The 144,179-nt window shown below is 37.4% G+C and overlaps 1 protein-coding gene, 1 long non-coding RNA gene and 1 pseudogene across 2 annotated transcripts; 1 reads left to right on the forward strand and 2 right to left on the reverse strand.

Moving 5' to 3' along the window:
- The first annotated feature begins 35,277 nt into the window (after positions 1-35,277).
- LOC118355596 (uncharacterized) lies at positions 35,278-68,158 on the forward strand. The gene is made up of 3 exons (XR_004818362.2): positions 35,278-35,348; positions 38,184-38,280; positions 67,466-68,158. It is a non-coding gene; the product is annotated as an uncharacterized LOC118355596 (long non-coding RNA).
- LOC112670143 (keratin, type I cytoskeletal 18-like) lies at positions 35,999-37,310 on the reverse strand (annotated as a pseudogene).
- Positions 68,159-78,905: 10,747 nt separating the features above from the next.
- LPL (lipoprotein lipase) lies at positions 78,906-103,272 on the reverse strand. Its single transcript, XM_025463206.3, has 10 exons — positions 103,055-103,272; positions 96,216-96,385; positions 91,459-91,638; positions 90,003-90,114; positions 89,015-89,248; positions 87,349-87,591; positions 85,044-85,164; positions 83,902-84,084; positions 82,733-82,837; positions 78,906-80,460 (listed from the first exon to the last, which is right to left on the reverse strand). Coding segments are annotated over exons 1-10 (1,416 nt in total). The 5' UTR covers positions 103,122-103,272; the 3' UTR covers positions 78,906-80,459.
- Positions 103,273-144,179: the final 40,907 nt, after the last annotated feature.

Raw genomic sequence — 144,179 nt, forward strand, 5'->3', positions numbered from 1 at the left:
TCTTGAGATAACTCTGAGAGTAAACTTTTGAGTCATGGATGCTGTATCTTCTACACTTACTTCAGGAATGCCTCTCACATTCATGATAAAGATTTATTCTAAACCTCAGAAGTTACCTCCAAGTCTTTCCGTAAAAACACACAAGGAATATCATGGCTAGCCTTAGAGATTCCTTTAACAAGATGGGGGAAAAAAAGAAACTGAATTTTAGAACAAAACTTAAAAACCACATCCAATGTAAATTTCTTCTTTCTACCCTCTCGTACATCTCATTATTCCCAACTCTCTGTCTCTGACTGTCCAGATTTTTTGGATGTTTGAGCCCCTGGTCTAAATTCCCCATCTCAAAAACAAATTTCCTTATCTTCTTAAATTTCTCCAACATTCTCAGAAAATCCCTAAACACATACTTACTGTTTTATCATCTCCTTTCTTTTTTTTAAAGATTTCATTTATTTATTCATGAGAGACACAGAGAGACAGAGAGAGAGGCAGAGACATAGGCAGAGGGAGAAGCAGACTCCCTGCAAGGAGCCTGATGTGCAACTCAATTTCGGACCCTGGGATCATGCCCTGAGCCAAAAGCAGACACTCAACCACTAAACCACCCAGGCATCCCTCTCATCTCCTTTCTTATGAGATTTACAGAAAACACTGTGGCATGGTCTCACCTCCACATCCAGAGTATACAGTTTATTTACATAAATGCTAAATGTCAGGAATGAATGTAGCAGAAACACCCGAGACAGATGGTGATGAGGTTTGTTTTATTGTGCCTTGCAGCTCTTCCTTCTTTCCAGAGATCTGTAATCAGGTCCTGCCAGTTTGGGGCCTTTCTATGCAATGTCCATTGTGTGTGTATCTTCACAGTAAAGAATTCATGTCCCTTTTACAACAACAGATCTTTTAAATTACAAAACCCTTTTACTTCTACTTTCAGATCCTACCACATTTAAAGGGAAATTAGAAAGATTAGTGACCATTCACAACTTCACTCATGGAGACTGCTAAGGAGTATTTTTCCCCTTCCATGATTATACTATAGTTAAACATGACAGATGGCCCCCTGGAGAAAACCACTCCTAACAAGGAAAAAACAGTCAGCCCGAAACTCTCCCAGGCCCTCCTAAAAGTGACTAGGAAATATCTCAGCTAGCGGATGATATTCAAAGCTTGATAGGTATAATTTTAGAGCCTTTCCACCCTAAAATGAATTAGTCTAAGGTTGAATTGTGTACTCAGAAAGAGGAGCATCTGAAGGTCTTTGTTGAATGGCGTATGCAAAGTTTTCAAAGGCATACTACATTAAACCCAGAAGCTCCAGAGCACAGGAATTTTTTTTTTTTTTTTTTTTTTTTTTTTGTAAAGAAAGGAACCTTTTAATTTCCACTTTAGTAGGAAATTGCCTCTCTGGTATAAAGAGGCAACTATAAAATAATGTAGTTGGATGAGCTAGCAAGCCTATAAGTGTCATCATAGAAGCAGCTACTCAGTTATTTGAGAATAGCTTGAAGGAATATGGGGGCGGGAGGGGGCAGTTAAAATGAACAATTGTTGCTCTGCAACTTAAATCTTTAGAGAGATAAATGTATGACTCTAAAAGCAATTCAGAGCCCTTCCTATTTTCCTCTAGACATGTGCCGACATTGTGAAAGGAAAAAAAAAACAAAAAAGGCCATTGGAAAAATAATTGTCCTGCACTGAAGAGAAAGGACCACTTTAAAAATAATCCCCAGGCCTCAGCTCCCCCAGAGAGTCAACTTTTTCCTCTCCTGTGAGGCAATTCACCATTGACTGATGAACTCAGCTGATCCTCACATCCCAGAGTTCAGCATTAATTTTTTTTTAAAATGATCAAAAACTGGATTTTAAAATTGACACTGGTGGGAATTTGCCATCTGCTGAGAGGATTTATCTCTACCTATCACCTCTGACTGAGGCTGCCAGAGTCTCAGGGCAACCTATTTCATTACTCATAGCTCAGGCCGCCCCAATATCTTTAGGCTTTCTTAACAACACTATGCCTGTCTAATTTCCAACTTCTCACCACCAAAACTTTTTAGTAGAGATCTGTTATGTAAATTTAATGCCACTATGGATTGTAATGAGAAATGCATTTTTATTTCTCTACCTTCTCTACCTTTTCTAAATTTCCTATTTTTCTTGTTAGCAAGCCCTCTTGTTCAACTCCAACAGTTAAAGCCAGAAATAGATAAGATTGCTTAACTCACATTCTAACTGAAAACTATTGTATTAACTTCTTAACACACTTTCTTGTTTCATTGATGAAAGTGTACTGCAATAAATGGAACATCTCAGGGCCAGATCAGAAAAGCCCTGATAGCAATGGAATGCTTACAAGGTCACACCTTAATGGCCCCTTCTCTGTCCTTGATCATGAGCTGAACACATACTAACACCTATTCATGATAACTCACTCTCTGCCTGCTCTCTTGTATGTACTCCCTTAAATTATCCTCAAATAACTTTGTCCATCTTGTAGGCAGAGAGGTGAGTTTTTAAGGTTGAACCTACCATCTTGCCTGGCTGCCAGCATCCAAAATAAATTTTTCTTTTACTCTTTTCCAAAGACTCTTTTGAGTTATTGGCTTCTCTTGCAAAGAGCTTATCCAAGTTTGTTTGGCAACAGTGTTGTGAATGAAGCCAGGGGTTGTGCTCTCAATTTGCCCAATGCTCCTGGACAAATAAGCCCCCACCAGGGCTTATCTGTTCATTTCCTGAGTTAGCAGCTGTGATACATGGGTCAGTAACATCCTTACTGTAAATTCATCTGGATTTAAATTCCTCTGAAGAGGATGAGTCTTTAAAAGATGTCTCAATTAGACTTTAACACCCCATTTACATCAATGGATAGGTCATTCAAACATAGAATCAACAAGGAAACAGTGGCTTTGAGTGACATATTGGACCAGATGGATGTAACAGATATATTCAGAACATTCCATCCTAAAATAGTATAATAAGTATTTTTTTTTCAAGATCACATGGAAGATTATCCAGAACATATAACATATTAGGCCACAAAATAAGTCTCAATGAATTCAAAAGAATTGAAGATATACCATGCAAATTTTCTAATCACAACACAATGAACCTAAAAATTGACCACAAGAGAAAATTTGGAAAAACCACAAATACATAGAGGATTAAAAAAACATGCTATTAACAATAAATGGGTTAACCAAGAAATCAAAGAAGAAATTTAAAAAAGACATAGAAACAAATGATACTGAAAACCCAGCAGTCCAAATCTTTGGGATATAGCAAAAGCCATTCTAAGAGGAAAGATTGTAGCAATTCAGGTCTACCTCAAGAAGCAAGAAATATCTCAAAATATCAAATAAATTATTTGACATTACACCTAAAGGAGCTAAAAGACGAAGGAGGGGGAGAAGAAGGAGAAGAAGGAGAAGACGAAGAAGAAGAAGAAGAAGAAGAAGAAGAAGAAGAAGAAGGGCAATAACAACAACAAACAAATCTTAAAACCAGTAGAAGGAAGGAAATAATAAAGATTAGAGCAAAAATAAACAAAATAGAAAATAAAAATAACAACAAAAAAACATTAGAATAGATCAATTAAATCAGGAACTGTTTCTTTCTTTGAAAAGATGAAAAAATTGACAAACTTAGTGAGACTCATAATAAAGAGAGGGAGAGAGGGGACTCAAATAAACAGAATCAGAACTGAGAGGGGAGAAATAAATATCAACACCACAGAAATACAAGGGATTATAAGACAATGTTATAGAAAACTATATGTCAACAAATTCGACAACCTAGAAGAAATGGATAAATTCTTAGAAACATATAACTTACTAAAACTGAAGCAGAAAAAAATAGAAAATTTGCACAGACTGATTACCAGCAAAAAAATTGAATCAATAATCAAAAGACTCCCAACAAACAAAAGTCTAAGACCAGATGGCTTCACAGGTGAATTCTATTAAGCATTTAAATAAGAGGTAAATAGTTCTTCTCAAACTATTCCAAAAAATAAAAGAGGAAGGAAAGCTTTCAAATTCATTCTATGAGGCTGACATTATCATGATATGAAACCAGATCAAGTCACTACAAAAAAGAAAGCTATAAGCCAATATCTCTAAAGGATACAGATGGAAACATCCTCATAAAAATGTTAACAAACCGAATCCAACAACACATTAAAAAAATCATTCACCATAATCAAGTGGAATTTATTCCTGGGTTGCAAGGGTGGTTAAATATTCACAAATCAATCATTATGATATATCACATCAAAAAGAGAAATGATAAAAAGCATATGATCATTTCAATGGATGTAGTAAAATCATTTGACAAAGTACAACATTCATTTGTGGTAAAAATCCTCAACAAAGTAGGTTTAGAGGGAGCATACTTCAACATAGTAAAGGCCATGTGAAAAACCCACAGCAAACATCATAATAAGTGGGGAAGAACCAAGTGATTTCCCCCTAAAATCAGGAACAACAGAAGAATGCCCACTCTCACCACTCTTATTCAACAAAGTAGAGTCTTAGCCACAGCAATCAGACAACAAAAAGAAATAAAAGGCTTTCACTGAAGTGCCTCAGTGTCATAGTTATGCATTCAACTCTTGGTTTCAGTTCAGGTCGTGATCTCAGGGTCATGAGATCAAGCCGGCATCAGGCTCCATGCTCAGTGCAGAGTCTGCTTGACACTCTGTCTGTCCCTTCCCCACTGCACACACACACTCTCTCTAAAATAAATAAATAGATTTTTAAAAAATAAATAAACTCTTCCAAATCAGTAATGAAGAAGCAAATGTTTCACTATTTGTGGTTGACATGATACTATATAGAGAGTCCCTGAAAGACTCCACCAAAAAACTACTAAAACTAATAAATGAATTAGTAAAGTTGCATGATACAAAATATCAGAAATCCACTGCATTTCTATACACTGATAATGAAGAAGTAGAAAGAGAAATTAAAATAACTATCCCATTTACAGTTACACCAAAAATAATAAAATACCTAGGAATAAACTAAACCAAAGATCTAAAAGACCTCTATTCTGAAAACTATTTTCAAGATTAAACTTTGGTGAAAGAAATTGAAGATGACACTAAAAAAAGAAAAGAAAAAAAAAAAGGAAAGATTCTATGCTCATGTATTGGAAAAACAAATATTGTTAAAAAAAAAAAAAAAAACCTACACAGATTTAATGTAGGCCTTATCAAAATGCCAACAGCATTTCCCACAGAAGTAGAAGAATCCTAAAATGTGTATAGAACCACAGAGACCCCAAAAAGCCAAAAAATCTCGAAAAAGAGCAAAACTGGAGGTATGACAGTCCCAGATTTCAAGTTACACTACAAAGCTGTAGTAATCAGAATAGTATGTACTGACATAAAAATAGACACATGGATCAATAGAACAGAGAGCCCAGAAATAAACCCACAATTAAATGGTCAATGAATCTTTAACCAAGGAGGCAAGAATATGCAATGGGAGAAAGAAAGACAGTCTCTTCAAAAAATGGTATTGATGGACCACCTTTTTACCCCATACACAAAAATAAACTCAAAATGTCCAGTCAAGAAATGGGCAGAAGTCATTTCTCCAAAGAAGACATCCAAATGGCCAATAGACACATGAAAAAATGCTCAACATGACTCACCATCAGGGAAATACAAATCAAAACCCCAATGAGATACCACCTCATACCTGTCAGAATGGCTAAAATTAACAACTCAGAAAACAACAGATGTTGGTGAAGATAAAGGGAAAGGGGATCCTTTTTACACTGCTGGTGGAAATGCAAACTGGTACAGTCACTCTGGTAAACATATGGAGATTCTTCAAAAACTTAAAATATGACTCAGCAATTGCTATACTAGTATTTATCCAAACAATACAACATAGTGATTCGAAGGGTCACCTGCACCCCAATGCTTATAGCAACACTGTCCACAATATCCAAAATATGAGAGAGCATAGATGTCCATCAACAGATGAATGGTAAAGAAATGATATATAGATTATAGATATAGATATAGATACAGATATAATGGAATATTATTCAGCCATCAAAAACAATGAAATTTAAAAAATAAAATAAATTTTAAAAAAAATTTTAAAAAAACAATGAAATCTTACCACTTGTAATGATGTGGACAGTGCTAGATTAAAATATGCTAAGTAAAATAAGTCAGTTGGAGAAAGATAAATATCGTATCATTTCACCCATATGTAGAGTTTAAGAAACAGATGAACATATGGGAAAGGAGAAAATAGAAGGAAACAAACCATAAGAGACCCTTAAAATGTGGTGTATATATTCAATGGAATATTTTTCTGCCATAAAAATGAGTGAAATCTTGTCATTAGCAACAACATGGAGGGATCTAGAGGGCATAATGCTAAGTGAAACAAGTCAGTCAGAGAAAGACAAATAACTTATGATTTAATTATGTGGAATTTAAGAAACAAAACAAAGAAAGAAAAAAAAGAGAGAGAGACAGAGCTGCAAACTCTTAAATATAGAGAACAGACTAATGGTTACCAGAGGGGAGGATCCGTAGAGGATGGATGAAATATGCGAAAGGGATTAAGAGTACATTTATCATGATAGCACTGAGTAATATAGAATTGTTTAATATTGTGCACCGGAAAATAATATTACACTGTATGTTAATTATACTGGGATTAAAGTTTAAAAAACGTAATTTTTTCCAAAAATTTTTTAAATGTCCCAATTAGTCTTTGGGCCACCCGTGCAAATGAAGTTAGATTGTTACCAAGTGCAGGGCCTGTGTGCATGCATTACTTGGAAAAATAAATAAATAAACCATTTCCATCAGTAATTGAAAGCCTCTTTCAAGAGATGAATAATAAGGAACTGAATTTATATAATAAACTGTCTTTTGCAGCAGGTGTATTTGTCTTTACTTTCTCACCCTCTAGTATGCTAATCTTGCCAGTGAAGAAAGAAGGCAAATTGACTCAGAAATTAGTTTGTGCAAGAACTAAGAGCCATAAACTTGTAATTGCTTGCTACTCCTAGTCCCTAATCTAGCTAGTATTCTTCAATTCTTGCTGATGTAGCCTGGTTTACAGTAATTTATCTCTGTTCAACTTTCTTTTGAATCCTGTTGCATTTTTTGTTTGGTTTGGTTTTGTTTTTATTTAAATTCAATTAAACAACATCATTAGTTTCAGATGTAGTTTTCAATAATTCACCAGTTGCATATATTGTTCAGTGCTCATTACATCACATGCCCTCCTTAATGGCCCTACATCCTGACTTGCAAGTTCTTTTCCCATTTATATTTAGAGGGAGTCAGTTAACATGGATTTGCATATCTCAGGCATTTTGTGAGTCCTTTAATAATTTCTCAAGTCCTTAAAGCTCACTGGGTAGCCTTTTACCCTGTACAAACTAAGCAGGGTACGACTCCTTTATTCTCCTAAAGGCACTAGCTAAAGGGAACCATAAGGCCTCTTGCCTTAAACTTCAATGGGTACAAATAATGGTTACCTAATTAGAACATGAGATATCTCAGGGCATTCCAAAGCTCACCTCAAAATGCTTTGAGTCAATTTTGTCCATCCCCTCAAAAGGAATAAGCAATTACATACATCTCTAGAGGCAGCTGGCTACTGCTGCCAATGAATTTATAATTTTGCTATTCTTGCTAAACCTCTATATTCTCCTTCCAGATGCCAGATGGGTGATAACTAACAAACTGAAAGACAATTGGTTCTGCCCTGACATTCACACAATTTCTGAACAAATTAGTTTCCGGTGCGCCAATTGTAAATACACCGAGTTTCTAGAAGAAATCAGTATACCCCAGCAAATCCTCCTAGGCTCACAGTTCCCTTTGCTGTACTTCAGATGGATTGTATAAACTTGCCTCCAGCTTGGGCTAGTCTTACTGGTTATTGTCTACATGTTTAGTGGATGGACCTGATGACAGTTGCATTTACATTTAGAGGGAGACAGTCAACATGGACTCATGTATCTCAGGGATATTTTAAATCTCTGATGCTGCAATAGTAGTAAAGAAATTAATATCCTGACAGTAGTAGTAAAGAGATTAGTAACAGACTAATTGGCAGCATTTTGTTATTTCTTTATGGATTGAGTCAGAGCAGGGAACTCATTTTAGAGCAGAAATAAACCACTCGTTTACAAAGACTCCAGAGTACTCCCTAAAATTTTGTATCCTGTACAATTCTCTATCATCAGGAAAAATAGAACCTAAAAATTTAGACATAAAAAGGGCTTTAGTAAAGATCTGTCAAGAAATTTGGGGCTAAATGGCCAGAAGCATTGCTCTTGACCCTTATAAAGATCCAGATTATTCCAATTAGAAGCCATCAATTGACTACTTTTGGAATAGTGTTTGGATGCTCAATGCCTCATGGAATCTCTAAACTTTCCATTTCTAGGTTAACTGAACATTGTGGGAACTTAAGTTAGCAATTTGATGCTATGACTAGCTGTATATAAAGACTAACAGGGGGCAGCCCGGATGACTCAGTGGTTTAGCACCGCCTTCAGCCCAGGGTGTGGCCCTGGAGACTGGGGATCGAGTCTGGGATGGGCTCCCAGCATGGAGCCTGCTTCTCCCTCTGCCTGTGTCTCTACCTCTCTCTCTGTGTGTGTGTCTTTCGTGAATGAATAAATAAAATCTTCTTTAAAAAAAAATATAGAATGCTCTGGTGTATTTAAAAAAAAAAAAAAAACTAACTAGTATACTTGAAGTATATTGCCAACAGGTCAAAAAAGGCATGACCTCCATTGACTGACAACCCTTGCCCTCCCTTTCAACCAGAAGACCAGATACACATCAAGGTCTTAGAACAATACATGCTTTATCACCTCTCTGGGAAAAACTTTATGAGGTATGCTAACCACCATCAAAATAAAAGAAAAATCCTGAATTCATGGAAGTCATGCCAATTAATTAGATAATCTGAATTAATGATTCAGACCTGGAAGACAGTCCCTGCAAATGATTTCCAGAGTCAGTTCTCAGGTTTTTGAAGCAGAAGACATTACAAAGTGGACAACTTTTCCCAAGATCAAGAAACTTTGCTTTTACCCATTTCCCATCCTTTATAAGACTCCTTACCACACACACACACACACACACACACACACACACCACAGTTTATTAATGAATACTTTTTTCCTTCCATATTTATTATTTATTAGAAGATTGACTGGATATTGTTTCAATGTGCCCTGCTCCCCCTCTGAGTTTTACATAATGATTCTCTCACTCTGTGTCTTGCTCTTAGTTGAAAAAGCCTTACTTTTTCAACAAGTCAAGTACAAACCAAACACCCCTTTATGTCATTTTGACAAACCCTGGTGAATCCAACCATTGATTATGCCAACATTTGGATAATGCAGAAGAACCTGAAATTTTCCTGCCAGTGTGAATACCTGGTGGACTAAGTATCAAAGACGAATGAATGGCCAGGAATGGTATCCACAGCTAGAAAAGCATCACTTTGTTTTTTCTTCTGGTGAGTTATTTGAGCTGGGAAAACCTCTGTAGAAGCTCAAGGGCTGCCCTTTAACCAGACAAAAACGATAGGCAAAAATATTTCCTTTTGTATTGAAAACAGACATGCCCCTGGACCTTTCCTGGGTAACATACCAGCACAATATTTCAATTAAATCCTGTAGTTTGATTTCATAGACCTTTCCAAACCTGTCAGGGATATTAAAATTGACTGTAGCACTACCTCCTACGATACAGATATCTGCCAAATCATAAAATGTCTTAGATGGTTCACAGGCCATCCTTGTATGAGTTTCACTTGGGGTATCACAGCTGCTTCCCTGATTAGACTGCCCAAATTATATGTGGATAGACCAAAATTCTGGACTAACTTGGCCAGGTGACAAAACCAAACTTTATAGCTGCCAAAACCAGACTGCAGGTCCCCTATATCAGGCATTTTGCAATGTGTTCAGCTCCCACAAACTGACAGAGGTATATGGTAAGTAGAGATGTATCAATGCTAACATTTCTTGTGGCAAAGGTCATGGAATGTCTCAGACCTGGAAAATTACTAATTCTGCTCTGACTTTATCTTCAAATCACAGTGATCTTCTTATCTTATGTGACAACAAGGTATATAATGTGTTCCATCTAAATGATCAAGATGATGTGGACTCCAACACCCGGCTCCTCTGTAACCAGATATTCCACTTTAAATGTCAGTCAAATTACAAACTCAGACTCCTTTTTTTTTCATAAAGCCATGCCATGTAATCATATTAGATGAGAAATTATGGAAAATCTGTTTGTGTATTCCTACTACTTTTCAATATCGAGGACCTTATTCCCAAGCTTTGAGACTTATGAATTCTTAAGAATTGAAACTTAGGGAAAGGCATTCTTAAATCTTTCTATGGTAATAGAAAAAAAGAGTCCAACACCACTCTGTGGACTTTCGAGCTATTCCGGTCAGAGGGTAACAACTAAACCTCTGTTGTCCTCCAAAATCATGCTCTAGATACACTGACTACCCAACAAGGGGTAGTGAAAAATAATGTTTGCATATAAATCCAACAGGAAAAGTAGTGTCTAACTTATATTTGTTAAAAGAGTAGATTAACACTTTCCATTAGGTAAATGCAGCACAACCATTTTACTGGACTAATCTATTCCCAATATTGGGAGCTAGTTTATAATGAGTTGTGGGGAAATGTGCTTCAATTTTTTTTGTTTGTTCATTCTTCTTCTAATCAATGCTCTTCTCTTCCTTTGCAGATCTTTTACCAGTCACTAAACTGATTCTGCTCTCCATAGCCATCAGCTCAACTTTCGATCTGATGGATTTAGTGAAGGCCACCCTAAAATATGCCTCTGTAGCATTTGATCTTTTTTTTTAATTTTTATTTATTTATGATAATCAGAGAGAGAGAGAGAGAGAGAGGCAGAGAGAGGCAGAGACACAGGCAGAGGGAGAAGCAGGCTCCATGCACCGGGAGCCTGACGTGGGATTCGATCCCGGGTCTCCAGGATCGCGCCCTGGGCTAAAGGCAGGCGCCAAACCGCTGCGCCACCCAGGGATCCCCGCATTTGATCTTTTTGAATTAAAGTTACTTAAGAAGGAGCTGGTGCAAGAAAATTCTGCCCCTATGTTGTCCCCCTGAAAGCGAGAAATAAATCTCCCACGTGAAAGGTACCTTCCCTGTACCAGAAAGTAGAGAGACATCCTTATCACCAGAGATTTAGGACTGACACAAATCTTATTATGTCTTCACCAATTTACCCTGACTCAAACCTCCTTTTTTTGTCAATTCCCCACAAATGTATTTGTTCTTTGTCTACAAAGTATAAAAGCTGTTTACTTTGGTCACTTCTTTGAGTTTTATATTTTTATGAGCTCTGTACACAGGAAATTAAAATTTGTTTTTTCTCTTCTTAATCTGTCTTGTGTCAGTTTAATGATTAGACCAAGGAACCAAGAAGGGAAGAAAGGGAAAGTTTTCTTTTCCTATACCATCATTGTTTCTACATTTATTAAATGACAATCTAATCTAAGAAAAAGCCTTTATGTCTCCTCCATTTATTTAAGTACAGACTCATGATTTCTGTTTTATTCATTGGTTTGTAATATGACACTCAGTCATTATCTTGATACTCAAATTGTCTGAGATTTTGCTAGTAAGAGTTCTGTGTCTTTGTCCTTCTGGCATGTCTCCATCATTCTTTGAGCATTTCCTTGCTTTCTGATATAAGAAGATGTTTCAGACTCATCTTGGAATTTTCTTACTATAGCCTTAGAATCAGCCATATTTTAAGGATTCCTGGTTCCTTTTAGTGGAGGTTGGTATTTAGAAACCAAGATCTGAGTGGTGTGTGCTTTGCTTACTGCTATTAGTATGTCATTGCTTATTGGCCATATCAGCAAGAAAAAAAAAAAGTAGGAAATATATTCATGTATACATGCATACAACATATTTATAATTTATATACATCTAAACTCTATAGCTATACCTACACATACAACTATTTCCACACTGATGTGTATGTATGTGTATGTGAGCATTGTACAAGCACTTTGGCCACTCCTCTGCTCATCATTTTATGTGTCCCTCCCCCCCTTACTATTCTAATTCTTCAGACACCAGGTAATCCCTCTACATCACACTTCCTTCCACTCACCACACCATTTCCTAGGACAGGAACATTCCCATACCTGGAGGGAAAAGAAAGACAAAGAAAGATGGAAAAGAGAGGAAGACAGGAAGGGAAGAAAGAGTTGATCTTTATTGTTGTTGTTCTGTTTTCTTGTCTACTTCTGTTGAAAGATATTGGAGAATCCCCGACTCCAGTTTTCCACAGAAAGTATAAAGTAGACAATAATCTCAAGATCCCATTTTTGTGAGAAGCCAATCTGTTTAAACAAGGAGCCTCACCCAGCAGCAGCTCTGAGTCTCCCACTCATTTGGGTGGCAGCACACTTCCTTCTTTGGTCTGCATCTCTCCCTTGCCTGAAGTTGTCTGAGTTCCAGTAGTAGGAAGGATGAGTAATGGCACTGAGAGAAATTGTTTCCATTTCGCTAGGAAAAAAAAAAAAAAAAAGAATGATCTCTGTATTCACGGGAAGGAACAGAACTAAAAATATCACTGGCCTTTACAGAGCTGCTGCTGAGTGACATTCAGGATAGAAAGGGTAAAATGAGGCCCCAGAAGGCTGATGGTGGTTGGCAGAAGCTCTGCTAAAAGCCAACTCACACCTCAGTTTTCTATTCAGCTACCTAGGACACTCTGGTTCTTAAACAATGGCTTCAGGAGAGCTTTCCACTATGGTAAATTAGTAGACTAGGACCAAAATCTATTGGTTTAGTTACAAGATCTTGAGTTTGGGGCATTTTCCCGGTCAGTCACAAGCTCTCTAGTCACATGTTCAATTTCTACACCCTGGTGGGCTGACATGATGAGGCTTCCAGGTCCCCTGCTGGGTCTCATAAAGGTTAAACCCCAAGTCAGTGGAGGCTCTAGAAATGTTCCCATACATGCCAGGGAAATGACAGCAGGGGCAGGGGTTAATGCAGAGGCCATCCTAGATCCAGCAAGAATCAGTTACAGAAATTCACAAAGCACTTTTCTGTTTTTGGTTTCTTCATTTGAAAAACAGAGATAACAACATTTGACTCCAGACTTTTGTGACCGTCACAGGATGTATTCGTTGCAAACATATTTTCAACAAATATCAGATACTATCATGAAGGCTCCAGTTTATTTAAACCTAATTGAATTGTATTTATGTGGTGCTTTTCAAACAAGAAAGAGCTTTCAACTTCTTACCAAATTTATCCTAATCAACAACTGCCTGATGCTTCAGAGAATAGTCTGAGAATGAAGGAAATTAGAAGCCTACCCTTGTTTAGAAACATCAATGCTCTTGGTTTGTATTATTAGCCTTGTCTTTTGGTATCCCACTAGCATGAGTGATTTTTCCAGCATATATTCTTTCTCTTTTTCCATTCAATTCTCTGTTCAGTGTTCCATTATTACAGAGGCCTTCCTTGATCATCCTATATAAAATGCCTCCACCTCTGACTCATAGTATTTTCCTATCATCTCCCCTGCTTAAATTTCCTTTTATAGTATATCTCACCACCTGAAAAAAATGCCTATTTGTTTATTTGATTATCATGTTTGCTCTAACTAAAATTTGAACTCCCTACCAATAAGGACATTTTCCAGTTTTATTCACTGTTTCCTCCCCAGTACTCAGAGCAAGTTGGTACATGGTAGGTACCTAGTAAATATCTCCTGAATAATTATTTGAGTTCTTATTTTTATACCTTTACTTTTCAAAGCTTTCCAGAGCTTTACTTTTCAAAGAACTTTCATACACATTAATAATAACACCATGGGGTGGGAATGATAGCTATTTATATCCTCATTTTAGAGTAAAGACCAAAACACAGGGTCAGTTACTGGCCCAATATCACACACCCACTTAATAAGAAGATCCAGATCTCCAAAGCTCTTATTACATGACATCATTTGCTAGGTTACATACAAAAATGTCCTGAAGGATTATTTACCTATTAAAATACCCAAACCTGGGCAGCCCAGGTGGCTTAGCGGTTTAGCACCCCCAAGGCCTGATCCTGGAGACCCGGGATCGAGTCCCAAATCGGGCTCCCTGCGTGGAGCCTGCTTCTCCCTCTGCCTGTGTCTCTGCCTCTCTCTCTCTCTCTCTGGGTCTCTCAAAAATAAATAAAATCTTTAAAAAATAATAAAATAAAACTCAAACCTCAAAATCATTTGGCAAATAAAGTAAAGAGTTTTTGCTCTCAGAGAAGTTGTAGCTTAAACTCTTGACTAATGAATATAGTTTGCAATCAAAAAGAAATCAATTTGCCAAATAAACTTTATATTCTTAAATATTCTTTCTTCCTTTAAAGATTTTATTTATTCATTCATGAGAGACACAGAGAGAGAGAGAGGCAGAGACACAGGCAGAGGGAGAAGCAGGCTCCATGCAGGGAGCTCGACGCGGGACTCGATCCCAGGTCTAGGATCATGCCCTAGGCTGAAGGTAGCAATAAATCACTGAGCCACCTGGGCTGCCCAAATATTCTTGATGATAGGGACCACAACAGAAAGTGAGGGACCACTACAAGAGAAAAAAAATGCTTCGATTCTTATATTCAGTTTTTAAGTCATTTACTTATTATCATTATTACCATCAACACTTATTTTTCCCATTTCCTACTCAATTTATGAATTTAAGGATGAACTAAAATATTCAAATAATTTCACAAACTCTTATACATACAAAAATAATGATAGTGCTAAAATATAACTTAGCTGGAAAGCAGGAACAGTGAGCAAAGTTCAACAATTTGTATTTTAGTGTATATCCATCATATAAATATGATGGATAAAAGTCAAAACTAAATAATTGAAGAGATATTTATATGTGATATTAGCCATTTTTTAAAGCAAAAAAATGATAAATACAAAATTTTATACAGTTATGTCCAGGAAACAGAGAAGGGGATGGGATTAGGAAGAAACACACAGGTAAATCCAATGTTACCAGTAATTGTAGATCTTATTTTGGGTAGTACATTTTGGCTCATACATTTTTTTCTAAATATATTTCATAATGTACACTGATGGTTTTTTAATTTTTATTTATGTATTTATTTATTTGAGAGAGAAAGAGAGTACAAGCAGGGAGGTGGGCCAGAGAGAGAGGGAGAAGCAGACTCCCCACTGAGCAGGGTGCCTGATGTGGGACTAGATTCCGGGACCCCGAGATCAAGACCTGAGCCAAAGGCAAGCGTTTATCTGACTGAGCCATGTAGGTGCCCCAGTATTGTTTATTTATGTTTTATATATAGGTAACACATATCATACATACAGTTTGATTTAGTGGTCACACAAATCAACCTTACTCTGTAATAGAATTATGAATCCCAACCCTGTTGGAGTCCTCTGTTATTGTAACATACACTCATGTATCCTGACTGGTATGGTGTGTGTGTGTGTGTGTGTGTGTGTGTGTGCATACCAACCATTACATAATCGAAAAATTTGAGTACTTGGAAGAATTAGGAAATAATGTACAAAAACATGTTATGAAAACTTTTATCTTATGAAAGATAAGGACCATCTGCAATCCCCACAGTTAAATCAGTATAAGCAATGAACAAGACAAAAAGCCCTAGAAGCAGTGCAATCTGAAAACAGTAGGTTTGAATATATTCCATCTGTTCAAATTATCAGAAAGCTAAGAAGTCCCACATAAAAATATTCTGTTTTAGTCCAAAGCAGACACAGAATAATTTAATACTCTTTGAAGGTAATAAAGAGTAAAATGACACTACCACAAATGGAGTGATTTATTTAGATGAGAAAATTGAGAAATCTCTCTATAATGTAAAGAAAGGTTACCAGGATGAAACTCTGAAGGAGACATAGACAAGAAGCAAGATCCTACCTCAGAAATATGCATGATCTTTAGAGAAAAATCAAGACTCGAGGAACAAAAGCAAGGATGAAAGACTTACCTGCATAAACCTTTCCTAAATTAGAAATATCTGATTGCATGCATATCTGAATGAATATGCAGACTGAAAGTGTCACATTTCAAACAAAAATCACTAAAAGACATCCCTATATCTATTCTTGATTAGACTTTCAAATTATAAAGAGAAAACTTTAAGAACTCAGGAAGATTAAAAAGGGCAGCTACTTCTTTTCTTTTAATTTAAATTCAAGTTAGTTAACATATGGTGTATTATTAGTTTCAGACGTAAAGTTTAGTGATTCATCAGTTGCGTGTAATACCCAATGCTAATTACATTGAGTGCCCTGATTAATGTCCTTCACTCAACTACCCCATCCTCCCATCCGCTTCCCCTCTAGCAATCCTTAGTTTGTTTCTTATAGTTAAAAGTCTCTTATAGTTTGCCTCCCTCTCTTTTCATCCTATTTTGTTTTTCCTCCTTTCCCCTATATTCATCTGTTTAGTTTCTTAAATTCTACATGAGTGAAATCATATGATATTTGTCTTTCTCTGACTGACTTATTTTGCTAATAATAACATCCACGTCATTGCAAATGGCAAGATTTCATTCTTTTGATGGCTGAGTAATATTTCATTTTTTATATATGTACACATATATATTTACACATTTTATACATACATAGTATATACATAAATATGTATATAGTATATATATAATGAAATATTCATATATATATACATACACACACACACACACACATATATATATATTCTCGTCTTTATTCATTCATCTGTCAATGGACATCTGAGCTCTTTCCATATTTTGGCTATTGTGGACATTACTGCTATAAATATTGGGGGGCATGTGCCCCTTTGAATCACTCTTTTTGCGTCCTTTGGGTAAATACCTCATAGTGCAGTTGCTGAATCATATGGTAGCTCTACTTTTAACCTTTTGAGGAACACCATACTGTTTTCCAGAGTGGCTATACCAGTTTACACCCACAGTGTAAAGGGTTCCCCTTTATCAGCATCCTTGCCAACATCTGTTGTTTCCTGACTTGTTAATTTTAGCCATTCTGACAGGTATGAGGTGGTATGTCATTGAGGTTTTGAACTGTACGTCCTTGATGGTGAATGATGTTGAAAACTGGACAGCAATATACAGAAGAATGAAACTGGACCACTTTCTTACACCATACACAAAAATAAATTCAAAATGGGTGAAAGACCTAAATGTGAGACAGGAATCCATCAAAATCCTAGAGAAAAATATAGGCAGCAACCTCTTTGAAGAGATGCTAGCTAGATGCGTCTCCAGAGACAAGGGAAACAAAAGCAAAAATGAACTATTGGGACTTCATCAGGATAAAAAGCTTTTTGCACATCAAAGAAAACAATCAACAAAGCTAAAAGGCAACCTACCAAATGGGAGAAGGTATTTGCAAATGACATATCAAATAAAAGGCTAGTATCCAAAAGCTACTTCTATCAAGGACTAAAAAGTTTAACAGCAACTGATAGTGAAACAACACTCATTAGGCTATTATGTGAAAAAGACCACTGGCTAGTTAGGTTGGGCCTGTGGGTATAAGCAACAAAAATAAATCTGCACTGTACTAGGACGTAGAAAGCATTTTTCAGATGCCATATATGCCTGGCCAGCTTGACCCCTTACGGCCCACAACAATTTACATCACCCCATCTGGAGTCACAAATATTGTGCTTCTGAATTAAACCATCCCTGGGGAATACATCTGAATTCCTAACCTATATATAAATTTTTGAAATATAAAAATAACAAGATTTTTTAGCCACTGTTTTAGGATAGTTTGTTATACAATAGATAACTGGAACACCTACAAAGTGATTGAGCCATTCAATGACCTGCTGAGGCGCTTCTTATGACTTTAACATCATAAAGCCCATCTCTTTCAATTCTATCATCCTACTTATTCCACTGTACTATTTATACTATTTCCTAAATCTTCACATCGATTTCAATCAATCAGCACCCAGTCTGAAAATTACAACAACTTCCCTCATGGCTTGGTTGGGTCTTACTTTTGTTTGTTAGTTAATTTATTTCCTTTTTGTCTGGACTAAAAGTTTCACAGAAATTAAATGACAAGCTGATTGGATTCTGCATCCCTTTCCTTGCCAGGCTCTAAGACCACGGCATGAAAGTCTGCTAATGAAAAGAAGATTTGTGCCTCTGATGGTGTGTAAAATCCCCTAAATCCACAGGTCGGGGCAGTACTTCCCTGAGGTAGATAGCATTTGCCTCAACCTTGACCCATTACTGTCATGAGACCAGGTAGCTGGAGGACTGCTCTGCTCTAAAGACACTAGAGCTATCATGCTTAGGGACTTGAAACTTGTTAAGATTTGAGACCTAAAGAACATATTACTGACTTCAATATATGCTGACAAAGGACAAAATCCAAACTGTTTAATTAAATGCCCACAAATACATGTTAACTTCATTAAACACTGAATTTAATACTTATAAAAAATTTCATTACATTTCAAGTTAGATTTTTTTAACTTTACAAGAATTCCTGAGAATGTACCATGAATGCCAAAACATTAGTCATTCATAAAGTAAATTACAAAAAAAAAATCAAATGTAAAAATACAAACATACTTAAAAGTTTTAAAAATCATATTAATGTGTATTAAGGGTACATTGCAATATTTTCATGATGAAAGTAGGACTCCCACAAATAGGAATTTGAAATATCTACTTGGTCCTAACTTGGTCTTGGGAAACTGGCCAGCTTGCTTTAAAAACAACCCAAGCACATTTTATACATGTTGTCATTCCCCTTTCTGTTTGCTCAATAATATTTGGTTCTACTCTATTCTTTCACTGAATCTCTTACAGAATTAGAACCTAAATGGTCCTGAGTGGCTCATCCTAATTCTTACTTTCAGATCAGGTTGTTATCTCATGGATCATGGGATCGAACCCCAGATAGGGATCCCTGCTGAGCTGGGAGTCTACTTGAGATTCTTTCACTTGCCCCTTCCCCCCACTAGCTTACTCTCTCATTCTCTCTCAAAATAAGTAAATAAATAAAGCTTAAAAAAATGGTCCTATAGAGATTCAATTCTATCTTTAGGTGATTAGTGTGTTGTTGCCAGCTTTAGAAATAAGTCACAGACAAATGAAATGCTTTGACTAAAGTTTCATGGCTAGTAAATAGGCCAAGACTGGAATCCATGTTTCCTGACTTTAAACATTTTTTATTCCCCTTATTTCTCCTTTCAAAGCACCTTATAACATTCAATTTATTCACATGCTGAAAAGCATTATTGGGGCAGGAAAGGTATACCATGCAAATGTCTCATTCTGCTGGGACATGATTCTACACCAGCTGACCAAAGAATCACTCTTAGAACTGTGATTTGAGAAAAATGGAGAATAAAAAACCCTACATAACAAAGGAAGAAAAGAGTTTGAGTGAAGAAGCACAAAGTTCAATAAAATCCCAAACCAAAACTGCTCTGCGTTGTCTTGAGCCAGTGCTCCTGCTAACATACATCCTAGATGGGGTTCAGGCTGAAGAAGTTGGAGTCTACAAGGCAGAGTAGTTTCTGAGAGGCAGGAAACAAGAGGGACAGAATGTTAGAGACAGACTGTGATTGTCTTTGTTTTTTCTCCCTTCAAATCAAACCCAATTCCCAGAAAAACAAAATCTACTCTTGGCCACTTACACAATCCAAATACGTAAATAATCTCTCCAAGGAGTATTTGCATTTTAGCTGTCTTGTTTTTCTGTAAGAAATAGAACTAAATTTTGGCTAACTTTTATTAATCATGTGAGACTTCACGTTGTGCCTTTCTGTTTACTTATACTCCCCTGCTTTCACGTTGAGATTTGGCCTTAATTTTTCTTACCATTAAATTCTTTATTGTAAAAATATTTATATTTAAAAGCATATCTGGACATTTTTGTTGCTAGAGTATAATTTATTAAGTTGAGGAATAACTATGTCCCCTGCAACTGTTTACTTTCCCCTAAGGTGATTTCACCTCTTAAATCACATCATACAATCCTAGCCTATTCCACTGACAGAAGTCTTCATCATCCCCAAAGAGGCTGCAGAAGTCCCTGACCCACTGGACCTCTTTTTTTTTTTTTTTTTTTAATTCTAAGCAAAGGATAAAACACCCAGGTGGTCTATGTGCCTAGAAACTTAGAGAAAAGCAAGCCAAGAAGCAGAATAAGTAACCCTTTAAAGAATGCAAAAGTAAATGAAAGATCTTCTTTTCAATATTTTCTTAGGAAAAACTGAAATAATCCTAAATATCAAGAAATTAATTTACTTTGCCTTCATGTTAATTCTTTGATGGTTCTTCCAGCTTTTCCTTCATTACTTCCCCTCCTTTTGACAGTGTTCCCTTAGCTTCTCCACCCATCTAGGACTTCTGGCTCCATCTCTCAGACATTCCTATAGGATATCCTCTCTAGTCCACTGGAAGAGCATCCAGAGAGGCTTCCCAATCCTACTCTGTGATGCTCTGCGTTGACTGTGCTTTCCCTCTGGAGGTCATCATGACTGGATCAGAAGGGTGAGTCTTTCCCAGTCAGGAGAGCAGGCCTGACAATCCTGTTGCTCCACAGTAAGTAAGACTCATATGTTCCAGTGCCCTGCAGTAACCGCATCCAGCTCTCTTGTGTCAGGGAATCAATTGTTGTGTATTTATTGAAGATGATACCCAGAGAGGTTAACAAAGAGACCATTAAGCAACTCCACCAGAGGAGCATGATCTACTGACCTGGTTTAGGAGCTTAGGAGCTGGGTTATTTTTTATAATTCCATCCCTTCTACCCTATTTCCTCCTTGCTGCAGGCTCAGCAGAAATAAAACACAGCTGGTTATCATTATTTTCTCCACGACTACTGTCCACAAAATTGAAAACAACTATTTCAGACTTTTCCTTCCTCAGATAAAATAGTGCCAAATCTATAAATATTTCCTCCATGTTCCATTTCCCACTCAAATAATTTTCAGTGTGAACATCTCATTTGGGTATTTGATTTAAAATCAGTGTATTTTTTCAGAGACAGATATTCAAATTAGATAATGTTAAATTATTTCATTTATTTTTAATAATTTATGCACATGTGCAAAAATTTAAAAGGTGCATGAGGGGATAGAGTGCAAAGGCAGTCTCTCTCCTACCTCTGTCCCTCAACAACTCAGCTCCTTGACCCAGGAGCAGTTACTGTTACTAGTTTCTGAGGGTCCTAGTAGAAATGGTCAATGCATTACATAACTTATATGATTCTGTATACTCCCTCCACACAAGTTGCAACAAACACATTGTTCCACAGTTATTTCACTTAGTATATTTTTAGTCTTCCCAAATCAGTACATGTGAAGCTACATCTTTGAAATGACAACATTTAGCAATGTAATGATACAGCATAATTTATTTGACTTTTCACTATATTAAATTCATTTTCAATATTTTGTTATTTCAAACAACAATGTAATTAGTATCTGTGTATATTTACCACTTAAAACCTGTAAGAATTTATATGTAAGATAAAAACTTAAAAGTATTGCTGGGTTAAAGCATATATCAATTTTTAATTCTAAAAGATACAGTGGATTGCTCCATTTCCCTTGAAGGCAGTTATTAACAGTATACCCTCCCACCTGCAGTGTAAGAGTCGGTCCCCCTGCCCTCTCATTGGTACCATTTTTTATGAAATGTTTTCTTCTTTTTTTAAATCACTTCCTTGTAATTTTAGTTTGCATTTCTATTATTATGAACTCAGTCTGAATATTTTTCATAAATTTTAAAACCATATTTCTTAACACGTGGCTGTCTGGTCATATCTTTGCCCACTTTTATAATAATTTACTAGACTTTTCAGTATTGACTTGTGGTGCAAGTGAAATTAACTTTGTGATTTGTGTTTGCTTTTCTCCTATGGTTTTTTTTTTTATTTCATTTTATTTATTTATGATAGTCACAGAGAGAGGGAGAGAGAGGCAGAGACACAGGCAGAGGGAGAAGCAGGCTCCATGCACCGGGAGTCCCGACGTGGGATTCGATTCCGGGTCTCCAGGATCGCACCCTGGGCCAAAGGCAGGCGCCAAACCGCTGCGCCACCCAGAGATCCCTCCTATGTTTATATTTTTAAACCATATGAAATTTATTTTGATGTGACATATGAGAAGTAGTGATCCATTTATTCTCCTAGAAGGCTACTCAGTTGTTCCAATACCTTTGGTTAAAGAATCCAATTCTTTTTCGATGATGTAAAATGTTAATTTATAATATGTGTATATATACATATTAAATATATACACATATGCACTAAAATTCTGTGTATTGAGACTATTTTTCCCTGATTGATCTTTCTTTTCATGCACCAGACAACACTATTTTAATGACTTGCAGTTTTCTAATATATCTTAATATCTGGCACAGTTTGTCCTTAGACATTGTTTTTATTATTGTTCAGAATATGTCGTCTTATTCTTACCTCTTTATTTTCCATGTGATTTTTAGAAATGTGAATAATTGTTTGTTATTAAAAAGTTATATTGCGGGATCCCTGGGTGGCGCAGCGGTTTGGCGCCTGCCTTTGGCCCAGGGCGCGATCCTGGAGACCTGGGATCGAATCCCACATCGGGCTCCCGGTGCTTGGAGCCTGCTTCTCCCTCTGCCTGTGTCTCTGCCTCTCTCTTTCTCTCCGTGTGACTATCATGAATAAATAAATTTAAAAAAAGAAAAAAAATTAAAAAAAAAAAAGTTATATTGCAAATTGAACACCAATAAAAAATAAATTTAAAAAAATAAAAATAAAAGTTATATTGGTATATTTATCAGTTTCAAATTTAAATCTATTGATAATGTAAGGTTAAAATATATTTTTATAATTCTTAATTATTTTTTTATAATTCTTAATTCAACAATTAAATCAACAATTCTAATCAAGGTCATGGTATGTCATTTCATTTGTTTATCTTTTTTTGTGTTCAAAATAACAATTTTGCAATCTATTCTTATTCCTTTTTAAACTACTCCTACATATTCAATCTTTTTGGTTGCTGGTAAATAGTGGTTTCTTTCCTTTTCTATCCCAACTTTGTATATATGAAAGCTATATACATTTTGCATATTAATTTCACCCCCCAGCCACCATATTGAATTTTGTATCAAGTATAATAAAATTTCAATTGGTTATATTTGAGTTTTTAGATACATAATCTTATCATCTTTGTGTAATCACAATTTTCTCTTCCTTTCTAGTGTTTATATAATTTTTTTTGAATAAAATTGTTTTTCAATAAGGTTCTCAAATTTATTTATATGGAGTAATCTCTTGTAATTATTTATGATAACTTAATTTTCCTTTAGATCATCAATGGCTATCTCCCTAACATCCTTTCTTATCTTCAGAATTTATGGGTTTTCCTTTTTTATATGATTAAGTTAGCCAATCATATACTCATTTAATTTCATTTAATCTTTATAAAGACCTAACTTTTGAATTAATTTATTAGTTCTGTTAAATTTTTTCTGTTATCCTACTTGTTTTTTGTTTTTATTTCTATGTTTTCCTTGCTTCTATGTCCCTTAGGCTTACTTTGTTACTATTTTTCTAATCTCTTGAATAAATGTTTCATTTATTTTCATTTTTTCTTATTTATTAGGTGCCTAGAAGCATGAGCATTGTTTTGGCTGAAATCTGAAAGTACTGATATGTTAATGTTTCACATGACGAGAAGACGTATTCCCTATTTGTAGGAGAATGGAATATCACTCAGCTATCAGAAAAGATGAATATTTACCATTTCCATTAACATGGATGGAACTGGAGGTTATTATGCTGAGTGAAATAAATCAATCAAAGAAAGACAATTATTATATGGTTTCATTCATATGCAGAATATAAGAAACTGCACAGAGGATCATAGGGTAAGGGAGGGAAAACTGAATGGGAAGTCATTAGAGAGGGAGAAAAACTATGAAAGACTCTTAACTATAGGAAACACACTGAGGGTTCCTGGAGGGGAGGTGAGTATGGGTATAGGGTAACTGGGTGAGGAGCATTAAGGAAGGCACGTGATGTGATGAGCACTGGGTATTATATGCAACTGATAAATTATTGAACACTAGATCTGAAACAAATGATGTGCTATATATTGGCTAATTGAATTTAAATAAAATAAAAATAAGTAAATAAACAAATAAATAAATAGAATTAGAAAAGTAAATGATCAAAAACAGACTCCTGAAAACATTAGCACATAGTAAGTACCTGATAATTTTATTTTCAATACGTGCATTTCACCTACATGACTTGCTTGGCCAATTTAGAGTATAACCAGCCACGTTTCTTATTTTTTTTTCAACTATCTTGTGTTCTCATGTGCCTTTATTAGCAGCAAGTCTAATACCTACCCCAGAAGACTCCTCCAACATCTAAATTTGAGTATAAATTTTAATCAGCTTCCTCCCAGGAGACTCTTGGACCCCACTAGTACCAGTGTCTAACCAGCTGCCCAAGCCAAAAACAAAAATCTAGAGTCATTCTTAATTTCACTTTGTTCTTTATGCCCCACCACACATCCAATCCTGTAGCAAGGTCTATTAACTTTATCTCTAAATGTATCATAAATGTGTTCATTTACTTTTCCCCCTAGCCACCACTACCAAAAAATACTATCAGCTCTTGACTGGATAATTGCAACGGCTTACAAAGTTCCCACTTTTACTCTTGTTATATAAAATTCATTTTCATGTAACAGTCAAAATTATATTTTTAAAAGGTAAATCAGATCATGTTATTCTTCTGTTTAAATATCTAAATGCTTTCCACTGTATTTTGAATAAAATCTAACATTCTTACCATTTGCTACAAACCCTCATGATCATCCCTCTGTCCACTTCTTTCTCAGTCTCCTCTAGTACCACTAGACTGTAACTCTACTCCACTCTCCAGCTCCACACATTTGGAAAGCATCAATCTTGTTCCCTTATTAGGATGTTTGCATTAGCTGCTTCCACACCCTACCTAGAGGGTTCTTCCCCTTGCTTTGTCCATGGCTAGCTTTATCCTGTTATTTAGGTCTTAGTTTACAGGTCACCTCCTCACAGGACCTTCTTTGACCACCTGAGTTAGAATAGCACCATGTGTCCCATTCCATCATAGTGCCCAACACTTCCTACTATCCATAGCCAAAGACAAAAGATAGTAGGTAATGAAGGAGATAATTTTATTCAGCCTCTTATAATAGAAAGAACATTCATTAATGAGAAGTGTCTCAAAAGATAAGAAGGGAGCCTAGAGTTTTATAGGGGTAGGTAAACAAGAAAGTCCATGGCAAGACTTAGTGTGAGTAATGAAGAAGGAGGGAGGGAAATTTCTAAGAACAAGGTGGATCTTTGTGGCTGGCTGTTTCTCACAACACAGAAAAATTTGTCAACGTTGCTGCTTTCTGTAAGTACAGAGCTTAAAGTTCAACATTCTCTCTCTCTCTCCTCACTCCCTTTTTATTTATTTATCTGTTTAATAACAAACTTATAGATATTTGAAATAAAACTTCTTAAAGTTGCAGATTAGATGCTCAAAGGTCACTTTTTCTGGCTTAAAATCAAATTTTCAAATGCTGTATTGGGTATCTTATTATTTACATTGAATTAAGGCTTACCTGCATATTACAAATATTTGGATTAGTATGCCATCTTGAAATTTTTCTGTGATAGATACAGAGATTAATCTAAATCTGAATTTTGAAGGAAATAGTGGAAACACAAACCTAAAAGACTAATCTTCAAAGGACTCAAAATATGATAGAAACTCAGATTTCCAAGACAATACCCTGGGTAACTACATGAAATCACAGAATATTAGAACTGTTGGAGACCTCAAAAAGTCCAAACCCATAATTTTACAAATGAGGAAACTGAATCCCAGAGGAAATTATTTGTCCAAAGGCATATGGGATAGAGAGGAGTCTGGAACCAAGTCTCCTAATTTCTAGTCCAGTGTTCTTTCAATACATTATTTCTCCATGCATTTAAACACAGAAACAAAAGTCAAGAACATTGTTTTATAGGTTGTTTTCTCTTAAATAAAAATTAAATCAAATTGTAGTCATTTCAAGCTAAAAAAATAGGTAAATTCTGTCTTATTCTTCTTATCTTCAAAACTGATATGGACCTATGCCAGGTTATTGAAATAAAGTTTATTTAAAGTTTGAAGTTTCATTACTAATTTATAGACTCTGCCCATTGCAAATCTTTCCTTGGACAAATCATTCTGAGAGTCCATGCCCCTGATTAAGTCTTTGCCCTGGTGACACCTTTATTATAAGAGGCAAGAGTTCTGCTTTTGAAAGATGCTGAGGGTCTTAGATTAATGAATAAATAGGAATGCTTTTTTAATTAGCATCAGTTCATTTTTGGAAAATTGATCCAAAGAAGTTATAAGTATGGGACTAAGAAATAGATCTCTTAAAGAAGTACTTAATTGGTTTAAGAGACTTCCCAGAGATGTTATTTAAAATGCTAAAAAATATTTTCTTTTTATACTTACATGAGATACTTTAACCGATGCCATACCTTTTCATTGGCAGAAAAAAAAAATCTTAAAACGAGGAGAGTTCAAATTAATGAGCTTTTAGAATCCTTGCAATTTTCATCTACATTATACCTTGCATTTTTAAGGAAGCAAAATTTAATATACCAAGTACTAGATGTGTTGTCAACATTTAATAAATATCAAAGAGAATAAGATTACTTCTCACTAATAGAATAATTTGGATTATAACCTCTTATAGGATTGCTTTCTTCCCAAATGAACTCATTAAAGTTCAAAATTCTTTAGGAGAGCTCATTTTTGAAACTCTAAAGAAGACAAGAAATTCAAATTTTAGTTTATACTCTTTTTATACTTAATAACACTAGATTGGGGGAAATATCTCTTTTTAAAAAACATGACCTAAACAATTAGTATCTTTTGAGTATTGACTATAAAGTATTGTCTTAGGCTGGGCAGTGAGAGACATTGAGGCAGGTATGACTGAAACAGGGTTCCAAACTTTAAGAAGCTTGCAATCCACTTGAAGAGATAAGACATATGAAGAAACATCCTTAATGCAATATAATTGTGATGTGTCAAAAGACAGGCAAAAATACAAGGACACAACATTTCAGAAATAAGCAATAGGGATGCAGCAGCAAGCAAAACAAAATCCCTTTCTTCAAGATTTCATTCTATTGGGTAAGTCACATTGTATACAAATAAATAAGCTATACCCATGTCTATATTCATACTTATCTATATGTATAAATAATATTAGATACAGACTAAGGTGAAGAAGAGGGATACTTTTTTAGATAGGATGTTCTGAGAAGGCCTCTTCTGACACTGTGCTATTTGAGACTTGATAGAAAGAAAATGAGCCAAGAGGAATATCTGGGGAGAACATTCTAGGAACATGGGGAAAAAATTTCTTGAATATTTCAGTGTGGCTAAAGCTCAGTGTTGGGGAAGGTAGTCCTGAGAAGATTAGTTAAGAAATGTGGCTAGAAAGGTAACTGGACCAGAGAATCACTTCCCAATGCTAAGGGCTTTGAAGTTCTTGAAAGGACAGTGACTTTCACTCTGAATAAGATGGGAACCACTATAGAGCTTTGACTCAATCAGTGGCATAATCTGACTTGGGTTCCAAAAGGATTACTCTGATTGCTATGGGGACAAGTAGAGAGGAAGGAGGACCATTAGGGGGGATGTTATTAGTTTCCTAGGACTATATAACAAATTACTAGGCAAAAACACTAGGTGGTTTAAAACAGAGAAATATGTTCTCTCACAGTTTTGGAAGCTAGAAGGTGACCATAGAATAGACTCCTTCTGGAGGCTCTAAGGAACAATCTATTTCTTCCCTTTCTTTAGCTTCTAGTGGTAGCCAGCAATCCTTGGTGTTCCTTGAATTGCAGACATATCATTCTAATCTCTGTCACCCTTTTCATATGGGCTTCCTTTCTATGTCTATGTCCATTTCTACTTTTTTTTTTCTCTTATAAGAGTATTTGTCATTGGATTTAAGGCCCACTCCAAGCCAAGAAAATTTCAAGGTCCTTAACTGAATTACACTGACAAAGACCCTTCCTCCAAATAAGATCACATGCTGAGATTCTGGGTAGACATGTATTTTGGAGGAGTCACTATTCAACCCAATGAAGGGAGTCTGAATGATTCAGACCAAGGGCATTAGAGTGATGTGGGGAAAAGTCAGATTCTAAGATTCTTGAAGGCAAAGAGTGGGGTGTATCTATTTTGTTTACTTTGTGTCCTCAGGCAATAGAACAATGCCTGGCACATATGAGGTGCTCCATAATTGTTGAAATGATCTGCATTATACCCTCTGCTCATCAGAAAGTAAGGACACCAAAAATAGTCCAGGGTCAGGAAACCCCCTTGCTTCACTGAGGTATTCCAGCCTAGCTCAGGTCCTTCCCCATGAAGCCCTCAGTGACTTTTCCTATTCCTTCTTTAACCTCTTTAACCCTGTCACTTCTCAAGTGAGTGCTTGTGGTGTCAGGTTCCCTGCAAGAGCCTTTTATCTCTTGTATTTTTATTAGTTATCAACCCTGCAGAGGGTTCAAGGAACATTTCCTACCTTTGCATTCAGCAAAACAAAAACTGTTAGCATCCTGTGGCTATAACCCCTCCACACATGGATTGAATAACTGTTGATTGCTTATCTGAACAATCCAGAACAACCTAAGAAATTAGAGATCTTTGAGCTTTCAAATTGCCCCTGTAGATAGATGAGGAGGGAGGTTTTGTCTACAGCTCATAGATACCTGGGTCTAATAATATGATTGTACTCATTATCTCTGCTGAAAGTCTTGTCTTTCTCATTTATGACCTCTCTGAATTGAGGGAGAAGCCCATTCTACTCCTTAATTCCCATGTTTCTAGTCAGTATCATCATTCTTAGAGGTCCCTGTTAGGACAATGGTTCTCAGACTTGACTACACATAATTACTTGGGGGAATTTTTTTTAATAAATTTATTTTTTATTGGTGTTCAATTTACCAACATACAGAATAACACCAAGTGCTCATCCCGTCAAGTGCCCCCCTCAGTGCCTGTCACCCATTCATCCCCACCCCCTGCCCTCCTCCCCTTCCACCACCCCTAGTTCGTTTCCCAGAGTTAGGAGTCTTTATGTTCTGTCTCCCTTTCTGATATTTCCCACACATTTCTTCTCCCTTCCCTTATATTCCCTTTCACTATTATTTATATTACTTGGGGGAATTTTTAAAAATAGAAATGCCTGTGTCCCATCCTTAGAGATTTTTATTTAGTTCGTGGGGGTGTGGCTGGACACACATTTGTCAAATCTCCCCAATTAATTATAATATATAGAGTGCAGTTTGAGAACTATTGTCTTGGATTCCTAGGTGGCTCAGTAGGTTGAGTGTCTGCCTTTGGCTCAGGTCATGATCCTTGGGTCCTGAAGCCTGTCATCAGACTCCCTACTCAGTGGGGAGTCTGCTTCTCCCTCTGCCCCCCTCCCATCCTGTTCATGCTCTCTCTCTCTCACTCACTTTCTGGCTCTCAAAAAATAATAATAATAAAATATTTTAAAGAGAGAGAACCATTGTCTTTGTGGAATGTGTAGAACAGGCTTCTGTTAATACCAATTAATTATTTTGGAAGGGCCTATTGCCTGACTCTTTGTACTTTTTGTATGAAAAAAACAGCAAGCTAGAAATAATTCTACAGGGAACTCCCCAATGCCAAACCCACACATTGCTTTAGAGCCAGCTGTAGTCACATGCAAATCACAGCCAGGAATTATGAGAAAGAATTTGCCCAAAAGTGACCTTCCTCTAGCCAGCCCCCCCCCACACCCACTTGGAATTTTACTGTTCAAACACTCTTCTTCATTGCCAGTCTACAATAAGTGACTTGATCAGTTTCTAAGAGAGATAGCCAATGCAAGTCGCATCATAATATTTTTCACTTCATAAACATTGAAAGGCTAAGGCAGTCATTTTTAATTAATGTTTGTTTCTTAGGCCAAGGAATAGCTGGCTCCTCTGACTGTGATTGTTTCTATTTTTCCACACGTACATTCTATTCCTCACATAAATGCAGTGGCTTCCAGTAGGACACTAGGGACTTTGTTGTTTTAGCACATTTGACTTTGTCAGAAAGAGAAAAAGAGGGAGGAGAAGGTTTGATCTGAACCTACCTAAGGTATACTGAGAACCAGAAGCAGTATGTGGAGGCTAACATAGTGATTTCATGGTTTCAAGTTTCCCAGGGACTATAAAACTATGTTAGCTGCTGCTTTCTAGTAATAATTCTAATTAGATACAGTTACACACAGATTAACTAACAAAAGTATACTTTAGTACTTTGTAAATTGTTTTGGAAATTTTTAATTATTCCAGAAATCATCTAGCATTGATTCCCAGTCTCTGTCTCCCCCACACCCTGTGACTCCCAGCAGCTCTGGTAGATGTGTGAAAGCTTTACAAGTCTCAGATTAGGACAGAGTATGATTTTTTAAGTTTTTAAAGAATTACTTTAGGAAATGTCCATGTTCCTCACCAACTCTAAAGGATCTGCGATGCAGGAAAGGATAGAAATTTCTCACAAGAATTCACATATGCTTCAGGAAAAGGTATAAATCCCTTTGTAGCTGAACATGAATTTGCTCCTTAGTTAGTTACAGATAGAGACCACACCAGGTGGAGTTGTCACACAAAGGAAACTTTATTTGCAGCAAATAAGGAGATGGCAGGAAATAATTTCCAAAGCCATGACTCCTACAGCAGGGGTGAGTGGGCTCCTTTTATTTAGAGCCAGGATGAATATTCAAAAACTGGAGCATTGTCATGATATGTAGAGGTGGACCTAGAGTCATGCTTGTGTCTTAAGGAAACATGCTTATGTGCACATTGTATGTAATGTTATGAGATGTGTGCTCTTCCTTGGGTGGATTTTAACATTATATCAAGGTAGAGGCAATTGTCAGACACTCCATGGTCTATAGGTGTAGATGTGGGTCCAGCTCAAACTAGTCTAGGCCATTGGAGCCCTTCCTGTTGTTTGCCTCTAAAAGACAAAGTTAACATTCCTGTGAAGGAGGATCAATGGGAGTCTTGCTGGTGACAGTTTTAACCCCATTACTCTTAAGAGATTTGGTTTCAATCCTGCAAAAACAACTCAAGAACAGGTGTTAAATTAATCTTTGCTCTCGAAACCGTACTGAAGTTTTACCATTGATTTATTGTCACGGATATGGTTAAGCTATTATTTCCTGCCCTGGTAGAGACTGTTTTTGTATTCCCTTTGTTCTGTTAAAAATCCTTAACTCCTGAGGATGTTGCATTTGTTTGTTCTAACACCTGCTGGAAGTTCTATAAGAAAAGTGCTCAAGCAAAACAGCAGGTGAGGAAGGCCTAAATCATGGGAAATAGCTGGGCGCCTAAAAAGACTTCTCTTGTGTCATGAAAGCTCTTATCTTTCTTTTTCTGGGGACTCCTCTTTCTGCTTGCACATTTATTTTCTGTTGTTGCTTATTTGTTCTGAAGCTATCATTTTACCAATGACTGAAGAAACACAAATGTTATTTTTCCAGTTAGTAGCAATCTAATCTATGTAAATTTTTTTATTCTCTCTCTCTGTGTGTCGGTAATTCTCTTCTGCAAAGCTTCTTCTCACCCCTTCCCAGTATGAGTACTCATCCTCATGGAATTGGGGTGGGGCCCTGGATTGTATGCTGGCTTTTCCTGATGGCTGCCACTGACCTTTGTGGGGACTCCTCCAAAGTTGGTATAAAAATTATTATAAACTAAAAACATCTGACTTAAATTAGTTGAAGAAAGAAATCTTATTTGAATGTCACTTTTCAGACTAAAGCAGAGTCTCCAGAAAATATAGCTGCCATCAATGCCCCTCTAAAGGAGTTACCTGTGAATTCAGCTGCCCTAATGACGAACTATTTTCATGAGCATTAAAAGGCTGGACTGAACCTTCCACATCTTCCCATTGTAACCCTAAAGTACCCCTCCCCTTTGCAAATTTGGTCTATAAACCTTTTATCTTTGGCTATAGAAAGAGTTACTCATTACTGAGTACTGTGACTGCTACCTTTTTTTAAAAAACATATTTATGTATGTTTGTAATGTATGTATGTAAGAAAGGGAGAACACAGAGAGTAAGGGGGAGAAGCAGACTCCCTGCTGAGCAGAAAGTCCAACGCAGAGTTCAATCTGAGGACACTGAGATCATGACCTGATTTTTCTGCTGCTTTATTATTAGTGTGTAGAAATGCAACAGGTTTCTGTACATTGAATTTGTACTATGTGACTTTACTGAATCATGTTTCAGTTTTTTGGTGGAGTCTTTCGGATTTTCTATATAGAGTAGTATGTCAACTGGAAAGAGTGAAAGTTTTACTTCCTCCGTGCCTGTATGGATGCTTTGTATTTCTTTTTGCTGTCTGAGTCCTGAGGCTAGGATGTTCAGCACTATTTTAAATAATAGTGGCAACAGTGGACATCCTTGTCTTGTTCCTGACCATAAAGGAAAAGATCTCAGTTGTTCCGCATTGAAGATGAAATTAGATGTGGGGTTTTTTTTGTACACGGCTTCTTTATATTCAGGTAAATTCCCTCTATTCCAACTTCTTTGACGGTTTTTACCATGAATGAATGTTGTACTTTGTCAAATGCTTTTTCTGTATCTAGGGAGAGGACCTTATGGTTCTTATCTTTTTATTAATGTGATGTATCACATTGATTGATTAGCAAATATTGAACCAAACTTGCAGCCGAGCAATAAATTCCACTTCATGGTGATGATTCTTTTAATGTACTGTTGGATTTGATTTGCTTTTGGGTTTGTTGAGAATTTTTGCATCCGTGTTCAGCAGGGATATTGGCCAGTAATTCCCTTTTTTAGTAGTGTCTTTGTCTGGCTTGGGGATCAGGGTAATGCTGGACTCATAGAATGAATCTGGAGGTTTTTCTTCCATTTATATTTTTTGGAACAGTTTGAGAAGAATAGATATTAACTTTTCTTTGAATGTTTGGTAGAATTCCTCTGTGAAGCCCTCTGGTCCTAGACTTCTGTTTGTTGGAAGATTTTTGATTATTGATTCAATCTCTTTGCTGGTTATGGGTCTCTTCAAATTTTTTTTTAATTTTTTAAAGATTTATTTATTTATTTATTTATTTATTTATTTATTTATTTATTTATGAGAGACAGAGATTGAGACAGAGAGAAAGAGGCAGAGACACAGGCAGAGAGAGAAGCAGGCTCCATACAGGGAGCCTGACGTGGGACTTGATCCCGGCGGGTCTCCAGGATCACACCCTGGACTGAAGTCGGCGCTAAACCGCTAAGCCACCCGGGCTGCCCTTTCTTTTAAAGATTTTATTTATTTATTCATGAGAGACACAAAGAGAGAGAGAGAGAGAGAGAACCTCCTCAAATTTTCTATTTCTTCCTATTTCACTTTTGGTAGTGTATATGTTTCTAGGAATTTGTCCATTTCTTCCAGATTGCTAGTTTGTTAGTATATATTTTTTCATAGTATTCTCTTATAATTGTTTATATTTCTGTGGTGTTGGTTATTTTTTCTCTCATTTTTAAATTTTATTTATTTGAATCCTTTCTCTTTTCTCTTTGATAACTCTGTCTAGGGGTTATTAATTTTATTTATTTTTTCAAAGAACCAGGGCCATTGGTTCACTGATCTGTTCTATTGTGGGGTTTTTTGGTTTTTTGATTGTTTTTAGTTTCTATATCACTTATTTCGGCTCCCATCATTATTACTTCTTCCCTTCTGCTGGCTGTAAGCTTTGTTTATTGTTCTTTTTCTAGCTCCTTTACGTGTAAGGTTAGGTTGTGTATTTGAGATTTTACTTGCTTCTTGAGGTAGGCCTATATGGCTATATACTTTCCTCATAGGACCACTTTTCCTACATCCCAAAGTTTTGGATCTTTGTTTTCATGTATTTTTTTTTATTTGTTCTTTGATTTCCTTGCTGAGCCATTCATTCTTAGAAGCATGTATTCAACTTCCATGTATTTGTGGTCTTTCCAAATTTTTTCTTGTGGTTGACTTCTAATTTCATTTGTTTGTGTGTGTGGTCAGGAAAGAAGCATGATATCATCTCAGTGTTCTTATATTTGTTGATGCCTGATTTGTGACCTAATACATGATCTATTCTGGAGAATGTCCCATGTGCATTTGAAAAGAATGTGTATTCTGCTGTTTTAGAATAGAATGTTCTGAATATATCTATTAAGTCCATCTGTTCCAGGGCGTCATTCACAGCCATTGTTTCCTTATTTATTTTCTGTTCAGATGATCTGCCCATTGATGTAAGTGGGGTCATTAAATTCTCCTACCACTATTTTATTATTACCAATTAGATCCTTTATGTGTATTACTATTTTTAAAAAATATCTGGGTGCTCCCATACTGGGTGCATAAATATTTACAGTTGTTAGATCTCCTTAATGGATTGTGTCCTTTATTATGATATTACATCCTTTTTATCTATTCTTATAGACTTCATTTTAAGTTTTAGTTTGTGGGATGCCTGGGTGGCTCAGCGGTTGAGCATCTGGCTTTGGCTCAGGGCATGATCCTGGAGTCCTGGGATCAAGTCCCACATCGGGCTCCCTGCATGGAGCCTGCTTCCCCCTCTGCCTATGTCTCTGCCTCTCTGTGTGTGTCTCTCTCATGAATAAATAAATAAAATAAAATAAATAAGTAAATTTTAGTTTGTCTGTTTTAAGTATCAGTACTCTGGCTTTCTTTGATATTCACTTGCGTGATAAATATTTGTTCATCCCCTTAGTTTCAATCTGCAGGTGTCTTAGGTCTAAAATGTCAACATATAGATGGGTCTTGTTTTTGTATCCATTGACACATGTCTTTTGTTGGAATGTTTAGTCCAGATACATTCAGAGTAATTATCGATAGATATATATATATTAATTTCCATTTTATCACTTGTTTTCTTGTTTCTGGAGATTTTTTCAGAACCTTTCTTGTCCTTGTCACTTTTGGTCTCTGCTTTGCACTCAAACAGTCCTCTTTACTATTTCTTGCAGGGGTGGTAACATTCACACCCCTTAAGTTTTTGTTTGTTTGGGAAACTTGTCTATCTGCTTCTATTCTGAATAATAAGCTTGCTGGATAGAGTATTTATGGCTGCAGATTTTTCCCATTCAGCACATTGAGTATATCATACCACACCTTTCTGTGCCAAGATTCTGTTGAGAAGTCTCCAGCTAGCCTTATGGATCTTTCCTTGTAAGTTAACAATTTTTCGGTTTTGCTTTTAAGATTTTTTTCTTTATCACTATATTTTGCCAATTTATTTACAAAATTTGGGTGTTGGCCTGTTTTTGTTGATATTGATGGGAGGTCTCTGTGCCTATTGCATCTGGATATGTTTCCTTCCCCAGCTTAGGGAGGTTTTCAGTTATGATTTCCTCAAATAAATTTTCTGCCCTCTTCTCTCTATCTTCTTCTTTGGGCCTCCTATCATATGAGTTTTATTATGTTTGATGGAATCACTCAGTTCCCTAAGTCTGTTCTTCATTGTATAATCTTCTGTCTCTTTTCTGTTCAACTTCATTCTTTTTCTTTTTTTTTTTTAATTACAGTTTTATTTAGTTAATATAGTGCAATATTGGTTTCTGGAGTAGAATTCACTTATCACTTACATATAGCACTCAGTACTCATCACAACAAGTGTCCTCAATACCTTTCACCCATCTAGCTCATCCCCCCCGCCACCCGCACATCCCTCCCTCAACCATCAGTTTGTTCTCTATCATTATGAGTATCTTATTGGTTTATTTCCTTCTCTCCTCCCCCCCCCCCTTTTTGCCATGTGTTCATCAGTTTTCTTTTCTTTTTTTTTTTTTTTTTTTACCTCTGAACCTTTTTTTGGCCTCCTGCTCCTCAAAGGATACCCTGTTTTGCTGCCTCAATGCCTCAGAATTTTGGTGTTGTTGGTCTCAGACACCACTTTGCCGTCCACGATCTTGCTGGTGGTGGTCTTCTGGATGGTCTGCAAGGAGTTTCTCTTGTCCAGGGCGTCAGTAAGATTGAAGTCCTCCCAGTCTTCCAACAGGTGACGGTAGGTGGCAATCTCAGCCTCCAGCTTGACCCTTACATTCAGCAAGGCCTCATACTCCTGGGCCTGGCGCTGCCCCTCTGCCCGGGTCTGGGACAGTTCTGACTCCAGGTGCAGCAGGACCCCGTTGAGCTGCTGCATCTGATCGTCTAGTGAGTCTCAACCTCCCTCAGGCTGTTCTCCAAGCTGGACTTCAGGTTTCTCATTGAGTCCAGATTGATCTCCAAGGCCTGGGCAGTATGTCTCAGCTCCATGAGGTTCATCTCAGCTTCTCCTAACTCAGAGGTCTGTGTGGTGCTCTCCTCGATCTGCTGGGACCAGTACTCGTCCAGCTCTCCCAGTTCTTCTGAGCCTGCTCTTCATACTGAGCCCGGATATCTGCCTGATCTTGCTGAGGTCCTGAGATTTGGGGGCATCCAACTCCACCGTCAACCCAGAGGTGGCGATTTGGTTTTATAGACCCTTTACTTCCTCCTCATGATTCTTCTTCATGAAGAGCAGCTCCTCCTTGAGAGCCTCGATCTCTGTCTCTAGCTGCAGCCGAGTGACATTGGTGTCATCAATGACCTTGCAGAGCCCATGGATGTCACTCTCCACAGACTGGCGCATGGCCAGCTCCATCTCATACTTGACTCGGAAGTCGTCAGCAGCAGGTCGGGGATTGTCAATCTGCAGAACGATGCGGGCATTGTCCATAGCACTTGCAAAGATCTGAGCCCTCAGGTGCTCGATGGTCTTGAAGTAATGCCCCCAGTCTCTGACCTGGGGTCCCTTCTCCTCCAAGTGTTCGCGGATTTTCATCTCCAGTTTCTGTTTATCAGCCTCCAGGCTCCTCACCCTCTCCAGGTAGGAGCCCAGGCGGTCATTCAGGTCTTGCATGGTCTCCTTCTCACCCTGGATGCCCCCTATGCCCGCCAGACCCCCGGCCAGCCCCACGGCTGGGCTCCCGGACCCCCAGCCACCTCGGAAGCTGGTGGAGCGGGATACAGAGATCCGGGAGCCCAGCCCCCCATGCCTGCATAGACGCTGGCTGCGCTGCTGCTGATGGGTCGGACCCGGTGGCTGGGCAACTGCACGGAGCCCAGTGACCGGTAGTTGGAAGAGAAGGTGGAGCAGGTGGTTAAGCTCATGCTGTTCGGAGAGCAAGAGGGTGACTCAGGAGGCTAGGACTCAGGCTCGGGCCAGGAACCTATTCATCTGTCTTCTTTCTTAAATGTTACATGTGAGTGATATCCTATAGTATTTGTCTTTCTCTGTCTTATTTCACTTAGCACAATACACTGTAGCTCCATCTATGTTACTGCAAATGGCAGGATTTCATTCTTTTTGATGGCTGAGTGATATTCCATTCCATAAACCTACCACTTTTTTATCTATTCATCAGTCAATGGACATTTGGGCTCTTTCAATACTTTGGCTATTGATAAAGCTGCTATAAGCATCAGGGTACATGTACTTCTTCGAATCCATATTTTTGTTTCCTTTGGGTAAATAGCTAGTAGTGCAATTGATGGATCACATAATAGTTCTATTTTTAACATTTTTAGGAACCTACATACTGTTTTCCAGAGTGGTCGCACCACTTCATATTCCTCTTTCTCCACATTATCACCAACACCTGTGGTTTCTTATATTTTTTATTTTAGCTGTTCCAACAGGTGTGAGATACTATCTTATCATGGATTTGTATTTCCATGATGATGTGTGATGGTGAGACTCTTTTCACGTGCCTGTTAGCTATCTGGAAGTCTTCTTTGGAAAAGTGTGTATTCATGTCTTCTACCCATTTCTTAACTGGATCATTTGTTTTTGGGTGTTGAGTTTGATAAGTTCTTTATAGATTTTGTATACTAACCCTTTAGCCAATATGTTGTTTGCAAATATCTTCTCCCATTCTGTAGGTTGCCTTTTAGTTTTGTGGATTATTTCCTTTGGTGTGCAAAAGTTTTTTATCTTGATGAAGTCCTAATAGTTCATTTTTGCTTTTGCTTCCCTTGCCTCAGGTGGTGTGTCTAGTAAGAAGTTTCTATGGCCAAGATCAAAGAGTTTGCTGCCTGTGTTCTCCTCTAGGATTTTGATGGATTCCTGTCTCACATTCAGGTCTTTCATCTATTTTTAATTTATTTTTGTATATGGTGCAACAGAGTGGTCCAGTTTCATTCTTTTGCATGTTGCTGTCCAGTTTTCCTCACACCATTTGTTGAAGAGATCGTTTTTTTCCCCCCATTGGATATTCTTTCCTGCTTTGTTGAACACTAGTTGGCCATATGGTTGTGGGTGGAATTCTTGGTTCTTTAATCTGTTCCATTGATCTATTTGTCTATTTTTGTGCTAGTACCATACTGTCTTGATGATTACAGCTTTGGAATATAGCTTGAAATCCAGAATTGTGATGCTTCCAGTTTTATTTTTATTTTTCAAGATTGCTTTGGCCATGCAGGGTCTTTTGTGGTTCCATATAAATTTTAGTATTGTTTGTTCTAGCTCTGTGACAAATGCTGTTAGTATTTTGATAGGGATTGAATTAGATGCGTAGATTGCTTTGGGTAGTACAGGTATTTTGACAATATTTGTTCTTTCAATCCATGAGGATGGAATGTTTTTCCATTTCTTTATGTCCTCTTCAATTTCTTCCAAAAGTCTTCTATAGTTTTCAGAGTACAGATATTTTACCTCTTTAATTAAGTTTATTCTTTTGTATCTTACTGTTTTTGGTGCAGTTGCAAATGGGATCACTTCCTTGATTTCTTTTTCTGTTCTTTGTTTTTGGTGTATAGAAATGCAACAAATTTCTGCACATTTATTTTATAACTTGCAACTTTGCTGAATTCATGTATTAGTTCCAGCAATTTTTTTTTTTAATTTTTTTTTTATTTATTTATGATAGGCACACAGTGAGAGAGAGAGAGGCAGAGGCACAGGCAGAGGGAGAAGCAGGCTCCATGCACCGGGAGCCCGATGTGGGATTTGATCCCGGGTCTCCAGGATCGCGCCCTGGGCCAAAGGCAGGCGCCAAACTGCTGCGCCACCCAGGGATCCCAGTTCCAGCAATTTTTAATAAAGTTTTATTTATTTGAAAGAGAGAAAGAAAGAGAGAGCATTTAAGGAGAGGAGGAGGAGAAGAAAAGAGAGAGAAAATCTCAACAACACTCCCCACTGAGTGCAGATCCCAATATGGGGCTTGATCTCACAATCTTGAGATCAAGAGTCAGACAATCAACTAAGTCACACAAGTGACCCAGTTCTAATAATTTTTTGGTGGAATCTTTCAGGTTTTCTACATAGAGTATCATGTCATATGCAAATAGTGAAAGTTTGACTTCTTCCTTGCCTATTTGGATTCATTTTATTTATTGTTGTGGTCTAATTGCTGATGCTAAGTCTTCCAGTACTATGTTGTAATAGTAGTGGTGAGAGTGGACATCCCTGTCTTGTTCCTGACCATAGGGAAAAGGCTCTCAGTTTTTCCCCATTGAGGAGGATATTAGCTGTGGGTCTTTCACATATGGCTTTTATGATGATGAGATACATCTCACCTATCCTTACTTTGTTGAGGGTTTTTATCCAGAAAGCAGACTGTAGTTTGTACAACGCTTTTTCTGAATCTTTTGACAGGATCAGTATGATTCTTATCCTTTTGAAAAGTTAATGCAGTAAATCACATTGATTGATTTGTAAATATTGAACCACCCCTGCAGTCCAGGAATAAATCCCACTTGATCATGGTGAATAATTCTTTTGATGAATTTGAGCAAATTCTTTCAATTTGCTAGTAAAGAATTTGAGCAAATTCTTTCAATTTGCTAGTATTTTGATCAGAACTTTTACATCCATGTTTATCAGGGATATTGGGCTGTAACTCTCCTTTTTAGTGAGTCTTTGGTTTGAAATGTAATGCTGGACTCGTAGAAAGAGTTTGTAAGTTTTCCTCCCATTTCTGTCTTCCTTTCTTCCTTCCTTTCTTCTTCTTCTTCTTCTTCTTCTTCTTCTTCTTCTTCTTCTTCTTCTTCTTCATCTTCTTCTTCTTCGGAACAATTTGAGAACACATATTCTTCTTTAATGTCTGTTCTTAAAATGTCTGTTAGAATTCCCCTGGGAAGCCATCTGGTCCAGGACTTTTGTTTGTTGGAAGATTTTGAATCACTGATGCAATTTCTTTGCTGCTTATGGATCTTCAAGTTTTCTATTTCTTCCTGTTTCAGTTTTAGTAGTTTGTAAGTTTGTAGGAATTTGTTCATTTTTCAGATTACCTAGCTTGTTGGCATATAATTTTTCATAGTATTCTCTAATTATTGTTTGCATTTTCCATCTCAGTTATAACATTTTTAATTTCAGTCTGACTGGATTTTAATTCTTTTATCTCTGCAGTAATCGATTCTCTAGTGGCTTCTATGCTTTTCTCAAGCCCAACTAGTATCCTTTAATTGTTGCTTTAAATTCTAGTTCAGACACCTTACTTATATCTGCATTGATTAAATCCCTGGCTGTCATTTCTTTTTGTTCTTTCTTTTTGGGTGAATTCCTCTGTCTTGACATTTTGGAGGGAAAAAATAAAAATAAAAAAAATTGAACAATTGAAAAAAAATTAAAAATAAAATAAGATAAAATAAAATACATAAAGGAAGATAGATCTAGTTGTGTTTTGGTCTACTTGTTATAAGAAGCTTATTTGAAAAAACATAGACCAAAAGAAAAGGGGTAAAGATAAAAATTTTAAAAGACAATAAAATAAAAAGAAATTTAAAAATTGCTTTCTGTATCTAACAAAAATTACTCTTTCTGTACCTAAACAAACAAAAATGACAGATAAAAACAAAGATAAAAGCAAAATACAAAAAAAAAAAAGGAAGAAACAACAAACAAACAAAAAACAAAGAATGCTAGATCCTGTTTCTCCTAGAGTTGACGTTTTGCAGCACTCTATGATTAGTGGACTTGGTGTGGGTGAAGGATTTGGTGCTGGTCTTCTTGGGGAGGGTTCGCTGCTCTGATTCTCAGGTGGAATCACCCTGGAGGAGATGTACCTGCAGGGCGCTGGGGGTGAGGAGGAGGTGATGACAGTGGAGCTTGGTGTTCTGTCTCTGTTCTCCACTTGGTGGCACTGTTCAGCTCACTGATGTGGCTCAAGCTTCTGCGTATGGGGAGAAAATGTCCACCTCCTATTCACATCTCTCTGGAGTGGGAAATGCTCACCATCCCTCTTTAGTGAGCCCTCAGATGCACAATGATGATCCCTCCTGTATCCCTGGTATCCATGCCCTTATCCTGTCTGTGTCAGAACTGTCCACCTGCTGAATGAGGCAGCACCTCTGTGTTTGATTGAAGGTGTGTCTGTGTTTCAAAACCCCACACTTCAGAGACTCCCAAGTCACAAATCTACTCTGATCCTCTGCGGGAGGCTTTCTCTGCATTGTGGCTGGTCTTGACTTGTAGCAGAAGACAGTACCATGACCATGTGCGGTCTATGGTAAATGGCAACACACAGTCCGCATGAGGGTTTGTAGACCTGGGATGTTGTCTTTGCTCCTATCCCAATGGGTAGGGAGGCTCGATAGTGCCTGCAGAGACTTTTGCTTACAGAGAGGCCATATCATTCTTCCAAATGAACTCCAAGCAACTGCTTTTTCCCGTGTGACCCTGGGAATCTTCAGGCTGCCTGCTGCTATGGCTCAGCTCTGTTCTCCCACTGGAGCATCATTCAGCTCCCCAGACCCCAGCCTGTCTATGTCACAAACCTCCCATCTCAGAATCTGGGCTCTGCTGTTTATAGAAAACTGGCAGGATTGTAGCCCTCTCCTTTTCCCCCCATCAGTGGTTTTGAGCACTGTGGTTTTGAGTTTTCCTTTTCCCCCCATCAGTGGTTTTGAGCACAGTGGTTTTGAGTTTTCTTGTGCAGTCCCTGGCATGTGTTTTTGCTGGGTTTTTTTCCCCCATGTTTTTTTCTCTCTCCTCCTTCTATTTCACTATTCCCTGTTTAGTCAAGGCTCTCTCCCCTGAGAAGCACCCACTCTTCTTTCCCCCATGGATCAACTCTCCAAGGTTCCCACCTCCTGTGGGACATTTTTCAGGTTTTTAGATGTGCACTTTGTTCTCTAAGACTTCTGATTGATTTCTTGAGTGTTTGGAATGATTTGATATTTATCTGGCTGTGTTCCAGTGAGGTAGCAGGGTTAGGATTACCCTATTCCTCCACCATCTTACCTTACTCTCCCAGTATTTTTCATTGTTTTGTCTTCTTGTTTCTCTGCTTCTTCCAGCCTGCTGCCTCAAGCTTGTTTCTAATCTTGTTTATTGCATTTTTCATCTCTGATTCTTTCATCTCCATGGTAAGGGTCTCCCTGATGCCTTCTTTTCTCAAGTCCATTGTGTATCCTTATGATTGTTGCTTTAAATTCTCCATCAGACATGTTATTTATCATCATTTCACTTAGCTCTCTGTGGCCTTTTCTTGTTCTTTCATTTGGGATAAATTCCTCCATCTTGGCATTTTGTCTGAGTATCTGCCTTCTTCTCTGTGTTAGAAAAGCCTGTTATGTCTCCTGCTCCTGGAAGTAATGGCCTTATGAAAAAAAGGTCAAGTAGTGCCCAGCACCCAGTGCTTTGGGGAGTTGTCTCTAGTGTGTGCGGCAAGCACTCTGCTGTTGTGTTTTGACTGCTCTGTCCTTCAGGCCAGTTGCCTGCAGAGGCCCTGGTTGCCTGCAGTGGGCAGTATCTGGTCTTTGGCCTGAATGAGGTGAGCTTTAATGAGCTGTGCTCTGGTCGGCTTGTGAAATGAGATCTCATATTACTTCTGTGAGAACTGAGGCTCTGCAGAACTGATTGGGAGACAGGGTGTAAGCAAGGGTTTGTGCTGGTCTTCTGGGGGAGGGGCCCACCACACGGGGATTGGGGCATGCTTCACTGAGGATAGTCCAGCCAGAGCATGAGGCATCAGGCCCGGTGTAAGCAAGTTAGGCAGCCAGTGTTGGTGCTGCACTGCTTCCTCCAGGCATCTCTGTGTTTACGTTGAGGGGCAAGGGAGTACAATGGCACCAGCCAGCTCTTTTATCCCAGGAGAGGCATCTTTGTGAATGCTGCCTCTCAGGGACACACTCAAAGAAGAGTGAAAAATCTCCCCATTGTGTGCACCAGGTATTCTTCAAATCACTGTTTCTGCCACTGGGTCATTTGCCTGTCTTCTCTCCAGGAACACAATAGTGCCCTCAAGTCTCTAACCCAGCAAAACCCACTGACCTTTAAAACCCCAGGCTTTAAACTCCATACATTGCAAGAATTCATGAAATTTAGCCCCTTTTATTTTCTAAGCCAATGGCTTTGGGGAAACATTTCCCTTGTATGTTCCCCCATGTGCTTCTCTCTCTCATCTCTCTCCATGACCACAGCTCCCTACCCTGTGTAGCATCTGTGTTCTGTTTCTCCCCTAAACCATGGTCTCTGCATTTCCTACCTTCTTTGATGTGACTCCATTTTTCTCTTTAGTTGTGCAGTTTGTTCTGTCAGTCCTCAGGTCAATTTCTGGGATATTTAGGACGATTTGATAGTTTTCTAGTTCTGTTTGTCTATTGAGACATGCCAAGGATCCTCGTACTCCAACACCATCTTACTTCTCTTAGGTAAAACTATAAACTATGTTTTTTATTTTTAAAAAGATTTTATTTATTTATTCATAAGAGACAGAGAGGGAGAGAGAGAGTAGGAGAGAGAGGCAGAGGGGAAAGCAGGCTCCCCACAGGGAGCTCAATGCAGGACTCGATCCCAGGACCCCGGGATCACAACCTGAGCCAAAGGCAGACACTCAACCGTTGAGCCACCCAGGCTTCCCTATAAACTTATTTGTTTTAATTAATCAAAAGACACCAAGAAGATGATGAAAGACATGTAAAAAACTACATAGTAAAAATGGAAAAATCAACAATAATGTGACAGAGTTCAAGGAAAAAGTAAAAATACAATAAAATTATTAAAGTAAACTAGAAGGAACACAAACTCTGTTCATTGAAAGGGCTTGGGGTTACATTGGTACTATGGTGGCCTCCAGTACGGCATACCATCCTGCTTTGTGTAGTTCCCACCTGCACTGACTCTGGGCTCCTTACCATGACCAGTTAATGAGACATGAACAGGTAATGTGCAAGCAGAGGTTTGACAAGTACTTGCACACTGAGGTCTATCTTCTTGTAATGCTAGGACTTGGGATGTTCCTTGTTAGAATGTAGCAGCCATTCTGTGAGCAGCTCTACTTAGCCAAGTGGAGAAGTCATGCAGGGGAAAACTGAGACCTGACTGACAGCCCAAGCTGAGCTGCCAGATTGCAACACCAACTTGCTATCCACGTGAGTAATCTTCTAGCCTGATAAAGATGTTCCAGCTGACATCATGTCCCAGCTTACACTAATAGTCCACAGCAAGCTGGGCTCAAATTTCAGAATTGTGAGAAAACAAAAGATTATTGTTGCTTTAAAGTACTAGATTTGGGGAGAGTTTATTATGCTGCAATTAATAATACAAGCCAAGACATGTTGAAAACTCAGTAACAGTAAGCATGTCCTGGCACCTATATTGCTGTCTTAAAATACCATTTGCAACTAAAAGAAACCAAGGCTTCTTGGAGAAATAGCTGGTTCCAGGTCCAGAACATGAAATGTAAATAATACATGTAGGATGTCTTGATATACCAAAAAGCAAGGAATCTTCAAAGATTAATAGGGTCAGGGACGCCTGGGTGGCTGAGTGGTAGATGCATTTGCCTTTGGCTCGGGGCGTGATCCTGGAGTCCCAGGATCGAGTCCCACATTGGGCTCCCTGCATGGAGCCTGCTTCTCCCTCTGCCATGTCTCTGTCTCTCTCTCTCTTTCTCTGTGTCTCTCATGAATAAATAAATAAAATCTTAAAAAAAAAAAGACTAATAGGGTCATGTCAAAAAGATAAGAGCCAATTTGAAGAACTTCCCACTGACCAAAGATGAAATAATTTGAGATTAGAAAGTGTATCTTGAAATACAAAAAAAAAATTTAAGTTCAAATGATACATTTAAAAATATAATCAGGGGGATCCCTGGGTAGCTCAGTGGTTTGGCACCTGCCTTCAGTCCAGGGCTTGATCCTAGAGACCCAGGATCAAGTCCGAGTCGGGCTCCCTGCATGGAGCCTGCTTCTCCCTCCTCCTGTGTCTCTGCCAATCTCTCTCTCTCTCTCTCTCTCTCTCTGTCTATCATGAATAAATAAGTAAATAAATAAAATTTTAAAATATATATAATCAGTATCATTCTAGAATGATACGGAATTAATTTGTTATTTTGAAAACCTATAAGTAAAGGGAAAGAATTCAGCCTAATTCCTATCTTTCATTCTACTGAATTGGTGATTCTACTGAATCACCAAATAATATATGAGAGAAATATTTCATGAGAATGAAATGATGGGATTACAGTATCACCATTTATTTTACAACCCCCAACAAATTAATGAATTTTGATGATAATCATCAAAGGTTGATAATGTCACAAAAGGAGACACAAAAAGTGCCTTTTGATGAAAAGACACACTATGGTCTTGCTAACAGGATTAAACCTGATTCTGATCAAGCCTCTGGCTTCAGTTGCCAATGTGCAGAAAATATTGAAGACCGAGGAACGTACTGAGGAGTACCATGATCAAAATCTTGACCAAGAAAAACTTGATAGGCCAAATTGGGCCTGCTTTTCCAGAAGATTAAATTCAACATTATATAAAATCAATAATATATATCCTGACCCTATAGAGTTTATCCCAAGAATGTGAGATTGGTTTAACATTAGAAAATCAGCATAATTCACCATTTTTACCAACTTAGAAAAAAATCTCAGTATACACAAAAAACAAATTTCAGAAATTACAACATCTATTCCTGATGAAATTGTACAGCAAATTAGAAATAGAAGCTTAATATTAATCCAATAGGGGATCCCTGGGTGGCTCAGCGGTTTGGCGCCTGCCTTTGGCCCAGGGCACGATCCTGGAGTCCTGGGATCGAGTCCCACGTCAGGCTCCCGGCATGGAGCCTGCTTCTCCCTCTTCCTGTGTCTCTGCCTCTCTCTCTCTCTCTCTCTCTCTCTTTTTCTCTGTGTCTATCATAAATAAATAAATAAATCTTTTAAAAAATATTAATCCAATAAAAGGCATCTAAGAGAAACCTACTACATATCTAACAAGAGAAGCCTGAATATTTCCCTCCTAAGATAAGGAGCATGGCCAGGAGATTCATTCTCACCATTTCTATTCAATATTTTTCTAGAAGTCCTCACTAGGCAACAAGACAAGATAAAGAAATAATATCTTGGTTGGAAAGAAAAAAGTGATACTATCTATATTCACAGTTGATGTGATCTTCTATGTAGAATCTATAAAAACCTAAAACAGAATTCTGTGGAGTTTAAAAAAAAAAAAAAAGAGTAGATCCAATAAACAAATTTAGCAAAATCATCGGATTCAAGACCAATATGTAGAAATCAATTGTATTTCCATGTTTACAATGAACAGAGAAATTGAAAATTTTTAAATGATTTATAATACTATGAAAATATGAAATAGGATAAATCTGACCAAAAACTGTGCAATACTTGTATATTGAAAACTACAAGGGTGCCTGGGTGGCTTAGTCAGTTAAGTATCTGCCTTCAGCTCAGGTCATTATCTCAGGGGCCTGGAATCGAGCCCAGTGTCATGCTCCTTGCTCAGCTGGGAGTCTGCTTCTCCCTCTCCCTCTGCCCCTCCCCACTGTTCTCTCACTCTCTCTCTCTCTCGCTTTCTCAAATAAATAAAATCTTTTTAAAAAACTATAAAACAATGACAGAAATTTAAAAATCATTAAATAAATTAATACATATGCTGTGCTCATAGATCAGAATAGTAAACGTCACACGAATGTTAGTTCTATCCATAATTATCCACAGGGTCAAGGCAATTCCAATCAACATCCCAGCAGGAATTTTTTTTTTTTTTTTTTAGAAACTAACAACTAGCATTATCTAAGATTATAATTAACTAAATGTCTATCTCTCCATTAGACCTTCAGTCTCTGGAGAGGCAGGGATCTGTTTTATTCACCATTAAATCCCCAGTACCTAGCATAGCATAGACCTTGGCTCATACTAGGCATTCAAATACCTGTTAAATTAATGACAGTATATATAATTGAATGAATAAAACTTGATATACATTTCAAGCAGAAATGCAAGTAGCTGCTTCATGTTAACTAAACCTCAAGAAGTTTTGACAAAACCATTGTTTTCCTAGCCATGCTATTAATTTTTTAGCACTTAATAGTGTCTTCTTGCATATGAAAAAAAAATTAATAGCAGTCAGAATAGTATATAGTACTGCTAAGTCAAATAAGCAATTAAATCCTGTATTTTGGATTCTAGCTCTTTCTATGGTAAATTAACCTATGAATTAGCCAGCCTCATATTTACAAGCAGCTATTATAAACAGTAAGCACTGGTTATGATTTGCCCTCACTCCAGCTTCCTATGGACGACAAATGGAGAATCTATGGTGCCGTCCTGCCTTCATGAAAAGTACAACTGGCTCAAATTACTGTTGGAATCCACGCTTCTCTCACTCCATATTTTCTGGAGCTGACAAAGGCTAAGGCAGCTTTTTTGACAAGTCTTATGAAGTAGAAGGAGAAGAAACTTTAATGTGGGAAGAGGGGGCATGGCTGTCCTGGACTTTGAGATCTTTCATTTCTAGAGTACAAGTAACTGCAACCGATTCAAAGAAGTATCATAACCAAAGACAGCTTTAGGAATGGAAATGCCTCAGTCTTACCATGTTGTTTTGTAACGTGATTTCTTCCCTTTATAAAAACTTTCTTCAAAGGTCATTGTAACCAATATAAGGATAAACCACATAAGGAGAAGCATATTGTTATCTACTACAAGAATCAGATTTTCTAATAATAGTCCTGGTCCCTCTAAGGACAATTGGTAAAGTTACACATTTCTCTTCTATTATTCTGCTCTTAAGACATGACATTTCCCACCAGCCTCTGACCTACCTGTTCCCCTCCTGTGAGAGTCAGGGACAATTATTTCTCTAGTTTTCAAAAGCAACAATAATCTGTGCAGATGCACACATCCTCATGATCATCATGTATTTTTATACTTTCCTGGTCTCTTGGGAGAAGGCATATATTTGAGTATGCACTGCAATTTGATGAACTCATTTTATTTTTTAAAGATTTTATTTATTTATTTATTTATTTATTTATTTATTTATTTATTTGAGAGAGAGTGTATGTGAGCAGGGGGAGAGTCAGAGGAAAAGAGAGAGGGAGAGAAGCAGGCTCCCTGCTGAGAATGGAGCCCAATGCAGGGCTCAATCCCACAACTTTGAGATCATGACCGGAGTCAAAATCAAGTCAGACGCTTAAGCAACTGACCCACCCAGATGCTCTGCTGAGCTCATTTTAAACAGTGTCTGTGTGTGTGTGTGTGTGTGTGTGTGTGTGTGTGTGTGAGTGACGCAGTATTGAATTATTTTAAACAAACTGTCCATATATGATTTCATTTTGGACAGTTATCCTGAAGGAATAGTTTTCCAATATCCTAGCAAATAATTTGTATTATTATTATTATTATTACTATTACTATTACTATTATTATTCAGTGACTAGGTGTATGCTATTATAAAAAACTGTACCTTGTGCTTAACCGGAAAGAACAATTGATATATTCATGAATTAGGATACTATTTAACCTCCTGTTACGAAGAATGATCATTTATTTTACCCAAAATACTGTGTTTTGATGAAGGTATAGTGAGATAATGAAAATATGATTGAATATTTGTGTTTAGTTCTCTTTCTTTTTTTACTTTATGAATAGACAGTATAGTAAAATAGCTCAAAAACTGAAAGAATATTGAAAATATATATTAGAGGAGCACTCTATCTCTGCCGAATCCAATTCTTTATGGATTGGATTATGGGTAACCACATTTGCTAGTTTATTCTGTATCCTTCCACAGTTTCTTTATGCTTACAATTTTGTTTATACATCATCCTATAGGGATGTCACAGAAGAAGTAATTCACCCTATGCTTTATAATCTATGCTCCTTAATCAAAGCCAAAGGCTTAAGTTAAAATAATAAAGGATTATCCTTCATAAGAGAAGTGCAGTAATACATGTTATATGATATGATTTATTCCTTCCCATCCCTTGTTCTTTTTATTAAATTTCAATTTCCATTAGTTAATATATGGTGTCCTATTGATTTCAGGTGTACAATACTGCAATTTAACACTTCCATACATCACCCTATGCTCATCACAGTAAGTCACTCCTTAACCCCCATCACCTATTTAACCTATCCCCACACCCACCTCTCCTCTGGTAACCATCAGATTGTTCCCTATAGTTAAGAATCTGTTTCTTCCTTCTCTCTCTCTCTCTCTCTCATTTTTACCCCTTTGCTAGTTTGTTTTGTTTCTTAAATTCCGCATATGAGTAAAATCATATTGTATTTGCCTTTTTCTGACTGACTTAATTTGCTTGACATAATGCACTGTAGCTCCACCCATGTCATTACAAGTGGCAAGATTTCATTCTCTTTGTTGGCTAATATTCCATTATGTGTATATACCACATCTTATTCCATTCATCATTTGGGGTCTTCCCATAATTTGGCTATTGTTGATAATGCTGCTATAAACATTAGGGTGCATATGTCCCTCTAAATCTATATTTTTGCATCCTCTAGGTAAATACCTCGTAGTGCAACTGCTGAGTCATAGGATAGTTCTACTTTTAATTTTTTGAGGAAATGTCAAATTGTTTTGCAGAGTGACTGCACTAGTTTGCGTTCTCACCAACATTGTAAGAGGATTCTTTCTCTGCATCCTCACCAGCACCTGTTATTTCCTGTGCTGTCAATTTTAGCCAATCTGACAGGTGTGGGGTGATATCTCATTGTAATTTTTTATTTCCCTGGTGATGAGTGATGTTTGGCATCTTTTTGTGTCTCTTCTCTCCTTCTGTATGTTATCTTTGGAAAAATGTCTAGTCATGTCTTCTGCCCATTTTTTAACTGGATTATTTGGTTTTTAGGTGTTGAGTTTGGTAAGTTCTTTATATACCTTGGATATTAATCTCATCAGATATGTCATTTGCAAATATCTTCTTTCATTCTGTAAGATGCCTTTTAGTTTTGTGGATTGTTTCTTTCACTGTGCAGAAGTTTTTATCCTGATGAAGTCCCAATATTTCATTTTTGCTTTTGCTTCCCTTGTCTCAGGTGAGTTCTAGTAAGAAGTTGCTATTGTTGATGTCTGAGGTTGCTGCCTGTGTTCTCCTGTAGGATTTTGACAGTTTCCTGTCTCACATTTAGTGAATTTATTTTCGTGGATGGTATAAAAAAAGTGGTCCAATTTCATTCTTCTGCATGTTGCTGTCCAGTTTTCCCAAAACCATTTGTTGAACATACTTTTTTCCATTGGATATTCTTTCCTGCTTTGTTGAAGATCTGTTGACCATATAGTTGTGGGTCCATTTCTAGGTTTTCTATTCTGTTCCATTGATGTGTCCTTTTTTGTGCCAGTATCATACTGTCTTGATGACTACAGCTTTATAATATAGCTTGAAGTTCAGAATTGGGATGCTGCCAGCTTTGCCCTGCCTTTTCAAGATTTCTTTGGCTACTCAGGTTCTTTGGGGGTACTATACAAATTTTAGGATTGTTTATTTGAGCTCTGTGAAAAATGCTGATGATTTTTTATAGAAATTTGATTAGATGTGTAGATTGCTTTGGGTAGTATAGATGTTTTAATGATATTTGTTTTTCCAATCTATGAGCATGGAATATGTTTTCATTTCTTTGAATCTTCTTCACTTTCTTCCATAAGTGTTTTACAGTTTTCAGAGTACAGGTCTTTCATCTTTTGGTATCTTGGAATCAAGGTAATGCTGGCCTCATAAATGGAATCATTTGAGAAGAATAGGTATTTATTCTTTTTTTTTTTTTTTTTAGTTAAAAAATTTGGTATTAACTGTTCTTTAAAGGTTTGGTAGAGGGATCCCTGGGTGGCGCAGTGGTTTGGCGCCTGCCGTTGGCCCAGGGCACGATCCTGGAGACCAGGGATCGAATCCCACATCGGGCTCCTGGTGGGTGCATGGAGCCTGCCTGCTTCTCCTTCTGCCTATGTCTCTGCCTCTCTCTCTCTCTCTGTGGGACTATCATAAAATTTAAAATAAAATAAATGTTTGGTAGAATTCTCTTGGGAAGTCATCTGGCCCTGGATCTTTATTTGCTGGGAGATTTTTGATTACTGATTCAATTTCTTTGCTAGTTGTTGATCTGTTCAAGTTTTTTATTTCCTCCTGTTTTTTTTCCATAGTTTATATTTCTAAGAATTTGCCCATTTCTTCCAAGTTGTTCAATTTTTGGCATTTAGTTTTTCATAATATTCTCTTATGATCGTATATCTATAGTTTTGGTTGTATTTCTCCTCTCTCATTCATTTTTTCTTATTTATTTGGATTTTTCCTCTTTTCCTTTTGATAAGTCTGGTTAAAGTTTATAAATTTTATTAATTTTTTCAAAGAATCAAGACCTGGATTAATGATCTGTTTTACTGATTTTTTTGTTTGTTTTTGTTCATTGTTGTTTTTAGTTTCTATATCACTTTTTTACTGCTAGAATCTTTATTATTGCCCTTTTTCTGCTGGCTTTACACCTGAGACTAATATTACACTGTATGTTAACTAGAATTTAAATAAAAACTTGAAAGAAATTAAATAAAATCTAGCCAAGAAAATAATTATATTTTTTAAAAACTATTAAAACAAATTATTATTTCATTAACATATTTATGATAGTTAAATATTTATACCACGCATAAGTAATGCATAATGTAGCATATTATTATAACACACTTATAATAATTAATAAAAATTTGAATTAAAAATTTAATAGAAAAATAGACAAAGAAAGCAGTAGTCATCACAATGGTGTGGATGTGAGCATATTAGAATACTTTGGGAGGTTCCAGTTGAATGTGTTTGTTCTGTTCATTCACCTCTGAAAAGGTTATAAAATTTTCCCTATGCATGGCTCCTTTTGATAAGGATTGGAGAGAGATGCAGTGTGACATGGGGAGTGATAGCAATTTGGTAGCTTTAGGTATACAAAGCTGGGACCTCTGATGGTCCTCTGAAGACCACTGTGGGAACAAGAGAAGAGAAAGATGAAGGAAGGGCTTTTTAAAAGTTTATAGAACTACAGACACCTGGGTGGCTCAGCGGTTGGGCGTCTGCCTTTGGCTCAGGGTGTGATCCTGTGGTGCTGGGATGGAGTACCACATTGGGCTCCCTGCGTGGAGCCTGCTCCTCCCTCTGCCTATGCCTCTCTGCCTCTCTCTGTGTCTCTCATGAATAAATAAATAAAATATTTTTAAAAAGAAGTTTATAGAACTGAATATTATAAGACATGTAGGATTCTCTTAGCCAAAGTACCATTTATCAAGTCTTCATCCTCAGTCTGTTTAGTTAGTTCCCACATCCCTATGTATTAAGTCCAAAATAATCTTACTCAGATGGAATTTTCTTGGCTTTACTGTACACCAAATTGTTTTTCTAGCATTCTGTTATTATACCATGTGACTTATTACTATTAACCTATTAATAATGATGTCAATAATAGGCAACACTTCTTCAGCAAATAAGCTAGGATTTGTGCAAGGTAATTTAAATACATTACTTCATGTCATTGTGATAATTGTATTAGGCAATTAGTATTATATCTCTAAAAATGCTGTAGCATTTCCAGATAACTGGCAGCCACAAAGTACTGTTCTTTCTACATTTTTGAACTTGGCTCGTTGACATTCTGCCAAGCTTCTCATGTTTACTGCAGCTGTAAAAAACATCAGAGTGAGGTTGATGTCATCCATTCTCAGCATGTGTCCTGTGTACAGAAGCTAAGCAGAGACAAAGTGGAACATTGCCCAGGTTGTCCAGATGCCAGATCAGTTTAATTCAGCAAACATTTATTGAGCTTCTAGTAAGTATCCAGTTCTGTGCTAGTTTCGGTGCTACAGGGGAACCCCAGAATAAATCAGGCAATAAATAAGGTCAGCCTGCTGACCTTCTGGAGACTCACAAGGTAGCAATTAAGAGACATATAGTTGCTATAATAATGACAAATACTAACAGAGACATAATTTAAATGCCTATAAGATATATTTTACATGCCTTCAAAGTCATCATTAGTAGTATATTAATAAAGAATTTGATTGCTGTTTGTTTTGCCTTTGAATATACACCTTTTGCAAATAAGGTCAATTCACAGTTAACTTTCAAGATTCATAAAAGCATAATCCATTAGTTCTTTCTAATAGTATTTGATAGGAAAACATTTTTAGCAGAATATTACCTGAAACAGAGACCAAAGGGAGAACCAAATTCTGTTTTTTGTTAACTTGCTGTCTGATAATGGCGTACTTGCCAAGGAATATAAAATGTAGATCTAGAAAGTCAGTGTTCTCCGAAGACTTGGAAAAAGAGAGTGGAATTAGTGTCATCAGACACAAAGTCAAGTAAAAATTATTGATCTGCATTTCGTCTACCTTCATGATTATTTCCATTCCTGGCTTGGGTCCTAACCTTAGTGCAGCTGAACACTAATATCCTACGAGGTCTTCACCACTAACCCGGACTCCTCTCCCCAATATGTACTAAATACAGAGGAAACAGACAGGCAAGCTGCACTTGCTCAAGAAGTTCAGAAATAGTCTTCTGTTGACCTATGTGAACAAGTCAAATCACCAAGAAGGCCAAGGACTTCCAGTGCCTTGACCTCTGATTCTCTTAGTTACTCTCCTCTGCAAGGATAGCTAGTTACTCTATCCTCTTTTAACTGAAATTCTTTGGAATGAGTGTAACTTTTTCCCCAAAATGTCTATAGTCTAGGCAGCCAACAGGAGCACCTTAATTTGCTGGATAGCCTTTTCCTAAAGCAGTAACCATCATATCACTTAAAACTAGAATTTCCATAACGTGAGAGCCACCACTAGCATTAATCTGGATGCTGAAATAATTTCTGAAGATTTCTACTTCTACTTCTCCTTCCTATGATTAGGGACACCACCAGTAACCCAAATGGGTGCTGTCTACATGTTGAGAATCCTGTCTGTTGTGGATTGCTAGCCTGCACAGTGATGCCCAAATAATTTCTTAATATACCATGTGGCCAGTGCTATCTAATATATCCTAACCTGAGTAGGAGTCAACACTTATCTTTTTGATTTCAATAAGCATCAACCTTGCATCTTTGTCATGAACAGCTGCATTATCATCATGTAGATAGCAAGTTTCTTGAAGTAAGGTACTGCCATGGACTGAATGCTTGTGTCCTACCAAAATTCATATGTTGAAACTTCATCTCCAATGTAGTATTTGAAGATAGGATTTGGGAGGTGACTAGGTTATGAAGGTGGAGCCCTCATGAGTGGCATTAGTGCCTTATAAAAAATACTCTAGAGAGTACTCTTGCCTCTTTTGCCACATGAGGATACAGTGAGAAGACTGCCCTCACTAGACACTGAATCTGCTGGCACCTTGACCTTAGACTTCTCTACCTGAGAAATATGAGAAATAAATGTTTGTTATTTAAGCCCCCCAACCTACGATAACTTCTTATAGCAGCCCAAATTAAGATAGGTACCATGTCTTAACTTCTATGGCATGTTACCCACAATTTAGCTCAGGAATGAACACACAGGGCAGACCTTTAGAAAGTACCAAGGAACTACTTTGTGTTACTAAAGAGGTCTTTTCAACTATGTGCTTAATAGTACAGGGGTTCTATAGGCTTCGTTTTCCATAGCAGCCCTTCCCTGCACAGCCCCTGGGCCTATCTAACCTAAATTCAGCCAAGCAACTGAGCCAATCCAGATCATGACAGGAACAATATTACTGACACATCCCACCAGCCTGGGAAACAGAATTAGAATTAGTGATGTTCCTGTACAGACAATGTGGACATTTAACCCAGCAAGTCTCTGTCTTCCCTTGTTCCCTATCATGTTGACTAAGTTCCCAGGACAGACTATCTACCTCAGTGTCCCTATTCACTCCCTCAACTCCATCCTAGTCATCCTACATAGGCTTTGATAGTTTCTTCCTCATATAGATGCAGGACGGATTCCCTCTATGTAAAGGTGAATACCCTGAAGCACATCACCACCTCCCACCCAACTTGAATTGCAGACCCATATGCCTTTCTCCACTAGACTGGCTCTTGTCTGCAGCTAACATCTGCCAAAATCTAACCTGAGCTTGTCATGCCCTTGGGGGTGTTGAAAGGATCAACCCTGTAAACAAGCCTTGATCCCAAGGTGTTCATATCAGGACAGTCCTAGAACACAAATGTTCATCTTATTACCACAATCATCACTGCTTACTTTCATAATCACCAAACTTCCAGCAAAAGTATCACTCCCCCTGATATCAGTCTTTTAAGTGATTCATTTCAAAATAAAAATTTCTGTGTTGTTTGAAGATATACATGTTTTGGTGTGTGTGTGTGTGTGTGTGTGTGTGTGTGTGTGTGTGTGTGTATGATGTGAGATTATTATGTAAGACACTTAATCCTCCCTCTTCTCATCCTCCTACTACGGTGATGTGTTTGACCTGATTTCCAAGAGCTTCCATAGTTTTGGACTATATTCAGAGTAAATGTTGGAATATATACTTTGCCAAAGGGAAACACCTCCCATTAAAAAAAGAAACTTGAAATTGCTCAAGTAAAAAAAAAAAAAAAAAAGAAATTGCTCAAGTACTTATGACAAGAATATATCTATTCTGCTCCTCTTTCAAGACAAGAAAGGAGAAGGTAGACCCTAATTAGGTGACAAGATTGGCTGGCTACTAGGCTTGAGACTGAGTAAGGAGTTCCCAGTATGTGGGATTTTCATTGCTAAAATACAGAGGCAAACTGGGACAGTTTGGTCACTCTAATTCTAATTCAGGCAAATTGGGACAGTTGGTCATGCTAATTCTAATTCAAGCAGTGAATGTGAGTGGCAGAGCTATGGAGATGTTTGGGACACAGTTTTAATCATGATCATATGGTGGGATGGATAGGTTAAACACCAAAACAACTCAAGCTGGTCTTAGAAGCTTGAGTTGACCAATCAGAGGCATCCCACAACATCAGGGTAGAGGAGGATTAACTGGCTCTGATGAGGATCAATTTACCATGTTTTGCTCTTTTTTCCAGATCCTAGAGTTATGGAATGCAGGGGTCTGGAGATTTCTTCTACTCCTCCTTCCTCCCTCCCCTCCTTTTTCCTCCTTTTTTTTTTCTTTTTAATTTGGATATAGTTGGCACACAATGTTACTTTAGTTTCAGGGATACAATTTAGTGATTTAACAAATTTATACATTATGCTTATTTACAAGTGTAGCTATGATTTGTTCTTTACATAACTATTACAATATCATTGACTATATTCCTTATGGTCTACTTTTTTTTTTTATTCATGATAGTCACACACAGAGAGAATGAGAGGCAGAGACACAGGCAGAGGGAGAAGCAGGCTCCACGCACCGGGAGCCCGACGTGGGATTCGGTCCCGGGTCTCCAGGATCGCGCCCTGGGCCAAAGGCAGGCACCAAACCGCTGCGCCACCCAGGGATCCCTATGGTCTACTTTTTATCCCATAACTTATCTCATTCTATAACTGTTAGCATGTACCTCTCTCTCCCCTTCACACATCTTGCCCAACCCTCACTCTTCTCCCCTCTGGCAACCCTCAGTTTGAGCTCTGTATTTGCAGGTCTAATTCTGCTTCTTGTCTGTTTATTCTTTTTCTTTAAGATTCCATTTATGAGGAGAATAACATGGTATTTATCTTTCTTAGTCTTATTTATTTCACTTAGCATAATACCCTGTAAGTTCATCCATATTGTCTCAAATGGCATAATCTCATCCTTTTTATGGCTGTGTAATATTTCAGTGTGTGTGTGTGTGTGTGTGTGTGTGTGTGTGTGTATGTGTGTTCCTAATTGTCAAATATACCATTCTCTTTGACTCCATAACTACTTCTCATTAGGCCTCATTCGGAGACTAATGCCAGCCTAATGCCTAGAACAGACACTGTCTACACCCTCATCCAGCTAGACACAGAAACCAAAACTGGTTGTCTACATAAACATAACTTTGTGAAATTCTCTGTATTCATTAGCATGACTATATTCTTCCAGGAGTTTCCTGTCCATGGCAATTTGATTGCTCAATACAGAAACTTTCCAAAAGATTCATCAATTCTTCAATGGAAAACATCAATAAACAATATACACCTCAAATTCCTCCTGTTGCTCTTTTCAAGCCTTGGCTGTTGGATTGTGAATACAAGGGAAGAAAAAGGCTTTCTTGACCCTCTTAGCTTTTTTGGCTATGTCTGAAATTAAACTAACAAAGATAAACTAATAGAAAAAAAGTATACAATTTTATTTAATGTAAGTTTTATATGACATGTGAGCCATCATAAGGAAATGAAGACCCAAAGAAACAGACCTGAGTATCTTTACATTAGGTCTGATGAAGGGTGAGTAGTTGTGTAAAAATGATAGGTCAGAGAGTATGAGGTAAGTATAATAAATTGGAGGGAACTGAGCAAGTTCTTTTTGTTAGAATTTTTCTGTGCCCTTTTGTTTTCAGAGATAGGAATGCTCCTTTTCTCTATTTCTCAAATGAAGATTTTAAACCTGTTTCAGGGGAGGGGAGAGGTCAGAGTGATCTCACTCCTGGATTTTCTCAATCCTTCAGCTTAAAGTATTCAATATAGCAAGGGGTCATATTCTGAGGTAGTATGTGCTGAACCCCATCATGATCCTTACTCAATCCTCATCAAGCCTCTGTTTTTAAAGTTCCATTTTAAATCAATGTCCTCAGGTTTTGATTGTCAATAAATTCTGATTTTATTATCACTACTCTAAGATACTGCCAATGCTTTACCAGGTTGCATTCTTCCTTAATGAAGTAAGCAACAAACTCAGTTTTATTTTACTAGAAGATTGTGTTGATGTTTTGTGGGGAGCCATCTTTTAAATCTCACAGGAGGCACTTAAAGCCAAACTGACCTTGCTGCACCTGCCTCCTAAGATTACTCTCATCCATCTCCCCCCTTTTCAACTTTCCTTTCCTTCTGGAGACTGGAATACATTTTAAAAATTACTTCCTTATAGAAGAGAGCAGCAACTAAGATATTGGTTTATCAGGTTAGTTCAGAAAACATTTAGTATACATTAAATTTTGGGAAATGTAGGGGCCAAAGAGGCAAACCACGTTGTATATATATAATAAAGGGCTTCTCTTAGAAAAAAAATTCAGGAAGTATTACCTAACTCAAATTTAACCCGCATTTTATATAACACTTAAAAGATTGACCATTATGTCTCTATAAATTTAGATGATGATTTATAGAAAGTTTTTGGGTGCAACAGGAAAAACTTAGAGGTAGCTTGTCTAACATGCCAAGTATCCAGTGTACTCACAAACCATGTTTTTATTGATGGAATGGCCCACAGCAAAAATAAAATTTAAAAAAAAACAATAAGTATCTATCAAAAATGCTACTTTTGGAGTGACTTGGTGGATTCAGACACCTCTTAAATCTAACTTTACCATGTGACTCAGAAGATTATGAGAAGCCTCATGGCATAGTCAGACTAAATTACATTCAGAGTTGCCAGTACTCATTTAATAATTAGTCTCGGGAACCCAATATTTTTGGGTTCAAAACCTTTATCCTAATTGTACTAAGACTCTTAGTTTACAATGAAGCAACACATTTGGTGAAAAATCAACATTAGCCCCCAAAAAATCAATATGCAGAAATCTGTTGCTTTTTTTTTTCTGTTGCTTTTTTATACACAAATAATAAGTCAGCAGAACGAGAAATCAAGGAATACATTTTATTTACAATTGTACCAAAAACAATGAGATACCTAGGGATACACCTAAGCAAAGAGGTGAAAGAACTGTACTTTGAAAACTATAAAACACTGGTAAAAGAAACTGAAGAGGAAAGAAAGAAATAGAAAGACAGCTCATACTCATGGACTGGAAGAACAAATATTGTTAAAATATCTATACTACCCAAAGCAATCTACACATTTAAAACAATTCCTATTAAAATACCAGCAGCATTTTCACAGAGCTATATCAAACAATCCTAAATTCATATGGAACCACAAAAGTCCTTGAACAGCCAAAGCAATCTTGTAAAAGAAATACAAAGCTGGAGGTGTCACAGTTCCCGACTTCAGGTTATATTACAAAGCTGTAGTCATCAAAACAGTATGGTACTGGTACAAAACTAGGTAGGCCCATAGATCCATAGAACAGAATAGGAAACCCACAATTATGTAGTCAACTAATCTTCCACAAAGCAGGAAAGAATATTCACTGGAGAAACAACAATCTCTTCAACAAAGGGTGTTGGGAAAACTGGATAGCTATAGCAAAAGCATGAAAATGGACTACTTTCTAACATCATACACAAAAACAAATTCAAACTGGATTAAAAATTTTAATGTGAGATGTGAAACCAACAAAATTCTACAAGACAGCACAGCACAGATGTCTCTAACATCAGCCACGGCAACATTTATCTACATATGTCCCATAGTGCAAGGGAAGCAAAAGCAAAGTAAAATATTGGGATTGCATCAAAATAAAAACCTTCTCCATAGTGAAGGAAATAATCAACAAAACTAAATGGCAACCTCTTGAATAGGAGAAAACATTTACAAATGATATCCAATAAACCACTAGTATCTAAAATATATAAACAGCTTATACAATTAAATACCCCCCGAAAAAGAAACAATCCAATTAAAAATGGGCAGAGGACATGAACAGACATTTCTCCAAAGAAGATATCCAAATGGCCAACAGACACAGGAAAAGATTCACAGCATCACTCATGATCAGGGAAATACAAATCAAAACTACAGTGAGATACCAACTCATACCTATCAGAATGGTCTAAATGAAAAACAGAAGAAACAACAGGTATTGGTAAGAATGTGAGAAAAAGGATCCCTTGTGCTCTGTTGGTGGGAATGCAAACTGATGCAGCCACTCTGGAAACAATATGGAGGTCCCTCAAAAAGTTCAAAAGAGAACTATCCTAGGATCCAGCAATAGTACTACTAGGTATTTACCCAAAGGATACCAAAAATACAGATTCAAAGGAGTATATACACCCTGACATTTATAGCAGCACTATCATTAATGGCCAAACTATGGAGAGAGCCCAAATGTCCATTAACTGATGAATGGACAAAGAAGATATGGTATATATATATATACATATGAATATTACTCAGCCTTCAAAGAGAATTCAATCTTGCCATTTGCAATAACATGGATGGAGCTAGAGTGCATTATGCTGAGTGGAATAAGTCAGTCAGAATAAGACAAATTCCATATAATTTCACTCACATGTGGAATTAAAAAAAAACAACAACAAATGAGCAAAGGGACAAAGAGAAAGAGAGAGAGAAACCAAGAAACAAACTTAACAAGAGAGCAAATGGACAGTGCCAGAGGGGACAGGAGTGGGGGATAGGTAAAATATGTGATGGGGATTAAGGAGTGCCCTTATTCTGCTGAGCACAGGGTGATTTATGGAATTGTTTAATCATTTTATTATATACCTGAAATTAATATAACATTGTATATTAACTATACTGGAATTTAAAATAAAAAATAATGGCTAAAATAAAAGGATGTACAGGTAGTTGATAAAACATTATTTCTGGGTGTGTCTGTGAGAATGTGTCCAGAAAAGATTAGAATCAGTAGACTGAGTAAAGACACGCTGGTGAGCATCATGCAATCTGTTGGATGTTTCTTTTGTTGTTGTTGTTATTGGATGTTTCAATAGCACAAAAAGGCAGACCTATCTGCTTGACCTGAGATATCCATCTTCTGCCCCCAGACATTGGCACCTTTGGTTCTTGGGCTTTCAGATTCAGGCTGCGACTTACACCATTTCAGTGCTGCTTCTTTCACTGGTATGGATTAAAAGGTATCATCCTTATTCACTCCTTTAAGATGACAGAAACAATAAAGGTCGAGGAACAGAGTGATACTATATTATGTATATAGAGTTAAAATGTGTCCTTGGAGTCATGGTCACCTTGAAATAATAAGTGGCCTGGTTTCAAATAGAATGCTTTACACATCTGAGAGAAGTATACTTGTCATTGGCATCTTGGCCCGAATCACATACAGAAGAATCCTAGGGCCTCATTTTACAACCCAAACTCTCCAACTTGGGGAATTCTGAGAGACTATTTTTCTAGCCCTTACTTATATATCAAAATGCTGAGTTCACAATGATTAATTCAATCAGCTCTTTATTTAACCTGTACTGTCATTGCTTTTGTGTATGATACTATCTCACATGATGTTGGCACACCCAGTAGGAAATAGTTATTTTTTCTTTTAAAATTAACATTAACTATATAGTGTTAAGATATGAATATCTTCCTTCTTTTTAACTTCTGCTTTCTAATTTTTTTTTCTAACCCCAACTCAATTTACCCAATCTTTACTTAGCTTTTTTTAGGTCAGCATCTCAGTTCCGTTTAGTAGCCTTCTTAGGACATACAGGAAAATCTCTTCCTGGAGCTAATTATGTTCATGTTTGTTACTACAGTCTTGAGAAACCTATTTTAATAAGTCAAAGAATGTATTTTTAGAACATCCGAAATGTCTTGTTCCAAGCAAGAATGAGTAAATTGGTCAATTTCAATTATACCCATTGTTTGTAGAAACCTATAAAGGTAGAGATATGGAGAGTAAAGTGATGTTTCATTCATTTATGCTACTCATTAGAGTTTTAAAAGTCCTTATTCCTTTGCTCGTTTGTTTTGTTTCTTAAATGAAAGACAAGCCAAGAAACAGACTCTTAACTATAGAGAACAAACTAATCCTACCAGAGGGGAAGTAGGTGGGGGATGGGTGCAATAGGTGATGGAGATTAAGGAATGCACTTGTCATAATAAGCACTGGGTGATGTACAGAATTGTTGAACCACTATATTGTAAACCTGAAACTAATATAACTCTGCATGTCAACTATATCAGAATTAAAATTTTTGAAATAAAGAAAAAGTACTTATTCATGATTGTCACCATCCATTTATTTATGCATCTAATTAACAGAATTGTTAATATAAATGTAAGCATGTTTATTTTTATACACTTTTTTTCAGTAGATAGATGATATAATATTATTATTAAAGGAACCTGGTGTCCATCTGAGAAGGCAAGACAAATAATGATATAAATTCATTTCTGGGAGAATAGAATGATGGAGCCAACATAGAGCCAAGGCACAATATAACACAGCATTATTTTCTAGCTCCTACCTCCTATACAGATACCTCCAGCATCTTTAAATATTCCCTAATTTTAGTGAAGGATAGGAGAGTGAGTAAAGTCAGTGATAATATGTACAGAGTCTTTGAATGAATTACAAAAAAAAATGACCACTCTGGGTAGCTGAATTACAAAAAGATATTCACTTTTGAGCACATAAAGCACATGCAGATCCATGTCATTCATAGCTTTCCTATCTACTCCCATATGCCTGCTGAAACTTGCCAAGGTACCATGACCCTAGCACCTTACAAGCTGCCTGCATGTAGTAGGTGCCTAATAAAATTTGTCAGCCTGAGTTAACTTTACACTTGCCTTCCTTTGTATCTCCAGCTATTAATATCACTTGCCACAGCTCACCATCAATGAATTGTTTAAATGGAAGAGATGTCAAAGTTTTCTGACTGAAACCCCACTGAAGCCAATGAAGCTTACAAAAAAACACCAGAGACTCCTGTGCATTAAAACTTGCTGGGAAAATGTTTGGCCAAAGCAGTTACCAGACCCTACACCATGGTGCTAAATCTAGCCATCCACAGATCAGTCCTTTCTCCCTAAATCTCAAACCTATCTCCATATGGGCTGGGCTGCTAAACAGTAGGACATTAGAAGGTTTATAATCAATAGTTATGTTTTTTATTAGATTTGAAATACCTATTAGAAAGCTAAGTGGAACTATTTATTTATTTATTAACTTTATTGAGGAATCACTGACAAATACAATTATATATATTTAAAGTCTACAATGTAATAATTTGGTATACATATACGTTATAGAATAGTTATAAAGATCAAGATAATTAACATAGAATCACCTCAAATAGTTAACACAGTTAACTAGTTAACGTGTGTGTGTGTGTGTGTGGTGAGAATGCTTAAGATTTGTTCTCAGTAACTTTCAAGTACACAATACCATATTCTTTTTTTTTTTTAAGAGGGAGCAGGGGAGGGGCAAAGAGCAGGAAGAGGGAAAGAGAGAATCTTAAGGAGACTCCACACCCAGCAGGGAGCCCAACTCAGGGCTCGACCTCACAACCCTTAAATCATGACCTGAGCTGAAATCAAGAGTTGGACCATAACTGACTGAGCCACCTCACCACCCCCATAATACCATATTCTTTACTATAGTCACTATGCTGCATATTAGATCTTGTTTTTAAGTAGAAACTATTATAACTCGCTTATATGCTGACAGAATGATTTAGTAGGGAAGCAAAACCTGAGAAGCAAAAAAGAATAGAGCAACTTTAGAGCAATGTCTGAGAGAAGATATTCCTTCTCTTGCACAATTGATATATAAGGAATTGGCTTTAGGTAAGACAGGTAAGACATCATATTAGAAAGGAAAGCAGAGTATATGGACATAGTAGCAGGGAGATTAGTAGATTGAGGAGTGGAATACACAGAAATTCTCCTTATGATTGCATCTATATCTTTAGTAAAATAAGAAGCCAAGTCATCAGCTGTGAGTGAAGAGAGGTAAGAAGTTATTGCAGATGTGAAATGAAATAATAATCTGGGAGAGTAAAACAATGTTTGGAAATGTAGTAGAATTACTGAAGGGACAATTTGAATGAGAGGGTAACAAAGATAGTTACAAGTGGTGTGTGTGTTCATGTGCTTATGTGTGTACATGCACATGGCCCTTAAAATCTAAGGAAGTAAGGATCAAAGTGAGGATGTGTAAGGAAGCAAGAGATTGATAAATCAATGAGTTGGAAGTTCCAAGGCATTTGTGGAATTGTTTCAGTGGAGACATTATATTGATTAAAAGAAAAATAGGAAGTAGTGGTCAGAGAGGGGAGAACTTGAAATGGAATTTATGAGTGATGGGATAATAGAATAATGGCATAATGTAGTATATGGCTCAGGATGTCTATGTAAAAATAGATTGGGAGACAAGACCATGGGAGGAGAGGAGGTAAAGCCATCATGAGGTCACAATATTAGGAGCATCATCTGTACACATTCCAGCTATCTATTGTTGCATAGTGAATCTCCCAGAAACTTAGTTAAAACAATTAATCATTACCTCTCATTGTACTGTAGGTTGACTAGGCTTAGCTGGACAGCTCTTTATCAGGGTCTCTCATGTGGATGCATCCAAGTGCCAGCTGGAATTATAGTCTTCTGAACACTCAATGGCTGGAAATCCAAAATGCCTTATCCACATGGCTGACAATCAGTACTATCTGCTGGCTGGACACTCAGCTAGCTGTTTTTTGTTTTGTTTGGTTTTATTTTGTTTTGTTTTGTTTCTTTGTTTTTATCACTATGCCAATATATGGTCTCTCCATGTAGCTTGGATTTCTTTTTTTTTTTTTTTTTTTTTGTTGTTGTTGTTGTTGTTGTTATATTTGTCATAAAGAATTTTTTTTTCCGGTGACCTTTTTTATTATTTTTTTTATTTTTTTTAATTTATTTTTATTGGTGTTCAATTTACTAACATACAGAATAACCCCCAGTGCCTGTCACCCATTCACTCCCACCCCCTGCCCTCCTCCCCTTCTACCACCCCTAGTTCGTTTCCCAGAGTTAGCAGTCTTTACGTTCTGTCTCCCTTTCTGATATTTCCCACTCATTTCTTCTCCCTTCCCTTATATTCCCTTTCACTATTATTTATATTCCCCAAATGAATGAGAACATATAATGTTTGTCCTTCTCCGACTGACTTACTTCACTCAGCATAATACCCTCCAGTTCCATCCACGTTGAAGCAAATGGTGGGTATTTGTCATTTCTAATAGCTGAGTAATATTCCATTGTATACATAAACCACATCTTCTTTATCCATTCATCTTTCGTTGGACACCGAGGCTCCTTCCACAGTTTGGCTATCGTGGCCATTGCTGCTATAAACATCGGGGTGCAGGTGTCCCGGCGTTTCATTGCATCTGTATCTTTGGGGTAAATCCCCAACAGTGCAATTGCTGGGTCGTAGGGCAGGTATATTTTTAACTCTTTGAGGAACCTCCACACAGTTTTCCAGAGTGGCTGCACCAGTTCACATTCCCTCCAACAGTGCAAGAGGGTTCCCTTTTCTCCGCATCCTCTCCAACATTTGTTGTTTCTTGCCTTGTTAATTTTCCCCATTCTCACTGGTGTGAGGTGGTATCTCATTGTGGTTTTGATTTGTATTTCCCTGATGGCAAGTGATGCAGAGCATTTTCTCAGGTGCATGTTGGCCATGTCTATGTCTTCCTCTGTGAGATTTCTCTTCATGTCTTTTGCCCATTTCATGATTGGATTGTTTGTTTCTTTGCTGTTGAGTTTAATAAGTTCTTGATAGATCTTGGAAACTAGCCCTTTATCTGATATGTCATTTGCAAATATCTTCTCCCATTCTGTAGGTTGTCTTTGAGTTTTGTTGACTGTATCCTTTGCTGTGCAAAAGCTTCTTATCTTGATGAAGTCCCAATAGTTCATTTTTGCTTTTGTTTCTTTTGCCTTCGTGGATGTATCTTGCAAGAAGTTACTGTGGCCGAGTTCAAAAAGGGTGTTGCCTGTGTTCTGCTCTAGGATTTTGATGGAATCTTATCTCACATTTAGATCTTTCATCCATTTTGAGTTTATCTTTGTGTATGGTGAAAGAGAGTGGTCTAGTTTCATTCTTCTGCATGTGGATGTCCAATTTTCCCAGCACCATTTATTGAAGAGACTGTCTTTCTTCCAATGGATAGTCTTTCCTCCTTTATCGAATATTAGTTGACCATAAAGTTCAGAGTCCACTTCTGGGTTCTCTATTCTGTTCCACTGATCTATGTGTCTGTTTTTGTGCCAGTACCACACTGTCTTGATGACCACAGCTTTGTAATATCACAAGTGCTGGGTTCAAAAGATAAGTGTCTCAAGAGTGAGCCCTTCAAAAAGCAGAAATCAGAAGCTATAAATCCAGTAAAGGGTTATGTCCAAACTCGTGCAGTGTCATTTCTACCATATTCTATTAGTAGAAGCAATCTCAGAGCCCACACAAATTCAGAGAGGTGGGGAGAACAGATCTCAACTCTTGATGAGAACAGTACAACCTTGCAGAAAAACATACAGAATGGGAAATATTGTTGTGGCCATTTTTGGAAAACAAAATCTACCAAATGTGGATAACCAATCAATAAGAACAATGACAAGACTAGTGTTAGAAAGAGAGAGTGCTAAAATAATGGTTAGGAAGACTAATTCAGAGGTCTATACAGATAACCAAAGGGGGAGATAGAAGATACTGAATTTGTTGACATGAGCAAACTTGGGGCTTGAGGGAAGAGGAAGGGGCAATGCTTTAAAAGTGGTAAGGAGAAGCAGGAGTATTTATATCCTCAGTGACAAAAAAGGGAAAGAAAATATCTACCATTACAGAAGGCTACAGGAAAGAGTTGCTCTCGAGGGACAGCCAAGTCTCAGAGAAAGAAGGTAAAGATTGTTCAGAAGAGAAGTTGAGAATGGATTTTACTGATGACAAATCAATAATCTCAGAGGAAAATATGGAAAAATGTGTGGAGTTGGAAGAGGGTAGGAGGCAGTCATATTAGGGAATATATGCAATAATGAAGGGAGGAGAGTTAGATGATGAGTGACAGAGGAATCTTGAGCTTCTTTGATGAACAGTAAAAATGGATTTACTAAGCATGATGGAATTAAAGCATGATGGTCTCCAAGACAGGTTATTACGTTAAAGCTGCATATATTAGGGAAGGTATTCCCAAGATTTTGCTGGAGGAGATAGAACTTTGTGAGACTTTTCTTCAATTATTTGGCCCCAGGAATGGGTATTTCTGTAAGAGAAAAAATTATTTTTAATATATCCATGGGTAAATATTATGTAACTCTTTTCCCTATTTTGTTTTGTTTTGGGCAGCTTATTAAAGTATAATTCGAGGAAGACATAGACACGGCCAACAAGCACATGAGGAAATGCTCCGCATCACTTGCCATCAGGGAAATACAAATCAAAACCACAATGAGATACCACCTCACACCAGTGAGAATGGGGAAAATTAACAAAGCAGGAAACCACAAATGTTGGAGAAGATGTGGAGAAAGGGGAACCGAACCCTCTTGCACTGTTGGTGGGAATGTGAACTGGTGCAGCCACTCTGGAAAACTGTGTGCAGGTTCCTCAAAGAGTTAAAAATAGATCTGCCCTACGACCCAGCAATTGCACTGCTGGGGATTTACCTCAAAGATACAGATGCAGTGAAACGCTGGGACACCTGCACCCCGATGTTTCTAGCAGCAATGTCCACAATAGCCAAACTGTGGAAGGAGCCTCGGTGTCCATCGAAGGATGAATTGATAAAGAAGATGTGGTCTATGTATACAATGGAATATTCCTCAGCCATTAGAAACGACAAATACCCACTATTTGCTTCGACATGGATGGAACTGGAGGGTATTATGCTGAGTGAAATAAGTCAATCGGAGAAGGACAAACATTATATGTTCTCATTCATTTGGGGAATATAAAAAATAGTGAAAGGGAATAAAGGGGAAAGGAGAAAAAATGAGTGGGAAATATCAGAAAGGGAGACAGAATATAAAGACTGCTAACTCTGGGAAACGAACTAGGGGTGGTGGAAGGGGAGGGGGGGGTGACTGGGTGACGGGCACTGAGGGGGGCACTTGATGGGATGAGCACTGGGTGTTATTCTATATGTAAGCAAATTGAACACCAATAAAAAATAAATTTATGAATAAAAAAAGAAAAGAAAAAAATAAAGTATAATTCGAATGCAATAAACTGCATTTCTAAAGTGTACAATTTAGTTAAGTGTTGTGATAGCGTAACCATCACCACAATCAAGATAATGAACATATCCACAACCCCAAATACTCATCTTGCTTTACAACCCTTCTCTCCTGTCTTCCCTCCCTTCAGTCTTCAGGCAATCACTAATAAGCATTCTGTCATTATAGATTAATTTAAAGTTAGTAGAATTTAGATAAAGGAAATAATATAGTACGCACACTTCTTTTGTCTGGCTTCTTCACAAAGCCATAATTATTTTGAGATCCATTCATGTCGTTGAGTATATCAATAGTCACAATTTGTTCACACATTCATATGTTGATAGTCACGTGGGTTGTTTCCAGTTTATAGCTATTACAAACAGAGATCTGCTATGAACATCCCTGTACCAGTCTGTATGAACATATGCTCTCATTTCTCTTTGGTAAATTCCTAAGAGTAGATAGGCTGAATTATATGGTAGGTGTTTGTTTAGCTTTTTAAGAACTTGCCAAACTGTTTTCCAAAGTGAGTATACATTTATATTCCCACTAGTCACGTATGAGAGTTTTAGTTTCTCATTATGATTATCTCTGATGATCTCTTCATATATATATATATAATCTCTTTTTTTCTTTTTTTTAAGTAGGTTCCATGCCCAGAATGGAGCCCAATAAAGGACTTGAACTCACAACCCCAAGATCAAGATATGAGCTGAAATCAAGAGTCGGATGCCTAACCAACTGAGCAACTCAGGCCCTCTAAAGTCTCTCTTTATTTGGGAGTGTGTATAACATTTTGATTAATGTTATTGTTGATATGGTTAGAAATAAGGATATTATCTTCCTAATTGTTTTCTATTTGTCCTCCCTGTTCTTTGTTTCTCCTTCTTTTTTTCTCTTTTTCTGTATTATTTTGGATTAAATAATTTTATTACTTCATTGTATCTCCCTTTTCTTGGCTTATTAGCTCAAACCTTTTGTTATTTTATTTATTGTTTTACCATTTATGACATAAATCTTTAATTTATCACAGTCTTTATTCTAATGATATTATATAATACAACTTCACTTATAGCATAAGAGCCTTACTTTCATTTCTTTCTTCCCAGCCACTGGTCCACTTTTATCTTTTTCCTTCTATATAAGTTATAAACCCCACAATTCTTTGTTGTTACTTTTGCTTTAAACAGGTGATTGTTTAAACACATTTAAAAAGTAAGAAAAAAACTATATGCAGAATTGTCATTTCCAATGGTCTTCATTGTTTTGTGTGGATTCATATGTTCACCTGGAACTATTTTCTTTCCACTTTGAAAAAACACTTAACATTTCTTTAACATTTCTGATACTGGGCATCTGCTGATAATGAATTATTTAAGCTTCCATACGTCTGAAAAAGTCTTATTTATCTTCCATACATCTGAAAAAGTCTTATTTATCTTTGTTTTGAAAGATACTTTTTATTGGTTGTAGAATTTTAGGCTATAGTTTTTTTTTTTAGTAAAATCTTTACCTTAAAGATATTGCTCATTTGCATTCTTATGAATTTTTTCAACAAAAAGTACTCTGTTATCTTTTATTTTTCTTCTTCTGTACATATATATATCTTTTTTCTCTAGTTGCTTAAGATTTTTCTTTCTCAAGTTTTTTAAAAGAACTTGACTACAATATGCTTTGGTGTAATTGTCTTGTTCCTGGATTTGGGTTATCCCAGAAGCAGCTGATGTGTATAACCATTGGATGTTTTCCAGCATCCATCTGTTTCCTTCTGTTTTCCAAAAGTCTTTCCCTAATGAGCAAAAGAGAGACTATGTCTGAAACATTTATAACTAACTGTCTCTAAATTCCTTAGATCATTGTAGATTTTATAAAACCATGCCTTTTTTGGTTTAAGGTAACTGGGAAAACAAAATATATGACCCTCAACACTAAATTTTTTAATTTAATTTTTTCAGTGAACGATCAATACAATTGACAAATCTCTAGAAAAACTGACAAAGAAAAAAAGAAGACACGAGGTAGAAATGTCAGAAATGAAACAGAGAATATCACCATGAATACAACAGAGATCAAAAGAATAATAAATATGAGTAACTCTAAACACAATTTTATTGAAGTATAGTTGACACACACTGTTACATTACTTTCAGGTGTACAACACTCATTGGACAAGTCTATATATTATGCTGTGGTCATCACAGTAGTTACTATCAATCACCATGTGACCTTATTATAATAAGGATGACTATATTCTATAATTAGAAGTCTGTACCTCCAACTTTTCTGCACCTATTTTGTTTATCCCTCCACCCCATTCCCAAACTGCTATCAGTTTGTTCTCTATGTTTATGGATCAGTTTGGTTTTTGTTTGTTTATTCATTTGTTTTTTAGATTCTGGATATATGTAACATCGTATGATATTTGTCTGTCTTTGTCTAACTTATTTCACTTAGCACAATACACTTTCTTTTTTTTTTTTTTGAGTGAGAGATATAATTCCTTTAATCTTGTCATAGTTGTACCACAGAAAGTTTAGGCTGTAAACACAAAACTATTCAATCATTTAAATTAATTATTTTTACCAGTAAAAACTAATTCATCATGCAGGCAACTTTTCTCTTGCTTGAGGCGAACGATCTCTTCTCGTTGTTCATTATTTTCTGTTGTCTTTTCATTTAGATCCTCTTTCAGTTTATTGACTTCAATCTTAAGTGTCTTCAATTTCTGCTTATAATCTTGCTTTTCTTTCACAATACAAGTCTTCACCATCTTCGCCTCACACAAGGCATGCTCTAATAGTTTAAATTTTCCTGAGCAGTCTGCAATGTGATTGACAGCCTCAATAATATCTTTGTCCTCAAGGTCTTCAGAGAGAAGAGAGGAATGGGTTGCTTTTTGAGCCATTTCTTGGAGCTGGAGCTGAGTCTTCTGAAGAGCCGCTTGGCATTCAATTTGATTAGATTCAAGGGTTTTTACCTTCTCGGTGAGTGACCTGATTATTTCAGTTCTTTTATGTAGTTCACCCTCTAATTTGCTGCAACGTTCTTCCAAAGTCAACACTTTCTGCGGATCCTCTTCCCAAGAAAAAAGTTGTTTCTGATGTACTGCAACCATATTATTGAGCTCTTTATCACGATCTTCTAATTCTCCAATGAGCAGCTGCAGCTTTTTCTATTGTTTCATAGTGGAACATTCAACTTCTGACCCGATGTTCTGGTGCACGGTGAGGAAGGCATGGCAAGATCTCATCTTTTTTATGGTTTCTACTATGTATATATACTTCTTTATCAATTTATCTATTGGTATACACTTGGGCTACTTCCATATCTTGGCTATTGTAAATAATGTTGCGATAACATAGAGGTGCCTGTATCTTTCCAAATTATATTAAGATGCTATCATTTTATTTGGGTAAATACCCAGTTGGGGAAGTACTCTATCATATGGCATTTCTATTTTTAATTTTTTGAGGACCCTCTATACTGTTTTCCACAGTGGCTTCACCAACATTTATTCTCACAATAGTGCATAAGGGTTCCTTTTCCTCCATATCCTCACCAGGACTTGTTGTTTCTTGTCTTTTTGATTCTAGCCATTCTGACGAGTGTACAGTGATATCTCATTGTTATTTTGATTTGCATTTCCCTGATGATTAATCATGTGCATTTTTTTCATGTGTCTGTTGGCCATCTGTATGTCTTCTTTGGAAAAATGTCTTGAATAGGCCCTCTGTCCATTTTTTAAATAGGATTACTTGTTTGGGGTATTGAATTGTAAAAATTCTTTATGTATCTTGGATATTGATTTCTTATAGAATGTATCATTTGCAAATATCTTCTCCTATTCAGTAGGTTGCCTTTCATTGCATTGATGGTTTCCTTCACTGTACAAAAGCATTTTTAAAATTTTGGTGTAGTCCCAATAATTTATTTTTTTGGTTTTGGCTCTCTTGCCTAAGGAGGCATATCTAGACAAATGTTTAATGGATGATGTAAAGGAAATTACTCCTATCTTTTCTTCTAAGGTTTTTATGATTTCATGTCTCATATTTTGGTCTTTAATCCATTTTGAATTTATTTGTGTGTATAGTGAAAGTTTATTCTTTTGTGTGTATAGCCCAGCTTTATTCTTTTATATATAGCTATACAGTTTCCCAGCATCATTTATTGAAGAGATTAGTACTCTTTGTTTCAGTAAAAATTGCTACTGATAATTTAATAGGGATTTCATTGAATCTATATATTGCTTTGACAAGTATGGACATTTTAACAATATGATATTTTCCAATCCATAAGCATGGAATATCTTTTTATTTGTTTGTGACATCTTCAATTTCTTTCATTGCCTTTTTACAGTTTGCAGAGTAGAAGTATTTCACCTCCTTTGTTAAGTTTATTCCCAGCTATTTTATTCTTTTAGGCACAATAGTAAATAGAATTGTTTTCTTAATTTCTTCTTCTGCTACTTTGCTGACTTTTGTTTTTTGTAGTTTTCTGTTTACCAATTCAATTATTTACTCATTTTTGGTCTTTTCAGTTTTGGAAGATTGTATGTTTCTAGGAATTTATCAGTTTCTCCTAGGTTGCCCAATATGCTGGCATACAATTTTTCATAGTATTGTATTATAGTCCTTTGTATTTCTGTGTTTTTTTTTCTTGATGAATCTGGCTCACAGTTTATTGATTTTGTTTACTTTTTTCAAAGAATTAGTTCTTGATTTCATTGAATTTTTTCTTTCTTTCTTTCCTTCTTTCTTTCTTCTTTGTTCTTTTGTCTCTATTTCATTTATTTATGTTCCAATATTTGTTGTTCCCTTCTTTCTACTAACCCTGGGTTTTGTTTGCCCTTTTTTTTCCCCTAGTTCCTTAAGATGTAAGATTAGAATGTTTGAGATTTTTCTTGTTTCTTGGAGTAGGCCTGTAACACTAGAAATTTCCCTCTTAGAACTTCCTTCAGTATATGCCACAGATTTTGGACTGCCGTGTTTTCATTTTTATTTGTCTCTATGTATTTTTAAATTTTCTCTTTGATTTTTTTGTTAACACATTAGCTGTTTAGTAACATGTTGTTTAACCTCCATGTGTTTGTGGGGGTCTTTTTCTAGTTTTTGTCTTGTAATTGATTTCTAGTTTTAAACCAGTGTGGTCAAAAAAGATGTATAATATATCCTCTTAAATTTATTGAGACTTGTTCTGAGGCCTGGCACATGATCTATTCTGGAGAATGTTCCATGTGCACTTGAAAAGAATGTATATTTTGTTGCTTTTGAGTGCAATGTTCCATATATATTTTTAGGTTTATCTGGTATAATGTGTCATTCAAAGAAACTGTTTCCTTGTCTTTTTTATATTTTTTTAAGATTTTTAAAATTTATTTATTCATTCATGAGAGACATAGAAAGAGAGAGGCAGAGACATAGGCAGAGGGAGAAGCAGGCTCCATGCAGAGGACTCCAGGATCACTCCCTGAGCCAAAGGCAGACGCGCTTAACCTCTGAGCCACCCAGGCATCCCAAAAAACTGTTTCCTTCTTAATTTTCTGCCTAGATGATGTATCCATTGATGGGGGGGTGGGGGGGATTAAAGTACTATTACTGTATTACTATCAATTTCTCCCTTTATGTCTCTTAATATTTGTTTTATGTATTTAGGTGCTCCAAAGTTGGATACATAAATATTTACATTTGTTATATCATGACCCATTACACTCTAAATTAAGATGTGGATTGGTAAATCAATCCAATAGTAAGTTATGCTGAGTCCCAGGATGGAAGTCTCCGGCCTAGAAATCAGTACAGAAGTTAGCAATCTCTCTCATGCTTGGCAACAGAACACGTGCTGTGATTTGTTTAGCAGCAAGACAATCAAACCTATGAAGGATTATGTGCAAGCATGTTAGTGGACACAGGGAAACCCACCCTTCCAGTGCACCTAATTTTAAATTAATCTCTTTTCACTCCTTCCTTTTACATACTAAATCTTCTAGGATTCTGGATATCTAAGAGTCTGAGGCCCAGCTCAGCTTTTCTTTGGAGCAACCAGACTACATGTAAACATGGAAAACAGAAAATATTCAATAAGCATGATCAGCAACTCTGAGGCAAATGCTGACTGAATTTTTGGCCCTCAGTTGATTAACTTGTAGAAATCTCAAAACATACTTGGCATGTGTCTTCTGGAAATTTCCAGTCCCCAAATTGAAGAGTAGAGTGACACAACTGTCTATAAACTCATAACAATCGAAGGAAGACAACCTACTAACCTGAAACAGTGCTAATGGGTAAAGACTGATATTGCCAGGGAAAGATCACTAACTCAAACATAAAGAATTTATAAATGACAGAAATCTCATGAGATTTTCTGTGTGAAATCAATTTTCTGGATGACAATGCTATGGGAAGGAAGGAATTTAGTTCTAAAGCTATTTGATTATTCTTAGCTTCAAGTTTCATTAGATATGAGTCTATACATAATCCTGTTAAATGGAAGAAGTATATAATTTTATAAAAACAAAAATGAAACACCAAAAAGAGAAACCAAGTAGCTGATTATCCATTATCCTTTGCCTTACTAAAGGCAAGAAGGGGAGAAGGAAATTTCCTTCAAAATGTAACCTGGTTCTTTTGAAATATGATTTTCGAAATATTTATTTAAAAAACCAAAAAACTAAAATCTTGTCCATAGGTAAAGTATATGTATTAGTTACCTATTACTGCATAACAAATTATCACAAAATTTAGCAGCTTAAAACAATAAACATTTATTATTTCACAGTTTCTGTGGTTCAAGGATTTGGAATTTATTGCTAAGTCTCTCATGACATTGCATTCAAGCTATTGGCCAGGGTTGCTGTCTTTGAGGCTTGACTGGGTCTGATGGATCTACTTCCAAGCTCATCCTTGTAGCTGTTGAGAGGAGGTGTTAGTTCTTCACCACACAGGCCTCTTCATAGGGACACTCACAGCATGGTTTCCTCCAGAGTAACTCAAGAAGAGATACATTATGAGAGAACAACTTAAATAGAAGTCAGTGCTTTTAAAACCTGATTTTGGAAGTAACATACCATCACCTTTCCATATGCTACTGGTCACATAGGTCAGTGTAGGAGGTGGCTATCCAAGGATGTGAATAAAAAGAGGTGAGAGTCTTTGGGGCCGATTTAATGACTGATTGGTACACTACATACACACTGTGTCAGTAGTCACAAAGGGTTTGATGGGATTAATGCAAATCCATTTTCTCCTGTTAAAAGTCCCAGCATGTATCTTTTAATAGAAAATTCATTGTGGCTGAGTGAAGTAAGCCAGTCGGAGAAGGACAACCATTATATGTTCTCATTCATTTGGGGAATATAAATAATAGTGAAAGGGAATATAAGGGAAGGGGGAAGAAATGTGTGGGAAATATCAGAAAGGGAGACAGAACGTAAAGACTGCTAACTCTGGGAAACGAACTAGGGGTGTTGGAAGGGGAGGAGGGCGGGGGGTGGGAGTGAATGGGTGACGGGCACTGGGGGTTATTCTGTATGTTAGTAAATTGAACACCAATAAAAAAAATAAAAAATAATAAAAAAAAAAAAAGATGCTCAACCACTGAGCCCCCCAGGTGCCCCGGTATTTTTCTATATGGAAAGGCATGCTTTTCAAATTCAATCACTCGTTTTTGTTATTGCTGTTTGCTGGATTCTACTTTCTCCTTGGATTTTGGTATCTAACAAAGCCTCACCTTCAAGGATTCATACTCCAAGGTGTGTAATACTGTCACAGGAGGTCATCAGTGCCCCCCCTCCCAGAAGGAGAGGGGGCAAAGAGCTGGGGTACACAGTGGAGGAAGCAAGCACTGCCTTGGCTAAGAGATGGGATTTCTGTGTTTGAGGACAGGAGGTGAGCTCACTCTTTTTGCACTGGTCGGGTTTTACTTTACAGTGTTTCTGACTTTACCTTATACATTAATTCCTACAAAAAAAAATTCATTGTGCTTTGTATATGAAGTGAATTTATACTTAAGCACATATTTTTAATGTCTTTGGGGGGCAGAATGATATAAATGTGGGAGGATATACTGAGTTGTTAATCGGTAAGAATCAGTTCTAGTTTCATGCATGTTACTCAACTCTCTGAACTTATATCAAAAAATGAGAGTGCTAAAAAAAAAAAAAAAAAAAAAATGAGAGTGCTAAGTGATTTCTAAAATTCTGCTACTTCTAAAAATGGTTATTTGATGATAGTCTAAATATAGAAAATCCCCAATAAGATTCATTTAGAAGATAATTATCTTTATAATAATATGTCTACAGTATGATAAAGGCATCAAAAATGGGCCTGCCGTCTTGAATCAGGCTAAAATAAGACATTATTTAATTTTTTTATTAGTTTCAGAGGTAGAATTTAGTGATTCATCCATTGCACATAAAAAATAAGACATTTTTAACAGAACAAGGTTATGGCAGCATTCACTTATGACAAACTGCCATGTATTGGGCCCTGGGATAGACAAGGCTGATGTTAGTGAATAGTAGATAAACACTGCACATTCCTCCTTGTAGGGGCAAGATGGGAGTGTCTCCAAATTATAGTTTTCATAGGTTATATATGTAACGTGATTGTGTCTATCACCACAGATCTATGCATATACATTTTAAAGAGTTTTATTGAAGCATGCCATAAGTCATCTTTCTTATTAAGTGTACAATATAATTTTTTAGTAAACTGCAGAGTTGTGCAATCATCACCACAATTTAATTTTCATCATCCCCAAAAGACCTCTTATATTCATCTGTAGTTAATTTTTCTTCCAACTCTCATCCCCAGGCAACAACTAAATCTACTTTTTTCCCTATAAATTTGCCTTCTGAAAATTTCATACAGATGGAATTATAAAATATGTAGTCTTTTGCATCTGGTCCCTTCATGTAGCAAAAGTGTTTGAGGTACATCCATGTTGTAGAATATATCAGCAGTTCATTCTTTTAATTTTCAATAATATTCCTTTGTATGAACATATCACATTTTCTTTATGTCTTCACCACTTGATGGACATTTGGGCTGCTTCCACTTTGGAGCTCTTATGAATAATGCTGCTATGAAAATTTTGTCAAATCTTTGTGGAAACGTTTCACTCCCCTTAGGTATATACCTAGTGGTGTAATCACTGGGTCAAATGGATTAAACTCTGTAATTAATTTTTGAAGACACTGCCAAACTGTTTTCTAGAGTGGCCACACCATTTTACACTCCCATCAGCAATATATGCAGGTTCACCTTTCTCTATGGCCTTGCCAACTCTTGTTATTGTCTTTTTGGTTATATCAACAGGCATGGATGGACAGTGAGCAAAGTCTATAAACTTTATAGAGTCCATCAACTGGTGAAATCTCAATTACAGAGTTATGCAATCATCACCACAATTTAATTTTCATCATCCCCAAAAGATCTCTTATATTATTTGTAGTTAATTTTTCTTCCAACTCTCATCCCCAGGCAACAACTAAATCTACTTTTTTTTCTCTATAACTTTGCCTTTTCTGAAAATTTCATACAGATGGAATCCTAAAACACTCTATATCTAACTAACAATGAAGTTTTGGGTCAGTGGCCACTGAAACAATTATTTTCTGTATTAAATTCTTTCTGATTTTACTAAGAAGCAATCTCTATTTAGTGCATGTATGGCTGTATGTTGTTCTTTTCCCAAAGAAAAGTTCTAAAAAATGCACCTTCCCACACCAAATAGTTAATTTTATTGAACAAACTTACTTCATAGGTAACAATTAGACTGCAGAAATAAAGATAATGTATTCTAGAAAATGGTCAAAATTCTTACATTAATCTAACATTTTACTAGTGAAAAAGTAGGTGCAGGCAAAGAAAGTTCTGTGTATTTTATTTAGGAAAAAAAACTGTATTATTTTCCTTTATAGTTAGTTTAAAGGATCTCTAAAGCTTTTTACAAATGTAAATATAAAAATAAAATATAGTGTGCCTGTAATTTTTAGAAGCTATATTTTTTACCAAGCACAGTAATTTTACTCAGTAAATCAGTAAAAATTTGCGGAATGAACTTGCCCTAAGAAAAAATATCTTTTTAGGGGATTAAAACAATACAAAATGACTTAGTGTTTTAGTAAAATTTTGTCAATTTTATTAAAAGCAGGTTCTATTTCTTAAAATAATTTTAAGTTTCCTTTTTTTAAAAAAAGTCTATTTTGTGGTATTATTTCATCAGAGTAAGTTGGCCCAGTGAGACTGTCACTGACAAAGACATGTACAAAGTTAGCACCACATGTCTATAAATGTAGTTACCCAAAACCTTTCCAATAAAGCAATCTCCCTTTACTCATACACACATATATTTACAGCTAATAAATAACATTTAAAGCCAAAGCATTATTATTATATATATATGTATATATACATATACATATACATATATGTATAATGAAGTCTGCAGAAGCCAGAGTTCCTAGGGCCTTTACTGACTGGATTTATATTTTCTCAAGGTTATGCACCCTTGTTCAAAACCCAAATCCAGAAAATTAATGAATTAGCAATAAAGGGGGATGACAACAATAAATCTCACAATATTTTATTTTTAGAGAAAATTCATTCCAAGTTGGCTGACATCAATCACAGCATTCATCCTACTTTGTATAGGCATAATCATATTTCTCAAATGAAGGGCTGAAGTTCTAGCACCTCTGGGATAATTTTTACTCCAATACATCCTAATACTATATCCCTTGATTATTTGCTTTCCAAGGTATGCTGAATAATAAATGTACATGTGGGATTTCATGTATGAGTAATATGTTCAGATACCCACACATGTTCACAATTTGGATTCCCAGCAATAGCCTTTGAGACATTTTACTTCTTTATCAATTTATATTAAGATATAGATCATTCTGAAGATATGATAGCTAGTTTATAAATAACTGTTCACTCACTCTTGACTAGTTGTTAAAAACAACATCTCCCATGGCATTTCATGTGGCAGTGGCAATTGAGAATTTTTTTAATTGCCCACGATGGTTTTTAGCACTGTTTATGGGTAAATACTTTCACCTCTAAACTTAGTAAAAATGGTCGTTGTCTAAAATTTATAAGACTTTACATGATGCATGACCTTGAATACATATTTTCTTTAAAACCAAGGAAGAAAAAGACATTCTCAAAGTATGACTGAAGCATGACTGAGATAAATCTAAAATGGAATAGTGCCTATAGGATATTAAATGACCTCAAATTGATGAATATAATTTCTGAAGTCTGATAATGAAATTGTGGTATCATCTCCTTCCCCCATAGTTAAAATTATGTGTTTGTTGAAAATAACAAGCTCATGTAAAACACCAACCTAGAAAACACTGTTAAAATATAATCTTGAGACAAGAGGGGGCAGAGATTAAACAATAAACTGTAAAGCCTACTGAGACTGAAATGGTCTGAATTTTATATCTCTTTTAATTTGTAATTTAGCAATGATGCAACCAGCTGCAGGGAAGTTTTAAAGTTTCAGTGATTTATCATCTTCATTTTCTATTCCTCTCCTCAAGTCTCTAGTCCCTGGTTAACTCCTGGGCAACACAGAACCCAATGGTAAGAGAAGAATCATTCCAAAAAAAGTCAGACGTTTTGACTGGTAAGTAAATGGGTCCAACTCATGCCACCAAAAAAAAAAAAAAAAAAAAAAATCACTTTCTTTTTTCAGACTTGAAGAAAACTTTGAGAAGATATCAATCCAGAAAATGCAGACTTCCAATTAAAATATGAGATTCTACTCAATTTTAGGCTATGGCTAAACTCACTAGATAAAGAAGGCATCTTCTTTCCCATGGGCCAAAACAGTCTTATCTCTTTCTCAAAAGACAAAACAGTGATTTTCAAATCTATAATCTTTTAAAGTTAGATGTGCTATTTGGCCACTATACTCCTCAAATTGAATTAGCCACTTTTTTGAGTGTTTGAGACTGTATCCTAAAACAACTAACAAAGACAGAGCTGGGATTAATACTCAGTAAAATTCTCTTTGAAACACCCAAAGCACTGGGCATCCTTTGTAAAAGTTACTTCATTCTTCATAGAATTTATGTGCTGTTCTTCCTTCTGTAGATTTGCTCAGGTTCTGAGAAAAAGCAGAGGAGGAAGGGCAATTTATTATTTGCTTAGTGTTTTACAACCATCCTCCCTCCCACCTTCATGATGAAAAAGTATTCAACTGGAAGTTCAGAACAAAGGTTATGGGATCAGATGTGGAAAATGGCAGGAAAGACTCTCTAAGATCTATTTAGAGGTGTCCCAATAAAGACTATCATTTTTAGAAGACTGAACCAAATGATTTCAAAGAAGGTATCATTTAAGATTTCTTAATCCTAAAACCTGTCAAATGAAATGCCTGATTCTTTTCTTTTCTTGTGATGAGTCTTCTACTAAAGAGTTATATCAGAAGATAAGAGACAGAGAACTTTTGTTTTAATTTAGTCACAGAAGAGGGAAACTGCAGAAGGTTATTAGTCTGATTCATAATTACTTCCTAGATAAAGTTCAGATGTATAAAACAAAAGCCACCTAAATATCTGTGGTCTCAGTAATCCTATAAACAGATAAGGAATGTATCATTAATCTTTCTCAGATAAATGATTGTGACTTATATAAAAAATATGACCAGAAATATTCTTAAAACTGCCGGATATATTTCCTAATTTTTCAGGTTTTGCTTTTACATTCACATATAGATTTAAAGTTATGGATGATTTGGGGAGAATATGTGTGTACAAGTGTGTTTGTGTACATTTATATGTAACATAAATGCATGTATAAAACTTCACATGGGAGCCCCTTTTTTTTTTTTTAAGATTTTATTTATTTATTCGTAGAGATGCAGAGAGAGAGAGAGAGAGAGAGGCAGAGACACAGGCAGAGGGAGAAGCAGGCTCCACGCAGAGAGCCTGACGCGGGACTCGATCCAGGGTCTCCAGATCACGCCCCGGGCTGCAGGCGGCGCTAAACCGCTGCGCCACCGGGATGGGAGCCCCTTTATAAAAATTAAATAAAATATAAAATTTTCTCAGATTTTTGATGAGGGAAAACAAAGCAATGAACCTCTGAGTAGAACAGTCTCCACTCAGATAAAAATTTATTTATACTGCCTGGCTTAATACCATTAACTATTTTTTATTTCAAGTTTATCTTGAGTGCTCTTATATTAATGTGTTTTTTTTACATTAATGTTTTTAATCAAGTGGTTTCACCTTATCGTTCAAAGTGTATGTCACAATTCTATTTTTGTAAAAAATGAAAAAAAAATAAATGTTATATATGCATAGAGAAAGTCTGAAAGAATATAAATTTAAATGTTAATTGGGAGTTGTCCCTGGGGTATAGTCACAGTGATTTTATTTTAGCCTATTTCTCCTAATTTATCCATAATCCATAATCTATAATTATCATGGATAAATTATAACATGAAATAGAAATTTAAAATAATAGAGATATTCTACATAGGGTCTTTAATATACTTTTCTTATTAGGCACTTCTTACTCTCTACTTTTGTCTATAAATGTAACAGAGAAGACATACCAGAAGCAATTGTTTTTTCTATTTCTAGATAATGTTGTGACCAGCCTTTCCCATTGTTCCTTGTGTCCCTGGATTGTATGACATGATCTAAGCTTCTCCCCCTTATGCTTCTAACCCATTAGTACTTGGTATCTGGCAAGGGAATTAGTAGAGAAATGAAAGTAAGATAATGTGAGAATTCAGGAGGGGATGGGGATGGTCACACACTTAATCTCCATTTAGTCTTTATACTCTGGAAAGATTCAGCTGCCATATGATTAGTCTTAAAGTTCAAGTAGGAAAAAGCCAGGGGATTGTTTTGAGATGGAAAAGAAAACTATCTCCTAAATTCTAACTCCATTAGCTCCCCATCGTTGGGGATTTTGAGATGGGTGCTTGGTGGCTGCCCCTTTGGCTCTCTGTCCTAGAGTCTGCTGCCACTTGGAACACCAAGGATTATGTGCTATAGTTGATGTTTTCCTCCCCTGAAGGAAGTATGCCCACAGCCACCATGATGACTACCGTGCTGTGTGCTCTGCACACAGGATCCATAAAGGTAGCAGGGATACAGTACTGAAAAAAGCAGCAGTAAAGATTTTGTAGTAGTGTAAGAACTAAAATAAAAGAACAGAAAGAGAAAGAAAAAAGAGGAAATACTGCCCAAAACAAGTGGGCCAGTCCGATGTATATACAGAAAAGCTAAGAAAGACCCCTTGAAGATTCTAGCCACAAGAATCAGTGCAAGTCTTTAAGTTATGGGATGAAGAGCAATGTATAAAGCCGTGTCCCCTAACTGCAAGCTCAGGATACCCAAGGAACTTTAGCCCATGATGCTCACCAGCCAGACTTCTTATTCAGAGACTTGTCATGGCATTTCACAAATACCACAGACGACTTTCCTTTCTGCAGATGAGACACTTTCTCCCTGGAACAGAAGATTACCCTGTAGAAGAAAATGAATGTGAACATGTCATATGGGAAAAGAGAAACAGTTGTTCAAAAAATATATGATTTGGTTAGGGCTATTTAAATCCCACCTGATCATTCTGATTAATTATTTTGATATTTCCAATAAGCTGTTTAAAATCAGGCCATTCTGGTCAGCGACACATCTGATTCAGAATTTGAGGGCCTCACCCACTGTTCAACAATAATCAGTCCAGACAGGCATATAGACAGCTTGGTGCAGCCTTAAAATCACAAGGCTTTCACCACAAGGTGATAGATACAAGATCATTATCTTGTATCCTTGTATCTGCCTTCAGGAATTCACAAACCATCCCTCAACTGTTCTGTTAGAGAAGCAAATGCTCTGCATAGCCTCTCAATCCACCTCCTTTTTTGTTTTTATGTGTTTTATTTGCTATAAAAGAAAATGACCAAAGATAAAAAATTTATCAATCCTAATTCAAAGAGTCATTGTTATTAACAATAACATTTTTATTAACACTATAATTTGCAAAATCCCTATACATTTACTATAAAAGTTTTAAATCCTACAGAGCTCTTGATGCAATTAATTTATAGATATATATGAGGTGCAGGTGGGGAGACAGGATGAGACTACAGAATCTCATTCTTCTTGAAAAGAAGATTAATCTTATTAATTAATCTTATTATTTATTATTATCATCTAATTATTAATGATTAATCTCATTAATCTTTGAATGTCAACATCTCTGAAATTCTTTCCATAAGTGTTTTGTGCTTGCAAGAGACAGTGTTAAATGAGAAGCTGAGATCCTCAACTTAAAATCTTAGCTCTCACTCAGTAATTGTGACCAATTCGGGATTATATTTTCTTTCCATGAAATTCAGAAATATTATACCTCCATAGCAATGACAATAAAAAAACACCCCTCCTCAAAATTATAGGTGTAATTACCTAGGTGATAGAGTTTTAAAGAAAAATCTTGCTAAAATTCCACCTGAGTGTTGAAGGCTCCATTATCCCTAGGTAAGGATGCAGTGAGTCTAAAGTGAATGGAGAAAAATAAATTTAATTACTTTTTCTGAGTCTCTCCAGCTTTTACTCTGATCTTCTCAATAGCAAAGCCAGGGCTGCTCCACCAGTCTGACCAGCTGAAGTATGAATCACTCTTCCATTTGAGTTTCAACATTAGCAGTTCTCCAATATCCACCTCCGTGTAAATTAGAAAAGAGTATGTCTTATTAGCAGAAACTTCAGGCCTGAAGAAAAAAATCAGCATATTTGGTTAGTTTAGAAACAAGTTTTTTTGTTTTGGGTGTGTGTGTGTGTGTGTGTGTGTGTGTGTGTGTGTTTTCATTTTTCTTCCTCCCAAGACATAAATAGCTTTATTGTTTGGGAAATATTTTAAAAACGCAAAAAATGTCCAACAAAATACTCAAGATGAGGATCAATGGCATGTAGGGTATTTTAAATTTTTTTTTTAATTTTTTTATTTATTTATGATAGTCACAGAGAGAGAGAGAGAGAGAGAGAGAGAGGCAGAGACACAGGCAGAGGGAGAAGCAGGCTCCATGCACCAGGAGCCCGATGTGGGATTCGATCCCGGGTCTCCAGGATCGCGCCCTGGGCCAAAGGCAGGCGCCAAACCACTGCGCCACCCAGGGATCCCCATGTAGGGTATTTTAAAAGATATCTACACCCTTTTAATCTATTCTAACTTTTACACTAACAGTATGAATGATTTAATACAATTCTTAAGAAAAAATCCATAAATCATTCAGAGATATTTATATTTTAATATATCCCCTTCCAATCTATATTGCTATGTGAACATGTTTACCTTGTTAAAATCATAGGATATATATAATTCTCTATTCTTTCTTTGTTTATTTCATATTTTACCTTCCATTTTTTGCCATATTTTACCTGGTTTTCTATAATTATAGTTTTTAGAAAATAGATTGATTTTATGGACTTTAAACCACAATTCATTTAACTATTGCCTCAATGTTGGATATTTATTTTGTTTCTAATCCATGCTATTATAGGTACCAATCTAATGGATATCTTTTGCCATAAAGCTTTTAAAAAAAAACTCTGTTGAATTATTTCTTTTCCAAGTGTCCTACTCTTCTTCTGTTCTAAAGACCAATGATTATAGCAGGTAGCAGTGCCATTTAAGCCCACATGCTGGAGGTAAAACCATGTGGCTACTCACAGGGTAAAAGGGATGTTCTCACTCTCAGCCACAGTGCCATACAGAGAGATCTCGAAGGCCTGGTTGGTCTGTGCATCACTCTCAGTCCCAGAAAAATGTATCTTTACTTGGTAATGGAAGACTGTAGGGAGAAAATGTAGGGAACAAGTGCTAATCAGTTTTTATGCAAACACCACAGCCCCAGATAAGCAGGCAATTCAGAACCACAGAATTCTGAATCATTAAATAGGAAGTGCTCACGCATGACTGTCTGTGTGGTTTGGAAAGATTTCTTCATGTCTACACAGTGTTTGTTACTAGAAAATACAGACCTTGAATTCCACTCCCTTTCAGTAAAGTGTGGTTGTAGTCAATAGGAAGAATACAGGTGTGTATGAATTGCTAAGCAGTCCTAGAAAGTAGTCACCTTTGATGGGCACAACGGAGATCACATCAAGTAGCCAAAATACCCATGACTCTCTCCATGAACTCTTCCCTTTCTTGGACATCTTATCCCCAAATATCTGTATGGAGCATATTTGGCATTTGTTAATGGGACGTGGGCATTTGTATGTGACTGTATTTCTTCATGTTTTATGGGTATGTCCGACTCCCTACCCTATGTGTAAATTCCCTCAGGCCAGAAGATCACATTTATATTCTTTATCCCCCTCACCATCTAGCACAAAGTAGATATTATAGCAGGTTCACAATCAAATTTAGTCATTGAATCACAGTGAGGCCATAAAGACTGCTGGTTCCTGATGTGTTCTGTATTAGGGAGAGCTTCTGGAAGCAGATACTTGGACTTCTACATTTCCTCTCTCCTCTCTGTATCGCTACAAAAACCCTGAGTAGATAGGATGAGGGAGGTTAAGGAGATAGGAAACTCCGCAGGCTTAACACACAGCTACTAAAGGGTGAAGAGAAACCGAGTTTGGGGTTGAATGGAGCCCTTGCAGGCATCACCACAGGTCAGAGCAGGGGAAGCTGAGACTGCCGAAGTTCCCCCAAGAATAGTGAATAGTGATGGAGCCCTGTGTGGCACTGAGCAGAATGCCTGGGTGATAAGCGAGATCTCCCAAGTCTTCGGAAGATTCCAGTCTCCTCTATACCTCACACACAGTTTCTCATTCTAAAGAGTCAAGGAAACAAAGGTTTCCTCATTGCTTAAAGGCTTCCTTGAATTCCTGCTGCTCCAGGCCTTTGGGCCACCAAATGAATGCTGTAGAGGTTCTAACAAACCACTTTACTAATGGTTACCTCCACCAGATATATTTTACCTTGGAAAATTGTATTTCAATGCCATCGCTTTCCTCGGATTTCTACCTGGGCTCCACATAAGTTAGCTTTTCGGGTCGTAGTTCCTCTTGCCAGATTTCCCTGGTATCTCTTCTCCTGTTTCCCTTCAATCCCTATAAATCTTTCTCTAAACAAACTGCCAAGTTTGAAGTTCAGCTGGTACAAATTCATGACAAAATGGAAATATCTTAGAGGCTTGATATATTCTTCCCTCTCAGGAATAGATGAATTTAAAATACAGGTAGCTTTTGCCTTCATTGAAAGCAAACTTTAGGAGGGGAGCCTGGGTGCTCAGCAGTTGAGCATCTGCCTTTGGCTCAGGTCAGGATCCCAGGATCCTGGGATCCAGTCCCACATCAGGGTCCCTGCAGGGAGCCTGCTTCTCCCTCTGCCTATGTCTCTGCCTCTCTGTGTGTCTCTCATGAATACATAAAATCTTTAAAAAAAATAATAAAGCAAACTTTAGGAGTTGGCAAATGTTTTTCTGTGAAGGGCCAGATACTAAAAAATTTAGGCTTTGTGGGCAATACAGTCTCTATAATTACTTAACTCTGCTGTAGTAGAGAAAGCACCCTGAGCCAATACAAAAATGAATGTGTGTGGCTGTATTCTAATAAAACTTTATTTACAAAAGCAGATGGGGGGCTGGATTTGACCCATGGGCCACAGTCTGCTTGCTGACCTGGATAGATGAATGGTTTCAAATGAACTCTGAGCCAGGTACTAATGGGCTGGCCCATGCTAATGGTCACAACCAAAGAGGAGGGTGGCAAGCAAGGCTGCTGCATAGAGTAGTGCAGGTTGTGCATTGGGCCTTACTGGCAATGGGAATTGGGAGCTTCAGTAAAATGGACCAGGGTAACTCCATCTCTATCAATAGAAATACAAGTAAGGGTTCAGAGTCTAGTAACATCATCTTGCCACCTCCGTTGCAATGGACAGACTCAGTACATGGGAGGCAATGAGCATGACAAAAAAATAGGATCAAATTGATCTTCCCTACTCACAACATTCTCCAGCCTACCTTTGTAAGGCATCTGAGAGCGAGTCTTCAGGTACATTTTGCTGCCTCTTTTGGCTCTGACCTTATTGATCTCATAGCCCATGTTGTTGCAACGGTTCTTTCTGCAACTCAGGCAAAGCCCTTTCTCAAAGGCTTCCTTTGAGTTGCACCGGTAGGCCTTACTTGGATTTTCTTCATTCAGCAGAGAGTCAATAAAGAGGTGAATGGACCGCTCATGGGAGCATTTCACTAGCTGGTCCACATCTGGGAAGAAAGAAGCACAAAGAAAATTCAATTCCATGAAAGTCCATAATAAGTGTTTCATCTTGCATGTCTAAACAAGCTTAGGTGTGTAGTCAGAATAAAATTACCCATAATCTAGTCTTATGACCTTTTGAGTGTAAGTCCTACTTAAGGAGGTATTCTTGGTGGCAGTTTCTCAGCTCTGAGTGTCAAAATTGCAAATATGCCGAGAACTTTTGCCTTTTCTGCTGTCTTACATTTGTATGTTTATGGAAATGTAATAAGAGACTTCAAGGTAGAAGCTGACTTCCCCAGTTTGTTACATCCTTCTCTTATATTGAAAACATAAAACACTTCTACATGCTTCTAGAAACAACATCATGAAAGGCAGAAATATTAAGTGAAAAGTATTTTATCATAGATACTATGTATAATTGAAGATTGTATCACTGCTAATGGTTTTTACGTTAAATGAATCACAGAAATAATTAGCAATGTAATAAAAGTATATCGCTTACCATAAACTTTTATAACTATTGAAAATAGTAACTTAAGCTGTAATTTCTAAAACCTATGTACAAAAGACCTGAGCTTACTGACTATAGGTTGGTTGCATTGCCCACAAAGGATGAAAAAAAGCCCTTAAAACAAATTATAAATTTAACACAAACATAATTATTGAAGTAAATATTAAGATAATATTAAATTGCATTTTTTCCTTAAATTTTGAGATATTTATTGTTAGAGAATAGTGATTTGGTGGGATTTTTAAAATTCTTTTAAAGATTTATTTATTTATTTTAGAGAGAAAGAGAGAAAACGTGTGTACATGAGTAAGGGGAGGCCCAGAGGGAGAGAATCTTCAAGCAGACTCCCCACTGAGGGTGGAGCCCCATGCACGGTTGGATCCCATGACCCATGAAATCACGACCTGGGCTGAAACCAAGAGTTAGATGCTTAACAGATTGAGCCACCCAGGTGTGCCTGATTTGTTTCTTATTTGTATGTCCTTTAAATGGCTGTCAAAAGGAATTTGGACTAATTAACATGTATTTTACTTTCAGTAAAATTCAAAATAACTCTAAAGGTTTCACAACCACATTCATTCAAAGTGCAATAACATGTGACCAGATATCATTTTATCCTGCTATTATCCAAGGCAGTGGAGTTTTCTTGTGTAGATCTCACCTTTCCTTTCTTTTATTTCTGGAAGTGCAGTACTCAGTGTAGTCTACAACATAATACATAAAATAAAAAGTGTCTGTCTGACCAAAGGAAGTAGTAAGGCTGTAAAGGTAATCATGCTGAATATGATAGCTTCTTCAGAAACATTTCTTGGCTAAATGTATATATTAAAACTACTTACTTGTAGGGAATGGGTAGGAGACTAGATCAGTAAGAATTAAGAACGAAACAGTTTAATTAACTTCTAAATCATAGTTACCTCCAAGGCCTCTCTCTGCAATCACACGGATGGCTTCCCCAATGTTACATCCTGGTTGAAAAGTGCCTCCATTAGGATAAATATCAACATGTCCTACTGGTTTCTGGATTCCAATACTTCGGCCAGGTGACCCTCTTGTGAATGTGTGTAAGACATCTACAAAATCTGCATCATCAGGAGAAAGACGACTTGGAGCTTCTGCATACTCAAAGTTAGGTCCAGCTGGATCTAGACCTTAATGGGGGGAAAAAAAAGTCCTCACAGATATTTAAATTCCCATTCATTTTGTCCTCCATTAGTTTCACCTTAGCATTGGATTGTTCATCATTTGAATTGTAACTGGCAGCCACATATGTTCTTATTAGCTCCTTATTCTGTAGTGATTGGATCCTTAGATTACAGAGAATATTAAAACTAGGCTTAGCGCCTTTAAAAGGAATTTGAGTTTCTTGAACTAGCTATTAAATAGCAATTTTCATTCAGGACAAGAAGAGCCTCTTTTATAAATTATTTTTGAGCCTGGTGAGAAGGCCTTCAAACAGTGGTGGGTTCTTTCTTTTTCTCTAGTCATGCCAAATCATCCATTGCCTTTGCCCTGGTTGAGCGTCCTCCTTTTTCCGAGCAGCCTCTTGTATTAGTCCTTTTCCATTTTTCCCAGCACTGATATGAGAGGTGACATACATGCAATATACCACCACAGGAAAGAGCAGAGGGAGGAGGGAAATGAGCTTCCCAGGGACTCCATTGGGCTCTCTGTGCTTAACTCTGTTCTATTTCGCTTCTGACAGTAGGTGGTAAGCCCAGGAGAGCAAAGGCCCATATTCTATCCTACTCCAGAAAAAGAGCCCTCCCACAAGATAATCAAATGTCAGGGCAAACAAAGAGGAACATCACATACATATGGGAATTTGACAAGCATCCTATTCTCTTTCAGAATGACAGGCATCTCAACTTTTCTATGATAAATCTACTGGCATTGCCTTCTTACCAGTAATTCTATTGACCTTCTTATTGGTCAGACTTCCTGCAATGCCAGCAGCATGCGCTCCAAGGCTGTATCCCAAAAGATGGACATTGTCCAGAGGATACTGAAATTCCTCCTTTGGAAGAGAAAAAGAAAAAGGGGTTCTTATGGCTCTGTACAAAAAGATCAAAGCTAAAATGAAAAAATGAATATAAATACTGTTTTTGAAATACAGGCAATGCTGAAAATTAACTCTACTTATTTTAATTCTGTGTTATAGATCAAAGAAATATTCTAGTGTTGACATTTTCTCTTTCTTTAAAAACATATATGTAAGTTAGAAAGTTGTCCCATACATTTGAAATTGAAACATATGGAAATCTGAATTTCCATATATCTGAAAATATATGTATGCATGTATAGCTATATATTTATATGTAGATATGTAAATGTATATATGTGTGTATGTATCTGTATGTAGATAAACTATCTGTAAATACATACACATATATTAAACAGATATTTAGCTTTAACCCATTATTCCCTACTCTAAATACCCAAATCATTTTATTCTTTAAGGTTAGTCAGAAAATGACTTAAAACCAGAAAATATTACAGGGAGAAGGAATCATAGACACACACGGTCCAGCCTCTTTATTCAACAGATGGGAAGCCTGAGGCCCATGCAGATGATCTGATTTGTCCAGGTTCACTTTTCTGACAAGCAAAAGAGTCAAGAAAAGAACTTTTCTCTTTAAATGGTCCGTCCAATAAACAGAGCTTATTTTTTACCTCCAAGTATCTGGCTTAAATAATTGGGCCCCATCAGAGTATTAGGTTTGTTTTTTTTTTTTCAGCCAACCCCAAGATACTTTTCAAAGGTAATTTTCAGAGGATGGCATCAGAGAATAAAGTGGATAAGGTGGCAGCTAAATCAGAACTCCTCACCCTTAGCCACTTCATATGCTACAGACCTTCCCTGACATTTTCTTCCTAGCTCAAATCAATCCGTCCCCTAACCCTCAACAAAAATCTGGATCTTTAATCTACACTAAGGAATGGGTATTGTTAATCTTTTCGTGAAAAAGATTGCTATTCTAATGGGTCAAAGCCAGGGTAACATTTCCATGTGCCAGTCAACTGGTAGAGAAAGATTTGGCTAAATATGACATCTTCTCTCTGCCCTGAAATAACAAGCTTTTGTCTGGTCTGCCCACTTAGTTCTTGGTCTCCCCAGATCTATTCACTATGAAAATATCAGAGGATAGGGCGGGGCTGGACTATGGCTTGACTTTACAGTTTTATCATTCTTATCATAATGCTGCTTTCTGGCTAAAAAAAATGCCCATGCTTATTCTGAAGATTTGAAATGCTCCAGAAAATATTTATATTTAAGTGAAAAGTAATAAAAACCAGTTTTTTGTTTAGTACTAGTGAAGAGATATGTTTTGGACACATGTCTTCTTCCCCCAGTCCTTACCGCCAACCAGTTGATGAACTTGGCCACATCTTTTCCCACCAGCTTGGTGTACCCTGCAGACACTGGATAATGCTGCTGGGCTCGTGACAGCCAGTCCACCACAATGACATTGGAGTCCGGTTCCCTCTTGTACAGGGCAGCCACAAGTTTTGGCACCCAACTCTCATACATTCCTGTCACCTGGAAAGGATGATACAAGCTTTCCTAAAATAACCACTTACAACTTGTCATAGATATCTCGGCCTAATACACTTCTATGAAATGGAAAGAAAACAAACATACAAACTTGAAAGGAAGCCCACCGCCTCAGAAAGAAAATTCAAATCATGCAAAAGAGTGTTCAGAGTGTGCCTGACAAGTTTGAGCATGCCAAAGAAGGGATGTGTTGAGCTGAGGAACAGCAGATTAGGGTTTACACCATCAGTTTTTAAAAACTTGTTTTATAAATTCTGTAAAACCAATAATTTATATGAAAGATCCATCTGAATAAGTTAAAATTCTGCAGAATTATAGACTATTTTAAAATAAATTTAATTACGTTCAATTAGGCTAATAAATCTTTCACAACTGCATTGTTTTGGAGGATGCAAATACACTTTTTTTCCTATAAACAGTCATTTACATACAACATTGGATGTGCTAATGAAAAAAATAGTTTTAAATGTACTATCCTAACAGAAGGTAAATTCTATTGGCAATCTCTTTGTTAATATATAAGAAAATGATCAGCTTTGGTTTAGATTTTTTTTTATAATTCTCTCAAATTCTTAATTATCAAAGTAGAAATTAATGAGGTTTAATAGTCACACTTCCCAAATTATTAGATTGGTCCTGTTTGGAGATAAGGAAACTGGCAACTATAAATCTTTGCTTCTTGTTTTAAAAAGGCTCCCAAATTTAAAATCGAAAGAACTATAAGAGTTCTCAAGTTAACTCTATTTATGTAAAATTTTAAGTTTTCAAGGAGGGCATCGGACACCTCTGCAAAGATGCATACTTTTAAAAAAAATTGAAACACACTTAAAAACTGCAGATTGGAATACTGTGCACTATCTTGCCCTGAGCTCAAACATCCAGTAACCTGATTCAAATCCCCAAGTCTCCCTGCCCTTACCATAACCTGAGAGAAAATCATGTTGTAACCACTGTAAAGGTTACTTAAATATGTACTCAATGAAGAAGGTTCTGAAATACATGTTTAAAGTAACTTTTCAAGGGAGGCCTATAAAACCTACATTTTTCTTAGAATAATTCCAATAGCAAAAAATAGGACTCATGAGTTCTCAAACCAAGAGACTTCATTTGGAATTTTGATCTTATATAGTGGATTCTTTCAGATATGCTTACATTTTATTTAGTTTATTTTCTAGACTAAAACTATCAAAACATGAGCTCCTGATACTAACAACGCACAATTTTTCACCTCATTGCTGTGCCCTGTGGTAGGAAAAAGCAAGCCTGAAACCCAGGAGATCTTGGTTTCAGTCCCAGCTCTTCCAATAATTACTTCTATGAATGGAGGCACTATTTTAACCTTTTAGGCCACCTATAAAACAAAGGGGTTGGGTTCAGATGATTCTGGAGTTACTTGCCACCTCATAAATGTCTTCTTGTATCCATTCTGACTCCCAATCTATTTGCAGTGATATAATACCAGCTCTAAAGCTATTGCCATTTCAAGCATGAAGAGGAAAAAAAAAAGTTTTAAAGCCCATTAGAAACTCATTTAAACCTTCTTTGAAGGCAGCCCGGGTGGCTCAGCGGTTTAGCGCCGCCTTCAGCCCAGGGCCTGATCCTGGAGACCAGGGATCAAGCCCCACGTCGGGCTCCCTGCATGGAGCCTGCTTCTCCCTCTGCCTGTGTCTCTGCCTCTCTCTGTGCCTCTCATGAATAAATAAATCTTTAAAAAAATAAAAAACCTTCTTTGAACCTGTCTCAGTGAGAGGCTGCTTTAAGATGTCTTAAGTGTGAAAGAGGGTACTTGATGGGATGAACAATGGTGTTATGCTATATGTTGGTAAATTGAATTTAAATAAAAAATAAATAAAAATTAAAAGTCTTAAGTGCAGCCTGGGTCTTTGAGGGAACAAGTTAGAATACCACCTAGCCCAAAACTCTGATAAATTGGTCCTGTCTCTCCTTCTCCTCTCTTAGCTGTTGGGAATTTGCTACCCTCTGCATCTTTTCAAGAAAGGATGATGTCAGGTGTTCAGAATGCAATGTTAACTACTGATCCTTTCAGCCAGGCTTGAGGACCTCCTACTACAATGAGAACTCTGGTCTATGAGACCTAAGCAGGGGCAAAGCTGCAGGACAGCTGTGTCCAACTTGTAATCTGGGATGTGTGCTCTAATGCACACTAAGCATTCTTCTGGATTTTCCATGAAAAGCTGCAGAATTTCCTTATTTCCCTTTGTCTTAGGATCTTGAGCTGCTAAACAGTTTACCTCACATAAGGCAGAAAAATCTCATTTGCTCTAAGCCCCTATTGTAAGTTTTTCTGTACTATCAATATTTTCAAGTTAGGCAATCTGTCAAAGATTAGGTAACCCAACTTACTCCTACAGTGACTGATACTTTTATTAACTGCCTAAAAATTAGTCCTTTCTTTTTTTTTAACTCAACATAAAATACTGCTGTAAGTGACCTGGAACAGCAAAGGAGTGGAAAACCCAAGCAATCACCTTTTAACTCTAAAAAGGTATTATTTACTAGGGTTTTTCTCTGAGATTCCTTAAATCAGCACAAATTTTTGAAATCTTTGATTTCAAAGACACACAGCTGAACTGAAGTCCTCCTGTCCACTCATTCCAGGTGGTCCAACTGAAGCAGCCAGGCAGTCCACCGAAATAAGCTGAGATCAGTTACCCAGTGTATCTGGATTAGTTATTGCATAGACCAACCAGCTCTTTATGATGAGACTCCATACCACAGCCGGTGGCCTTGGCACCTGAGCTCAGAGACTTAAAATGTCAGGACACACAAGGTAAAGAATATGGTGGGCTTAGTGGACCAATGATAGAAATTGGCACTGTCTACCAATACTGAATTAGCCATTTCATCTTTGCATGAGAAGGAACTATGCTTTTCAAAAATTCCTAAAGTATCAAGTTCTCACAGGGATAAGATTGAAATACTCAATTTATTCTGTCATATAAAATGTTTATTAAGCTTACTATACTTTTTCAAAAGGTATTTAAAGTTCTATATAAAATCAAAACATCTCTAAAACTACCAATGATTACCACTTATTTAAATATCTTATAAAAGACCTATGTTAAGAATTTTAATATGTATTTTTATCATAACATATGAAATTTACAATGTAAAACTAGTAAACTGATTTTTTTAAAATACACGTCCATGTAATTCTGTTAGTAGTTGCCTTCATCTCCATAAAAGTCTAGCAATTGTTCTAGATTGTTAATAAGAAAGGCACTTAAGTTACACAGGAAAAGAATGGAGATGGAAGTCAATCAAAAAAAAATCAATCAAAAAAAAAAAAGAAATCTGTCAATCATTCTCTAATTCATCTCATTAGAATTTATTTAGTATCTATTACTATATTCACAAGCTCTGACATAATGGCAGGATTATTTCTCTTTAACCTCCCATTTTATTTAAGTCCTTTTTATATAAAAAATGAAATCTGCTCACTTTGGTTTGAAAATATTAACCACCAACTGAAGTAGTTACATAAGAACTGTACCATGGAAAGTACATGTCTGGCACATTTAGAAGGCAGTACTTTAATCATAGTCTTTATTTTTAAGTTTTGTTTTTCTTTTTAAGAAGTTTTTATTTAAATTCCAGTTAGCTAACATGCAGTTTCACATGTAAAATTTAGTGATTCAACACTTCCTTACAACGTCTGGTGCTTATCACAACAAATGCACTCCTTAATCCCTATCACTTATTCATATTCTTTAAAAGTAAAAGTAAATGAGCACTGGCTGTTATACACAACTGGTAAATTATTGAACACTGCATCTGAAACTAATGATGTTCTATATGTTGGCTAATTGAATTTTAAATTTTTAAAAAATATTAGTTGAAAAAAAGTAAAAGTAACTGTAACCAAATGTAACCAAATATAACCACAGCTTTCACTTTTTCTAATCATTCTGTATGACACCTTGTCTCGCTAGCCTTCTTTCATTGCTAAAAAAGTTCCCGAAAGTTTACAATTGAAGAATTTTGGAAGTAGAGTCTAACCTCTTTGTCTTACACATCAGTCGACTGAGGCCTAGAGACGAGAAGTAGCATCAGTCACATCACAGAGCTGGAAAATGGCAAAGCCAGAACCAGAATCAATACTTCCTCACTCTACTCCAACCCTCTCCTCTTTCTGACAAGTTCTCCCTTAGGAGAAGACCTTTGATAATGTGCTGCATGAATCCGGATCACACCAGGTGTCCAAGGGCATCCTAAAGCGATAACCTACATTCTGCTCTGTAGTTGAGCAAAGCCTTGTTTTCTCACCTCATAAGAGTGGCTGGTTCGAGGGCACCAACTAAGTACCATAGTAAAATGAAGGATGGCCCTACGTGGGGGAAATACTTATGAACCTGTAATTTTAGATTCCACAGTCCTCACCCCAGCCAGAATTGCCTGCACTCAAGTTCAGAACAAAGCCATCAGAAAACAAGCAGAAATACGGGATATGGAGACTCATCATGGTGTTCCCAACAACTGGAGCAAGCAAGTCAGATGCCTGGTCTACCCCAATCTGCTCCTTCCCTAAGAAACTGTCTTACCGTCCAGCCATGGATCACCACAAAGGTCTTGCTGGTGTGATTGAAGTGGCAGTTAGCCACAGATTCTATCACTCCGGGAATGAGGTGGCAGGTATCCTCAGCTGTGTCTTCAGGGGTCCTTAGAGCAAATTTACTTTCGATATCTACAAAATCATTTCCTCCTGGAATTCCTAAAAAAGGAAAAGTTGGAGAGGTGGCTAATTGGAGGGTTGTCTGTTTTATTTGCTAGAATGGTATGTTTTAGGTTTATAAGCAACTACCACCGATGCTATTTTTGTTTCTATTTTGTCTAAATATATGTAGACTGAATGAAGAATGACTAATCCTCCATTCAGGTGAAAAAAATTGACAGAGACCAGAATCCAAATCTTTTGGTTACGATTCAAAACTCATTCTCCTAAAGAACATTGGCTATTGGCTCTTACATGGTAAAGTTCCACTTATCTCATGTATTACTTACCTCTTTCAATCTCTGGTTACATCTAAGGCATAATTTCAAAATATTATATAATAGGCTTGAGGAAATGTTGTTTCCTTTTCACTAGCATAATTTTTAAAAATATAAGCTATAAGAAAAGTTGGAAGCCTAGGGAAACTTTTGTATAAAATTGATCCCACACCCACAGCAAGGTAAATCAGTTAAAAATGCTTAGAAAATAATTCAGCGGGTTGTTCAGAAATACCTGTGCTATGTGAGAACTGGTTAATTCTTTTCCAATATTTCTTGTATCTGAAGTCTTTCACACAAAGTCAAAGCTTTAAAAACTATAGCAAAGCAAATTTGGGAAAGAATCTACTTTAACTCTTCAGAGTTAATCCCAAAGTGAATAAGAAGAGAAATAAAACTTCAGCCTACCTTTTGACTCTCTTAACAATAAATCTAAATTTTTATAAATTTCCATTTAATACTATAGTGAACACTTGAAGTAAATCTCATTTCAAATAAAATCAAACTCTTCTACAAGGTGGACAAGTCAAAGGGAAGTCATATTAGTGGAAATTATTTAATTTCTTGACAAGTAAAAAAAATTAAAACTACTATAAGAAGGTAGATTTTTGGGACACCTGGGTGGCTCAGTGGTTGAGCATCTGCCTTTGGCTCAGGGCATGATCCCGAGGTCCTGGGATCGAGTCCCACATAGGGCTTCCTGCATGGAGCCTGCTTCTCCCTCTGCCTGTGTCTCTGCCTCTCTCTGTGTGTGTCTCTCATGAATAAATAAATAAAACCTTAAAAAAAAGAAGGTAGATTTTTGTAGATTTTAGATTTCTCTATTTTTTAAAAATTGTATTATTTATTCATGAGACACACACAGAGGCAGAGACATAGGCAAAGGGAAAAGCAGACTCTCTACAGGGAGCCTGCTGTGGGACTTGATCCCAGGACCCTGGGATCAAGACCTAAAAGGCAGACGCACAACCACTGAGCCACTCAGGTGCCCCTAGAGTTCTCTATTTAAAACTCAGAAGATAAATAACCGGTACTTCTAATTTCTTAATCTAAACTCACTCTTTTCACAATTCAAACATTGAAAATCTGAAATTTTAAATAACATTGCAAAGCCAGGCCAAAAAATGAAAAAAAAAAGAAAAAAAGAATGATATAGGCATTCAAACCAGGATTATCCTGTAATTAGCTGAATGCTGGCCAACATTTCCTTTTTAATTATTTTCTAAAATTCCTTAAGCAATATTGTGGCTACTTGCTAAGTAATTCTTTTTTTAATATTTTATTTATTTATTTGAGACAGAGAGAGAGAAAGAGAGTGAGAATAAGCAGGGGGAGCTTTAGAGGGGGAGGGAGAAGTAGACTCTGCTGAGCAAGGAGCCCAGGATTCCAGGATGACCTGAGCCGAAGGCAGACACCCAACTGACTGAGCCACCCAAGCGTCTTGCTAAGCAATTCTTTATAGATGACAAGTTGATCACATACACACATTCACACACACACACACACACACACACACAAATTTCTAGCATCTGAACATTCTAAAATAAGTTATTCAAATAAGAGCCTGTGGTAAACTATTGATATTTAAGGCTTTTTTCATTTCCATATTGCACTTGAAAGCCACTGACCCATCAAAAATACACTCTGCCTTCCATCTTATTTGAAGGTGTAGGTTTTCCTTTTCCTTCCTGACCAGGAAGTATTCTGGTGGCCTTATTATTTGCCTAACAGAAGAAAAAAATATTGTAAATTTTTAATCTACTCTGCTTTCAATGCCCAAGAGAGTTTTTTTTATTGTTAGAAAGTACTTTAGAAAATGTAAAACTAAATTAGTTTCACCTGTCCCATATCTCTCCACATCAAATAACTCATCCCTCCTCAATAATCATATTTTAACATTTGATCACCAATTTTTTTGAGTTAGAAATCACCCAAATGACATGACAGACAGATCTCACCCACCACCTATCTGTCAAACTGATATTTAAGACTATTGCCTTGGCACAATTCCAGAGGATGGCACTCACTTTGGTCTATTCTTCCCTCGAATTATGGATTACGGTAGCCCTCATGTTGCTGGTGGTTTTAAAATGACTAAAAATATTGTCAGGACACTATTAAGTCTAGCTTTGCATATTTCCATGAAAAAAAAAGGTCTATTAAACTCATTGATTTTGGGGCGCCTGGATGGCTCAGTCTGTTGAGCACCAATTCTTGATTTCGGCTAAGGTCATGATCTCAGGATCATGAGATCAAGGCCCATGTCAGCTACGTGCTGAAGGCGGAGCCTGCTTAAGGTTCTCTCTCTCCCTCTGCCCCTCCCTTCTTGGGCTCATGGGACTCTCTCTATCTATCTCTCTCTCTCTCTCAAAAAAAAAAAAAATCGTAGCTCCTGTAGAGATTACCTGCATAGCCTTGAGAGGTCCAATTTTCACAACTAACATTTCCTGTGGGTACATAACTTCTGAATCAAAAAAATAGGAAATTCCTACATTCTCAAACAAATTTGTATTTGGAGATTTTTATTTCACTTCTCAAGGAAACTATTTTCCATTTTAAGTTACAGAAAGCATACTGAAGCATTTGACAAGAAGATAGCACCATTCTATATGCTACGTGATATTTTCAATTCTATGTCAGTTCTATACATGAAATCATAAATGTTATTAGCGATTACAGTCATTCTTCCCTTCTCTTTGGTATTCTGATAGAAATTTTCACATTACTAGTGTTTGTAAGAGTGTCTCAGCATCCTAAAGATGAATGTACTTTCCAAGTCTCACCTTCTCACACAACTGATGTGGGTCAGTCAATATGTTTAGCTGTCCCAGTATACACTGGGATTGCTCTTGGCTGGCAGATGAACTGATTTGACTCAACTGTTACTAAGTGAATTATTGTTTTCCATACATAAAAATGGTATTAATGACTCTGCACTTACCTTTTTTAAGGGGGTAAGGATCTTTTTTATCAGGTGCCCTTAGAAAGTAAGGCCTTAAAATAGTGGAAGGGCAATTGCCTAAGGTATATTCCTTCATAAGAGCTTCCATTCTGAATTCAACTTATCACATCAGCATCACCACACCAACCTGTTCCCATCAGACATGTCCTTATTCAGCAGTAAGGTAAGATTTGGGGTAAGTTACAAGTTAATTCACTCCTTGACTATGTAATCTTCATTTCTAAATTCTTAAATAGCTAAAATTCTACATGTATAAACAAAGACAAGGACGTTTACTTAATGTGGATAATAACTTATGGAGATGAAATTATGTTAAGAGATCAAATTATTTCAAAGGTAAATTTATAGAAGGTACAGTATTTCTATTCCTAGAAAAGAAGGAACATTGAGCATCCCATAAAAGATAGTCTAAAGTCAGTTCACAATTATCCGATGGATACAATTAGTGTGCATATGAAGACATGAAGCACAAGACCTCAATTTTAATGAAATTCTCTTTGAATTTTCTACCCGACTATACACATACCTAAAGGACTTCATCAATAATTTACCTTCTCTCTGAAACTGATGGTCATACTTAACTGACTCAGGCAGCTTCTACAGAATGCCAAAAACCAAATGGAATGGGTGAGAACAAAATAAGATTTGGTGAGGGGGGAAAGAAAATCAATATCCTCTGACTGAATTGATTGGTCTTTTCAGATATTCCAACATAGACAATTGCTCTTGACTTATTTAACAGGTTTGCTTTTCATTTCTTTAGAAAAAAAATGTTCATAAAACAGGAGCAGTAAACTATAGAGCCCAATTTCTCCTCCTGGAATAAAGCAAAGAAGGAAGGCGAAGCTAAAAACACATTGGTGGAAGAAAGTGAAATTTTTCCATTGTAACTCTACCTCTGTGTCTGACTTGCACTTTTCAATACTATCAATCAATCATTCCAGTGGTGAGCTCTGCTCCATTTGCAAATGGTATCAGCTATTTTGCTGTCATCACCCATCATATTTAACTTAGATGTTAGCCTGGAAATTCACTATGGCAGGTCAAATAGACTTATAGCTACTGAGTACTGATCCATATGCTCCTTGTCTAGCTCCAAGTTCCCTAATGAGGCCCTGCAGAAACTGAGGTGGCTTCAAGAATAAAGAACCTGAGGGCAGTGCCTCATAGCCTCACATTCTTCCTAGAAAAAAAAAAAAAAAATCCAGAATAAATTAAGTCAGAGCCCAGAGAGGTGCTGTTTGCCATTTTCTCACACTCCTATCTTTTGGCTCTGAAATTGTTACATTCCTAGATTAATTCATTTGGAGGAGAAAAGGAGGGGAAATTTGCTGTGATGGGAGAAGCATAATATAAAGGGAGGAAGTGGTGGAGTGAGAGTGGGAGGGAAGAATAGGAAGGATTAATTTCAAGTCTACTTAAAAATGATTCCTCCCTTGGACCCCTTGGGTGGCTATGTCAGTTGTGCATCTGACTTTTCATTTTGGCTCAGGTCCTGGTCTCAGAATCCTGAGTTGGAGCCCAGCATCTGCTGGCTAGTGGGTGCTGAACCTGCTTAGGATTCTCTCTCTCCTTCTCCCTCTGCCCCCCCAACACTCCCCTCCCGGCACACTCCTGCTCTCAAAAAAACAAAAACAAAAAGTGCAAAATCGTTTAAAAAAATCCTCCCTTAATTTACAGCCAGCTAAAGCATGCATTGGTTAAAATCCAATTTAATTCATCAATCACAAAGTGTCCATTTAAATCGAAGAGTATGAATTAGAGTAGCTTAAGAGAATTTTGAGTGTGGTCTGAACTCCTCATTTTAGAATTGAGGAATTTAAATCCAGGGAGGTGACACTAACTAGACCAGGAATGTAGGGTCCTGAACTTCTAAGAAGCCAGCAAGAACAAGGGGCTCCTGCATGGCTCATTGGGTTAAGTGTCTGCCTTCCCTCGGGTCAGGATCCCAGAGTCCATAGGCTTCTCCCTCTCCGTATGCCCCTCCCCCGCCCCTTATATTTTCTCTCCCTCTCCCTCTCTCTTAAAATGAATAAATAAAATGGTTTGTTTTTTTTTTTAATGCCAACCAAACAAACTGTGGACAACACATATTTGTGTGTTCTTCTATGGTAAAAGTAACTTTACACCATGGTGTATTTTCTGAAATAAGAATATGGAATTTGTTCTTACCATCTTTTGGGGCAGAGTTCAACACTATGGAAGGAAACTTGCCACTATATAAGATACTTAAGACTTTCTGATTGAACCTTTAGTGTTCTTAAACACGGAGAAAATACTTGTCTTTTTACCCACTCAGACTTGGTGAAATCTACATTTTTTTTAAAGATTTTATTTATTTATTCACGAGAACACAGGGAGAGAGAGAGAGAGGCAGGGCACAGGCAGAGGGAGAGGCAAAGGGAGAGGCAGGCTCCATGCAGGGAGCCCGACGTGGGACTCGATCCCAGGTCTCCGGGGTCACGCCCTGGGCCAAAGGCAGGTGCTAAACCGCTGAACCACCCGGGCTTCCCTGAAATCTGCATTTTTAAAAATAAATCTAACAGAAAGGGTCTTCTACAGCCCCTTGCTGAAATGCACTTTGAGCTGCTCTCAGAGTCAGGACAAAGGACCAGAACTCGAACCAGGCCGCCTGAGGGCACGTCCAGGCAACGCTGCCCTGAGTGCAATTTCACCGGAAAGGGAGAAGGAAACGTCGCCTGGCTTTAGGACTTGCTTCGGTCGCCTCCGGGTGGCCGTGGCCCGTTCCGTGCGCCACGCAAGGTGCAAGGGCCCGGGGCTGCCTGCACAGCGGCCAGGTGCGGCGCGGGGCCTTTGTCTTCCGAGGCAGAAAGACCTTCGCATCCCTGGGGCACCCGGCGGGCCGCGGCGGTGACCGGGGCTGTGGGAGCACGTAGACCGCCGCCGGCCGCGCCGCGTGCAGGGGGCTCCGCGCAGGGCTGGGTCCCCCGGGCGCCGCGGCGAGGGGCGCGCGGGGAGCGCCCCGGGCCCCCGAGGGTGCGCGCCCCCCACCCCGCGCCCGCGCCCGCGCCCGCGCCCGCGCCGGGAGCGAGCGCCCCGGGGCTCCCGCGAGGCGAGCGCGCCGCCTCCCCCGCCTCCGCCCCCCGGCTCGGCCCCCCGCGGCCCCGCGGCCGCGCGCCGGGGTCACCTTGGCCCGCGCGCCTCTCCCGCCAGGGCCGCGTCCCGCCCCGGGCCGCCCCCGACTCCCGGAAGCGCGGCCTCCGCCAGGGGGCGAGGGACATGCGCGGGACGAGGGCGGCGCGAGCGGCCGGAGCGTTCCCGCGCGGCGCCCCCGGCTCCCAGCCCCGCGGCTCGCTCGGGGAGCGTCCCGGGCCCCTGCAGCGCCGCCGCCGCTCCTGCCAGCTCCCCGCGCCCGGGGCGGCCGAGACCCAGCCGGCAGGTGCGGCGGGGCCCGCGCGCGGGACTTACGGGCGGCGGCGGCCAGACTCTGCAGCCACATGCCCAGGGCCACCAGGAGTAGGGCTCTGCTCTCCATCTCGGGGTGCGTCCGCGGCGGAGCAGGCGGGGGGCAAGTCGCCCTGTACAGGGGAGCGCAGGGCAGCCCGAAGTGGCTGGTTCCCTCCGAGAAGGAGGAAGACTCGAGTCTGACACTGTTCCCACTCCACGGCTGCTTAAGTGACTGGAAATATGCAAATAAACCTCATCACCTATTGGCTATAAAATCATAAGTTGGGGGGAGGGCCCTAAATTCGCTTCCAAGTATTTGAGCAAACTGTAAAGAGGATCAGCCCTGCCATCGAGAAGAGGGGAAAAGGGCAGAAGGGAAAATTAGCTTTCTCTGTAAGGTTTCTACTTGCTGTTCCTAAGGGCTCGGTCTCCCAAGGGCCCCCCTGCACCAGCACCAAGCACAGATTTGTATGCGTTTATGTTCAATACTGTTAAGGATCACCAGTTTTCCAAGAAGGGGAAGTTAAGCTGTTAAAGTACATTTGATCAATACTTAAACTGCGCTTCTCTTTTGCTGGCTTCTGTTTGTAACTTGCAATGCTTTTGTTGTTGGTTGGTTGTTTGTATTTCCCAAAATTCTTCTGGAAAATGTCAATTTAGGGACCCATGGACACACATTGTTCTGCAGCTTAGGTTTGCACAATCTGATGTATTAACATTGGCAAAATGGATTAGCCTATGTGGTGGAGAAAAAAAGCTTGCTCTAACTAGTTTCTAAATTTTCTCTGGCGAAAATTATGTGCGATCCTCAAGCTCATAAAGGAATCCAAGGATAGCGTTTTATCCTTAGAGACAGATTATTGAGGTCAAATAATATGAAACTAGATTGTTACTCTATGTGAAAGGACCCAGTCACCAAAAAAACACATATTGTATGATTCTATTTATATAAAAATCCACAAATAGGCACATCTTAGAGACAGAAAGTAGATTAGTGGTTGCTCGGAGCTGGGGAACAATGGAGATGTTTTTGGGGGAATGGTGATAAAAAAGTGTTCTAAAATTACATTATGGTTTTGGTTGTACAACTGGGTAAATATACTAAATAACATTGACTTGTACTTTAAATAGGTGAAATTTATGGTATGTGAATTATATCTTAATAATAATAGACCTATTAAAATGTATTGAGGTATGCAAGTAAAATAAGAATAATGAAATCACATTAGATATTGTATTTTTTGCCAAAATGTTCAGAATATTTTCAAATATCTTTCTAAATGTAAATAATCTGCATTAGCCAAGAAAAACAATTATCTTTATACTCCACACTTTACATCTGAGAAACAGGGTCATAAATCAAAACCTCCAATCCACTGTCTATATTGAATTATTTCTCTGAATATCTTTATTTTTTCTACTCATTCCATCTCCATCTACATTTGTATGTGAGAAGGATGAAAGGTCACAGAAATTAAACTGGGCTCACATTTTAAGTTTTCCTTATAAATGAAATACCTCTGATAATACCCCAATAATTCTAAATTTATTATTCTGTAAAATAGAGTTCTGTTGTTAATTTGATGCATTAAATGCCACAATACAAAATATTGTCTTGCACTTCAATTATTCAACAATATATTGTGCACATTCATTCTATACTACAAAGCATGTAGAGGAATTCTGAAACTTGTCAAGAATTAAACCACTCAGAAGAACTTTAGAACAGAATGTGCAGGACGTGAATAAATATGATATGGTAGTCCCCCAAAAATTATATAGTAAATTCTAATTGAAATAACACAAAATGAATAGAATTGCACAGTATGTGCTCAAGATAAAAATGACATATAAACATATAAATGACATATAAACAAAAGTGCAAAAATGCCTACTATCTCATATAGAATATATGTCTAATTTCTTTTTTTTTTTAAGATTTTATTTATTTATTCATGAGAGAGAGGTAGAGACACAGGCAGAGGGGGAAGCAGGCTCCATGTAGGGAGCCCGATGCGGGACTGGATCCCGGGTCTCCAGGACCAGGCCCTGGGCTGAAGGCGGTGCTAAACCGCTGAGCCACCCGGGCTGCCCATGAAGTTGATTTTCACACATAAATATTGTTTGCTGAAATACTCCACTTCTGCACTCAGAGAACTACAAGATTTTATGTAATTGCTAAAGGGAAGTCTGATTCCTATAATCTATGTTTAAAACGACTTCCCAGGTTAACGGATAACAAAATCAAAGAAATTAAGGGTTAGAGGGTTTTTGGTTTTTTGGTTTTTTGGTTTTGTTTTGTTTTATTTTTAACACAAAACCAGTTTTGGTTTTGCAAAACAAAACCAGTTATGGTTATGCTGCATGTCCATCAGAGTGGAAGAGATTTCCAGGAAGAATTAACTCCTAGCAACTCAGCCTGGTTTTAAAAGAGAGAGAGAGAGAGAGAGAGAAGAGAGAGAGAGAGAGAGAGAGAGAGAGAGAATTTGGCTCCAATAGCTGGGACAGAGAGTGAACAAGTGGGTGTGGTGGCAACGCGCTCTCCTGATTGGCTGTTCTTAGAGATGCCTGCGTTGTTCTGAGAAGGCTTAGTTGATCTGCAAGTCCGGATTCCCTGTGCCTCCCTGAAATGCCTCATCCAAACTTCAGCAAAGTTATTTCATTATTGATAGTATGATGCTTGACTTTTTTTCATAATTGACATTTCTTTTGAAACAGGCTTAAAAATCTTCAGATTAGAAGAAGCTAAACTGTTTTAGAAACGTTTAACAAACCAGCACTTTTACCGCAGGATACTTGCTCCTGGTAGAAGTTTTAAATGATGTAAATAAAAAATTAAATGGGTACACTTAAATAGGTTCTATTACCTATCATTTATTATTTACATTGAGGGACTGCTATTTGCATATTTGCATACACTGAGCACTTTTCATCTCCTGCATTTAATCATTATCAAAAAAAAAAAAAAAAAAAACCACCCTGGACTTAATAATAATATCCCCATTGTACAGTTGAAGGAAGATGAAACTCAAAGCAGAATAAATAACAGAAACCACAAATCACAAAAATTTTTTTCTTTGGTGATCCCAAGAAAAAAAAAATTGTTATATTTTAATCTTGCTGCAATTACAAACTGGAAAAGGCTGAGAAGCAGATGTTTGTCGGGCATGTATAATTTAGGGCATATATGTTTTGCGGCCTTTTTCTTCTAAATTAAAATAACGAAATGTCTAAGTGGGCTCTAAAAGAACATCAATACTAAAGTAGATCTGGTTTTTATCACAAAAATTATATTTAATGTAGGAAAGAACCATAGCTAACGAAAATAAAATTTACATATATAAACTCATAAAAAGTACTTAAAAATCTATTGACTTTTAATAAGAAAAAACAAAATCAAAATGTTAACCAAAAATTGCTGTGAAAGACTTTTCCAGTGCCACTTACCATGCACATATGCACAAGCTGCATCTGTCGGGGATGGTGATGTGACAGTGAGGGTGAGGATGAGTTTGAAATCATAGCTCTGGGATCCGGTGCCTGAGGCTGAAGCTGTCCTAAAGGACAGTTGATAAGTAGAGATGCTGGTCTTGCAGACTTCTTTTATTCATTACCTAGCAAAGCTATGTTGAAGAAATTCCACTTAGCAGTTCAAAAAAAGGTTAAATTCAAAGAGAATTTAATTCTCCATTGGTAAAGTTGGATATTGTATTTTGAAAAAGATGAGTACAGATAAATATTATTCTTAGCCAATTTGCTACTATCTCCTTCCCCCACCAGGTTTAAATAAAAGAACCAGTGTTATTTTCTTTGTTTTGGGGATAAAGGAATTGTGGAGTATGAAAGGAATTGTTTCAAATGATAAAAGTATGGTGTTAGATGATCTAGACACATTTTAAGTATTTTAGTTTTTTGAGTTGGGGATATCCATCCACTCCTCTCTTCCAAAAACAAAAGAAAGCAAACAACAACAGCAACAAAAAGCTCAAGAAAAATAAATAAATCATGTTTTAATATCAGCATTAAAATATTAGTCTAAATAAAGTTCAGAAGAGAAAAAAAGATAATTTTTAAAAAGAGAGTGAAGAATAATTTAAAAAGCCAATGCAGGGATCCCTGGGTGGCGCAGCAGTTTGGCGCCTGCCTTTGGCCCAGGGCGCGATCCTGGAGACCCGGAATCGAATCCCACGTCGGGCTCCCGGTGCATGGAGCCTGCTTCTCCCTCTGCCTGTGTCTCTGCCTCTCTCTCTCTCTCTCTCTCTCTCTCTGTGTGTGTGTGTGTGTGACTATCATAAATAAATAAAAATTTAAAAAAATTAAAAAAAAAAAAAGCCAATGCATTGCAATGGCATGGCCTGAAACAAGGCCATATGGTAATGGCGACACATCAAAACGTAGCAGAGACAGATTCTATCACAGCAAAAATGTGATTGGTTTAGGGGGAGAAGGGTGTAGGCCTTTTCTAGAAGACAGCTTATAAAACACAAAATGAATGTCCCACAAATAACCTATTGGATTTATGACCCATGTTCATGTTTCATTAGTTTTATCTAAAAAAAAAAAAAAAAAAAAAAAAACTAAAAACCGAAATCCATGTAGGAAATAAAAGGAGACTTTCTTTGAAACCCTGTTCATGACTTGAATATGTGATCACCAGTGTTTTTGCTGAGGACTACACATTCTGAGGTAACTTCAGACAAAACATTAAAGACCTGAAATGAGCTAAGCTGACAGAGGCTCAGATATGTTTGAAGTGCCCCCTGCTGACTTCTGGTGACACAGTAAGGTTTCAAAAAAAAGAAAAAAAAAAAGCTATATTGAGAGCTTCCAACAGAATTCACTTGAATAATCATTACGCTCTTATTACTTGAATTTTTCTCATTTATTTTGTTAAATTATATGTAACATGAAGGAAGATATTGTTCTTGCCATTTCTGTGGTCCTTCCCACATCCCTTTTTTGTATATGTTTGTAGAAAGCTTACACATTTACAAGCATAAATGTGTTTGTAAATGTGTGCTGTGAGTTCATAATCTTTTTTTTTAAGCTTTATTTATTTCTTTATTCATGAGAGACACACAGCGAGAGAGGCAAAAACATAAGCACAGGGAGAAGCAGGCTTCCTGCAAGAAGCCCCATGTAGGACTCGATCCTGGACCCCAGGATCATGCCCTGAGCTGAAGGCAGGCACTCAACCACTGAGCCACCCAGGCGTCCCTGTGTATGTTCATATTCATCTACAAATTCACAACTTACTTTTTACGGTAATGTCGGCATACTATAAGAAGTGCTCTGCAATTTATTTTTTCACATAATATGTGATTTAGAGATGAGTTTATGAAGAAGACTTCCCTTTATAAATTTTAGTGGCCATGTGAGTTTCCCTTATGTGGTGGTACCATCATTTATTAAACCAGACATGATTAATAGTTATTTAGATCTTTCGATAATATAAACTGGACTAGGGGCACCCAGTATATATATATATAATATATACTATATATATATATATACTGGGCTAAAATGAAAAAGACAGACTCTTTAAAATTATTGACTCAAAAAGTATAAATATTTATCATCTTAATAAGTAAAGCCTCCTGTCTGCTAACGAAACTGCACAAATTTAGATTCCTATCTACAGTGTAGGAGAGTTGAGTGATTGTAGTAGATATTCTGGCCATTACGGTGTATTACTGAACTATTTAATCTCTACCAACTGGAAAGCGAAAAATGGTTGGTTTGGTTGGTTGGTTCGTTTATTTTAGATAATAATAGCTAGCTCTCATACACCACTTGCTATATGTGCCAGGTATCATTCTAAGAGCTTTACATATATGACTAATGTAATATAAAATAACTTTAAGTCATATATCATACAATACACCCATTTAATACAATTAAATTGTTTTTAATATGTTCAGCTATGTGTGAACACGACCAATTTTAGAACATTTTAATCATGCCCAAAGGTCTGTATCCATTAGCTGCCACTTCCCTTCCTTCCTTCCCCAGCCGCATCCCTAGGCTACTGTCTCTATAGTTTTACCTATTCTGGATATTTTATAAAAATGAAATCATATAATATGTGGGTTTTGTGACTGGCTTTTTTATTTATTATATTTTTAAAGTTCATTCATCTTTTTTTTTTATTTTTATTTAGTTATGATAGTCACACACACAGAGAGAGAGAGGCAGAGACATAGGCAGAGGGAGAAGCAGGCTCATGCACCGGGAGCCTGACGTGGGATTCGATCCTGGGTCTCCAGGATCGCGCCCTGGGCCAAAGGCAGGCGCCAAACTGCTGCGCCACCCAGGGATCCCAAATTCATTCCTCTTAAAACATGAGTATTTTGTTCCTTTTCATTGACAAATAATATTTCATTATATGCATATAACATATTTTATTTATCCATTTATCAGTTAATGAATATTTGAGTTGTTTCCATTTTTTGGCCACCATGAATGATGCTGCTAATAAATATTCATGTACAAGTTTTTGTGTGAGCAGTGTGTTTTTAATTCTCTTGGGTAAATATGAAGGAGTAGAATTGCTGGGTCATATGGTAAGTAACTCTAAGTCTTTTAAGGACTGCCAGTTTATTAAGTACCTCTTTCTTCATAGAGTTTCCCAGATTTCCTTCTGAGAGTTTGTTACAATCTCCTTGTAATAGTATAGCAAAAATAGTGTTAATTTGTTGATTGCTAGACATATAATATATTATTTACTATCTATTTGTTGCCTGAGATGGTAGCCTTACAACAATGGGGATGAAATCTCAGTCATAGCCTTGTTTCCCTACCACCAAAAATAGATTTGGGCACCACTGTAAGTACTCAGACATTTATATGAACAAATGATTGAATAAAGGAAGAAAAGAAGGAAAAGTTTAAAAGATGAAAATCAGTATTACTACAAGGTATTTACATTTATCTTAAAATTTATTTTTCTCCTTTCCGTGGCAAAAATAGTTGAATAAAAAAATCCAGAATTAAAAGGATAAATTGAAACCTTTTTTTAAAAAGATTTTACTTATTTATTTGAGAGCGAGAGATAGTGAGAGAGAACAAGTGAGGAGGAGAGGGAGAAGCAGGCTCCCCGTAAGCAGGAAGCCTGATGCAAGGTTCGATCCCAGGACCCTGGGAGCACAGCCCGAGCTGAAGGCAGATGCTTAATCAACGGAGCCACCCAGATGCCTGGAAACCTCTGAAGTCTTAAAGAAGCTTACATATGACTGAACATGGCAATGTAATGCCATTCACCAATGAAGCAAAGGTAAATGCAAATCAGAACCAAATCAAGAATATCCAGATCTGAGCTCGCATTGTCATAAATATTTGTGATGATATGGTAATGCTTTTTAATTTTCTTGAATGATTTGAAATGTTATAGCAACCAAATATTTTATAAGCGATATTTTTCTCCCACTTATATTGATATTTTAGTATAAAACTAACCTTGCCATCAGTGTCTGGGCAGCTCAGTGGTTGAGCATCTGCCTTTGGATCAGGCTGTAATCCTGGGATCCTGGGTTTGAGTCCCATGTTGGGCTCTCTGCAGAGAGCCTGCTTCTCTCTCTGTCTATGTCTCTGCCTCTCTCTGTGTATTTCACGAATAAATAAATTTTAAAAATCTTTTTTTAAAAAAATAACCTTGCCATTTTAATGACTTTTTGTCATTACTAATAGAGTTAGAGTACTATTTACTATTTTATCAAAAATTATGTATATGTTGTCCAGTACCAATTCCAATATCTTTCATTCAAAATATGTAAGCAGTCTAATAATAATACATTGTGTCACATGTGAGCAGTCTTCACCATTATAAAGGCTACTATAACTATAAGGCATCATATTCAGAATTGAGAATTTGCCTGGACTCGGACAATTCTCAGAAAACCACCTGGAAAAATTAGCATGCAAATTGATCTTTAGAATTATTTCTAAAACCTTTATTTATGGGATGCCTGGGTGGCTCAGCAATTGAGCGTCTGCCTTTGGTTCAGGGCATGATCCCGGAGTCCCAGGATCAAGTCCCACATCAGGCTTCCTGCATGGAGCCTGCTTCTCTCTCTCCCTCTCTCTCTCTCTGTCTCTCAGGAATAAATAAATAAAATATTTAAAAAATAATAAAACCTTTATTCTTTGACTTCACACATCAATTACCATATGTCTTCTCATTACACAGAGGTTTGATTGACCCTTGTCCAAAATTCTACACAGCTCATATCCTACCCTAGATGCACTCTTTGGACTATTTCAAGCTACGAGTCAACCCAGTTGACTTATTACCTAAGAGCAATGAAAGAGAGGAATAAATCTGCCAGGACCTTGAGCCCATATTATTAAGGGCCTTCTCTAGAGGCCTTGAACTCAATTTGTCTGCTTAACTGGCCAGAAGAAAATAGGGAGTCTCTCATCATCCCAGTCCAGCTTGAATGCCAAAGACTTTTCCATATTGGACTTCAGCTGTAGCAGCTTCACTGAATATTTCCAAGGAAAGCAAGTCATGAGATCTTGACAGAGAACATTGAGAATAGGTGTCAAAGTCCATAGTGAGAGGAGAGGAGACCACGAAAGTTGGAGCTCTGGGCCTCTTCCTGGTTGCTAGAACCCTGGTCCAGGAATCACTTCGACAACAATAGTCTCAGCTGGAATGCTCCGTTCAGTCAAGCACTATGAATCCTTACCTGTAATTTGCTGAAGCTAGCTGACAAAATCTCACTGAAGATGACTGCTAACCCTTTAAGGAATTGTGCAAGCTGGTTAATGGCATTTGAGCTTGAAACAAGCCATTACCGGAGTATGGAAATTGGCAAATAGTACAATTCTAAACTAAGTCTGTGTAAGTCTGTGTGTGTGTGTGTGTGTGTGTGTGTGTTTTCCGCAAGACAGTAGGCTGAATATTTACCATTATAGCACCTATTCCTACCCCAGAAAGCCTGCATATAAAACATAGGTTCTCAACCAAGAGGGATTTGGGCTTCAGGTACATTTTTGGTTGTCATGAAAGGTAAGGGCGGTAGGTGTTACTGCCATCTAGTGGATAGAAGCCAGAAATGGGGCTGAACTTTTTTTTTTAATTTTTATTTAAATTCTTGTTAGTTAACATACACTGCAACATTGGCTTCAGGAGGAGACCCTGGGTGGCTCTTAAGCATCTGCCTTCGGGTCAGGTCATGATCCCAGGGTCTTGGATTGAGCACCAAGTCAGGATCCCTGCCCATCAGGGAGTCAGCTTCTCCCTTTCCCCCTGCCCATGCGTGCTCTCTCTCTTTCTCTCAAATAAATAATTTTTTAAAATATTGGTTTCAGGAGTAGAATTCAGTCATTCATCACTTAGATACAACACTCAGTGTTTATCACAAGTGCCCTCCTAAATACCCATCACCCATCTATCCCACCCCTCACCACACCTCTCTATGTCAACAAGCAATTTGTTCTCTATCCTTAAGAGTCTCTTATGGTTTGTTTTTCTATCTTTTTCCCCCTTCCCTCATGCTTATCTGTTTTGTTTCTTAAATTCCACATATGAGTGAAATCATATGGTATTTGTCTTTCACTGACTGACTTATTTCACTTAGCATAATACATCTAGCTCCATGCACGTTGTTGCAAATGGCAAGATTTCATTATTTGTGATGGCTGAGTAATACTCCATTGTATATATGCACCACATCTTCTTTATCCATTCATCAGCTGATGGACAATGGGGCTCTTTCCATAGCTTGGCTATCATTCATAATACTGCTATAAATATCAAGATGCATGTGCCCTTTCAAATCTGTATTTTTGTGTCTTTTGGGTAAATACTTAGTACTACAATTACTGCATCATAGGGTAGCTTTATTTTTAACTTTCCTCCACAGTATTTAAAGTATTGGTGCTACACCAATTTGCATTACCACCAAAAGTGCAAGGGAGTTCCCTTTTATCCACATCCTTGACAAAACCTGTTGTTTTTTGTTACGTTAGCCATTGTGACAGGTGTGGGGTGATACCTCATCATGGTTTGGATTTGTATTTCCCTGTTGATGAGTGATATTCAGTATCTTTTGATGTGTCTGTTAGCAATCTGGATACCTTCTTTATAAAAGTGTGTATTCATGCCTTCTGCCCATTTCTTGACTGAGATATTTGGGTTTGAGGTATTCAATTTGATAAGTTCTTTGTATATGTTGGATACTAACCCTTTATCCAATGTTATTTGTAAATATATTCTCCCAATCTGCAGACTGCCATTCTGTTTTGTTGACTGTTTCCTTTTGTGCAGAAGCTTTTTACCTTGATGAGATCTCTATAGTTCGTTTTTGCTTTTGTTTCCTTTGCCATCAGTGACATGTCTAGTAAGAAGTTTATACGGCCAAAGTGAAAGAGGTTGATACGTGTATTCTCCTCTAGGATTTTGATGGATTCCTGTCTCGCATTTAGGTCCTTCATCCATTTTGTATTTATTTTAATATATGGTATAAGATAATGGAGTCCACCTCAAGAATTCTTTCTTGGCACCTTGAGCAAGAAGGCGGAAGAATAGGGGTCCTCGTTTCACCTGCTCCCCTGAATTTAGCTAGACAACTATTAAATCATCCCGAACACCTATGAAATGAACCTAAGATATAAGAAAAGAATGGCTGGAATTCTACAAATAGAAAAGCAACCATTTTTCCAAGGTAGGAGTGTGGAGAAGAGAAACAGAGGAGATTTATCAGAAGATACACAGAGCAGGGAAGGAGCCTGTGTAAGTGGACTACTGGAAAGTGATACAGCCCTGGACTATAAAATCAGGACCTTTAGAAATCTGCTCCAGTGAGAGACTTCCCTGTCTGAAAGGTGAAAGGAAGTGGTGAAGTGGAGCAGAATCCCAGGTGGGACAGTAGGGTCTCAATATCCCGAGAGTCACAGAAAGAATCGTTCACCACAAACTGCAGACTGAGGCCCGATTTAGTGACCAGTCTCCATTGGGTCCCTGCAAAGAACTGGAATTCGGCAACCCTCCGCCTTCCCCCAGGAGAGGTACAGCAGGTATGCCCATAACCGGGCCAGTGCTTCTCTATGCCAGGACCCTGTAAAGGACAGGAACAGAGGGACCCTCCACTTCTTCCAAGAGGGGCAGAGCAGGTGCATGCACCATCCAATCAGGCAAACATACTGTGCCCTGCAAAATGCACAAATGAACATCCCATCAACTTCTCCTGGGAGGATGGGAGTGATTACACATCATAGGAGTGTTCAGAACTTGGCACACAAACACTTCAGCTCGGGGGCTAGAGATCAAGCAATGGCCTTTTTTATTTTTACCCTCTAAAGAGCATAGAAAGCCTTCAGGGAACAAAAGCCACACAGAGCAACCAGTTTACACCGAGCTCAGCCCACTGGTAAGGGGCAGTGCAACTCAGCCAATACACAGACACCTGAGAATCAGTGTAGCAGGCCCCTCCCCTGGAATGCCAGCTGGAAGAACAGGAGAACCACAAGTTTACTGACCAAACAGGACTGGAAATCTCCAGCACTAGGGGAAAATAGTATATAGAACTCAAGGTTTTTTTCCTTATGATTAATTTATCTTTCAGGTTAAATTTTTCCAATTTTCATCTTTTTTCCCGTTTTTTTTTTTTTTTTTTTTTTTTTTTTTTTTTTATAAATTTTTATTTATTTATGATAGTCACACACAGAGAGAGAGAGAGAGAGAGGCAGAGACACAGGCAGAGGGAGAAGCAGGCTCCATGCATCGGGAGCCCGACGTGGGATTCGATCCTTGGTCTCCAGGATCGCGCCCTGGGCCAAAGGCAGGCGCCAAACCGCTGCGCCACCCAGGGATTCCCTTTTTTCCCGTTTTAACAGTTTTATTTTATCAACTCTGATTTGTTTTTTTTAAGATTTTATTTATTTATTCATGAGAGACACAGAGAGAGGCAGAGACACAGGAAGAGGGAGAAGCAGGCTCCCTGCAGGGAGCCCAATGCAGGATTCCATCCCAGGATCCTGGGATAATGACCTAAGCCAAAGGCAGAAGCTCAATCCCTGAGCCACCCAGACATCTATCAACTCTTTGTTTCTAATTTAACTCATTTTTTAACTTTTATTTTTTACATTTACATATAATAGATATATTCTTCATGTTTGGCTTACTTTCACTATATTCAATTTGGTTTTTGCTTTCTTTTAGTTTTGCTTTCTTTATCCTCTTTTAAGTTAGTATCTTCTAACACAAAGACCAAAATACACTCAGAACCAAGTGGATCACCCTGTTTTGTCCATCTGTGAGATTTTATTGACTCTCTCCTTCTCTTATTTTCCACCTTTTTTCTTCTTCTTCTTTTCTTTTCTTTCTTTTTTTTGGGGGGGGTACTGTTTTTTTTTTCTTTGTCTTTGTCTTTTTCTTTTCTTTTATGGTTTATGAAATCTTCAGATTTGTCTAGTGTATTTTGCTTTAGCCATGGTTAGATATTTTTTATTTTATTCTGTAGTTTATCCATTCTTCTCAAAACAAAATTACTAGAACAAGGAATTAACAAGAAAAGAAAGAACCAGAGGCAATGCTCTCTGACACAGATCTAATCAATATAGATATAAGTAAGATGTCAGAGATGGAATTCAGGATAACAATTATAAAGTTACGGGTTGGGCTTGTAAAAAGCATAAAAGATAACTAGGCAATCTCTTAGTGCAGAAATGAGATCTAATAAGGTCGAAATTAAAGATTCTCTAACTGAGAAGCAGTATAAATTGGATAATCTATAGCTAGGGTAAATGAGGCAGAAGAGAGAGTAAGTGTGACATACAATACAGGTTGATGGAAAGGAAGGAAGCTGAGAGAAAGAGAGAAAAACACTAATGGACCCTGAAGAGAGGCTTTGAGAAATCAGCGATGTCATAAACAAAGCAATATCAGAATCTTTGGGGTGCCTGAGGGCAACGAAAGAGAAAGAGGGCCAGAAGGAATATTTGAGCAAATCATAGCTGAGAATTTCCCTAATCTGGGAAAGAAAACAGACATTCCTGTCCAAGAAGTAGAGAGGAATCTCTTCCCAAATTAATAAAAATAGATCAACACCCCCAACATATAATAGCAAAGCTTGCAAAGTTCAGAGATAAAGAGAATACCCTGAAACCAGGTTTCTAACCTACAGAGGTAAGAACATTAGACTGATCAAACCTATCCACAGAGACCTGGCATGCCAGAAAGGGCTGGCATGATATATTCTGGGTACTAAATGAGAAAGATATGCAGACAAGAACATTTTATCCTTCAAGGTTGTCATTCAGAATGGAAGGAGAGATAGCTTCCAGGACAAACAGAACTGAAAGAATATATGACCACAAAGCTTGCCCTGCAAGAAATATTAAGCTGGATTCTGTAAGTGAAAGGAGATCCCAGGAGTAACATAGACCAGAAAGAAACAGAGACAATCTACAGAAACAGTGACATTATGGGTAATATAATGGCACTAAATTCAGATTCTTTCAATAATTACTCTGCATGTAAATTGGGCAAATACTTCAATCAAAAGACACAGGGTATCAGATTGGATAAAAAAGCAAGACCCATCCATATGCTGTCTACAAAGTACTCATTTTAGAGCTAAAGACACCTCAAGACTGAAAGTGAGGTAATGGAGAACCATTTACCATGCAAATGGACATCAGAAGAAAGCTGAGGCAACAATCCTCATATCAGACAAATTAGATTTTAAACCAGAGTATAGTAAGGGATTAATAGGGACACTACATCATACATAAAGGGTCTACTCAATAAGAAGGTCTAACAATTATAAATATTTATGCTCCTAATTTGGGAGAAGCCAATTATATCAACCAATTAATAACCAAATTAGATAAATACATTGATAATGATAAATTAATAGTAGGGGACTTCAACATCCCACCCACAACAATGCACAGATCAACTAAGCGGAAGACCACAAGGAAACAAGGGTTTTGAATGACACACTGGACCAGATGGGCTTCACAGATACATACAGAGCATTCCATCCTAAAGCTACAGGATACACATTCTTCTCAAGCACACAAGAACATTCTCCAGACTAGATCACATACTTGGTCACGAATCAACTGATACCAAAAGACTTGGATTATTCCCTGTTCAGACCACAATGCTTTGTAACTTTAACTCAATCATGAGAGGAAACTTGGAAGGAACTCAAACACTTGGAGGTTAAAGAGCATCCTACTAAAGAATGAATTGGTTGACCAGGAAATTAAAGAAGAATTTATAGAATTCATGGAAAAGATTGAAAATGAAAATACAACTGTTGAAAATAGTTGGGGTTCAGCAAAGGCAGTCCTAAGAGGGAAGTATGCTGCAATACAAGTCTCTCTCAAAAAAACTAGAAAAGTCTCAAATATACAATCTAACCTTAGATCTAAAGGAGCTGGAGAAAAAAAAAAAAAAAAACAGCAAATAAAGCCTAAACCAAGCAGGAGAAGAGAAATAGTAAAGATTAGAGTATAAATCAATGAATTGAAAGAATTAATAAGATCAATAAACCCCTAGCCAGACTTTTCAAAGAGAAAAGAGAAAGGCCCCAAACTAATAAAATCATGAATGAAAGAGGAGATATCACAAACAATACCAAAGAAATACAAACAATTATCAGAACATATTATGAGTAACTATATGCCAACAAAGTAGGCCATTTGGAAGAAATACATGCATTCCTGGAAAACTTATAAACTATCAAAACTGAAAGAGGAAGAAATTTTTAAAAGCCTGAACAGGCCAACAACTAGCAAGGAAATTGAAGCTGTTATCAAAAACCTTCCAAAAAACAAGAGTCCAAGGCCAGATGGCTTGCCAGGGCTATTCTACCAGACATATAAAGAAGAAATAATACCTATTCTACTGAAGCTGTTTCAAAAAAATAGAAATGGAAGGAAAACTTCCAAACTCATTCTTTGAGGCCAGCATTACCTTGATCCTAAAACCAGACAAGACCCCATCAAAAGGAGAATTACACACCAATATCCTTTATAAACATGGATGTCAAAACTTTCACTAAGATACAAGCCAAAAGGATCCAACAGTACATTAAAAGGATTATTCACCACAACCAAGTGGGATTTATTCCTGGGCTATAAGAGTGGTTCAAATCTGCAAATCAATCAATGTGATACATCACATTAATAAAAGAAAAGTCAAGAACTATATGATCCTCTCAATTGATGCAAAAAAGGCATTGACAAAATACAGCATCCTTTATTGATTAAAACTCTCCACTATAGGGATCCCTGGGTGGCACAGCGGTTTGGCGCCTGCCTTTGGCCCAGGGCGCGATCCTGGAGACCCGGAATCGAATCCCACGTCGGGCTCCCGGTGCATGGAGCCTGCTTCTCCCTCTGCCTATGTCTCTGCCTCTCTCTCTCTCTCTGTGACTATCATAAATAAATAAAAATAAAAAAAATAAAAAAAACTCTCCACTATATACAGATAGAGGAAACATACCTCAATATCATAAAAGCCAAATATTAAAGGCCCATCATGAATATCATTCCCAATGGGAAAAAACTGAAAGACTTACCCCTAAGGTCAGGAACATGACAGAGATGCCCACACTCACCGCTGTTGTTCACCATAGTACTAGAATTCCTAGCCTTAGAAATCAGACAACAAAAAGAAATAAAAGACACTCAAGTTGGCAAAGAAAAAGTCAAACTCTCACTCTTTGCAGATAACATGATCCTTTATGTGGAAAATTCAAAATACTCCTCCCCAAAATTACTAGAACTCATACAGCAATTCAGCAACGTGGCAGGATATAAAATCAATACATAGAAACCATTCGTATGCTTATACACTGAGTCAAAAGAAAGAAATTAAGGAATCAATCCCATTTATAACTGCACCAAAAACCATAAGATACCCAGGAATAAACCTAACTAAAAAGGTAAGGATCTGTACTCTAAAAACAACAGAACATTTATGAAAGAAATGGAGGAGGACACAAAAAGATGGAAAAAACATTCCATGCTCATGGATTGGAAGAATAAATATCATTAAAATGTCTATCTATGCTTCTCAGAGAAATCTGCACATTCAATGCAATCCCTCTCAAAATGCCATGACATTTTTCAGAAATGTCTATTTTACAGAAATAACCACATTTAGATTATTTCATATAATTCTAAAATTTGTATGGAACCAGGAAAAAAATAGCCATTGTAATGTTGAAAAAGGAAACCAAAGCTGATAGCATGACATAGCCTGACTTCAAATTCATTTACAAAGCTGTTATCATCAAGACAGTATGGTATGGCACAAAAACAGACACATATGTCAACAGAACAGAATACAGAACCCAGAAATGGACCCTCAACTCTAAGCTCAACTAATCTTAAACAAATTAGGAAAGAATATCCAATGGAAAAAAGACAGGCTCTTCAATATATAGTAGTTGGGAAAATTGGACAGCCACATGCAGAAGAATGAAATTGGACCATTTTCTTACACCATACACAAAGATAACCTGAAAATGATGAAAAACCTAAATGTGAGACAGGAATCCATCAAAGAGCAATACTCTTCAACCTCAGCCACAGCAATTTCTTGGTAGACACATCTCCAAAGGTAAGGGAATCAAAATAAAAAAGAACTATTAGGACTTCATCAAGATTAAAAACTTCTGCACAGCAAAGGAAACAGTCAACAAAATTGAAAGGCAACCTACAGAATGGGAGAGGATATTTGCAAATGATATATTGGCTAGTATCCAAGATCTATAAAGAATTTATTAAACTCAACACCCAAAAACCAAATAATCCAGTCAAGAAACAGAAGACATGAACAGGCACCTCACCAAGGAAGACATACAAATGTCCAACAGACACATGAAAAAACTCCCCATCACTTGGCATCAGGGAAATACAAATTTAAACCACAATGTGATACCACCTTACACCAGTCAGAATGGCTAAAATCAACAAGACAGGAAACGACAAATGTGGAGAGGATGTGGAGAAAGGGGAACCCTCTTACACTGTTGGTGGGAATGCGAACTGGTAAAACACTCTGGAAAACAGTATGGAGGTTCCTTAAGAAGTTAAAATAGAGTTATACTATGACTCCGCAATTGCACTACTAGGTATTTACCCCAAAGATGCAAATGTAGTCATCCAAAGATACACTTGAGCCCCAATATTTATAATAGCAATGTTCACAATAGCCCAACTGTGAAAAGAGCTCAGGCGTCCATCAATAGATGAATAGATAAAAGAAGATGTGATACAGATAGATGATAGATAGATAGATAGATAGATAGATAATGGAATATTAGTCATCAGAAAGGATGAATACTTACCATTTACATGTAAGTAGATGTAACTGGAAGGTATTATAAGTCCATCAGAGAAAGACAATTATTATTTGGTTTCACTCAAATGTGGAATATAAGAGACAGAACAGAGGATCACAGGGGAAGAAAGAGAAAAGTGAATGGGAAGTCACCAGAGAGGGGGAAAAAACCAATGAGAGACTCTTAACTATGGGAAACAAACTGAGGTTTGCTGGAGGGGAGAGGAGAAGGTATGGGGTAATTTGGTGATAGGCATTAAGGAGGGCACATGATGTGGTGAACACTGGGTGTTATATGCAACTGATAAGTCACTGCACATTACAACTAAAACGAAGTATATACTTCGTATTGGCTAAATGAACTTAAATTTAAAAAAAAGAAAGGTCCAGTTTCATTTTTCTGCATATTACTCTCCAGTTTCCCCAAATCCATTTGTTGAAGACACTGTCTTTTCTACACTGGATATTCTATCCTGCTTTGTTGTAGATTGGCTGACGATGAACTTATGGGTCCATTTCTGTCTTTCCTTTTAAGAAAAAATAATGTTAATTTTTAAATTTATTTGAGAGAGAGAGAGAGAAAGTGAATGGGAGAGGGAAGAAGGAAAGAAACTCAAGCAGACTCCCACCAAGCATGGACCCCAACTGGGGCTCCATCCCACAACCCACAAAATCATAGCCAAAGTCAAAATCAGGAGTTGGAGGCTAAACCGACTGAACTACCCAGGAGTCACCTTTTCTTGGTTTTATATTCTGTTCCATTGGTGCCCATACCATACTGTCTTGATGACTACATCTTTGTAATATAGCTTGAAGTCCAGAATTGTGATGCCTTCCGCTTTTCTTTTCTTTTTCAGGATTGCTTTGGCTATTTGGGGTCTTTTGTGGTTCCATACACATTTTAGAATTGTTTGTTTGAGCTCTGTGAAAAATGTTGCTGATTTTTTATAGAAATTGCATTATATATGTAGAATACTTTCGGTAGTACAGACATTTTAACAATGTTCTTCAAATCCATTAGCATAGAATTTTTTTCCATTTTGTTGTGTCCTCTTCCATTTCTTTCATGAATGCTCCTATAGTTTTCAGAGTACACGTCTTTTACCTCTTTGGTGACGTTTATTCTTAGGTATCTTATGGTTTTTGGTGCACTTGTAAATGGTATTCTTTGATTTCTTTTTCTGTGGCTTCATTGTTGGTGTATAGAAATGCAACAGATTTCTGTAAGTTTATTTTATACCCTATCACGTTGCTGAATTGCTGTATGGATTCTAGCAATCTTGGGATGGAGTCTTCTAGGTTTTTCACATAAAGTATCATGTCATCTACAAATAGTGAAATTTGACTACTTCTTTGCTTATTTGGATGCCTTTTATTTCTTTTTATTATCTGATTACTGAAGCCGAGACTTCCAGTACTATGTTAAATAGTAATGGTGAGAGTGGACATCCTTATCTTATTCCTGACCGTAGGGGAAAAGCTCTCAGTTTTTCACCAATAAGGAGGATATTAGCTGTAGGCTTTTATGATCTTTATGATGTTGAGGTATGTTCCATCTATCCCTACCTTGTTGAGGTTTTTATCGATAATGGATGATGTATTTTGTCAAATGCTTCCTTCTGCATATATTGAGAGGATCATAGGGGTTTTATCCTTTATTTTATTAATGCGGTGTATCACATTGATTGATTTACAAATATCACACCACTTCTGCAGCCAAGGAATAAATCCCACTCAATTGTGGTGAATAATTCTTTAATGTATTGTTGAATTCAATTTGCTAGTATTTTGTTGAGAATTTTTGCATCCATGTTCATCAAAAATATTAGCCTGTATTTCTCCTTTTTAGTGGGGTCTTTGTCTTGGTTGGATTCAAGGTAATGCTGGCCTCATAGGAGGAGTTTGAAAGTTTTCCTTCCATTTTATTTTTTGGAATACTTTGAGAATAGGTATTAACTCTTTTTTAAATGTCTGGTAGAACTTCCCAGAGAAGCCATCTGGCCCTGGACTTCTGTTTGTTAGAAGATTTTTGATAACTGATTTATTTTCTTTTTTTTTTAAGATTTTATTTATTTATTTATTTATTCATGGAGACACACAGAGAGGGGGAGAGGCAGAGACACAGGCAGAGGAAGAAGCAGGCTCCATGCAGGGAGCCTGACACGGGACTCCATCCCGGGTCTCCAGGATCACACCCCAGGCTGAAGGCGGCACTAAACCACTAAGCCACTGGAGCTGCCTCCTGATTCAATTTCTTCGCTGGTAGTGGGTCTGTTCAAATTTTGTATTTCTTCCTGTTTCAGTTCCGGTAGTATATATGTTTCTAGATATTTGACCATTTCTTCCAGTTTGCCAGTTTGTTGTCATATTATTCTTCATAATATTCTTTTATAATTGTTTATATTTCTGTGATATTGCTTGTGATCTCTCCTCTTTCATCCATGATTTTATTTACTTGAGTTCTTTCTCTTTTGTTTTTTGAGAAGTCTGGCAAGGGGGTTTTCAATTATATGAATTCTTTGAGAGAACCAACTTTTAGTTTCATTGATCTGTTCTACCGTGGGGTTTTTTTGTTTGTTTGTTGTTTGGTTGTTTGTTTGTTTGTTTGTTTTTATACCATTCATTTCTGCTCTAATCTTTACTATTTTCTTCTTCTACTAGATATAGGTTCTAGCTCCTTTAGGCGTAAGGTTAGACTGTATACTTGAGACATTTTTGCCTCTGAAGATAAGCCTGTATTGCAATATATTTTCTTCTTAGAACTGCTTTTGCTGCATTCCAGAGATTTTTGGGCTGTCATGTTTTCATTTTCATTTGCTTCCATGTACTTCTTTAAATTTCCTCTTTAGTGTTTTGGTTAACCAAAAGATTGAAAAAGAATGAATATTCTTTTGCAGGATGTTCTTTAACCTCCATGTATTTGAGATCTTTCCAAAATTTTTCTTGTGGTTGACTTCAAGTTTCATAGTATTGTGGTATTTAAATATGTATGGTTGACCTAAGTCCCTTTTTTGTACTTGGTAGAGGCCTAATTCATGACCCAGCATATGATCTTTCTGGAGAATGTTCCATGTGCACTCACAAAGAATGTGTATTCTACTGCTTTCGGGTGAAATGTTCTGTTAAATTCATCACATCCAATTGGTCATTCAAAGCCATTGTTTCCTTAGATGATCTGCTCATTGCTGTTAATGGGGTATTAATGTTCCCTGTAATTATCGTTTTATTATCAATGGGTTTCTTTATATTTGTTATGAACTGATTTACATATTTTGTTTGCTCCCAAGTTAGGGGCATAAATATTTATAATTATTAGATCTTCTTAATTGATAGACCCCTTAATTATGATATAATTACCTTCTTTATATCTTGTTGCAGTCTTTGGTTTAAAATCTAGGTTGTCTGACATAAGTATAGCTACTCCATACTCAAAAGCTTTCTTTTGACGTTCATTAGATAGATAGTTCTCTGACCCCTCACTTGCAGTCTGCAGATATTTTTAGGTTTGAAATGGCTCTCTAGAGGCAGCATATAGGTGGGTATTGTTTCTTTTATCCATTCTGATACCCTGTATCTTTTGATTGGAGTATTTAGTCCATTTCCATTCAGAGTGATTATCGAAAGATATCAATTTAGTGTCATTGTGTTTCCTGCAAAGATGATGTTTCTGGTGATGTTCTCTATTCCTTCCTTATCTTTGTTGCTTTTGGTATTCCACACCACACACACACACACACACACACTCAAAGAGTCCCTTTATTCTCCCTCTGCCTATGTCTCTGCCTCTCTCTCTCTCTGTGTGTGTGACTATCATAAATAAATAAAAATTTAAAAAAAAAGAGTCCCTTTAATATCTGTAGGAGTCCTTGTTTAATGGTCACAAACTCCTTTAGTTTCTGCTTGTCTGGGAAACTCTTTATTTTTCCTTCTATTCTGAATGACAGTCCTGCTGGGTAAAGTATTCTTGGCTGCATTTTTTTCCTATTCAGCATGTTGAATATATCATGCCACTCTCTTCTGGCCTGCCTAGTTTCTGTGGACAGATCTGATGTTACCTTATCTGTCTCTCCTTGTAGGCTAAGGACTTTTTTTCCCTCACTGCTTTCAGGACTTTTTTCCTTGTGTATTTGTGAATTTGACTAACATATGTCTTGGTGACAGCTGGCTTATGTTGAATATAGAGGGAGTTCTCTGTGTTTCTTGGATTTTGATGTTATGTCCTTTCCCAGATTAGGGAAATTTTCAGGAACAATTTGTGAAAATACACATTTTGTCCCTTTTCTCTCTCTTCATCTTCTGGGACTCCTATAATATGAATGTCATTGTGCTTTAAGGAGTCACTGAGTTTCCTAAGTCTACATTCATGATCCAATACCATTCTTTCCCTCTTCTTTTCAGCTTCATTATTTCCTATAATTTTATCTTCTATATCACAGATTCAAGATTCATTCTCTGCTTCACCCATCTTCATTGTTATGGCATCCATTTGGGTTTCCATAACAATTATAGCATTTTTAATTTCAGCCTGACTAGATCTTAATTCTTTTATCTCTGCATTAAGGGATTCTCTACTGTTTTCTATGCTTTTTCAAGCCCAGCTAGCATTGTTATAATTGCTTTTTTTTAAATTCTAAGTCAGACATTTACTTATATCTGTATTTATTAAATTCCTGGCCATCCCTTCTTCCTGTTCCTTCTTTTGAGGTGAATTTCTCCCTCTTTTCACTTTGGAGGTCAAAAAAGTACAAATAAAAGTAAAGGAAGTTACAGGATGCCTGGGTAGTTCATTCAGTTAAGAGTCTGCCTTCAACTCAGGTGATGATCACAGAGTCTCAGAATCAAGCCCCGTGTAGGGCTTCTTGCTCAACGGGGAGTCTGCTTCTCCCTCTTTCTCTCTTTTCTCTCTCTCTCCCTCTCTCTGGTCCTCCTCCCTCTTATGCATGCTCTCTCTTCTCTCACTCACTCACTCACTCTCTCAAATAAATAAATAAATAAATAATCTTCAAAAAAATAAAGGAAGCTAGATCCTAAGTATGTTTTGGTCTGCTTGTTGAGAGTTGCTTGATCCTAAAAATAAAATAAAATTTAATTTAATTTAAATTTAAAATAAAATAAAATAATTTTTAAAACTTCTTTCTGTAACCAAAAACAAAACAAAATGAAGGAAGCCAGAGCCTCTTTCCCCAGTGTTGAAACTTTGCAACTTTGCAGTACTGTTAGTAGAATTGATGCATGCAAGGGGTTTGTGCTGGTCTTCTGGGTGAGGAGTCCACTCCTCAAATTCTCAGGTGGACTTGCTCCAGTAGAGATGCACATGCATGGCACAAGGGAGTGGAGCTTAGTTGGTGCAAGTGGCTCCAGCCTCCACTTGGTGGTGCTGTTTTTTTTTCTGAGGTAAGTTAGTGTTGATGGGTTGAGGATGAAAATGGCTTTGCCCTACTCTCTCATCTTTGGAGCGGGAAGATCTACTTACCACTCTTCAGAAAGCCCTCACAGACAGGCAAACTATCATCCCTTTGGTGTCCCTGGCTTCCATCTGATCCCTGCCTTCACCCTGTCTGTGTCCAAGCTGTCTGCTTGCCAGGCTGCATAATATTCCGGCACCTGCAGAGTCTTTTGCCCCCTGAGAGGCTGTTTCACTTCTACTAACTGCACTCCAAGGAGGGGAATTCGTTCTCTGCATATGACCCAGGGGATCCTTAGACCATGCTGTCCACTCCTAGGTCTCCACCATCCTTCCCCACTGGAGCACCACTAAGACCACCAAGAATTGATCCTGGTGATGCTGCAGCTCTCTGAAACTTTGGAATCTGTGCTCTGGTATTTATACAAAACTTGCAGTATTTAAACCTCTCCTTTTCCCAGTGAGTGGATAACAGGAAGAGTTTTTCTTGTGCAATTCCCTGCATGTATATATAAGCAGGAAAAATGATCACTGTGTGGAAAGCAGTTGCTGCAGACAGTTGATTTAGGGAAGTAAAGAGCCTCAGATGCTGTGGAAGGGAGGGAGCTCTGACTGTAGAGAGAGGAGTGAGAGAGAAAGAGTGAAAGAGTGAAAAAAGAGTGGAAATACATGCAGGGAATTGCATTCATATGAAATGCCAGTGGTTTGTCATTATGTTAAGTCATATGTCAGTACTTCATTTATTTACATGACACACAATATTCCATTATATGAATATACCACATTTTATTTACCCACTTATCAGTTGATGGACCTTTAGATTGTTCCAACTTTTTGGCTATTTTGAATAATGCTGCTACAAATATACATGGATACAAGTTTTTGTGTGAACTTGTGTTTTCACAAAGGAGTAGAATTGCTGAGTAACCCTGTGTTTAATCATTTGAGGAATTTCCAGACTGCTTCCCAAAGTAACTGCACCATTTTGCACTTCTAACACCCATGTATAAGGGTTCTGATTTCTCTCCATCCTCACCAACACTTCTTATTATCTGTCTTCTTGATTATAGACATTTTAGTGTGAAGTGTTACCTCATTGTGGTTTTGATCTACGTTTACCTAATAGCTAATGATATTGAGGATCTTTTTGTGTGTGTACTAACTATTTGTATATCTTCTCAGAGGAAATGTGGATTCAGATCTATTGTCAATTCTTCAGTTGGATTATTTGTCTTTTATTATTGAAGCATAGAGTTTTCCATGTATTCTATACATAACCACTTATCAGACATATAAACTTCGTGATTTTTTTCCAGGTCTGTGGATTGTCTCCTCGCATTCTTGATGGTGTTCCCTGAAGCATATAGGCCTTGTTGTTGTTGTTTGAAATTTTGATGGAATCCAATTTATGGATTTTTTTCTTCCATAATGAATGATCATATCTAAGAAACCACTGCCTAATTCAAGGTCATGAAGACTTACCCTAGTTTTCTTCTAAGAGCTTTATAATTTTATCTCTTATGTTTACATCTGTAATCCATTTTTAATTTGAATTAAATTAGTCAACATATAGTTCATTAACAGTTTCAGATGTAGAGATCAGTAATTCATCGATTCCATATAACACCCAGTGTTCATCACATCATATGCTCTTCTTAATGTCTGTCACCTAATTGCCCCAATCCCCCACCACTCCCTTTCAGCAACTCTCAGTTTGTTTTCCCTGGTTAAGAGCTTCCTGTGGATTGTCTCCCTCACTGATTTCTTGCCACTAAGTTTTCCTTCCCTTCCCCTAAGATCCTCTGTGCTGTTTCTTATATTCCACATATGATTGTCTTTCTCTGATTGACTTATGTCACTCAGCATAGTACCCTCTAGTTCCATTGACATAAATGTAAATGGTAAAATTTCATCCTTTCTGATGGCTGAAGAATATTCCATTGTATACTTATACCACTTATCCATTCATCTGTCAATGGACATCTCTGCTCTTTCCATAGTTTGCTATTGTGCACCTTGCTGATATAAACATTGGGGTGCAAGTGCCCCTTCATTTCACTAATTTGTATATTTAGGGTAAATGCCTACTAGTACAATTGCTGAGTTGTAGAGTAGTTCTATTTTTAACTTCTCGAGGAACTTTCATATTGTTTTCCAGAGTGGCTAAACCAGCTTGCATTCCCACCAACAGGGTAAGCGGGGTTTCCCTTTCTCCACATACTCATCAACATTTGCTGTTTCCTCACTTGTTAATTTTAGCAATTTTGACTGATTTGAGGTGGTATCTCATTGTGGTTCTGACTTATATTTCCCTGATGCCAGGTGATGGGGAGTATTTTTTCATGTGTCTGTTGAACATTTGTATGTCTTTTTTGGAGAAATGTATGTTCATGTCTTCTGCCCATTTCTTAGCTAGATGATTTATTTCTGGGGTGTTGAGTTTGCTACATTCTTTACACATCTTGGATACTAGTCCTTTATCTGATATGTCATTTGTAAATATCTTCTCCCATTCTGTAGTTTACCTTCCAGTTTTGTTGACTATTTCCTTTGCTGTGCAGAAGCTTTTAATCTTGATGCAGTCCCAATAGTTCTTTTTTACTTTTGATTCCCTTGATTTTAGTTCTTTTTTGCTTTTGATTCCCTTGCTTTTAGAGATGAAGCCAGTAAGAAGTTGCTGTAGCTAAGGTCAGACAGGTTGCTACCCGTGTTGTCCTCTAAGATTTTGATGGATTCCTGTCTCACATTGAGGTTATTCTTCATTTTGAGTTTATGTATAAACTCATTTTGAGTTTGTGTATAGTATAAGGAAATGGTCCAGTTTCATTCTTCTGCATGTGGCTGTCCAATTTTCCCAGCACCATTTATTGAAGAGGTCTGTCTTTTTTCTATTGGATATTTTTTCCTGCTTTGTTGAAGATTAGTTGACCATAGAGTTGAGGGTCCACTTCTGGGTCTCTATTCTGTTCCATTAACCTATGTGTCTGTTTTTCTGCCAATAGTGTGCTGTCTTGATGATCACAGCTTTGTAATATAGTTTGTTGTCAGGTACTGTGATGCCCCCAGATCTGGTTTCCTTTTTCAACAGTATTCTGGATATTTGGGGTATTTTCTGGTTCCATACAAATTTTAGGATTATTTATTCCAGCTCTGTGAAAACTATTGATAGTATTTTGATAGGGATTGTATTGAATATGTGAATCGCTCTGGATAGTATAGACATTTTAATAATTTTTGTTCTTCCAATCCATGAAGCATGGAATGTTTTCCATCTCTATGTCTTCTTTAATTTCTTTCATAAGAGTTCTTTAATTTTACAGTATAGTTCCTTTATCTTTTTGGTTAAGTTTATGCCTAGGTATAGTTTTGGGTGCAATTGCAAGTGGTATCAATTCCTTACTTTCTCTTTCTTCAGTCTCATTGTTACTATACTGAAATGCAACTGATCTGTGTGCATTGACTTTGTATCCTGCCATGTTGCTGAATTGCTGTATGAGTTCCAGCAATTTGGGGGAAGAGTCTCTTGGGTTTTCCACATAAAATATCATGTCATCTGTGAGGAGTGAGAATTTGACTTTCTCTTTGCCAAATTGAGTGTCTTTTATTTCTTTTTGTTGTCTGATTGCTGAGGCTAGAACTTCTAGTACTATATTGAAAAACAATGGTGAGAGTAGGCGTCTCTGTCATGTTCCTTAAGGGGGGAAAGCTCTCAGTTTTTCCTCATTAAGAACGATAGCCTCTGTGGGCTTCTTGTAGATGGCTTTTATGATGTTAAGGTATGTTCCCTCTATCCTTATACGGTGGAGAGTTTTAATCAAGAATGGATGCTGTATTTTGTCAATCTTTTTTCTGCATCAATTGAGAGGATATGTTTCTTGTCTTTTGTCTTATTAATGTGATCTATCATGATGATTGATCTGTGAATGTTGGACCACTCTTGCAACCCAGGAATAAATCCCACTCGGTCGTGGTGAATAATCCTTTTATTTTTTTTTAAGATTTTATTTATTCATTCATGTCAGACAGACAGAGAGGGAGGCAGAGACACAGGCAGAGAGAGAAGCAGGCTCCATGCAGGGAACCTGATGTGGGACTCTATCCCAGGACTCCAGGATCACGCCTTGGGCCGAAGGCAGGCACTAAACTGCTGAACCACCCAGGGATCCCCTGAATAATCCTTTTAATGTACTGTTTGATCCTATTGATTTGTATCTTGGTGAGTATTTTGACATCCATGTTCATCAGAGATATTGGTCTGTAATTCTTTTTATGGGATCCTTGTTTGGTTTGGGGATCAAGTTATGCTGACTACTTTCAAGTTAGAAACATAAATATAATTGTTAGATCTTCTTGTGTAGACCCCTTAGGTTTGATATAGTGTTCCTCTTCATCTCTTACTATACCAATTTGTCTGATATGGAGATTACTACCACTGTTTTCTTTTAGGTCCATAAACATGGTAATTGATTCTCCACCCTCTCACTTTCAGTCTGGAAGCCACTTTAAGTCTAAAATTAGTCTCTTGTATGCAGCATATGAATGGGTCTCATTTTTATCCAATCTGATACCCTGTGTCTTTGGATTGGAGCATTTGGCCCATTTACATTCAGAGTAACTATTGAAAGAATATGAATTTAGTGACAACGTATTACCTGTAAAGTCCCTGTTTCTGTAGATCATCTCTATTTCTTTCAGGTCTATGTTACTCTTGGACTCTCCTTTCACTTACAGGATCCTGATTAATATTTCTTGACAGGGCTGGCTTGGTGGCCACATATTCCTACAGTTTCTGTCTGTCCTAGAAGCTATTTATCTCTCCTTCCATTCTTTTTTTTTTTTTTTTTTTGTCTCCTTCCATTCTGAATGACAACCTTGAAGGATAATATTCTTGTCTGCATATTTTTCTCATTTAGTACCCAGAATATATCATGCCAGGCCTTTCTGGCATGTCAAGTCTCTGTGGATAGATCTGAAATCAGTCTAATGTTCCTATCTCTGCATGTTAGGAATCTTTTCTCTCAAGCTGGTTTCAGGATATTCTCTTTGTCTCTGAAATTTGCAAGCTTCACTATTATATGTTGGGGTGTTGACCTACTTTTATTGACTTGGGGAGGGATCCTCTCTATGTCTTAGACATGTTTCCTTCCCCAGATTAAGGAAGTTCTCAGCTATGATTTGCTCAAATATCATTTCTAGCTCACTCTCTCTCTCTCTTCACCCTCAGGCACCCCAATAATTCTGAAGTTTGTTTGTTTTATGGCATCATTGATTTCTTGAAACCTCTTTTCATGGGCTATTAGTTGTTTTTCTCACTTTCCCTCAGCTTCCTTCCTTTCCATCAACCTGTCTTCTATGTCACTTACTCTCTTTTCTGCCTCATTTACCCTAGCCATAGAGTATCCAATTTAGACTGCATCTCAGTTAGAGAATTTTTAATTTTGGCCTGATTAGAGCTCATTTCTGCACTAAGAGATTCCCTAGTGTCTTTTATGCTTTTTTCAAGCCCCACTAGTAACTATAATTGTTACTCTGAATTCCATTACTGACATTTTATTTATATCCATAATGATTAGATCTGTGGCAGAGAATATCACATCTGTTTCTTACCTTTATTGTGAATTTCTTGTTCTAGTAATTTTTCCCAGAATAGAATGGATGAACAAGTGAACAGTACCAAGACTATCAACCATGACACAAGTAAATACACACTAGATAAAACTAAAGAGTTCAGAAACCAAAGCAGAAAAGAGAAAGTAAAATCAAAAGGAAAAAAAAAGGAATGGGAGAGAATACATTCTCACAGAGTGAACAAAACAGGGTGATCCACTTGTTCCTGAGTGTATTTTGGTCTGTGTGTTAAAAGACACTAAATTCCAAGATTGTAAAGAAAATAACATATATATGTTGAATATATAATTGAATAGAGTGAAAGGAAGCCAAAATTAAAGAACATATCTATAAAATGTAAATGTAAAAAATGAAAGTTTTAAAAGACTTTAAAAAAAGGGTTGATAAAATAAGAATAAGAAGTTGATAAAATAAGAAGAATAGTTGAAAAGAGAAAAAAAAAAAAGAAATTGAAATTTTTAAACTGAAAGATGAACGGAATAAGGAGGAAAAAAACCTCAAATTTTATATACTATTTTCCCCTAACACTGGAGTTATATAGTCCTGTGGGATTCATAAACTTGCTGTGCACCTGTTCTTCCAGTTGGTCTTCTGGAAAAGGGTATGCTGTGAGGCTTCTCTCTTTTTCCCTGGGTGGAGCTGCACCACTCCTTGCCAGGGGTTGGGCTCAGTGTAAGCTAGTCCTTGGTGTGACTTTTGCTCCCTGAAGGTTCTCTGTGCCTCATTAGAGGGTCAAAATAAAAATGACCATGCCCTGATCTTCAGCCCCTGAGCTGCAAGATCACAGCTCCTTCTCTTCAGCAAATGCTCAGGGATAAGCATCTTCACTTGTGTGTGTTCCAAACTCGCAGACTCCTGCCTTGTGTGCCCACATGGATCCTCCTAGGAGAAGTTGGAGGGTCTCTCTTTACTGAACATTGTAGGGCCCTGGCACTGAGAGAGTTTGCTGGATCGTGCTCACATTTGCTCTACCCCTCCCGGGTGAAGGCGAAGGGGCATCTAGTACTGTCCTTTATAGGACCCCTGTCCTGAAAGCTGTTACCTGCTCCTGCCTACACCCACTGTGCCCCACCCAGGGGAAGGCAGAGGGTCATTCAATACTGTCCTTTACAATGTCCCACCCTGAGAGCTGTTGCTGGGCCATGCATGCACCCCCACCCCTCCCAGGGGAGGCAGAGAGTACCCTAATTCCAGTCCTCTGCAGGGTCCCCAGGTGGAAGGTTGTCACTCAATCAGGCCCTGGCTCTTGGTTTGTGGCAAACTGAGTTGAGAGCCCCCACCTGGGCTCACGAACTAACCAGTTTCCCTGCTCCAATTCTTACTAGCACAGGTACCACCATTATTCTGCGACTCCAGGGATCCTGAGACCACATTATCCCACCTAGATTTCTGCCCTTTTCACCACCTGAGCACCTTTCAAAAAGGGATGTCTCTCACTGGAGCAGATTTCTAAGGGTTCCAATTCTGCCCTCCAGGGCAATATCATTTTCTGAAAGTCAGCTTTTGGGCACTCTCTCCCCTCACCATTTATCTTCTGATATCTCCCCTCAGATTCACTTATCCACACCTCCTACCTTGCAAAAGTCATTGCTTTTTTACTTGTAGAGTTCCAGATATTCTTTTCTTACATCTCAGGTTGAATATATGGGTGTTCAGAATGATTCCATAGTTACCTAGCTAAATTCAAGGAACCAGTTGAAAAGAAGTCCCCCACTCTTCTGCCATCTTGCCTTGATATGTTCTTTACAGATCTAAGATATCACCTCTTTGGGTGATATGTCATTTGCAAGTATCTTCGCCCATTCCATAGGTTGCCTTTTAGTTTTGTTGACTGTTTCCTTTGCTGTGCAGAAGCTTTTTATCTTGATGAAGTCCCAATGGTTCATTTTTGTTTTTGTTTCCCTTGCCTTAGGAGTTGTGTCTAGCCAGAAGGTGCTGTGAGTGAGGTCAAAGAGGTTGCTGCCTATGTTCTCCTCTAGGATTTTCATGGATTTAGGTCGTTCATCTATTTTTGAGTCTATCTTGGTTTATGGTCCAGTTTCATTCTTCTAAATGAGACTTTACAATTTTCCCAGCAGCAATCGTTGAAGAGAGTGTTTTTGCCATTGGATATTCTAAGGCTATTGGCTAGTATGTTGGTGAGGATTTTGGCATCCATGTCCATCAGAGATATTGGTCTGCAATTCTCCTTTTTGGTGGAATATTTGTCTGATTTGGGGATCAAGTAATGCTGCCCTCATAGAATGAGTTTGGAAGTTTTCTTTCAATTTCTATTTTTTTAGAACAGCTTCAGAAGAATAAGTATTAATTCTTCTTTAAATGCTTGATAGAATTCCCCTAAGAAGCCACCTGGCCTGGACTCTTGTTTGTTGAGAGACTTTTACTAAAGCTTCAATTTAAACAAACAAAAAAAGCTTCAATTTCCTTGCCGGTTATGGGTCTTCTCAGGTATTCTATTTCTTCCTGTTTCTGTTTTGGTAGTTTATATGCTTCTAGGATTGCTTAATTTGTAGGCATGTAGTTGCTCATAATATATCCTTAAAATTGTTTGTATTTTCTTGATGTTGGTCATGATCTTTCCTCTTTCATTCATGATTTTTATTAATTTTATTTTTTATAATTATTATATTATTTTTATAATTTTCTTTTTCTTTTTGATGTCTGTCTAGGGGTTTATTGATCATGTTAATTCTTTCTAAGAGGCAGCTTCTCATTTTGTTGATCTGTCCCACTAATCTTCTGGTTTCTATTTCATTGATTTCTGCTCTAATCTGTATTATTTTCCTTCTCCTTTTTGGTTTAGGCTTTATTTGCTGTTCTTTCTCCAGCTCCTTTAAGTATAGGGTTAGCTTGTGTATTTGAGATTTTTCTAGTTCCTTGAGAAAGGCTTGTACTGCAATGTACTTCCCTCTTAGGACTGCCTTTGCTGCATCCCAAAGGTTTTCAACAGTTGTATTTTCACTTTAATTTGTTTCCATGATTTTTTAAAATTCTATTTTAATTTCCTGGTCAACCCATTCATTCTTTGGTAGGATGCTCTTTAACTTCCAAGTATTTGAGTTCCTTCCAAATTTCCTCTTGTGATTGAGTTCAAATTTCAAAACATTGTGGTCTGAACATATGCAGAGAATAATCCTAATCTTTTGGTACAGGTTAATACCTGGTTTGTGACCCAGAATGCGATCTGTTCTGGAGAATGTTCCATGTGCACCTAAGAAAAATGTGTATTCTGTGCTTTAGGATAGAATACTCTGTGTGTATCTATGACGTCCATCTGTGGAGTGTGTCATTCAAAGCCTTTGTTTCCTTGTTGATCTCCTGCTTAAATGATCTGTGCATTGCTGCAAGTGGGGTGTTGAAGTTCCCTAGTATTACTGTATTAATGTATTAATGTATTTTTTATTAATTCATTTATGTAATTGGCTGCTCCCTAGTAAGGAGTATAAATATTTAGAATTCTTAGATCTTCTTGTTGGATAGACCATTTACATATGATATAGTGTTCCTCTTCATCCCTACTACAGTCTTTGGTTTAAAATCTAATTAGTCTGATATGAGGATTGTTATCCCAACTTTCTTTTGAAATCCATTAGCATGATAAATGGTTCTCCACTCCCACTCTCTCACTTTCAATCTGGAGATGTCTTTGGGTCAAAAATGAGTCTCTTGTAGACAGCATATGGATGGGTCTTGCTTTTTTATCCAATCTGATACCCTATGTCTTTTGATTGGAGCACTTAGCCCATTTACATTCAGAATTACTGTTAAAATATATGAATTAGTGTCATTGTATTCCCTGTGAAGTCTGTTTCTGTTGACTGTCTCTGGGCCTTTCTGGTCTGTGTCTTTTGGCATCTCTCTTCACTTACAGGATCCCCTTTAATATTTCTTGCATGTCTGGCTTACTGATCACAAATTCCTTAAGTTTCTGTTTGTCCTGGAAGCTTTTTACCTCTCCTTCCATTCTGACAGTCTTGCTTGATAAGGTATTCTTGTCTGCATGTTTTTTCTCATTTTGTGCCCTGAATATATCATGTCAGTCCTTTCTTGCCTGCTAGGTCTCTGTGGATACGTGTGCTGCCAGTCTAATGTTTCTACTTTTGTTAGTTAAAACAGACTTCTTGTCTCGAGCTGGTTTCAGGATTTTCTCTTTGTGTCTGAAATTTGTAAGCTTCACTAGTATATGTTGGGATGTTGATCTATTTTTATTGATTTTGAGAGGGGTTTTATGTGCCTCCTGGACTTGAATGCATGTTTCCTTCCACAGATTAAGGAAGACCTCAGCTATGATTTGCTCAAATATACCCTCTATCCCTCTCTTTCTTTCTTCTTCCTCCAGGACCCCAATCAATCTAATATTGTTTTGCTGTAGTATCACTGATTTTTCAAAGCTTCCTCTCATGATCCTTTAATCATTTTTATCTCTTTTCCTCAGCTTCCCTACTTTCCAAAATTTGTCTTCCATGTCACTGACTCTCTTCTGCTTCATCTACCCTAGCTGTTAGAATGTCCATTTTAGACTGCAACTCAGTTAAAGCATTTTTTATTTTGGCCTGATTAGATTTTAGTTCTTTTTATTTCTGTACCAAGAATTCCTCTAGTGTCTTTTATGCTTTTTTTTAACCCAGTTATTACCTTTATAATCAATATTCTGAATTCTAGGTCTGACATTTTATTATATCCATATTGATTAAACCTATGGCACAGAATATTACTTCTGGTTCTTTATTTTGTGGTTGAATTCCTCTTTCTAGCCATTTTGTCCAGAGAAGAATAGATAAACAAGACAACAAAAAAGAAATAAAAGGTAAAAATAAAAATATCAAATGAAATATACACTAGACAAATCAGAAGAGATCAGAAACCAAAAAAAAATTTTAAAAGGGGGGAAAAGAAAGAATATAATCCAACTGATAACAGAATAAGGTGATACACTAGGTCTTGGATGTATTTTCTCTGGTTTTTTTTTTTTTTTAAGATTTTATTTATTTATTCATGAGAATACACAGAGAGGAGAGAGAGAGAGGCAGAGACACAGGCAGAGGGAGAAGCAGGCTCCATGCACCGAGAGCCCGACGTGGGATTCGATCCCGGGTCTCCAGGATCGCGCCCTGGGCCAAAGGCAGGCGCCAAACCGCTGCGCCACCCAGGGATCCCGTATTTTCTCTGTTTGTTAGAAGTGCTTGATCTCACATTTGTAAAGAAAGAAAAACATATGTATATACAAAAATGAAATTGAATACAGTGAAAGGAAGCTAAAAATGGAAAATACATCTATAAAATGTAAATATAAAAATGAAAGTTAAAAAAAAGACTTAAAAACAGAGTTGATAAAACAAAAAACAAGTTGAAAAGGAAAATTTTAAAGTAAAAGATGAAAGTATCATAAGAAATAAACCTTGAATTCTATAAACTATATCCCCCTAGTGCCGAAGTTTTGCAGTTGTGTGTGTTCTATAAACTTGATATTCATCTGATGTTCCACCTGGGACCTGCTGTGCTGATTCTCTGGTGTCTTTTCCTGGGTGGAGTTGTACCTCCCTTTGGCATGGGGCCAGGCTCTGTGTAAGCTGCTTGGTGTTGCCCTATGTGGCCTGTATTTCCTGAAGGCTCTCCACACTGCTTTAGAGGATGAAAATTAAAATGACAGTGCCCCAATCTCCAGCCCCAGAGCTGAAAGATCCAGGCTCCCTCTTTTTAGTAAACACTCAGACAAAAGCAGTCTTTACTTATGTGTGTACCAAACTCTACAGACTCCTGTGGTGTGTACCCAGCCAGATCCTCCTGGGGGAGGGAGGAAGGTGGCCTGGGGCCTGCCACTTATAGGGCCCCTGCACAGAAAGGGGTCATCCAATAGTGCTGTGGTTCCACTTTATGGCAAACCTAGCTGAGAGCCCATTCCCTAGCTTTCTGACAGTAGCCGGTTTCCCCACTTCAATTCTTGAGAACTCTGTTAGTTCAGGCACCCCTTTCTTTCTGTGAGTCTAGGAATCTTGAGACCACACTGTCTCATGTAGGATTATGCCCCAATTCTCCACCTGAGCACCTTTCAGGCAGGGACTTCTCTCACTAGAGCACATTTTGAAAGGTTCTGATTTAGTGTTCCAGTGCTGTATCACTTTCCTGTGGCTGCCTTCAGAGGCCCCCTCCCCCTACCATTTTATCTTCTGATATAACCCCTCAGATTCCCTTCACACATCCTACCTTGCAAAAAGTGGTCAGTTTTCTATTTGTAGAATTCCATCAATTCTTTTCTTACATCTCAGGTTAAATTCACAGGGGCTCAGAATGATTTGATAGCTATCAAGCTAAATTCAAAAGACCAGATGGAATGAGGTTCCCTTCTCTTCCACCATCTTGCTTCCCTCCTGCCTATAATCCAAGCTGAGTTCATTTTTATGAATGCTGTGATATAGGGATCTGAGTTTCTTTTGACCATGGATATCCAGTTCTCCAGCAGCATTTGTTGAAAAGACTATTCTTTCCACAAACTTATTCTTTCCACTTACCACAAATGTGAAGATTTATTTCTGGACTCTTGATTCTATTTATTTGACTATATTTCTATCTTTTAGTCTGTACTATACTGTCTTGATTGTTATTAGGAAGCTATTGATTTTTTAGTAAGTTTGAAAGCAAATGTAAAACCTCTAACTTTACTCTCTTTTAACATTTGTTTGGTTATTCTGGGTTCTTTGAATTTCTATATGTTACTAGTCTCTAATTTCATCCCACTGTGTTCATAGGACATTTTTTATATAATTTAAATTATTTTAAATATACCGAGGCTTGTCTTTTACAGCATAGCATATGTTCTATTCTATAGAATATTCTATGTTCACTTAAGGAGAATTAATATTCTGCTAGTGTTGGGTGAAACGTTCAATAGATGTTTTATCATATGTATTTTTAATTTTCTGTATGTTATGATGTTTGGATATCTTAATATTTCTGGCTGGAGGGAGCCTGCCTCTCACTGGGATATTCAATTTTAAAAAATAGTAAAAGACCTGGGACTGCCTAGGTGGCTCAGTGGTTGAGCATCTGCCTTCAGCTCAGGTAGTAATCCTGAAGACCTGGGATCAAGTCCCACATTGGGCTCCCCGGGAGGGAGCCTGCTTCTCCCTCTGCCTATGTCTCTGCCTCTCTCTGTGTGTCTCTCATGAATAAATAAATAAAATCATTTTAAAAAATAGTAAAAGACCTAATTGGGAATATGACTTTGATAATGCAAACTAAACAATCCAGAGCCATATTTCTCCATCCAGCTTTTTACCTCAGGAGGCAATATTTCTGTCTTAATTATTCCCAGGCTATACATTAAGCAACTAGAGATCACCCTTATATAGCTCAAAACCCACTAAAATTACTCAATGAGGTTTTTTTTTTTTTTTAATTGTGGTGAAATACATATAACATGAAATTTACAGCTATAAGAATTTTAAAGAGTATAATCCAAGTGGTATTAGATACAGTCACATTGTTATGAGATTCTCACCACTATAAATCTCCAGAGCTTTCATCATCCCAAATCAAAACTCTGTACTCATTAAATTAAAACTTTCCAGTTATTCTCCTTCCCCTGGTAACCACTACTATAACTTCTTTCTCTATGATTTTGACTATTCTAGGTCCTTCGTATAGGTGAAATCATATAATATTTATATTTTATGGCTTATTTCATTTAGCACAATGTGTTCAAGATTCATCCATAGTACAGCATATGTCAGAATTTCTGTCCTTTTTAAGGCTAGATAATATTCCATTGAATGCATGTATCACATTTTGTTCATTCACATTTGCATCAATGAACATTTAGGTTATTTCCACTTGTTGGCTATTGTGAGTAATAAAATTGGTACATACTGTAGGGAGCCTGCTTCTCCCCTCTGTCTATGTCTCTGCTTCTCTCTGTCTCTCATGAATAAATAAATAAAATATTTTTTAAATAAATAAATAAAATTTGTGCATAAATATCTATTTGAGACCCTGCTTTCAATTCTTTTGAAAATTTACCCTTAAGTACAATTGCTAAATACAGTAGTTCTACATTTATTTCTTTGAAGAACTTTCATGCTGTTTTCCACAGAAGCTGGATCATTTTACATTCCCACCAGTAATGCACAGGGTACCAATTTCTCAACATCCTCACCAACTTTTGTTATTTTCTGTTTTGGGGTTCACTTAGTTTATAGTAGCCACTGTAATAGATGTGAAGCCTTTCTCCAGATTCTCTTCTTGGATATTCTATTGTTGCATATTCACCCATAATCTCTTCCCCCCAGGTGTCTATATAAGACTTAGTCTCCCTAAAACATTGCTGAGCACCATCTGGTCCTTGTCTCTACCTGAGGTCTGAGTTAGGAGAAACTGAAACCAGTCTTTCATGAAGCCCTCAGATAAGCTAGAATATAAAAAATAAGATCTTCTCTGCTTCCTTTGGTTCAAAAGAGGGATTGGGAACTGGGCTGCTGCAGTCAATGGTCTACATGTGTTTTCACCTGTAATTTCTTGCCTTAGGCATCTGTGGATTTTAGTCTCCCTCTAGCTTTTCTGACCTCTCTGCCTAGATAGGAATGAAAAAAAGAGACCAGTTCTTCAGGCTGCCCCCAAATTAGTTTGCAAATAAGGTCAGCTTTATTCCTTTGGTTCAAGGGAGGAAACTGGGAATTGGGCTGCTTTCTCTTCTAAACCAAGCCTGTCCACAGGGATGTGTAGAGGATGGGATAGGGAAAAGGCAAGCAAAAACATCACAAAGTTTCCTATTTAAATATCAGAAAGGGAGACAGAACATGAGAAACTCGTAACTCTGGGAAACGATCTAAGGGTGGTGGAAGGGGAGGTGGGCGGGGAGTGGGGGTGACTGGGTGATGGGCACTGAGGGGGGCACTTGATGGGATGAGCACTGGGTGTTATTCTATATGTTGGCAAATTGAACACCAATAAAAAATAAATTTACATAAAAAATTTTTTTAAATGCATCTTTTTCTTGACGGGGTGTTCATTAGTTACCATTGACTTTGCTATAGACTTGTAACTATTTTTCAGAGCTTCCTATTAGTTTGTTTTAGCAAGATTTTGAATGTATATTGATGTCTCCATGGAAGAACAAAGACTGAGAGCTTCCTAATGTGTCATTTTGCTGATGTCATCCCTTTCCAATAAGTTTTGGCCACCATAATCAAGATACAGAAAATTTTCATAATGCCAGAAAGCCCTTTCATTCTACTTGTAGAAATTTCATATAAAGGAAATTAAAAAGTATATATATCTATCTCTTTCTGTCCATTTTTGAGATTCTTGCATATTGTTCTGTATATCAAGGGTTTGTTCTTTGATATTGCTGAGTTATATTTCACTGTAAATATGAATCCATGTTTATCTAATTTATCTAATCACTTGTTAGTAAACATTTGGATTATTTCCATTTTTTTGCTATTACACAAAGATTTTGTGAATATTCTTGTTTGTGTGTGTGTATAGTTTGTGTGTGTGTGTATATATATTCTCTGTGTGTGTATATATATATGTTCTATATATATTCTCTGATAATGACTGATTTTGAACATGTTTTTCATGTGCTTATTGACAATTGGTTATGTTTTGTTCATGTATTTTACCTAATTTAAAACTGCTTTGTGAGAAGGGAGGAATTAAGATGGTGGGGTAGTAGGGGGACCCTGAACTTGCCTCATCCTTCAAATACAGCTAGATCAACATTTGAACAACTGGGAAGATGATCTGAGGATTAAGGAAACAACCTGCACAAGTTGGAGTAAGAGAATGTGGCAGATGCAAAGTTCAGAACTATGACTTGGGGGAGAGGGAGGCTGTGTGGCTGCAAAGGGGAGGAAACCCTTTTCCCAGAGCAAAGTCAGGAAGAGGGAGAAAGTAGAAAGAGCCCAGTGGGTAGGGATGACACAATAAGCTGCGGTGAGGAGATCCCCTGGGTAGCACAGGAAGAGATGGCTCTCCTCCCTGGAAGGCATTTGGAAGAGCAGATTTTGCCTCTCCAAAGACAAAAGGCTAGCCAGGGAGCCATTGAGTAGGGCTCAACACCAGGGTCAGAGATGTATGCAGAGGACAGAAAACCTCTTACAACAACTTTCACTGTGAGTCTCAATAGGCTTAAACTTCTGTGTGCATGCTGAGTAGCTGCTTTTTGGCAGCTAAACTGAGCACAAAGCAGAGACTGGAGCAGATTGCAGATAACCTGTTTGCCACTTTTTGCTGTCTGCCACAATAGATTCAAGCCCCTGTGTGACTGCTTTTCTGGGACAGAAGGGAGTAGAGGACTGAGTAGAATGGAGATGACTGACAACTTGATTCCAGCTTTTCACAGAATATTACAATAAACTTTAGCCTCTGAGCACACACTGTATGATGGCTTTTCAGGGACTGGATAGTACTGGGAATGCCCTGAGCCTCTCCTCCAGGGGACAGGAGTGGGCCCACACCTTACCAGACTCTTTAGAACTTAGAGTTTTGAATCCCAGCCACCAGACAGAGATAAAATGCAGATCTCTGGCTCTAGGTGTGCCAGTTGGCCCAATGCAGACAGGTTAAGGGCAGAGAGCTGACAAAAGCATGGGACACAGGAAATTGTTTGCTTTTTCAGAGGGCCTCCTGAACAGCGGTGGCCAGGAGTTTCACTCCCCAGGGACAAGAGGGCGGTGGTGCCATATTCCATCTCTACCACCATCTCTCCCTTTTCCTGCACACAGCACAGTCCTACTTCAGAAACACACCACCTCCACTGGAGTTTGGAGTCCCCTACACTCAACCCCACCCCCCTGTTCTTGGCAGAAGCATCTTTACAAGGGCAAATCAGTTTGTGAGTCAGCCCAGCAAGCCTCTCCCTCAGAAGACCAACACAGGCCTCCATATCTACCAAGTCTACTAATTAAAGAAAGTTTCAAAACATCAGCTTCTGGTAGAAATAAGACCAAGTGTGCTTTTCTTTTTTTCTTTCTCTTCTTAATTAAAAAAAATTTTAAATATTTTATTTGTCTGTTTCTTATTTTTTATTCTTTATCCTTTATCATATATTATTCTTTTTTTCTTTCTTTTTGTTTTTTAAAGATTTTATTTATCCATTCATAAGAGGCAGAGACACAGGCAAAGGGAGAGGGAGAAGCAGGCTCCCTCCAGGGAGCCTGATGTGGCTTTCAATCCCAAAACTCCAGGATCACGCCCTGAGCCCAAGGCAGAGCCCAACCACTAAGCCATCCAAGCGTCCCTATTTTTTTCTTCTTCTTTCTTTAATCTTTCTTTTTCTGTATCAGGCTCATAATCCTTTCTTCATTTGTTGGTTCATTTGTTTCTATCTCTTATTTTTTGAATCAGCTTATTTTCTCTCTCTTTTCTTCTTCCCCTACTTGTTCTTTTTTTACTTTCTTTTTTCTTATTTTTTACAATCAGGCTTATACTTTATTATTTATCTCTTTCTATCTTTGTTCCCCTTCCTCTTCTTTTATCTTGGATTAGGCTTTTGTTATTGTTTTTCATTTTTCCTTTTCATTTTTCTTGTTTTACAAGCTTATCTTGACAAACAAATCAAAGTAGGTGTCCTACTTAAAGGTCCAAGCACTCCCCAACACAAGCAAGGAGGAACTCTGTAGAGGAAGAGTCAGTGGAAAAGAGGATCCAAAACACAGCAAAGTATACACAGCATACACCAGGAATATTTCCTGAAGTTGTTGTTGTTGTTGTTACTATTCTTTGGTTGGGGGGGGGGGTCTCTTTTATTTTTTTCTTTCCTCCTTTATTTTCTGGACACAATGACTATATGGAGAAATTTACCCCCAAAAGATCAGGAGGTGATACTCACCACCAGGGATTTAATCAATATGTATATAAGTAAAATATCTGAACTAGATTTTAAAATAACAATTATAAAGATACTAGCCAGACTTGAGGAAAGCATAGAAGAGACTAGAGAATCCCTCACTATAGAAATAAAATAACTGGGCAGCCCGGGTAGCTCAGCAGTTTAGCGCCACTTTTCAGCCCAGGGCCTGATCCTGGGGACCCAGGATCAAGTCCCACGTCGGGCTCCCTGCATGGAGCCTGCTTCTCTCTCTGCCTGTGTCTCTGCCTCTCTCTCTCTCTCTGTCTCTCTATGTCTTATGAATAAATAAATAAAATCTTAAAAAAAAGAAATAAAATAACTAAAATCTAATCAGACTGAAATTTAAAATGCTATTACTAAGGGGAAAATGCTATTACTGTCATGCAGTCACAAATGGAGGTTTTAACAGCGAGGATAAAAGACAGAAAAAAATAGTCAGATAGAAGACAAAATGGTGAATAAGAAAGCTGAAAAGAAGAGAGGCAGACAACCACTGGATCAGAAAGAGAAACCTCCATAAAGCATGACTCCGTAAAGTGAAATAATATCCAGAGTAGGGGTCCCAGAAAATGAAGGAGGGGGTGGCAGATGATTTATTTGAACAAATTATAGCTGGGAACTTCCCTCATCTGGGGAAGGAAATAGGCATTCAAGTTCAGGAGACACAGAGAAGTCCCTTCAAAATCAATAAAAACAGGTCAACACCTCAATGTATAATAGTGGAACTTGCAAATTTCAAAGATAAAGAGAAAATCCTGAAAGCAACTCAGGACAAGAAGTCTTTAACTTAAGAGGGTAGAAACATAATGCTGGCAGGAGACTGTCCACAGAAATCTGGCAGGCCATGTTGATATATTCAACCTGCTAAATGGGAAAAAAAATATGCAGTCAATAATTCTTTATCCAGCAAGACTGTCATTCAGCAGAGAAGAAGAGATAGTTTCCAGGACCAACAAAT

The sequence above is a fragment of the Canis lupus genome, chromosome 25 (assembly GCF_003254725.2).
Source record: "Canis lupus dingo isolate Sandy chromosome 25, ASM325472v2, whole genome shotgun sequence".
NCBI lineage: Eukaryota > Metazoa > Chordata > Mammalia > Carnivora > Canidae > Canis > Canis lupus.

What these genes read in the sequence shown, in the direction of transcription:
- LPL (XM_025463206.3), bottom strand. Translation starts at nt 103,121, where the DNA reads ATGGAGAGCAGAGCCCTACTCCTGGTGGCCCTGGGCATGTGGCTGCAG. An exon ending in GAGTCTGGCCGCCGCCGCCC is followed by an intron (nt 96,386 to 103,054) that starts GTAAGTCCCGCG and finishes TTCCTTTTTTAG; the next exon opens with GAATTCCAGGAGGAAATGAT. An exon ending in TGCAGAGAGAGGCCTTGGAG is followed by an intron (nt 87,592 to 89,014) that starts GTAACTATGATT and finishes CTTTCTTCCCAG; the next exon opens with ATGTGGACCAGCTAGTGAAA.